Here is a 138,551-nt window from a genome sequence, read left to right as displayed (position 1 = left end):
CCAAAACAAGGTTGACGTCTCCTCCTATAATGATTGTGGAGTCAGAGTGAGCTGAGAGTGAGGTGAAGAATCTGTGAAAGAAGGAGGAGTCGTCAACATTCGGGCCATAGACACTCGCTATACAAAAGTCCTTATTCTGAATGGATATATTAATGATTACAAATCTGCCTTCTGGGTCAGTAACTGTATCTTTATGAGTAAATGTAACATTTTTATTAATCAAAACTGCAACCCCTCTTTGTTTGGAGTTGAAACTGGCAGAATACATAACTGGATACTGGGAACAGCACAGGAGTTGACCAGCTGATAAAGATAAATGGGTCTCCTGCAGCAGAGCTATATCTGCATTAAGATCATTCAGGTGATTTAACACTTTCAATCTCTTTGGCCCAGAACCAAGTCCACGCACATTCCAGCTAACGATGTTAAGACTGCTCATAGCTGTTCTAACCGGGAGAGTGCAAGGCTAAATAGTGCGCGTGCCCGCTGTGCGTTCCTGCTACACTGACAAGCGCTATGCGTTGTGGGTGAACGTGTCTTGGCTATGAGCTGCATGTTACGTGCGTCCTGTGTGAGCCTGAGTGAGGTTTTTGCAGTTTATCAACGAGTGTGTGCGGGATCGCGTGTGCATGCTCTTATGCGCGCTAGTATGCGCGCGCGCCCGTTCCGTGCATAAATAAATACTCACCATGGTTGCGTTGACTTTACCTGATTCACATATGAGGACATGGGTAGGGGGGGGGGACAAGAGAAAAGAGAGAGGAAAAAAGAAAGAACAAAAAACAAAAACAACGAAACAACAACAGAAACATGAATGTGAGAGAAAGAAAAAACACTTTTCCTGAGAGGTGTGGATTATTGATGATCCGATTATTTCCTAGTTAAATAAGTTTGCTGGTTTCTTCTGGGCAGCGCAGATGTCAGTGCGCCTCTGAAAGCCTTCAGCACAGCCAGGGTGTTACCTCTGGGTCCCGGAACAGCTTGCCGTTCACAAAACGTTTATCAACGGCAACCACCGCACGGGCTCCAGCAGACAGGTGCTTCCTCCTCAGCGGGAAGAGGATTTTCCGCCGGCGGAGGATCTCGCCTGGAAACTGATCATTCACGCTGTATTGTGTGTCTTTCAGCTCTCGTCCTCTGCTTTTTACCTGCACCTTTTGTTTATAATGTTCAAATTTAGCAACAATAGGACGGGGACGCTGATTGTCCGGCCTCTTTCCTCCGAGCCGGTGAACCCTGTGAAAGGAGATCTTCTGGACCTCTTCCTTGGGGAGCTTCAGGTGGACCTCTATGAAGGACTTAACAATGTTCTCCGGGACTTCTCCTGCCTCTTCTGGAATCCCTGCGAACACTAGATTGTCCCTCATGCTCCTCGCCTGAAGATCCAGGAGGGTTTCCTTGATGGATCGGTTTTCCTCAGAGAGACGGGCGGTGTCGTTGCTCAGGGTCTTCACGGTCTCTCTGAGGGCCTGGTTCTCCGCTGCGAGCTCCTGCACCTGCTGTTGGCTGAACTCCAGAGACTCTCGCAGACCTTGGAATTCCTTATGGAGGATCTCCAGCAGATTTAAACGGCAATCAAGGCTGGAGAGCTTTTTATCAATTTAATCCAGGACAAGCAGCATGTAGCATGTTTTTGGACAGTGGGAGGAAGCTGGAGATCCCGGAAAGAACCCAGGCATGTACAGGGAGAACATGTGAACTCCACACGAGGTCCCCCATTGATGTTGTGTTTTTCATGTCCCCCAGCTGGGACTTGAACCAGAGGCCTTCATGCTGTGAGCAAGATCGCTAACCACTGCGCCACTGTGCAGCCCGGCTTCACATTTAACAGTAATAAACTAATTCTATTTACACAGTAATAAACTAATTCTACTTATTGTTGGGTTTTTCTAAATATTTTAAGGTCTAAAACTTCTAAATGGTTAGAAATTATTTTTAAAAATTCTTTGTAATCATTTTTTTTGTAAGAAGTCCTGCAACAATACATTTTCATTAAAGTTTAAGCTTTTAAAGCTGACTTTTTCTCTTCTTTATCAACAACAAATGATGTATCTATAAATATATTATATATATAAAATATAAAATATTTATATATATGTATAAATATATATAAATGTAATAATATATATAGTGTATAAAAGCTACTTAGACACCTCTAAAAGCAATAGAAATCATTGTCATGTGGGCGTCGTCGACCTCACCAAGATGGCGTCGCACTCCGCCACCGTTGGCCAGGCTTCTAAAGCGGGCGTGTCTCCTCTAGTGATATAACTTATTGGCCGAAACGCTCTATTTCATGAAAGTGAAACGCGCACTGAAGCGTCGTGTCAAACGGGCCATCCCTAAATATTACACTCAATAGGGATGGGAATAGAAGCCCCATGAAGCTTACAAAGGGGTTCATGTAATTGTGCTGGAAAAATGAATGAACCATTTGGGGCTTTGAAACCATACAAAACAGCGGCATCTGGTGGCGGACTGGACATATATAAATGCTTCAACTAAGCTCATTGAAACACTTCAATGTGGAAATGATAATATAAAGAAACGTAAAACAACAAGTGTCACAAGTTGTGACGATTTCTGTGAGAAGTGCTTGTGTTCCATTGTGAATGCTAACTATAGAGTGAGTGCTTGTGAACCAGGGCCTAGCTAAAATGATTGGGTGGGATATATTTCATGGATTTTTATTTAAAAACAGAATATTTTCTTCTGTTCTGGATTTCAGCCTGTTTTGTCTTTGGCTGATGACTTGGCCAGCCTTGGAGAAAATCCTCTCAGCAACACAGAGGAAGCTGGTTTCATTGTCAGCTTGTAGACTATAAAACTTTGTGGGTAACCCAGAATCTCAGTGGGTCCTCAGTTCTTGGGATTTTGTGTTCTTTTAAGAACCTAGAAAGGAATTAATATCCTGTTGTCATGCAGCAGTTTAAAATGATCATAAATGATGATGAGGATGATAGTGTTTACTGCACCTCTGAACCTCAGTTGTGCTGGTCACCTGCTGTTGAGTCCCCACATGCCTGTCCAGCAGGAACCAGAGACCACCACCCTCCTGCTGATATGAAGGACCTTCTCTGGGTGGTGACTGTGACTGTGGCTCTGCTGGAAGTATCTGCTGCATTGTTGCAGACACTCTTTAGAGAGCCGCTCTATGGCAGTGTGGGCAGAGCCTTGGCTGCAGAACCACAGCTCTTTAAATCTAGGGTCCAACAAGGTTGCCATTGATATGGGGGGGGGATGACCATCTCAGAGCTGAAAACTCACAAAGATTGTTCTTCAAGTTAGTGGCCAGTTTCTCACCCAGTGGGTGTGTGATCTGACCACATCTGCTAGAGATGTAATGTTTCAGCATTTTAACAGTTTGAATGACTTTGGAATGACACCCTTTTTTCTGCAGAAAACTCAACTGTGGCCTGTTGAAAAAGTGAAAGAACGCTCAAGCAGTGGTATATGGCCTGGTATTCCTCTGAGGTGAATAACAGCAAGCACGTTTTCTGGAGAGAAAATAACACAGTAAAACAATAACTACAACAAAAGTAAAATCTTAGTAAAAAATCAGTAATCACCTCTTAAATTCATTTATGCTCTGGCCTGGCCAGCTGTCCCTGCATCTCTGACAGCTTCTCCTTCACTGTGGTGCTGGATTTAAAAAGACCAACTGTCAGAATTACAAACTACTGTCCACACAAAGAGTCAAGGTGCTCTCAATCTTTATGTAGTTGTAAGGCAGAATGTGGGGAAAAATGCACCCATTGAAAATAATGTGGCAAGTCTGCAGCCTACAGTGCAGCAGCATGGCAGCCAGACATCACCAGAGAGAGACTCCATCTTGAAAAGAGGTCCTCTTTTATAGGTGGTTGGCTCCACCCCTTGCCATACAAACACAATTAACAATCAAAATCAAACATTTCCTAAAAACAAAAGAACAATTACATGCATTTTCCTAATTACCAAAGCAATAATTAGACAAAGAAGTCCAAACTTTAACAACATTCTTTAAACAAAAATGCAAAATAAAAAGAAATCATTTTGAATTTAAAACAGGCCTGTCAAAGGAAACCAAAACAATAGGTGGGTCCACTGGACATTCAGGATACAGGAAGTACTCCTATGAAATCAGGAAGTAAACAGATAAGACATAGAAAACAACCAAAAACAGAAAATAAATAAAGTGAATTGCAAGAACTGTTGGAAGTTTACAGCTATACAGTGTGTGCACCCACTGATGCTGTCAGAAGCAAATACACTTTATTTAACTCAAATCGTGACAGACTTGTGCTCTGTCACACCAACGATCCTGTGGCCATACTTCAGATGTCCTCTAGTTCAGGGGTTTGGGAAAGGGACTTTTTCACCACCAAATGAAGAATATGTGCAAAACACAGTACGTGCTGAAGAGGTAGTGTATTATCACATGCAACCATGCTGGGAGCACAGTCTGTAACCAGGCCTGTCACCTGGAAGAAAGATTACTACATGTTCACAAATCATGTATATTAGATAGTGGGAGGCCATGTCGATGAATAATCTTGTCTTTTATTGATCTAGCACCTTCCCTTTAATTTCACATTCTTCCATGGAGAGATTTTGGCCTCAGCCAAGTGAGCTGCAGTGTGGGTTTGGGGAAACTTCAGAACCCCCAAGACCACAGAGGCCCGGTCCACCTAGAATGAACAAAATCAACCTGAGATACATAAACCAAAGCAATGCACAAAGCAGGAGATACCTACCTCCTCTGTGATAAAATGACATGTTACAGCCAAGTAGGCATCCATGTTAATGGATGTCCACATGTCTGCTGTCAGGCTCACTGCTAACCTCAGCTAAGGCCTTCTCCTTTGTGGCGTTGTTTGGGATTCATTTGTATTTATGGACAATAGCTCGCCCAACTGTTCAAACACATGTGACATCTGAACCCTGGTTCAACCAAACAATGCATTCGGCGCTTTATACGTCATCAACCATGTGATCTGCGCTAGTTGACACACGCCCAGAACCTCTGCTTCATGAAGGGGAAACAAGGTCTGTGTCAAACGGGCCATCCCTACAAACCACCCAAAATAATAAAGGAGTTGTTAGGAGTGATTAGAAACAGAATAGTTAGAAACTCCCTTTTAAATTTTATTACACTAACTTTTACTTTTTATCACATTAATGGTTTAAACTTGATTCACTATGTATTATCATCTCAAAGTTATATTACATTCGAAGACAGAGCACAACCAAGACTATTGTCTCGCAACATCCCTTTAACATCCTCCCCTTTCATCTTTGTGTGTTCTGGTGTATGCGTTCTGGCAAATGTCTGTGATAACCTCAGAGAGATCTGACACTTTAGGTTCTCTGACCTTCGAACATCTAGCCCGCAACAGTCTGTGGGTGTGTTTTTCACACCATGATCCATCGAATGAGGTTCTGAATATGCAAATGCAAGGTATATATACCAAGCCTATTTCTGAGTTCCTTTGTTCGGACTCTGATGCAAGAACCCTGGTCATCTGTCTGTAACCCTGCGTACAAATTTGTGCTCTTGCGCGGATTAAACCTACAAAAGCTAAGTTTTGTCTCTGAGTCATTATTAATTTATTTCTGTTTGCAAGAAACTGACGGGGTACGAACCTAATATAATACAGTCCTTTCTAGAGAATCCAGTTTCTTCACAGGAGTTGACAACAGAGTGAATGTCAGTGTGTGTCATCATTATCAGGGGAGTCCCTCTGATGATTCAATGGTTGAATGTTTGCACCCACCCAACCAGTATTAGCTGTAGATGAAGTGTATTTGTGTGTGTTTGAGTTCTTGTGTGGAGTTTCAGATAGATAAACCTGCCGCATATAGTAGAAGAAGAACACAAGAGAATGAACTGAGGGCCAATAAATAAATAAAGTTCAGGAGATGAGAAATAAAATGATCATAGAGAACATTAGAGTGAATCACAGCATCATGAAAATGGGGGAAAGTTCAGTAATAATAATATTAATTCACTTTATTTCAGACTCAGATGTGGTCTGTAAAATAAGACAGAACATACAACAAAAATAGAACTTATTTACAAACATTTAAATAGAATATAATCTCTGTGCCCATTGTATTCTCAAGGTGGAGGTGTAGCGGCATGAGCTTCAAAGCAGAATTTTACTAGTCATTTAGATGATATTTTTCAAACAAATGTAAGTTTTTATAGCTTTCAAATTCTTTTAATTTTCCAGAAGTTCACTGTATTTTTTTGTTTCACAAATGAAAAGACGTAAAGAAGGTTTCATGTGGGCATATTGTATTGTGAGCAGCACATTGCACTGTTTGCACTGTTTGCAATACTTACTCTATTTATTGTTCTGACCATTGTGTCATTTTTTAATTTTTGCCTACTGTTGTTCTTTTTTCTACAGTATTCTTAAGTGCTTTATGTTGCACATTAGCACAGAAGCAAATTCCAATTCTGTGAAACTGCTCTGTTCACTGAAAATGGCAATAAATGCTCCTTGAATCCTTAAATATTTACATTCATGCATTTGGAATTTGGCCAGAAGAAAAATCAAATGGAATAAATAGACCTCATTGTTTTTTTGTTAAAGAATTGATTCCAACATCCTGCAAAAATAATGCAATGTTATAAAATGACCCACAAAAAAGTGGGCAAGTTCAGATTCAATGAGTCAAATTTCATGTTGATCCAAAAAGCAAATCAATTCTTTTCAAAACAGTTCAGGAAGTTCACTTGTGCAAGGAGCTGTAACGTTTGCTTTTTAGGAAAACAACAGCACTTCTTCTGGAACCAGATCAGTGGCCTTGTGGTAGAGTGTCCTTCCTAAGACTGGGAGGCTGTGGGTTCAAATCCAGGGCTCAAAACCTTCAAATATGATTTTTAAAAATTGAGGATCAGATATGACAAAAAAAGGTATCCAACAAAAATGCCTGACGTTCCTCGATGCACCACTAGATGGCAGAAACGTCAAGAGTTTCTCACACTTGTGTTAAGAACATCCAAACTCCACCTTAACCTGGTTACCTGGTTATTTAGTATTAATTGAATGCAATATGATTCCATAAATATGAAATTTTTGAACCAGTGGGAGTAAAAGTGACGTCACATCCTTTCATGTTTTTGGAAGAATTTGTAAAATTATGATCCTTTTATATCTTTACTTTCTACATTTACTTCATGTAAAGGTGTCATTTCATTGATTATTTTTGACATTTGAACAATTTTAATGGCTGAAACTGAGTTTAAAAAAAGTCTTCAAACTGAAAAAATGAACAGGATGATGATTTTAAGTGATGGTTTGTGTCACAGTTTTAGTTGCTTTACTTTTGTGTTTATGTTCTGTTTTGTACTGCATAGGTTTGAGTTCATTTCCGGTTTTATTTTGTAAGTTTTCCTTTCCTTTTTATTATTTGGAGTTTTGCTTTTGGTCCCCATCTGTCCTGATTGTGTTCACTTGTGTCTCGTTTGTCTGTGTGTATTTAAGTCTTGTCTTTCCCTTCCTCCTGTACTGCTCTGTAGTATTAGGTCTCCCCTGTTCATGTGTATTTGGTTGTCGAGTTTGCCTGCCTGATGCAGTGGTATTTTAGTTTGGTTGATGTTTTTTAAATGTAGTGATGGGACGATGATACCTCAAGGAGTGTATTGACACACTAAACAAACTGTGTCGGCACTGTATTGATACTGTGTTGGTCACCCAATAGTGACCCCTGCAGTAGTTATGAAATCATTGCAGGTAAAGAAATTCCTTGTTTGTGTAAATGCTAAAACTGAGTTGGTATGTAAAATACAGCAAATTAGAGTAAAAATTCAGAGTTACAACTTTTTAACTTATGTGCACATTTGTCAACTTAACTGTTAAATCATATGAAATAAAAGACAAAAAAGTGATTAGTTCATGAATTTTTATTGAGGAACAAAAGTTTTTGGAGTCTCTTTGCTCCAAGGCGATTTCTCCTCTTATACACCAGCTCTCCAGCCTTGGAAAATACTCTTTTGCATGGAACAGACGATGATGGTGAGAGTTTTAAGTGCAAGTTGATGAAGATGTGGGTATATTTCCTGGTTCCTTTTCCAATATTGCAAAGGATCTTGGTTTCTGGGTGTGTTTGTTTCTGCCAGGTAGCGTTGGACTTGAATAATGGAGTCAGCTGTTGCGTTCCTCTTCTGGGTCTCTGCAACCTCCATATTTAACGTTTTCCAGAGATTGTGCCCTAAAAAATAGTTAATCATTACTTTTTATCACATGATATATCATATCACAAAGAGCCACAGAAATGTATTTTCATACCTGAACTTTACGATACAGTTCCTGTATCGGTCACGTGATTCTTTCTTAAAGCAATACACTCACCGATACGAGGTTTCCCTCTTGAGCTCTCAGCAAAGTGCTGATGCACCAGTGTCGCTCATCCCATCACTACTCTCTGCGCCTGGGTACGTCCTCAACCTTACCCCATAACAGTTTGGTTCTGATTTTCAGAATAAAGTTAGAACAACAATAGAAAAGAACAACTGATAGAAGTTTTCTGCTTTGTCATCTTTCATTAAATAAGACAAACATGCAAACAAAAATCAAAGTTGGCTATTAGTTATTAACTCTGATAATTCATTCATTCTTTATTTGACTTTCAAATTCATTTTTCAAAGTTAAGTCAATAAAACTAAGAAGTGATGGATTTGTGACAAAAAACCGTTTCCTCCACATGTTCTCAACATTTATTCTACTCCCTATAAAACTCTGGTTGTTGTCGGGAAGATTTCCTTTTCCTTAAGAAATCCAAACCAGCAAAATGGTTCAAATTGTGGAATCATCCAAAACTGTGACGGGTACATTTCTCCACCAGATGTCACTATTCTTTGTCTTGAAATTTGTATTCAGGAACTGAGTGGGTGAACCTTACAACCGTGGAAGGGCAGTTTTTCTGGTTGATCTGATTGGCCGGAATTTGCATGTCAAATCCGGTGAGGCTTTAATGGAAAAGAAACGGCGGCTGTAACGTGGATTAAAGTGATTTTCACATGAGAAAAATTCACAGCAAGAAAAACTTGCTGCACTTTCTTACCTTGGTCTTGGGTTGTTGGTTAACGTTTTAATCCACGTTACATCCAACGTTTTTTATGCTATTAAAGCCTCTAAAACAAACGGGTTTGGAGAACAAGTTTGACACAAAAAGCTGAAATTTCTAACTGTGATAGTCAAAGAGCCACATCACACACTGACCTGCCAGACACACACACACACACACACAATTAAAGCCACCTTATTTCCTGTAACACACTCCTCCACTTACAATACAACAGCACTGGATTAAACGGTGCAGTTTTAGTTATGGATGATTTTTTTCTGTATTTAACGTTTAAAAATACCGGTAAAACATGCATGCTAGTGTGTGTTTTAAAAAGGCAGTGGAAGCAAAACTGAGGTGGTTGTGATTTATCTTTTATTTTTTCAGTCATCAATCAGAATCCAAAAATCCATCAAAGTCCTCATCTTCTGTATCTGAAATAAACAGCTGATCTAAATTTCTATCAAACACGGCAGGTTCACTCTGGTCATTGTCAGAGTCTGTCTTGTTGCCGTGCGGCTCCTCGTGAATGATGCCGGCTTTTGGGAAAGCCTGAACATCAGTTCAAGCAGACGGGTTAGCCCAAACTTCTACAATCCATTCACAGATTGTGGCATAACTTACCAGACGCTGCATCCCAGTAAAAGGAGCAGAAGATGGACATATTTTCATTGTAATCCGGTGCAAGCTGCTGCGCTCAAGTCGATCGTTCAACACCGGCAACCTCGCCTTGTTTCCGCACAAACTTAGCTGTGTCTTCTTGACTGTCGGAGTTCTTTTTCCAGCTTCCTCCACTTATGATCCATGGATTCATTCAGCAGCTGCTGGACTCCCATGTTCTTCTACATAGCTGATAGCTGCAGTTTAAACTCTGCTTCATCATCTTGTCTCTTTGCAGACGGCACTTCCAGGGTTTTCAAAACGATGTCCTTCTGCATTATGCACATTCCTGCACCTCTGTACTGAAGGGGGGGGGGGGGGGGGGGGGTCTTCCCTCCTTACCTTCCTCATGTTTTCTCTCCTGCGTCCTCTTAATCAAAGTCACACAACAACACATTAGGGGTGGTGTTTACACTTTGGAGAAAACGCAAGACTTTTATTTTCGCCTCATGGCTGTGAAAGTACAGTATATAGAAACTATGATGAGAGGCAGAGAGTAGCATGTGGCTCAAGAGACGCGGGTTAGCCACTCCTGCTCTGAAAAATTAAAGTCCTGCCCTGCTGCCTCACTGGATGACATGCAAATTTTCGGCCAATGATATCAACAAGTAAGGGACCGTCCCCAAGTGAAAACCGCCCCCCTGAACACTGCGAACAAACAGGAGTGCTGCTCAGTTAAGATTGCAGGCGTGCAGTTATGAAATGCGTGGTCACTCGGTTAGAATTGCGCCTGCGTGTAAGGTTCCTCACTCAGTTGTCTTTACGCTCTTTCAGTTAATGACAGAGATGAAACTCCATAAACGTCCTTCAGGAATGTGGTTCTGCTGCTGAACATTCTTCCAGACTAAAGCAGAGAAAAAGTCCCACAGATCATCTGGAAGATCCACATTCTTTCAGTCAGAGCTGCTCTCAGGCTCAGACTCTTGATCCAAACAGTCTGAATGTTGATGCTTCTGTCAGCAGTAAAGAGGTCAGAGGTCAGAGCAGAGCTTTCAGTCACCAATGTGATCAGAAAAGATGGAAACATTCACAGAGAAACTAGGAATGTTCCCTAAAATCAGAACAATGTTGATGTTTGCAGATCAATTCCTAAAAGCTGATGATGTGTTTGAGCTCAAAGGAACATTTCTGCTTTGAACAGACGACCACCACGACCATGAAGGCATCACAGCTCCTGCTCCAAACTCCAACATGTCGGCTGTGATGCAACAACCTGACAGTTGATCTGACAGCAAAGGAATGGATGAGGAAGACAGACGAGAAGGAAAGTCTCTGCAGAGAGTTGAAAGACGACAGGAACGAGCTTTAGCTGGTATTTTTGTTAGAACTGAGCGACTTTATCAGCAGAATTAAGAACAAGGAAGTGAAGACTTTAAGCACTTCTGATTGGTCAGACCGATGACGCGTGATTAAGCCTTTTAGAATGATTGGTGGAGACAGTTAAAGGGGCGGGACTTTTCCTTGCACAGTTATCGCTGCAGCTGAATCGCGGTACCGTTATTCTTATCAAAATGTCTTTAATAGAATCATATAAACACAAAGAAAAAATAATTTTACAATCTTTCATATTCTTAACTACTCTGTCTTTTATCAGGGCCTGTTTGGATGAACACAGAGCTGATATCCTGGAGATGGGAAATGTTTTTAGATCAGTTAATGAGGGCAATTTCCCACGGCAAACTAGTGTGCCGCGGCACACTGGTTGAAAAACACTGACCTAGGGGAACACCTTTTTTTGGGGCCCTTGTCGGCACCCGCCCTCCATTCCCCTTTTACTTGCATATTAGACACCTTCATTAATCTAGGGTCTTGTGGGTGTGGTCTGGTGGAGGAGGGAAAGGTGAAACGTCTGGACTCAAAACATAAAATATAATAAATAAATAGAATACCATATTAAACAAAAACGAAACTGGGTTTATTCAAATATGCACCTTGGCTACCAGAAGAGGAATAACCTCTTATTGTAAAACTAAAACATGTCCAACACAAAAGGCCTGTCCTGTTGGACAGGTAAAGTTAAAAAAAAATTCCACTTCAACTGCTTAATGTTCTGCCCTGCCTCCATTCCAGGTGGACTATCTCTGGTTCTGAGTCAGTGATTTGTGCTTCAGCTCAAACATGTCCTATTACTGAGGAACAAAGACATCCTTCAGGAATGTGGTTCTGCTGCAAAACATTCTTCCAAACAAAAGCTGCTCCTCCTTCAACAGCAGAGAAAAAGCCTCAAACATCACCTGGAAGATCCACATTCTTTCAGTTTGATGTTTTCTTTGTGATCAAATCTCTGCCTCAAACAGCTTTTCTGACTTGTTCACATTCAGACTTCAATCTGATTAGTTCTGAGCTTTAGCAGAGGAGAGACATCATCTAAATCCTGAAAACATCTAAATCCTAAACAGAATCTGACAATATTCCTCTAAAAATCCAATAGAATCTGTTATCAAACTAATAATTCTACATCATCAAATCCATTTGTTCTTCAGTCATTTTCCTTCAGTTTTAGGATCTTGTGAATTTGAAACGTTGAGCTGGAAGTTTCTGCTTCAGTGTCAGTAGATGACAGATGAGGGGAGTTCATGCACGTCTGGAAGGAGGAGAACAGAAAGCAGAAGGTCACATGAACTTCACTGAGATCAACTATTTGTCAATCTGACAGCTTGAAGCTCCGCCCCTCCTCCCAGTGACTGTCAGGTTTCTGGTTGAACTTGTTCTCTGTCTTTAGTTTCTCTAAACGTCCTGCTGTGTTCATGGGATGTTTCTTCCTCCATCTTCATCTCTAATTCTCAGGTCACTTTACAACCATCCTGCAGCTCCTGACAGTGATTTCACCTACAAACAGAAGCACCGCCCCCTTTTTCATGTCAGCATAAAACCTGACCAGATCCTGATCCTCTGACTGTGCAGCAGTGGCTGTTCACTTGGTAGAAAGCAGGCAGGTTGAGGGTTTGATTTCAGGAAGGCTCACAGTCTGATTCTGATATTAATTTTCCACTTCAGCTGCTCCACCTGCTGCCCCGCCCACCTGTGCTACCCCGCCCACCTGTGCTGCCCCGCCCACCTGTGCTGCCCCGCCTCCATCCAGGTGGACTCTTCCTGGTTGTGAGTCAGTGATCTGTGCTGCAGCTGCGTTGACACGGTGAGTGGAGACTCTTCTTCCTCTTCATCTCTTTGCAGAAACTGAAGTGAGTTTGTTTCTGGAACTTTGTCTTCACTAACTTGACTGTTTGTTTCTGAATGTTTGGAGAAGATCTTCTTCTTTCTCTGCAAACTCTCATCACTCTGCTGTTTCCAAAGCTTCATCATTGTTTATTACTGATCAACAACATGGAGGACTCTTCTTCATCAAGTCAACAACAATCAGCTGATGCTTGTTGTGTTTTTTCATTTCTGACTCCAAACCTTCCTGTTCTCCTCCATCCAAGTCTGTGTGAGAATTCATTACTAAAGTAATAGATTACAGTTCCAGGTAACTGTGTAACAGTAGAGTAATATTTCCTCATTCCATGTTCAGGAACTCTAACAACCTAGAATAGAAATGTTTGTAGTAGAGACCATGAGGCGTTAGTGGATGAAAACAAAGATTTATCTGCTTTTCTTCTCCAACTATGAATTCTATTTTTCATATAATCTTAAATAATTGTGTTTAATCTGCTATTAGTCTTCAATGAGCCTAAACTCTGGTTGTTGTGTTTCTTGTTTTTAGCACAGAGTTGTTTGTCTAGTTTTTCTAGTTCTGTCATTTGAACTTTATGACAGAGTATTGGAGCCTCCATCAAAATAAAAAATAAATACATTTACTAGAATAAAGGAATAATTTTATGAGAATAAACTCTTAGGATTGTGGGTAAAAGAGCCCATAATTTACAATAATAAAGTTATAATTGTATAAGTTATTGAGAATGAAAGTCTTCCATTTATAAATCAATAGTCTGTTTACTAGAAAAGTCTGGGTAACAAAAAGGAACCAGTATGGTGAGAGACGTAGAGAACATCGTCTTTCATTCAGAATCTCTTTCACTAATAAAGAAATATTTAGTCTTTTAGTGAGTCGACATTGTTTTAGTATAAGTTTGAGGACATTGAAGAGAATTTCAGGACACTGGACGTCTTCAGAAGAAGATTGTTGACCCACAGGAAGTAGATTTCTGGCAGAACCGTTTACGCCGTCTGCAGTATAGCTGCTTATAACCCTGGCATAATAGGCTTTATGCCAGGGTTACACAATCAACTCTATTTTTAGAAAAGCATGCCTGTTTCCTTGGTAAATTATGACCTTTTTCATAATTATACGACTTTATCTTTTTAGTATTTCTATTTTTTCTCATAAATATATTCTTTCAAATGTATTGTTCTATTTTTAATCCGGTACCACTACTTCTTGGTAAAACCTGCTTTAATGAAACAGCTTTTTTCTGAGGTTTACAGTCCTGTAGTTCTGTTTGCACTTTTTTCTAAAGGTGGATTCAGTCTGGAAAAGTCTGTTGGAAGAAGACTTTTCAGCTGTGTTAAAATAAACGTAACACATAAAACTTAGACACGTTTTTCTGTCTGATAATCCAACAATCACTGCTTTATATTTGTCCGCAGCTCATCGGTTCCTTCAATACTAATCTGTTTAGGTCACATGACCATCGGCTACGGTGGCCATTTTGGTTCAGTTTTCCACTCTGAGGATGGATTGTATTCAGACTGGGGAATCTCAGAGCGAACCGAAGCTCAGTCTGATTGTAAATGAACAGAGACCACCTCCAAAGATGGATCAGAGAGCGGTTCCTGGTTCCAGTCCAGGATCCACTTGGGTTTATTCAGACTGAATATTTGTGGAAACAAACTCTGGTTCACTTTAAACAAATGTGTCCAGTCTGAAAACACCTAAGTTTTCTTTTTATGGACTAGACTCACTGAAGCTGAATTCTGATCCTCAGATTGTGTTTACATTGTTTTCTCTTTACCAGAAATAAACTTTATTATCAGAAATCTTCATGAAACCAAATCCTCCTTCATAGAAATGAGAACAACTTGGTGGTAAATTTGTCTCTTCGATAGTTTTTCTTCTGCAGCTGTTCTAAAGAAAAGAACTAAAAAGTAACTCAGTACTCATGTTACAGCTTTCAGAGAGTAACATTGTGAAGTAATGGATTACTTTAGAACAAGTAACCTGTAATGTTTTCCAGTTTAGAGGTTCAACAGTGGAATCAAAGTCTCTGTTGGAGCTTTGAGAGGAAGAATTCATGTCTTTCTTTCTTTTCTCCTCATTCTTTGATTTCTGTCTGTTTTTCTTGATGCTTCATGTTTCCTGAAGTGTAGAAACAGGAAGTTTGTTGTTTCTTTGTCAAAGTGACTGAATGGAAATGTTGCTGCTGCAGCTCCATGTCTCCACCTGGTGGAGGGAGAGCAGAAGTGCAGCAGCTGATGGCAGCTTCCTCTGATGATGATGAGGGTTTCCTCTGCAGGTGAAGGAGGAAGGTGTGTGTGAGCTGATGTGGATCCAGTGAATCCAGCAGCATGGATCAGTGGGAGGAACCACAGGAGGGAGCCCCTCCCTCTGAAAGCAGAGATGGTAACCATGACAACCAGAGGTGAGATGAACATCTCCAACTGTCCATGATCTTCTCCCTGTCAGAGCTCAGGACTCACACCAGCAACCTTCATTCTTTACGGGAACCAACCTGGACCTGAACCTGAATCTGGATCCAGCTGGAAGTCCAACAGAAGTCAAAAGTCAATGGATCTTCCTCTCAACTTCAAAGACATCCATTCAGCAGTGGAACAGTGAGTGTTTGTCAGAGTTTTTGGAGGCTGGATTCTAGTTCAGATGATCAACAGTTTTCAGATGAAGGACTTGAGGTCTGGTTCAGTTCTGGATCTCTCTGATCAGACTCACTTGGAGCATCATGTGTGTGATGAGATCTTTTCAGTTGAGTCTTCTGAGAGTCTCTGAGAGACATCAGAGATGTTGGAGAAGAAAACATGTTGACTGCTGACTCTGACTGACAGCAGCTCCAGTCTGATTCCAACCAAATCAGGAGAAAAGTTCCAGTTTTCTCTGGATTTGGGAGATTTTCAGGTTGAAAACGTCTGAGTTTGGTTTCATAGTGTGGCTGATTTCTCCAAGTCTGTCAAAGTCTGACAAAGTTGACCACACCCACAAAGGGAGCATCCAACAAGTCTCCCGCAGACTTTGCTGCTTTGTGCCCAATATTGTTGTCTGGATTGAGTTACGAATTAAATAAATGGTTCATACTGGTCAATATTTAATACTAATGTGCCGAGCGTCTGACTGAGTCATGGGAGGTGAAACTGAGCGGCTGAGCGTGCTACGTGAGGTATTTAATGGCGACGCACGCACTTAATTCAGGAAAAAAAAACACTGGCAAATAGTCAGGGCAAAAACGTTACTTTTATGCTATGCTCCTCTAGGTCCCCCTAGACATGAAAATGGGCATAATAGTTGTTAATGTGTACATGGAACTTGAATTTGTAAATATTTGTTGCTATTATTGTGTATGTTTGAGGTTTTTACCTATTGACTGCTGACTTATTAAATGGAAATTAAATAAATATAGGAAAATGATTTCAAGTGGCAGTCTGAGTAAATCAATCTTCAATGTTGGATGATCAGCCCTTTTGAAGGGTGGGAAAATGTTGGGTTAAAACAACCTGCAACATCAGAATAACTACATAAGGAAAGAAAGACAACAGACCAAAGGTACCTTTTACGAGGAGAGCAAACAGAGATCATACCCAGTAACAATCTCTCTCCGCTCTGGCGCATATTCTGTTGCCTCTTCTTTTATTAAGTTTGTTGGGTTTTCCCTAATTTACATATGCGCTGAGCTCTAAGGAGGGGAAACGGATAAAACACAGCTGTAGTGCCATCAGAAAACATCAATCGCAACATGTCTGTCTTTTCACAGTCTTCCCACATCATCTCTGGAACTGCAAAGCCTTTTCTCATGGATAACTGACACAGAGCGTCCTTTGGTTTCGGTCTTGTCACAGATAACACATAGTTCTCATGCTGATGCTGGGAAGACGTTAAGATAGTCAGTCTCCTCCCAAGAGTTTCACCTTCACTTTCCTGTGAAAAAAACTTGAACACAGACACTTCTGCATGCATGATTATATTACCTGTATAGCTAGGTAATGCATAAAAGCAAATATGAGATAATACATACATTATTCCCAAAGAAAAGCACATCAAAAAATTAGGAAATACTTGACAAATACTCCCCCAACGTTTAGCTCTAACCTTAATAAGACATTGCTGAACAACCACACTTTAACAGAATTATCTACAACAATCCAGTCCTGAATCTTGTAGTCAGTGGATGTATATGAAGGGAAACAGGTAGTCACTGTGCTGTTTGCTGACATGCTGTGTACCACACACAACATGGACCAGGAAGCAAAGGTAAGACTTGTTCCAGGAAGCAATGTCTAATCTGGAATTGTTCATCTGTGATTGACCTGCAATGAGAATTTCAACAAGCAGAAGAAGGAGCAAAGATGAACCATGAAAAAACTATTTTTCAAAAAGTACTAATGGAGACATTTGCTGTGAGAGGATTCTGTCAGTTTTCTAGGTTTCTGTTCATTTAATAAACTAAAATATAATTTAAACACATCTCTAAAAGTATCAATATTAGGGTTTATTGCCTCCATTTACTGCAGTGAATCAGACATTTTGACCAAAGTATAACCAAAACACATCTATGTCATCTATATAGAATTTTAGGTCAGAAATGTTAAAACAGGACAATGAGTTGATGATTAAAAGTCATTCATCCTCTAATCAGTTTTGTCCCTTTTGGGGTCACAGGACTGCAGGAGCCTATCCAGGCAACTTGCGGGCCAAGGCAGGGTTGACATCCTGGACAGGTAGTCAATCTGTCGCAGGGCCACAATCACACAACCATTCACTCTCACATTCTCACCTAGGGACAATTTAGAGTAACCAATTAACCCATTAAGCATGTTTTTGGACGATGGGAGGAAGCCGGAGACCGCAGAGAAAACCCACGCATGCACTGGGAAAACATGCAAACTTCATACAGAAAGGTCTCCGATTAGTGTTCTGTTTCAGGTCCCCCAACTGGAACTGGAAGCGGGGGCCTTCTTGCTGTGAGGCAAGAACGCTAAACACTCTGCCACCGTAGAGCCCTGATTAAAAGTCATTCATACAAATTATACTTGTAGAACGGATAGTGGACACATTTTTTTTAATTAATCGGTCACGATGGCAAGGATCGTTTACAGGTGACGAACTGTCTCACCTGCCCCCCTGACTGCACATTCCTGCTGAGACATGTTTAAATAAGGGACAACCGAACCGATCCCAAAGCAAATTTCACCCGGTAATTTATAATCAAAACTGCCCAATCTGGCAACACTGGTGATCGGCAAGGCAGCTGAGGTGCTGCATGACGGGATCTGTTGGAAATTTGTTACCAAAGCTACACATCTGGATCTGGATCCAGCATCAAAGCTATCCATTCAGCAGTGCAACTGTAAGTGTTTGTCAGAGTTTTTGGAGGCTGGATTCTATTCAGATGATCAAAAGTTTTCAGATGAAGGACTTGAGGTCTGGTTCAGTTCTGTGTGTGATGAGATCTTTTCAGTTGAGTCTTCTGAGAGTCTCTGAGAGCAGAGATGTTTGAGAAGAAGACATGTTGACTGCTGACTCTGACTGACAGCAACTCTGATGCTTTTGTGTTTGCAGAGGTCAACAGGTCACACAGAGAGTCCAGTCTGCAGACTCCAGCTGTGGATCCATGAAGAGTGACCAATCCAAACGTGACCCTATATTCTTCAGAACTGAACCAGGATCTTCAGACTCAAAGTATGAACCAGTTTCTTTTTTTTAATTACTTGAAACAGGGGCCTTTTTGTGTGAGGCAAGAGGGCTAACCCAATAACCCAATCTGGCAACACTGGTGTTTGGCAAGGTGGCTGAAGCGCTGCATGATGAAATCTGTAGTTAATTTGTTACCAGCACTACATATCGCCAAGCGACAAATACCAACACTAAAACATTATCTTGGGGGCTGGATATAATTACACGGTGGACTGGATGTGGCCCACTGGCCTTGACTTTGACAAGTGTGGAATGAAGGAGTCTTGATAAAGTGAATCAGAGAAGAAGGTACGAACAAACCTTCTGAAAGTTGAACCAAAGATACTTTTTGTCCATAAATTACATGACGGTCAAAAGATTATAGTTCAGTCAAATAAATATTTTCCTTAGAATGTCACTGTTCAACCAGTTTTTGATTTTATATATAGATATTATATTTTCTACCAATCAAATTGTTCTATTAATACAAAAAATTTTGTTGAAGAAGCTAATGAGGCTCATGGATCCTCCTTAATCTAGTTTTCTAGGTGATGTCAGCAGTTGGTCTGGTAGTGTTCCTGTTGTGTGTGTGTGTGTGTGTGTGTGGGTGTGTGTGTGTGTGTGCGCGTGTGTGCGTGCGCGCGCAGTTCCATGTGTTTTTTGTTGTGTGACATTAACAAATGTCCAAATGTTTTCAATTGTCCTGACTTCATTTACAGTGAGAATGATATATAAATTATATATATCCAGCGTTCGACATAAGCGGTTATCTGGTTGTCCGAGACAACCAGATGGAGGACAAACAAAATGAACCTGATGGTTGTCCGTGTGACAACCTGGTCTTTTATTCAACATTTTGGTATTTTTTGACTATTTTTCAAGTTTCAAGGGTTAGTTCTTGGCAACCTCTGAATTGAGACTTACGCACCAAATTCTTTCCACCGACAAAAAAGTGTGTGCATGCTAGCAAAGCCTTTCTGTTTGTACATGTGCACTTTCAATAAAGATTATTCAAATGTGTTGAACGGCACCTGACGCGACCGCTAGAGGTCTCTAAAAACATGCAAAAACATTTAAAACACATTCATTAACACTATAACTTTTAATCATTACAGAACAGACTGACATGAGCTGAAAAAATACTTTTTCCATGGGATTGATATGATATTTTACATTTTTACAACAGTCTTTGTATTTTATATTCTTTAAGAAACATTTGTCAAAAACAAAGAAAAAAAGAAAGAAAAGAAATATTTAAACCTGTGTAAAGATACTAGTTATACGGGAGCCGGTTTAGCTCGTGCTGGTTTGCGGCGCCTTCCGTCCGTGAAACCAGGGTTCGACTCCGGGCTGCTCCCTGTTCCCTTCTCTACCTCTGTGCCGGTTCCAAGCCCGGTTTGAGAAGGTTGCGTCAGGAAGGGCATCCGGCGTAAAACATTGCCAAATTTACCATGCGACTTGTTCACTGTGGCGACCCCGGATGGGAGAAGCCGAAAGTGGAAGAAGTAAAGATACTAGTTATAAAGATATTAGTTTAAAGTTTTTGGCAAAATTTTGTGTAACCAGATGCTTCAATATTTAGTAAAATGTTTGTTTTTAATATTTAAAGAGTTTTTTAAATGTCCACCATAAGAGGCAGTTGATATTAAATGTATAGAAGAAATGAAGATGTAAGTACTGACATGTGAGTGGGTTTCGTTGTTGTTGAATATTGGTATCGAAGGGCAACCAAAAATTTGGGCGGACAACAAAGTTTACTTGCCATTTTTCCCCTTTATTTAACGCGGATTTCAGATGTTCCACCAATCCTTAGCTACTTCAGAACATTTTTACACTAAATATTTAAACATAATATTTTTCCAGATCTTAACTTCAAGACATTTTTTCTAACGGGACCTCTTTAAATTTTAGTTGAAGACCCCCCAGGGGGAATCAGCCCCCACCAATGCAATGTCATGTGTAAATTTATGGAAATCTAATTTCCGCATTCAAAAGCAGCCCGCAGAGCTCATACACCATCCAGAAGCCCCTCCTCTGTTCTCCAAGGAGAGAGTTCTCCATTGTCAGAAAGCTTGCTATGAGTTAAGTAGCCATAAGTCCATAAGTTGGTTTGTTGGGGAGGATGGTCTTAAAAACTGTGCTACAGTCCACAAAGAACATCCCTGTTAGCTCTCCTCTTGCTCTAGTTGGGGCAGAGCATCAAGAAGGGCTGTGTGTTGTTGAATTGGACCATTTTACATTGGAGTGAATGGAAACTGTCTTGTTTGTAGAACATTCTAGCTGTGACATGACTGTAGTTATTTTGGGTTAAATCCACCAGTACAGACAGAATGGATCTGATTGTTGCTGATTCTCCACAGACTGGACCAGCAGAGCTCAGAGACTCCCAGTGGTCCGTCTGTCCAGCAGCATCAAACACAGCTGGACTCCATCTTTCTGGTCTGTACATGAACAACAACTACTTTCCCATCATTCTGTCCACAGTCGTCTCCATGCTGCACTTTGGACACCAGTGGACTGTCAGTGTGTCCAACATGGAGCTGATGTTTGGCTCCATGACTTCACTCTGATTGGCTCATTCATCTGGAATTCTGTTGCAGCTGCTGGAGGACAACATTGTCACTTTTGTCAAGAAGGAGCTGAAGAAGATCCAGAAGCTTCTGAGTCACAGGGATGATGAGGAGGAGATGGAGGATGAAGATGAAAGGCTGAGGAGCAGCAGAGAGTCACTGATGAAGATCACAGTGAACTTCCTGAGGAGAATGAAGCAGGAGGAGCTGGCTGATGGACTGCAGAGCAGTAAGAGGATTTCTCTGAAGGTTTCAGCTGCTGAGAAATGAAGATTTACTGATGTCTGAACACATGGAACCACAGGGATTCAAACCCTCATCATTCAGGGCTGCAGAGAGTTGATTTATTGTTTGTTGTCTTTACTCAGGATCTCCTGCTGTTTGTCGTGATAAAGTCCAATCTGGTCTGAAGAAGAAGTTCCAGTGTTTGTTTGAGGGAATCACTAAAGCAGGAGACCCAACCCTTCTGAATGAGATCTACACGGAGCTCTTCATCACAGAGGGAGGAAGAGGAGAGCTGAATGAAGAACATGAGGTCAGACAGATTGAAGCAGCATCCAGGAAAGCAGACAGAGCAGAAACAAGCATCAGACAAGAAGAGCTCTTCCAACTCCCAGCTGGAAGACCAGAACCAATCAGAACCGTGATGACTAAGGGAGTGGCTGGCATTGGGAAAACAGTCTTAACACAGAAGTTTACTCTGGACTGGGCTGAAGGCAAAGCCCACCAGAACCTCCAATTCACATTTCCATTCACTTTCAGAGAGCTGAATGTGCTGAAAGAGGAGAAGTTCAGCTTGGTGGAACTTGTTCATCACTTCTTCCCTGAAACCAAACAAGTAGGAATCTTCAGCTTTGAAGACTTCCAGGTCCTCTTCATCTTTGATGGTCTGGATGAAAGTCGACTTCTTCTGGACTTCCACAAGACTCGGATCCTGACTGACCCTAGAAAGTCCACCTCAGTGGCTGATCTGCTGACAAACCTCATCAGGGGGAACCTGCTTCCCTCTGCTCGCCTCTGGATAACCACACGACCTGCAGCAGCCAATCAGATCCCTGCTGAGTGTGTTGACATGGTGACAGAGGTCAGAGGGTTCAATCATCCACAGAAGGAGGAGTACTTCAGGAAGAGGTTCAGAGATGAAGAGCAGGCCAGCAGGATCATCTCCCACATCCAGAGATCCAGAAGCCTCCACATCATGTGCCACATCCCAGTCTTCTGCTGGATCACTGCTACAGTTCTGAAGGATCTGCTGAAGAGAAGACGAAGAGGAGAGCTGCCCAAGAGTCTGACTGAGATGTACATCCACTTCCTGGTGGTTCAGGCCAAAGTCAAGAAGGTCAAGTATGATGGAGGAGCTGAGACAGATCCTCACTGGAGTCCAGAGAGCAGGAAGATAATGGAGTCTCTGGGAAAACTTGCTTTTGAGCAGCTGCAGAAAGGAAACCTGATCTTCTATGAATCCGACCTGACAGAGTGTGGCATCGATATCAGAGCAGCCTCAGTGTACTCAGGAGTGTTCACACAGGTCTTTAGAGAGGAGAGAGGCCTGTACCAGGACAAGGTCTTCTGCTTCATCCATCTGAGTGTTCAGGAGTTTCTGGCTGCTCTCCATGTCCACCTGACCTTCATCACCTCTGGACTCAACCTCATGGAGGAAGAACAATCACAGATCTCTCAGCCTGAACAGAGCAGTCCAGTCCAGTTGTACCAGAGTGCTGTGAAGAAGGCCTTACAGAGTCCAAACGGACACCTGGACTTGTTCCTCCGCTTCCTCCTGGGTCTTTCACTGCAGACCAATCAGAGTCTCCTACGAGGTCTGCTGACTCAGACAGGAAGTAGCTCACAGACCAATCAGGAAACAGTCCAGTTCATCAAGAAGAAGATCAGTGAGGATCTGCCTGCAGAGAAAAGCATCAACCTGTTCCACTGTCTGAATGAACTGAATGATGGTTCTCTAGTGGAGCAGATCCAACAGTTCCTGAGGTCAGGACGTCTCTCCACAGAGAAACTGTCTCCTGCTCAGTGGTCTGCTCTGGTCTTCATCTTATTGTCATCAGAAGAAGATCTGGAAGAGTTTGACCTGCAGAAATACTCTCCTTCAGAGGAGGCTCTTCTGAGGCTGCTGCCAGTGATCAAAGCCTCCAACAAAGCTCTGTAAGAACTCTCAGGAAAATCACCTTCAGTCAACAAATGAATCTGATGGAAACATGAAAGATTCAATAACTGCTGTCTGTCTTTGTTTTCTTCAGACTAAAAGGCTGTAATCTGTCAGAGAGAAGCTGTGCAGATCTGTCCTCAGTTCTCAGCTCTCAGTCCTCCAGACTCAGACATCTGGACCTGAGTAACAACAACCTGCAGGATTCAGGAGTGAAGCTACTGTCAGCTGGACTGGAGAGTCCAGACTGTAAACTAGAGACTCTCAGGTCAGTTTCATTTAAATATTGATTCTCTACAAGAAGTTCTGTCTGGTTTCTTCTTTCTCTTGGGAGAAAGTGTCAGATAGATGTCCCTAAAAAAAGAAACAGCAGTAGGTAGAATAAAAACATCAGTTAAATTCAAAACCCCAACTGGGTGTAATCTGATTACCTTTTTTTCTTGCATGTTTTTCCAAACCAGACCAAACAGGAGAACATAAGTCCATCCAGGTGTTGATATCTGGGACAAATTCATGTTCTGTGTTCTTTGAAGAAAACATGAATCAATCTCAGAACGGAAGATTTCAATGGACAAACAGTTGCAGCAGATGTCTGATTCTCAGCCCTGGTTCTAAAACAGACACAAATCTTTGCTGGATTAGAGTGAAGAACCTCTGCAGGTAGTTTATGTATGATGCTGGGGGCAGGGCTACCTGGCCAAAGAAAGGTTTAAACCAGAGGTCACCAACATTTTTGGCATAAAGTGCCAGTTTGACATTTTCTCTGTAACAACTGTGCCATCACCAACAATAATGAGAACTGTACTACAAATAAATAGAAAAAATACAAAAACATTTCCAATAGATATAAAATTTTATGGAATTCACAAACAGCATGTCAAATAACTTTAACAGATTGTAACAACTTTTAAATGGAGGTGAGATAAAGCTTTCAAACTATAAATGCTTTATTTAAGACTGTCTTTTATGATTGAGTGTGAGGGTAAATGAAAGTTGTGTGTCATTGTTGTGCTGCTGCCTCTTGGCCAGGACGCTCTTGCAAAAGAGATTTTTAATCTCAATGAGTTTTTATCCTGGTTAAATAAAGGTGGGAAAAAAAGATTTTGGTATTAACTCAAAAAAGTGCTTTCATAACAATATTGCACAGGGAAATAAATCAAAGTTGAAATGGCAATGTACAGTGCTGGACAAAATTGTTGGTTAGCTAATTATAGTTATATACATTTCCCTCAATTGGACAGTGACATTATTTTCTTGGGTTTTTTTTTTTTTTGGAGTGGTGATCAGCTTTAATATTAAATTTTAAAACTTGTTCATTTTAACATTCAGCAGAGCAGAAGGAAAATGTGGGTTTAATCTGACCCCACCCGTCATCAACAATATAATATACTGTTTTTCCTGGGAGTTGTTTGGGTTTGAATCCTGAGCATGTGGGTGAGGTTTTGGGTTTTGACTCTGTTCATGACGGAGATCCCGGCCAGAGCACTACTTTAAGGCCTGGATGAGGTTGCTGTGGTGCAACGGTAGGCAGTCGGCCCCTAATCGAAAGACATTAAACTCCTCGTTGCCTCTGATGCAAGGTTGGTGCCAAAGTTTGGCAGCAGTGTGTGAATGGGGCTGTGACTGTAAAGCGCTTTTTTTCATGTTCTTGGGTCAAAATCCAAAAGAAATTGCTAAATAGCCCCACTCCCAATGAATGCATAATGTATTTTCATTTACAGGTTGTCACAAAATGTTAGCCCAAAATCTCAACAGAAAATGTCATCTGTCAGTGTCTCATCAGGGCGGGTCCCACCTGACTTAATTTACCAAGTTCCTGGACCTCCAGCTGCCATCACTGCTCCTGAACACACTTTTCTGTCTGATTGCAGGTTGGAGAACTGCAGTTTGACAGAAAACAACTGTGAAGCTCTGGTCTCAGCTCTGAAGAAAAACCCGTCCAATCTGACAGAACTGGACCTGAGCGAGAACAACCTGCAGGATTCAGGAGTTCTTCATCTGTGTGGTTTTCTGGAGAGTCCAGACTGCAGACTGCAGACTCTGAGGTCAGACTCCATGTTTTTCCTACTTGCTGCCGTGCGGTAATTGGGAGGATCTGGCTGCTGTGGCGGGGGTCTTGGTGTGGGCACTCTCCCTCCTTTTTACATTCCATCACCCATTTTAGAAGAACAAAAACACTCACTCGAGCACAGGTGTTAGCTCACCTTTGCACTAATATTTTGCGTGATTGAATGAAACATTTCACTCTAGTTGGTTTTAAGGCATAAGTATGCGTGTGTGAACAGTATTTGTATTGTGTACATGTTGACATGTGAACATTTTTGGAGCTAACAGGTGATTTTATAACATTTGAGTGTGTGTGTGGACAGGCCTCACCCTTAAAGTCCTGTATTACATCTGAACCTTACCGTAATGAGTATAATCATGCAGAAACTTGTTGTCTTAGGCTGCTTCATGGATTTACCCCCGCCCCCCTTTTACGATCACCCTTCTATCCCCCCCTCTCTAATATCCCTCTCTCTTCTTCCCTCCTTTCCTTTTCCGTCCGGTCCAACACAAAAGGTTTTCAAATATGATTAAAATTATTAAAGTTTGGCCTTAATTACAAAAGGGGTTTATTCAGACATACCTTTGGTTTGTATGAAGATTAATAACCCCTGTTGTTAAAATAAAAAATGTCCAACACAAGAGGCCTTCAGCTCTCATCGGTGTTGGACAGCTGTTGGACAGGACAAGTTAAAAAAGTAAAATAAAATAAAAAAAAAAGGTAATCACAATTTTTTTAAATCAACATTTTACCTGATTATGTCATCTGTCAGTGTCTCCCACCTGACTGAATGTACCAAGTTCCTGGACCTCCAGCTATATCCCTGCTCCTGAACACACTTTTCTGTCTGATTGCAGGTTGGAGAACTGCAGTTTGTCAGAGATCAGCTGTGAAGTTCTGGTCTCGGCTCTGAAGAAAAACCCGTCCAATCTGACAGAACTGGACCTGAGTGGGACCAACCTGCAGGATTCAGGAGTTCTTCCTCTGTGTGGTTTTCTGGAGAGTCCAGACTGCAGACTGCAGACTCTGAAGTCAGACTCCATGTTTTTGTTGCCGTCAGATTAATTTGATGAGTACAGATGACTGAGTGATGACATGACTTCATAGGCATGACTTGGAAAAAAAGTTCAGTGCTCTGTCTTGTGGGGTCCAGATGACCCCACTCCCAATGTTGAAGTGCCTAGGATAGCACAAGGGTTAACAGGGTGCTGTCTAGTTTAGCTTTGCTGTTGGAAAATTTTTCAATGTCACTTTTCCAAGTTTTCATGAATTAGCAACTTTCTTTTCTCGAATCTTCATCCCCTGTAAAATACCTGCTGGGGGTTTCAACTGTCTTTGTTCACTTGATTTTGTGTCTGATCCATTGAAGTGTGATTTTTAATGATTTTCCTATGTAGGTTTTTCTAACCCATTATTCAAAGTGATCTTCAATTCTAAATGAACAATTCACTTGACAGTGTGATCATGTCATTTGAAAGCGTTTTTTTTATAATTTAAGATACAAGATGAACAAGTACCCCCATACAATGCATAATGCATTCTCACAGGTCGTTACAATTTTTCATCCCAAAATCTCAACAGAAAATGTCATCTGTCAGTCTGTCATCAGGGCGGGTCCCACCTGACTGAATGGACCAAGTTCATGGACCTCCGGCTGTATCACTGCTCCTGAACACACTTTTCTGTCTGGTTTCAGGTTGGAGAACTGCAGTTTGTCAGAGATCAGCTGTGAAGTTCTGGTCTCAGCTCTGAAGAAAAACCCGTCCAATCTGACAGAACTGGACCTGAGCTGGAACAAGAACCTGCAGGATTCAGGAGTTCTTCATCTGTGTGGTTTTCTGGAGAGTCCAAACTGCAGACTGCAGACTCTGAGGTCAGACTCCATGTTTGTCCTACCTGCTGCCGTGCAGGTATTGGGGGGGGGGGGGGGGGGGGGGGGTCTGGCTGCCGCTGCAGCGGGGGTTTTGAAGTGGGGATAACTGGGCTCTCTCCCTCCTTTTCACATTCCTTCACCCATTTTAGAAGAACAAACACTCACTCGAGCACAGGTGTTGGTTCACGTTTGCACTAATATTTTGCGTGATTGAATGAAATATTTTACTCTAGGTGGTTTGAAGACATGACCATGCCTGTGTGAACAGTATTTGTATTGTGTACACGTTGACATGACTGTATGACTACAGAATTATGACACCCCCCCCCATTCCCACATTGCCGCATGCTGCTGCTGACTACACTCTCTGCGACTCTCTGGCTCCTTTTTTCTTATTTTCACATAGATGAATAACGGGTGTGCACAACTCAAGTTCCTGGACCTCCAGCTGCATCACTGCTCCTAAAAACACTTATCTGTCTGGTTTCAGGTTGAAGGAGTGCAGTTTGTCAAAAACCAGTGGTGAAGCTCTGGTCTCAGCTCTGAAGAAAAAAACGTCCAATCTGACAGAACTGGACCTGAGCTACAACAAGAACCTGCAGGATTCAGGAGTTCTTCATCTGTGTGGTTTTCTGGAGAGTCCAGACTGCAGACTGCAGACTCTGAGGTCAGACTCCATGTTTCAGTTGTGTTCAGATCAATATGATGACAAATTTGTGTTGACCCACAGTGAGCAGAAATGTCCAGATTCTGATCTGCAGCAGCATCTTCCTGCAGCTGCTTGTTCTCTTCAATGATCTGCAGAAGAAATTTTCTTTTTGCAACATAGGACATAAATTTTATGTGCAAATTGCGCTTGACATAAACAGACAAGTTATTTAAATGAAGTATGTGGAGGGAGGAAAGTAGGGGGATTAGGCAATCCACAGCACACGTCCACAGCACACGTCTGTCCAGAACCAGGGCTAGTAATCCGTACGGATCAAAGATAATGTACCCCTACTGGCTTCTTTCTTATTATGTCTGTAGTAAAAGACAAATTCAATTTCAGACATCATTTACTTTTGGAAATGTTTGAAGTTAAGTTTAAATAGAAGAAATTTAAAAAAAAATCAAATGAACAGCATTAAGGTGAAATGGCTAAGAGACATTTACAGTCATATTAAATAATTTAATCTCGCAAAAATAAATAAGACATGTTTGTTGAAGTTACATTTTTGATTTAGACAAAAGAAAAACAAATTCAATCTGTTCACTTTGTGTGAAGTTACAGTACAATTAAACTGCATAATGTTGGTCTTTTGTCTAAAATGTGTCAGGCATGCTGTGGTTATATAATTATTCAAAAATGGCTCTGGCACAAACAACATTTAAGAAAAATATTATGTAAAAATGTCATTTTATTTGGTTTTTGTGAGGTTTACATTGATTGAATTCAATCATTGTAGTCAAAGCAATAAATAATTTACAGATTTATCAAACTCATTACAGAAATGATGAAATAGATAGATTAAAAAAATAAAAAAAACACTTAAATCCAATTTGCTTGATTTAGTATAGTGATCATTAACTAAAGTCAAGTACAGTTTGATTTAGTGCTTTAACAAAATATAGAATTTTCATAAACTGTTAAGAAAAAACAACTACCAGGGTAAATTTCAACTAAATTAGTTGAAAAATAATTATAGAAAAGTTTCACCACTTTTAGGAAAAACAGCTGCAACTTCAAATTTTCTGTGCCTCAATTACTAAAAAAAAATGCATGTGTGATCGTGGAGAGACTGTAGTTCAATACAGGCTGCAGAGTTTCTCTTTTTTCATTTTTGGTTAACCCTTGTGCTATCCTAGGCACTTTAACATTGGGAGTTGGGTCATCTAGACCCACTAGACAGTGCTCTGAACCTTTTTTCTTCAATGATTTGTGATCTTCACTGGTGTCCATGGATTACATGAAATCTTTCCACCTTTATCCACCTTTGTCATGGTAGGGAGAACACATCAATGGAAGGGGGGGGGGGTCATCTGGACCCCATAGGATAGCGCAAGGGTTAATGGTGTGCCGCAAGATATTTGTCAAGGAAAAAAAAGTGTACCTTGGTTTAAAAAAAGGTTTAGAAACACTCGTTTCGATGCAGCCACAGGTTGATGTTTACTTTCACACATCTGGACTTCTTTCCTGAAGCAGCTGCATGTTGTCCTGAATGTTCCTGAATGTTCTTCTTCTCTGCTTCTGCTGGACTCTTCTGATCTGCTGCTGTTGCTTCACATCTTTGGACTTTTTCTAAACTTTCTGATCTTCTTCAGCTCTGAACTCTTTAGAGGAAGTGAAGGATGAAAAACATGAACTTTGTCTTTAAACTCAACTCTTTGTTCTGGATTCAGGTTTGGGTTCTGCAGTTTGTCAAAGACCAGCTGTGCTGCTCTGGTCTCAGCTCTGAAGTCCAACCCGTCCCATCTGACAGAACTGGACCTGAGCTACAACAACCTTTATCCTAAAGAAGTTCAGCAGCTCCAGGATCTGGTGGAGAGTCCAAACTCCAAACTGCAGACTCTGAGGTCAGTAGAGGGTTGGAGTCAGTCCAGCTGCTTCCAGATGTTTGGTCCTAAAGTTAGTCTGAGAGCAAAGATGCAGAGTTTCCTGTGAAGCTGCAGCTTCTCAGTGAAGCTCTGAGGAGAATGATGACAGGCTTCAGGACAACAGTCAGCCAATCAGAGCAGCAGAAGCTCCAACAGGTGAAGATGACAGGAAGCTGCTGCTCTGAACAGGACTGAAGCTCCTGCTGCTCTTTCTGCTGCTGTGCTGCATCACTAGCCGTGTTTACATGGGCAAAAGTAATCGGAAAGAACGCCTGATCGGAAAGAAAATGCGTCATGTAAACGCGCCGTTCGGAATACTCTGCCCCTATCAGACACATTCGGATCAGAATTTCTTTCCGATCGAGATAGGTGGGTTATACCGATCGTTTATCCGATCGTGGAGCATGTAAACGGTCATTCCGATCGTGTGTCACTGCTGCTCTGGGTTACGTCACGCATAGATGGTGTGTGGCTCTGCGTAGCCCCGTGAAAAGCGCCGCTCCGCTCTCGCCCCGCTGGCTCTCCCCTCTCTTTCCCCCCGCACGAGGGAGATACGGGGCAGGAGCGCTTCGTGCCCCCCGACGCTCACTCGGTCCACTGGCACCCGAGTGAACAGAGGAGCTGGATTAATAATTTTGTGTCCGAGGGGGGAGGATGCTTTGTTACGTGTGCGTTTTGTTGTTTTGTTATGTGTGGGAGAATCTAGACTGCGAGCCGCCCCGCCGCTCTGGGTTAGCGGCTGCAGGACTCAGGAGGAACCGTGTTCGAACAGAGCTTTGGCCGCTAGCTCACAGAGTGGCTTTGGGGCGGTCTGTGTGAACTTTTCAGAGCAGAAATAAATGTCGCGTGGTGTCACGTGGATTTGTGTTTCCAGTTGTGTCCCGACAAAATAAAGGCTGATGTTATTTCCATACATTTGTGTGCGCTAAGATGCAGATTGATGCGTTTCTCGCACAGTCTTGGATTTTGTGTCCATCAAGGCTAATGTTGTTAGCCCGTGTTAGCATGTCATAAGCCTTCTTCCAGCTCTGTTTCATTCACAAAACAGCACTGATCACACGGATTAAATATAACGATGAGCGAAGAGGCGCTTCATAATATTCATGAAATTAATAAAAGCACGTTTGGAAGATCGTCTCGTATTACGGAGCTGCAGCACATGCTGTGTCTGTGGCAGCACTTTGTTTACAACGGGACCTATTTCCTAATCCAGGTGATTTTACACTACTGCGCATGCCCAAATGATTCATTCCGACTGAAAGTGTGAGCCATGGGAACGTTTGTTCTAATCGGAAAAAGGTTTTCTGTGCCCATGTGCACGGGTGAATTTTAACCCGACCATTGATCCGATCAAGATATTCTGCCCATGTAACCGCGGCTACTGACTGACAGACCAGGATCAGGAGACACTCCTCCTGTGTTTTTTGTCTCTTTGCAGATGGAAGGGCTGGTCAGTCTGATGTTCCTCCTGGAGGAGCAGCAGCAGCAACAGCAGCTGCTCTGCAGAGATGTGACTGGATGGTGTTCCATCTGATGGGGAACTGCACTTCCTCTTCTCATTCTAACTTGGAGTGTTGATCTGAAACATGGGTTGGATTCAGATGTTCAGCAGCTTCAGGATCTGGATTAGTCATGAATTGATTTGGAAAATATAAATACATATGCATACATCCACATTAATATATTCAGTTGTAATAAATCACAATCAAGACATTTTAGCACTTATATATACAGTCCATTTAAGACACATTTAAACCATTAAATATTAGGTTAGTCAAAAGAAAAATAATAAATTGCTTCAAAAGGAGAGGGAGAAAGCAAACACGTAATCCCAATCCCATCATGCTCTGCTGATTTAAAAAAAATATATTTTTCCATAATTATCCGGTTTCTAACTTCTGATCAGTTATTTATATTTTACAATCACAAACACATCATAAAGGTTAAATTAGTATTAATATAATTTAAATGACAAATAAAGTACATATAATTATGTAAAAAGGCACAAAATTACTTCAGAAATCATAACATATTACAAATTAAGTGATAAAATTATTACATTATGTTAAAAATTATTGTATTATTTGTTAAATTATTACTTGTGTAAATTGTTGTAATCAGTAATCTCTCATTATGGAGTAATTAAATAAAATGGTTTCACTTACCAAAAAGTGAGCAGTGACTCTGTTTTTAAAGCTGGGAAAAAATAACTAACATTTTCTTTCAAAACCATCAATAACATTGCAGTCAACCACTTCCTGTAAACAAATCTACCAACAAGCATTTGCTCTAAATCAGTGTTCAATGACTCACCGTCACAGTTGAAGCAGAAAACCAGAACAGGACTAAACCAAAACCATTTCCATCCCGACTAAATCCCTTTTAAAGGAGCTTCAACCAGACTGGACCATCCCAGAAATCTGGATTTTACAAGCCATCACGTCAAAAAGGAAAAACCACAGCTGGAACAATGAGCACAAAGACCGAAATAAAATGCCTCTTACCTGTCGCAGCTTCACCTGGAAAAGAACCTGTACACAAACTGATCCAATCCCAATAGAGCAGTGTTTTTCAACCAGTGTGCCACGGCACACTAGTTGAAAAACTAGTGTGCTGTGGGAGATGGCCAGGTGTGCCGTGGAAAATTGCCCTCATTAACTGATCTAAAAACATTTCCCATCTCCAGGATTTCAGCTCTGTGTTCATCCAAACAGGCCCTGATAAAACACTCAGGAGTTAGGAATATAAAAGATTGTAAAATACTTTTTCTTTGCGTTTATTTTATTTTATTAAAGACACTTTGATAAGAATGACGGTACCGCGATTCAGCTGCAGCTCCGGCTATATTTTGGAAAAGTCCCGCCCTTTAACTGTCTCCACCAATCATTCTTGCGGAGCTTAATCACATGTCATCAGTCTGACCAATCAGAAGTGGTTAAAGTCTTCACTTCCTTGTCCCGATTTAGCTCGTAAAGTCGCTCAGTTCTAACAAAAATACCAGCTAAAGCTCGTCTTTAACGGTGTAGCTTCCCACAGAATCCGGTATCAGACCGTGGAACAAGTGAACAAAACAATGAAGCTCCGACAAGCTCCGCCGGCCGTTTAATGCACTACATCTCCCATGATGCATTGGGTTGTGAGAGTGACAGCGCACAAGGAGATCTGTTGTTAAACGTCTTGAAACCAACGAACACACATCAAACTGTTTTTAAATTGTCTAACTTAACTTTTATTGCATCTTTTAGAAAAACAGCAGCAGTTTCCAGCTTTTTCTGCAACAATTATCTCAAAAATGCATGTGAGATTGTGGAGGGGCTGTAGATCAATACAGACTGAGTTTCTCCTTTTTTTTTCATTTTTGGATGCTGGTGTGCCGCAGGATTTATTTTAAGGTTAAAGTGTGCCGTGGCTCAGAAAAGGTTGAAAAACACTGCAATAGAGAACCCCAACAATGGTGTTAAAATGACCAAGGAGATGCAGAAAAAGACAGATTCTCCCAGCATAACCCAGAATTTTCGCTGGTCCGTCTGCGGTGCATCTCCATTACGTTGTATGGGGAGTCTGTCTCACGCCAGTCAGTTTACATTGACCACATTGGTTCGTCCTGCCACCCTTGTGTCGAGTAGTTTGTCCCGTTCTCTTTGCTCATCCAAAACTGAAGCAATCAGGCCCTATCCCCTCAACTTCCACACAATCCTTGTGAAATACATGTTTTATGTCATAAATGGTTTTATTTTCTCTTCCTCCAAAAGTAAATTGTCGTAATTTGTGGGGACCGGATGTTATCTCCGGTGCCAACGTGAGCTATCGCATGGACAAGTCACTTTAAATTCAAAATACGTTATATTTTTAAAGTACAATTAAAGTGTTTTTCTTTTGAAACCCTGTCTCATTTCCGGTTCCCCGGGTTTTTGCAGCCAAATTGACAGGTGAACGGACTGGAAACAGAACTCCTGCGTAAAGCTTGCGTTGTGGAGGGACGGACTTGGAACACAGACATGACAGAGACGATATGAACATTCTTGATTTATGAACATTCTGTTTTATGTATCAAAGCAGCAGAGACGCACCGCGAATGAACCGGTGGAAATTAGTCTTTAGACTTCCAAACCACAGAGTCATCCTTTCACGAACCAAGAACTCCTTCACTGATTCAGCTCCAGACCAACAACAACCTTTGCTAGTCCTGTTAGCAGCTGCTGGTCAGAGAACAGCCTTCAAACTACAGACCTACAGTTCTTCATCAGGGTCATTCAGGAGAAGCAGCAACGCTTTCCTGAAGATCTGGGGCCTCATTTAGAAACGTTGCGTACGCACAAAAGAAGGCGTACGCCACTTTCTACGCAATAATTGAGATTTATAAAAAGCAAACTTGACGGGAAAATGTGCGGTCCTTGATCAAGCTCTGACCCAGGCGTACGTACAAAAACGGGTCAAATGAGAAACGGCTACACCGTCGGCAGATGGAAGAAACACGTGAAAGTGAAAATGACAATACTGCCTCTCATAAATAACATGAAGACTTCACAAAGCAAGTCTTACAATTAACAGCCTACACGAACACCCGTTTGATCGATCAGCAGTGAAACAAAAAAAACAATCAAACGAAAATTACAACAGAAATTCAAATGAACACTTATTTGCAAAAAGAAAAGTGAAAACAAAACTGATATTCTCGTCAATCTGTCCGTCTGGCAGGCAGAAATAGGTGCAATTGGATGGATGGATGGATGGATGGATGGATGGATGGATGGATGGATAGATGTTTTAATTGTCCACTGGGGAAAGTTGTTTTCATATTAAGACATTTCTTCATAATCTACGGAATTATGGTATTCATGCAAATGCCTTTAGTTTGTTTTATTTTTGATAAAACAATGTATGGCGTATGTCTCAACCATTCAGAAAGCCATAAGAAATTACATTTGCGCTGATCAATTTCCCATTTCCACGTGGATTATTACCGGCATCTGTAGCGTGTCAGATGTAATTAAATGGATGGAAATAAAATGCCCCATCACAATACGTAATGACGCACAATGGCTGATCTGGCGCTCTTAGAAGATGTGGCAAATGGAAGAATTCGGAGTGAACGCATCTTTAGACAGCAAGTAGACTTGCTGGCAAACGAGGACGAGTGGTTTATGAGCCGGTTCCGACTTCCTCGAGCCGTCCTGTTGGACCTCTGCGGGCTTTTGGGCCCGGCGTTACAGAGGAGCACTCGGAGGAACCATGCCATGCCTCGACTTTGATGTCCGACTATTTCTTTTTTATTTCGGCCACTGTCCGAGGTTGTGAGGCTACAGCATTTACGGCGTCTGCCACCGTCTGCCACTCAATGCCTTTTTGGCATTAGTAATGCCCACACTGTGCCCTCCAAACAACACTTTTCTCCTCTTTTCCATCTCGCCAACGATAACTTCTACTTCACATTGAGTGAAGTTACGTTTTTTTGATTTCTCTGTTTGCCATGATTTCGCAATCAATGAATATTAACTTGTGGGCGTTTCACGGACTATTTATGGGCAACTATGGGCGTGTCATGAAGCCGCAAAAGCTGCGCTACATTTAGAATTGATTGTGATTTATTAAGGGAAAGATCCGTAGGTGCTGGTGCGCACGGTTTTATAAATCCGAATATTTGTGTGTACGCACGTCCAATGTTTCATCCGTACGCCACTTCTGACACAAATCCTACGCAAAGTTTTATAAATGAGGCCCCTGGTCCTGATCAGACTGGATTTTCCCACATCAACATCAACGCTCCCAGTCCTCTGAGAGCAAACCCTAAAGCCTGATGCTGAGACTCAACTTTAGTCTGACAGAAATGGCATTGAAGGAGACTTTACCACAGAGGAGGAAGAACTTATTGGACCAGGATCAAAGAGAATCAGGTAGAAAGAAGGTCAATGGACAGATGAGACATTTCAGGAGAAAAGCTAAACTTGAAAAGTCATTAACGCAGCTCAATTTACGCAAGAACATTGCAAAAAAATTGATGTAAATGTACATTATAAAAAAGCACAAAACAGAGTAAAAACAAGCACAGCAGCCAGAAGTTTGTTCAGTTGTGGCACGGCGGCCTGGAAGTTAAGAAACAGTAAAACTTAATGGCACATACCTTTGGAAGACAATGATGACATGATCCACACAAATGAAATGTGGGTGTGAGCATCTTGACGATCAGGACATAAAGGAAATTTACCAAATGGTAGAAAAATGTAAAATGACGGAAGCGAGAGCGCTAATTGTTGACGGGGCTGGTCCACTCTGGAGGAAAATCCTGGACATTACAGACTATAAACGCATTTTTCAATAAAATCTTTTAATTACAGATCGCTCTATCACAGGGGCCTCAAAAGTTTTCAGAGTAAGAGGCTACTGAGAAGAAATCCGGAGGCCACTCGCTGGGTGTCTGTAGGGAGGGGGGGGGTCTCATATGGCGTGCGCTCTGCATTCCTCGCATGGTCAGTAGAGGAGCATGAAAACAATTCACTAAAAGGAGCAGAATATTTCTCAAAGTGAACATGAATGTATTATTACATCATATTATTCACTGTGGTTCAAAATTAAACGTATGTCGTCATCAAAAAGTAGGCGGGATTGAAACAAATCCTCTTGGTGGTGTGAAAGTAAATGTTGGAACAGTCTGTTCTATTGAGAAACTTCAAAACGATAGTTTTCTGTTGGATTTGGATCTTTTGCTGCAACTCAATGAATTGAAATGGAAATGTCTCAAAATGAGGCTTTTTACAGCAATTATTAGGATCCATTCAAAGGTGATTAGATTCAATAATTGCTGCTCATCATGAATAACTCATCGTATGACAGAACAAACATGTCGTCACTTTCCATGTCACGTTTGTGGTTGATTTAGTGTTGGGATTAGACATAAAGCTGCCCAGAAAAGTAACAAGGTGAAACAGGAAAACAACTCTGGTTTTTTAAATATTCATAAAGAAACTGAAGATCATCTTTTTTATGAATCATCTCAGTTTTTGGGAGGATTTTTACTGTTGTTGGGGAAAATTACCTGTTCATATAAAATTAAAACAAATAGGATATTTTTTGGAGAAATCTGTTGTGATAAAACATTAAGTTTATCTCTTATTATTAATATTAGGTAAATGTTTTATTTGTAGGTACAGGTTTTTAAAAATTAAATCACATTATTATAAATTTAATAAGAATGTTATCTTATATTTTATGTCACTAACATGAATGAAAAGTAAAACTGCAAGAACATTTTCCCCTTTTGATCATATCTCAGAACCCCTAGAGTTGGATTTTTTTCTGTTCTTGAGGTAAAAGAAGCACGTGAGCGTCCATTTTGTCTGTTAGTTTATGCTTTACTTTGACAGCAAAATGGCAGAAGTACATAATAAAAAAAGTCTCAAAGTAAAACGTTTGATCAAAACATGAAGTGATTACTATTATTATTATCACTGAAAATACAATAATAATACAATAATAATAATAATAATAATAAATATATTCACTTTATGGAAAATTAATTTGCAATTTATCCCAGGTGTGTGCACGTTTTGGTGACTTTTCGAGCATGCGGCGGGGGTCACATCCAACTGCGAAAACAATATGGTCCTTGCAGTCAGTGACTGCTGCTGCGGGCCATAATAATGGTGGTGATGATGATGATGATGATGATAATGATAATAATAATAGGTTATTAATTTTGTCTCATCACTGCTGAACTTTTTGGGTGTTTTTTTTCCCCCTTTCTTTTGTGGTATTTTGGTTACTTTTAGGCTGGAAACCGTGTCTCTATCTGGCAACACAGCCCATTAGACATCCAGTCAGCTGGAATAAACATCCCATTTTACACTAAAGTTCTGGTTCTAAAGCAAAATTTGACAAATTAAACGAGCAGAATGAAGAATCACTGACCTGAACTCATCCCGCAGAACTGAACTGCTCAGCCTCACCGGGAGACTATTAGCTTAACGAGCTTTTGCCGCCTCTAGGAGGAGTGGACACGTGACCAGCCGCTCTTCCGGGTTAACGACCAATCACTTTGCAGCTCAGATAGTGGCGCCAAAATGCATCTTTTATTTTTTCTTTATTGTCAAATGTCTGAGCGGACGGACTGTTTGTATGGATCGGTGACATTTAACTTTAAGAAAAAGAAAAATCACACATGAATAAATAACATTATATAAAAAAAACAAGAATATTTATTTACTCACATTATCAGCCTGATGGGGAAAAAGAAAGCAAAAAAGGTCTGGTGTTGCGCTGAAAAAAGTTCCCCTGCACACTTTCACCCCCTTGTAAAAATGCTGTGTCATAGCGCCCCCTGTAGTCTGGACCAGCTTTTGTTTTTTGAGAATCAAATCGCCTAAAAGTCCAAAAACAGACATAAAAACAGGGAACGTTCTGGACTTTCAGCTTTTTTCTCATCCACTGGTGGCTGTCTGACACAGCTCTGTCAAGAGGGGGCGCTCTTTCAGCATTGATTTTTATATTTTTCTTTAGAAAACATTATCAACAAAACTTAATATCCATACATAGTATCAGAAGAACACAAGAGAAGGAACTGGGGGGGCAATAAATAGATAAATTTCAATAGATGAGAAATAAAATGATGATCATGGAGAAAATTTGTGTGAATCACAACATCATTAAACTGGGGAAAAGTTCAGTTGATCACCAGTTATTTAGATTATATTTTTAAAATAAATTTTAAGATTTTATAGCTTTCAAATTCTTTGAATTTTTCAGAGGTTTACTGATTTTTCTTTTTTGTTTCACAATTGAAAAGACGAAAAGAATATTTCATGTGGGCATATTTAGATTTATGCATATGGAACTTTTTATTTTTACTTTTTTTTTATCCCACAAAGGGGAAATTGTTCTCTGCACTTTAACCCATCCCCTATGGGGAGTGGTGAGCGGCAGACTAGCCACACTCAGGGGTGACAGTTGACTGGGGAGAGCGGGGATTGATCCGCCAAGCCTTCGGTTGTTGGACGACCCGCTCTACCGCCTGAGCTAAACCGCTGCCCACGCCACTGAATTTGGCCACAAGAAAAAAAAATCAAATGGAAGAAATAGACCTTGTTGTTCTTTGTTAGAGAATTGTTTCCAACATCCTCCAAATATAATGCAATGTTACAAAAAGACCCACAAAAAAAGTGGGCAAATTCAGATTTAATGAGTGAAATTTCCTGTTGCTCCAAAAAGCAAAGAAATTCATTTGAAAATAGTTCAGGATGTTTACTCGAACAAGTAGTTGTTGTGTTTACTGTTTAGCAAAACAACAGTTCTTCTGGTGTGGAACCAGCTCAGTGGCCTTGTGGTATAGCGTCCTTCCTAAAACTGGAAGTTTATGGGTTCAAATCCAGGGCTCATAGCCTTCAAACATAATTTAAAAAAATGGAGGGTCATAATGAACACGTAACAAAAAGAAGGTACCTGAGCAATAATGACTGAGAAACAGCTGTTCATTTTTCTAGAGAAGTCTGTGGGAGTTTTCTGCGTCTAGGTAGTGATGTTTTCATGATTTTTTTTTTTAAATCTCTGGATTCTTCATGGGGTCCAGCTCCTTTCTAGATCAGAATCAACATGTTCCTCGATACACCACTAGATGGCAGAAACGTCAAGAGTTTCTCACAGCTGTGTCAAGAACATCCAAACTCCTCCTTAACCTGGTTACCATGCCAACCCCTGTCACACTGGGAGACATTTATGCATCCCAAAATATTCAACCATGTTGAAAACCCAACAGTATACAGACTTAGGTGAAGGTTGTGGTGTCATGCTTCCTCTCCCTCCTCTTCTTCAGCAGCACAACAGTAATTCTGTGGTTTTCTGCCCAAATCTACTACATTTTACCCCAAACAAAAAGTACTTATGTAGTATAAACCCAAGTTTGATCAACTGATCTATTTTTTAACATATCTTTTACCTTTTATTCCCAATATAATAAAATATCTGCAACTATTCCCCATGAAGACGTTTGACCCCTCAGAGCTTTAAGTTCATTCATCTCAGTTATATAAACACGGAAACAGTCCATGTGTGCTCCATTGCCAAGACTTAGATGGATTATGTCACACGTGTTAAGTGGAAACGAGGTTATAGATTCTCTTTGAACGTGAACTCACATCAGGGGAACTGATGTGAGTCACAACATGCCAGCACTTTGTTGGACTGGAGGTGTCACCACGGAGTCTGGAGGAGCTGTAAGTACAGCAGAACTCTGCAGCAGCAGCAGGCTTCCTATGCAGGTCTTCAACATCTGCAGGATTTACAATCATGGTAAGTGTCTCCAGAATTGAACCAAAGAGGTTCAAGAACATTCTGACTTCACCAACACCTTTCCAGAGGGAGTGCATCTCCATTCACATTGGCCAAGCTGGTGTCCGGATGGGCAATGCATGCTGGGAGCTCTACTGCTTGGAACGGTGGTCAGATGCTCAGCGAGAAGATCATTTCGGGCAGAGACGACTCCTTTAATACATTTTTTCGATGAGACCGGAGCTGGGAAGCAGGTTCCCAGAGCACTGTTTGTGGATCTGGAACCATCTGTTTTCGGTAAATCCACACCATGAAACCAAATTTCGTTGGTCAGTTTGATTTTGTGGAGACAGTGCCTCGTATTCTTAGATGAAGTCTGTACAGGAACCTACTGCCAGCTGTTCCATCCAGAGCAAAACGAAACATTCAAAGGAGAAAAATAACGTAATCTGCAGCTGTCAGAAAGAAAAACATTGTAGGAAGACTTGTGCTTTCAACAGAAACCACTAGAGGGCGCCATGAAACCACTAAACCTACAAAGGAGGCTAAACCAGAGTAACTGACAAGTTAGGATGGAAGAGTTTGATTAATTCATTAATTCATGTTTTGCCTCAGAAGCTGAAGATGCTAAATGATTTGCAGATCCTGAACACATCAATGAGAAAAGGCTCCTCTGCTATATGGCCTGCAGGAAGTCATGGTTTCAGTCTTAATGGCTACACGATGAAACCAAACAATTCATGAAAAATGCTCAATATAATCAATGAATAAAAGCTTGGAAGTATTTTTTTGCAATTAATTAGTTATTTTTTTTATTAATTTAACTTAAGATTTTTAGATTTTTAACTTAATATTTGGCACCTCCCTATGATTATAGATTTTTTTTATTTAACTAATTTAATGTTTATTTTTTTCTGTGACAGACTGGCGACCTGTCCAGGATGTTCCCTGCCTTCGCCCGCAAGTGGATGGGATAGCTCCGGCAGCCCCGTGACCCCAAAAAAGGAGTAAACGGATTAGAAAATGAATGGGAAAAAATATATTTTTACTTTTACTTTTGCTGAATGATATTATTTTAACTTTTCCAGTGTTTCAGGGTTTTTTTTAATAATTGTTTTAAAGTGTATGCAATTTCATATAATTAAGTCTTTGACGACCGAAGGTCCAATTCAGAAAGTGTAAATAAAATATTAGTTTTTAATCAAATAAAATAAGTAATTTACTTTAATTTTGACATCTAAGAAAAAAATCACTATTTAGTGGAATAAAATTTTTTTGTTTTCAAAATAATAAATATTAATAGTACTACAAATCATATATTTTTAAAAATGGCATGCTCAGAGTTCAAAAAGACAACTCTAAAGAGAAAAAAGTATGAACACAAAATCTATCTAAGGTACCTTTTTTAAAATGTGTTTGTTTATTTTAATTCAGAACCAATAAAAAAAAAGAAATATAAACAAAGAACATAAAAAGCATATTTTATAATCTTCATATCTTACTTGAAACATTTTAAAAGTTAACATTTTTTGCTATACGGACGTCGCCACGTTGGAGCCAAACTTTGGAGGAGTCACTCAGTTCATTTCTCATAGACAGTCAATAGTAGGAACACCAAAAATCTATTTAATTATGATTTTCTTTTGTTTGCTAACTTTGCATTTTGCAAATTGTTTAACCCTGATAGTGTGTTCGGGTTTTCAAGTGTTAAAATTAGTCAGTTTAGACCCAAACAAAACATAAGGGTTAAATTGAGCAAAAATCATTGCATTTTTCTCAAAACTAAATCTTCCTCACATGAACCCAGCAAAGATTTGTAAAGCCAGCATCTGTTTCTAGAACACTCATGTTAATCCAGTGCTGGATGTCCTCATGAAGGAATCAGGGAGAACAGAACCTTTTTTTCGGCTCTCACAGAGGATAGATGGGCGATTAACTCAACGCCCACACGCACTGGCTAAAAGCCCTCTGTTAGCGGGCGTTTTAACTTGTCAGAGAGAACTATGATTAATGTCTAATGATGGATCAGTTTCCTATAGTGTCTGAGTGCGATCAGGAAGGGGAATGTGCCCGTTATTACAGCAGCCATGTATTTCCTGCTGTGTCGACTCTGAAGAAGTGGAAGCCTCCCACAAACTCCAGTACAGTAAAATAAAAAAACAATTCTGCTGTTTTTTAAGCTAGTGCTAATATGTAGCAGCAGGCTTTGTTCTCCAGTTGAGCAGATGACAGCTTCACTGTGCTGGCAAACATTCATGAGCTGAGCTGGTGGGAAAATAGCAGAGTGAGCTGTTGGTGTGAGTTTAGAGATGCTAAAAAATGAAATAAATGGGAAGAATCTTGGATCATGGCTACAGTGCTGACCACTTGTTCAAGCCGCCCACATTCAGGCAAACTTGGAGGAGTTTAAAAACATGTATTCATTTCTGCCACGGCTTAAGAGGAGTCTATATCTGTGAAAGAAAAATCAAATAGAAAAAGTCAAATCCTCAGAGGTTCAGACACAACTGATTCCTCTGTAACATCAGAACTTTTCACCTGACTTTCTTGTTTAAATGGATCCCTAAAGTCCTCCGGTTGCATTTGTTCAGAGATTATGTCACTCACTTCCGTTTTTGAAACAGAATCTGTGTCTTGTGGACGTGAAACCTTCAGGGTCATTCTCATTGATAAAAGTCCATGCCAGTCCTAAGGCAGTTTTGTCTGTTGTCTTTCCTTCATTTGGCCGGACGAGGCCTTACAAGGACTGGTTTACAGATCCTGTTTTTCAATGGGAGCAGATTCTGTTGTGTTCATCTCCATGGGTCTCTTGTGTTTCTGGTTCTGCTGTTTCTGGTTCTTGGTTTCTGGTTCTATGTGGTTCTGCAGTCACTTGTTGTTCAGAAGCAAACACTGGGTCTGAAACTTGAACATGGATTATGGATATTTGATCCAGACTGATGTTTTCTGGAGTTTCTTGGTCAGCCAGATGTGCGCTGACTTTTGCTTATTTTTCTTATTTTTACGCTTTGGAAGCTTCTGGAACTACTTGTAGGTCTGAAACTGTAACATCCAATGATGCGTCTTTTGTCAGGACCGGAAAGATGTGGGACGCTCTCTTCAAGCAAAGCCTCAGTTTGGCTATCAGACTCCACAGGTTGGACAGATGCTTGCAGTGTTGTCATTTGCTCAGAAAGCTCCGCCTCTTGGGACTCAAGTTGGTTCACCAGCGTCATCTCCAATTGTAGTTTTGTACACAGTAGATGCTTGAAGCTGGTCTGTTCCTCCAGATCCTGCTTGACTTTTGGGCTTTTGCCTTCACCATCCGTTTGCATCCTTGGAGTTCATTTCCATGTCTCTGTCTGAGTCGATGTTCTTCTTCTATGGCTCGTTCCATGTCTTGCAGCAACTCCTATAGCAGGATACAGCTCTCCTCAGTGGAAATTCTTCTCTGCTTCAGTTGAGATAACTGCTCATTCCTGTCGCAGTTTGTCCAGTAAAAGGTCCCGTTCTTGGATCAGGGCAGACAAATCCTTTTTGACAGAAGGGCCTTTTGGTTTTTCTTTGTCAGACATTTTCTGAACTTGTTGAACCTCTGGAGATTTGGTGTCAGAGGCCAGAAGTTTAGTCGATTTGCCGGTTCTTCTCATGTTTCTTAGGTGTAAGTCAGTAAAAATGCAAATGTGAGAACTGATTTGAAACCAGTGTTTGGAAAACAGATGTGTTTAAAAGTCTCTTTGAGTCTCTGAAGAGTTCTCATACTCAAAAACTTTTGTTTTTTGGAGCGATGTCACTGCCCAGTGATGACATTTGATGCTGTAATTATGTTTATATTAACATGTAAAAAATAATATAATAAAGATAATTGCACAGCCTAGGCTCGTACCATTATGTGAAAAGCGAAAGGGGGGGGGGGCGACTAATGTGGTACAGTCCAGGTAAACACGCGAATAGTCTTATAAAAAAGCACGCGCGTGGGGAAACAGCAGCTTCTGGAAGCATTTCGGCGATTTTGGAGACAGAAACGCTGAGCGGCGACTTTGTGAAATGAAACCCAAACTTTTGGAAAGATTTTGGAACCGCACATCCATCCATACGACTGCAGGAGAGAAGACAGGCCACGCGGATTTCCTGAAAACTGCAGGTAGACCACGTCCTTCCGCGACACAAACTAGTCCCTTCCAGACTGTAAACCCCCTTTTTTAGAAGCCAAAACCAACGAGTCTTTCTGTTTTTAAAGGTTTTTTCTATCAATTTGTCAATTCTAAAGTCAAGTCAGAACAAAGACTTTAACGGAAAACTCCAAAAAATCTCAGTCAGAAACTTTTGCTTGTTAATCAGAAGATGAATTTAATAAAACAAATGAGTATTTTAACCAGAAGAGAGAAACATTTAGCTTCATGCAGCTGTCCTAAAGTTCTTTATTATTATTTTATACTAAATAACTTAAGTAAAGCTTTTAGGAGCCTCTTTTTGAGTCTTCGTCTTTCAAATCATTGTGAATGAGGAGCAGATGATAAAACGCAGTTTGAAAAAGCTTTGAGTTGTGACGTAGGACCTACAACGGCGGGCCACAAGCTCCTGGTCTGAGCTGGAATCTGGCTCCACACTGTACGGCTGGATAGCTCCGACATTGCTGCCATTTTTGTTACATTGCTAATGTTAGCTTGGGATTGTGAGGGGCTGTAAGCTAGCAGGAGAGCGTGTAAACAGATGGATGATGGGTAAGGGCCAGGCCTCCTTCCTCCGCATCAACACTCCCGCACACAACTCAGAGGTGAATTTCTAATGGTCTGCTGTGGCTTTTCAGAAACTATGCCCTAGAAAACAACACAGGTTTTTTAATTTTGACTAAAAACAGCATCATCATAATTAAAATACATCAAAGGATGATTGGAGTGGGACTTGTCCTGTCCAGCCGCTGAGTAAACAGATCAGAGCTGAAGGCATCTTGTGTTTGGCCGATTTTACTGTTACAATAAAGGGTTATGAATCTTTGGACACACAAGGAGTATATTTATATAAACCCCTTTTGTATTTGTGGCTAATCTTTAGAAGAAATTGACTTGACATATCTGAGCATTCTCATAAGTAAAAGATTCTGATGTTTTAAGGAACAACCCAGACACAATTATGAGTTTCCCCAGGTAAATAATTAAAATTCCAACCTAGCTGTACTGCCCCCATGTGGCCTGGTCAATTTATGACAGTGACAAATTTCCTGACAGTTTCTAAATATCAGAAGAAACCTGCTAGATTAAAAAAAACATAATTTCCACTAAATAAGAGAACAGCATATCAGCAAATATATTTTTATCCAAATTACTGGAAATAACAATATAATTTGCATCACAAGAAAACTGCATCATTTTTCACAATATAATTAAATTAAACTACAGCTCAATTCCCCAAGAAAATAAGTAATTAGGTCCATAGTTTTGATGAAATGTTTTTGTTTTCTCACAATTAAGGAATATTTTTCCTTTTAATTCAGAGATAAGTAGAAAAATGCAAAAGTTTGACACTCAGAAACAACTCTACTCTTGTTTGTGAAAAAGATTAGAAACATTAAGTAATCTCCAATAAATTAATAAAAAATTAATTTTTTGGTTTCATTTTATTGAGACAAGGAGCTGTAGTTTTTTTTTTTTGCGTTAGCTCTAGAAAACTGCTGTTTTTTCATCAGGATGACAACATAACTCATGTATTTCAGATGGCTAGAAATGCGAAAACTGTTGCATTCATTTCCAGAAACACAGCAAAACCACATACTGTCAATACAATAACATTATGGAGAGAAAAAACCCAAAAAGTGACAAATGTCCTTCAATAACATTTGCACAACTTTTCCATCTGATGCTTTGTTTTTTTGCTTTTGGATTTCACCACTTAACCTTTACATCTGAAACCCGCTGGTGGACCCAAAGGTCCAATTAAAGTCTGGAGAGAGGAGCTGGAAAGTCTTAATGTTCTGTTTTATTAGTCCACTCAACTCATTAATGACCTTCTCAAGCCCGTGTAATCCATAAAATGTTACCGTCATAATACTCACCAACCACTCGGCCACCAGCACATCCACATCAGTCTGTTGACTTTGGTAAAAATGGAAGCAGCGCTTTTCGGTTTGGTAAACAACTGCTTTAACTGTTTGAGGCTTTTGTGATGACTAAACCAGAGTGCAGAAGTGGATCCATGACTGTCATAGGAGAGAGAGGAGGCCGTGTGACAAAAAACCAGGAGCTGCAGACGGGCGCCGTCTCTAAGCTTCATGCTTTTTGCCAACGGTGTCAATTTTTAAGATAACCTTTTTTTTCTCCTGACTGCCCCGTCAAAAAAAAGTGTCAACTGATCTCTGTTAGGTAATATAAAAAATAAAACATGCAATGTAAAGGCCAATACTACTTTAAAATCCCACTTCAATCATCCTTTGATGTAATTTAAAGTGTCCCCAGTGGTTTTTTAGTTACAATTAAGCTGTTTTTAGCCAAAATCAAAAAATCGCATGTCATTTTCTAGGACATAGTTTCTGCAGAGCGGCAGGAGTTCATTAGAAATTCACCTTTGAGTTGTGGTTGGGATTGTTGACGGGGAGTAAGCCTTCTCTTACTTCCCCTCCTCCCTTAGTTTACACTCTCTCCCGCTAGCTTACAGCTCCATACAACCCCAAGCTAACATTAGCGGTGCAACAAAAATGGCGAGCAATAGTGGCGCTATCCAGACGTACAATTGTAAACCAGATGCCAGCTTAGAAGAGGAAAATGAAGACGTACAAGGATCTAGTTGTCTATAATTGGATGCTGCGTCACAAATCTTTTTCCACCTGCATTTCTTTTGTCTGCTCCGACTCACAACGAATTGAATAAAAAAATATCTAGAAATGGGGCTGCACGGAGGCGCAGTGGTTAGCGCTCTTGCCTCACAGCAAGAACAGTAGCTTTAATGGTATTAGTCTGTTTTTTTACGTTTTGTAAACAAGTTTGGAAGTTACGGCTATCGTAAATTCAGTCATATGACTAACGTGTAGAGGTGTCATACTGTGTTTTTAAAGGGTTAGTAACAACATTAGGAGATAGCGTAGTCACAGTAACAATTGTTTTAGCAGTTTTAGCTTGTCTGTTAGGTGTTGTGAACAAGATTGGGGGTTTTAGGTATTGTAAATACGCTGACATTTCTAGCGCTTTACAGGTAGCTATTAGTATTCTAGAGTTACTGTGAACGCAATTGATAAAGTCTGACTGACTGACAGACTTCTCTCTGACTCTCTTGTCTCGCTTAATGCGCTTTTTAAGCAACATACACTTAAAATAGGCAGTTCGTTGACGTGTGCCCTATGGTGAGGAAAATATGATCATTTTCTCTATATATGTCCTTAGGGCTGCACGATATGAGGAAAACTTGCGATATGAGGGATTAATATTGCGATAACGATATAATTTGCGGTATATAAACAAATAGCGAAACAACCAAAAACATCATTCCCATTTTATTGCAACAGTTTAAGAATTGTACTCCAAATGACCCTCGTTGACATAGGAGGGAACATCTAACATAAAAGGGCTCCATTTGATTGGTCAACAACGTTAAAGGGTCTATCCGATTGGTCAAATGCATAAAGGGATTTATTTGATTCGTTAAATAATTTAAGCTGCCATAAGATTGTTTTAGTACATTTAAGGTTACCATTTATTGCAATTTTTGCTGTGTTTTGCGATATGCATATTGCACAGCTTGATCTTGCGATAACGATAGATTTGCGGTATATTGTGCAGGCCTATATGTCCTTAATGATCAGAAAAAATGCCACAAACATCCTTTTAATTGGGGTTTGTCTTTTAAGATAAATTGTCCATTTTAGAAGAAATTGCATTAAAAATGGGAAAAATATAAACACAAAAGTGTCACAAAATAACTGACAGTTACTGAAGTTGTCCACAAACCTCCCTGAAAGTTAAGGAAATCAAAGAAAATTATCCTTAAACGAGAGGCGCGCTTGACAAGACTGCTGAAATGATCCAGCACGTCTTGGGAATATGTAGACATTACTGTAGAGAATGTCGTGACAAACTGTAAATGCGGCTCATTAGCAGCCACTCAGCTCAGAAAGTGTTTTCCTTGATTACTCTGGTCCTGCACAGCTGCTCTGATTAGAGATGTTCACCGAGGATTCCATTTGTTGCCAAAACCCATCGCAGTATGAAATTAACGGCGTTTCCTCACCAGAAAATAAAGGAAGGAACTCGGAATAAACAATCAAAATAGGATTGTTGTGGTGAAGAGAAAAATGAAGAAAAAAAACATGTCTTGAGATGTGTCAGATTTGTAAACCGACATCTAGAGGAAACTTCAGCGAGTTTAATGATGCTTCCAACTTGTGAGCCTTTAATTACGTTCTGTCAAGTAATTAAAGCAGCAGATCAGGATTCTCTCACAATGCGGCACTTTAATGGGATTTGCGGATGCGGGCATTAAATGATGATCCGGGATGCTGGTTCAAAGAGAAATGGCTGTGCAGGATGCAAAGACTTTCAAAACAAGAGGAAAAATTCTTTCAGTCCTTTAGAAAGAAATATGACCTCATAAAAGAGACTCAGTTTTTATGTGACCTTAATTATCGTTAGGGTTACAATCTTAGATTTACACGCTGAAATGGAGTCGTAAGTGAGGGAGTGATGGAGGAAATGCCGTTGGATATAATTTAAAGCATAAAAGTGAAATAGAATGACTTTTCTGGATTGTATTAAAACAAGGTCACCGTGGCCCCGCCTTCACCCAACTGTAGCTGGGATAGGCTCCAGCAACAACATGACCCTGAAAGGGATCAAATGAGTTGTAAAATGGATGGATGGATATATGAATTGAACACACGGAAAAGAGGATGAATGGGTGGATGGAAAATGAATAGATGGATAGATGGACAGATTGCAGATGAAGAGATAGATGCAAAACAGATGGATGGATAAAAAATAGATGGACGAATAGTGGATAGATGGATCGATAAATGAATGGATAGAAATATGTGCATGAATGGATGGGAAATAGATGAATGTATAAAATAGATGAATGGATGGGTGAAAAATGATTAGATGGATAGATGGAAAGATTGCAATCGAATTGTTAGATGCAAAATGGATGGATGGTAGGGATGGATGAATGGATAGAAAATAGATGGATGAATAATAGATCAAAGGATCGATAAATGAATGGATGGATGAAAAATGGATAAATAGAAAATGGGTGAATGGATGGGTAGATGAAAAATTAATAGAGATTTGCCTGTTGGATGGAAATTCACCATGTTTTGAAAAGCAAAGTCTAGAAATAAAGCATTTCTACCTGTGCGATGCTACCAAATTGAGGACAATAGGAAAAATTGACCTTTATTGGTCAATTAGAACAAGTTCAGCAGTTCATCTCAGACAGTCCCAGCTTTAAAAACCCATTCATTTGATGTCAAAGAACATAATCCTTCTCAAACAGAGAGGCAACAGTAAAATCCAATCTTTTCTTTGGCACAAATCCCATCCCGACAGGTTAAACTTTTAATTTTTGCTGTAAGGAAGTACTTAAAGCAATAAGTAACAGAAACTAAACAAAACTTCACAAATTCTAAATAATTAACTACAAGTTTTTCCCACAAAGAAAACACCACAATCCACTTGAACCGTCACCTCTCTAGATGTCCTTCCATCTGTTCTCTGCTCTCACGATAGATCACAATGTCATCTGCAAACATCTGAGATTTCTGTCTGTCCATCAGCACTGAAACAACAAGGTCCAACAGAGCTCCTCTGTACACTATATCATATCATAGACTTTCTCTAGATCTTCGTACTAGTGGTGCTGTTAATCAGGCACAAAGTTCACAAACCAGTGGATCACAAGTCATTTTTTCAGGTCAACTTTGAGAGAAAACCAGATCCAATACTAAAATAGCCCTTTAATCCCTTCAGGCAGTGTGGTATTTATTATAAGGTGAATAATCACATCACACGATAACAAAAAATGACGCGTCAACAAAAATGACGCTAAGAGTCCTAAAAAAAAGCCACCAGCTCCTCTGATAGGAACCGGAATTCCTTGCTTTTAACGCCGACATCAGTTTATGCGAACAAACAGCAACAAACCCGGAACATGCACAGAGACGTGTGGATCACACGTGAGCGGATTCATGAATGTTTTACACGCTGACAGGAACTGATTTATGATCTCTGCGTGAGCTCCACCGCTCTAACAGATGCGCTGCATTACCCATAAATGAATTACAGGATGACTGATGACAGCGGGATGAAAGCAAGAGGAGTTCCTCACTTCAAAGTTCTCACCTCCGTTTGGAGTTTAAAGGCATTTTTTGGTTAAACAAACTCAAAGGGGTGGATTTACTCCTTCAGAGGTGAAACTCTGATGTCGTTATAATGTTGAGTGAAGGCTTTTATTTGGCTGAAAAAGACAATGATCATATTGTAAAAAGTCTTTTTCTTTTGAAAAAAAAGGAAAAATAACAATAAAAAAACAGTAAGTGATCCACTGCTGATATTATATCTTGCCTATAGATGTCGTAAAATTCTGTCAAGGCACAAACCGTAATTATTAAATTCTCCTTTATGATCAATTTTCAAACTGTTGGTACTTCCATGTTTTGAAAATGATGTTGATATGTGACTACACAATTTGAGTCCCGGATTGGTCAAACTTTAACTGGTTTAACTTGCATTCAATGGCCGTGCATTTTGCATGTAGAGCTTTAAAACTTGAGTTTGGAGTTTTGAACGCGGAGGCCCGAAACACATCTACGGGCGTTTAGATAGACCTTTCATTGGAAGTAGTTGCTTGAACACGTGTTGGTGTGGCTGATGTGAACGTACCATTAGTCGCACCCCTGGCTAAACTATGCAAAAGAACACAACTTAAACCTCAAATAATATAACTCAAGTCGTTAGGGGTTCTAATCCCATCTTCAACAGCATAGATTGTCATGGTTTGGGTTTTTTTTTTTATTGGTTTTTCCGTTCTATCTTGTTCAGTCATGCCTGAGTTTTGTTTCCTGTTTTATTTTGATAGGTTTCCTGTTGTGTCATGTTTTTGAGTTTTATTTCCTTGGTCCCCATCTGCCCTGATCATGATCACCTGTGTCTTGTCAGTCCTGTCTGTATATAAGTCTCGTCTCTGCCTTCCTCTTGTGCTGGTCCATTAACGTCTCTTCCCTGACTGTCTAGTCCATGTCTGTCTCCTGCCACGATTTGCCCACAGTGAGTTTTGTTTTGTTTTACCCTGCTCTGCAGCGCCTTTTGTTAATTAAACCCCTTGCCTTGGAACCGTTTGCCTCCGTCTCTGCATTTTGGGTCCTTGACGCTACCCCCCCCCCCCCCCCCCACACACACACACACACACACACACCTGACAGGGGTTTGCAAACGTTTTTGGAAAGAGACAGATTCAGTTAGGTGAATATGTCTGATCCGCCTCCATCTGTGTTTCGTTGCTATATCGTTGTTCACCTTTCATCTTCAACCACAGACTGTTCAGTTTTTTATTTTTCCACAGTGCACTGTTTTCTGCATCCTGATCGGCTGTAGACCTCAATCTGTGCTGTATCTCCTATACAATGTATAATTGTATAATTGTATAATACAATGTATAATTGTATAATACAATGTATCTCCTATACTCACTCAAGTTTCCTTTGAGTAATAAATAGTAGCGGCAAAATTAAGTAGTATTACATTAAAAAATGAAACATTTATTTAAAAAAAAAACTTCAGCATGAACAAACTGTGCAATAAACAAAATACAGTAAAAAAATCAGATGACCACAGAAACAGACATGTAAATAAACTGAGGATCATTCAGTTAAATGAAGGCGTTTTTCCACACATTGGTTCATATAATATAAAACTACAAAGATAATCTCAGAAATCCTCGGCTAGAATTCCAAAATGTGAAAATGAAATCTGAATCTTGGGGAAAAGTTCTGCTTTTAGTCTCATTTCTGGTTTCTGGAGCCTATCCCAGCTAGAGTTAAACAAAGGCAGGTCACCCTAAAGGCCCGTACACACCGGGACGAATATTCGCCAGGCGTTATTCGCCAGCGTTTTTCGCCACGTTTGTGTTCACACCCAGGCGATTTTCGCTGACGATGAGCCGAGCGAACATGCAATTTCATTCCCTGACATTAGATGGCGCTTAATGTAAAACAGAAATGCTCCTGTACACAAGGTGGCGCTGCGCAACTTTACGCTTTTTAAAGTCGCTTTTCCCTCAGAAGAAGAGAGCGCTTGTCAGAATCAAACAAAGAAAACATGAATATTTCAAGCACCAGTAGCTCTAACTGGTGCTTGGTTCGGGGATATTTTAGAATGTCCGTCATTATTTCTTTGCGGCAGTGCAGACGCTACTCGGCGTCTATCTTCTTCGCTGGTATGTGTGCTCAGCAAGGCAGTTTTGTGTTTGAGCGCCCCCAAGTTGTGTTTTACTGTAACTTCAGAAGCTCCAGACACGTGTGCAAAAGCGCCATTCTCATTGTTCGAAGAGATTTCGACGTGACGCGTCAAAAAAAAAAAACGAACCCGAGGCGTTTTGTTTTTTTTGACGCTTTGACGCGTGGCGTCTTTCGCGTCGGTGTGCATACTCTCATTGGTGCCCTTTGTTTAGTCACGAGGCGTTAAACGTCGGCGAATATCTCGCGCGAAATTCGTCCCGGTGTGTACAGGCCTTAAGGCTACACAAAGGCATTTTTTCGTAGAGACACCAATTAATGTAGAGAACATGTTTTCAGACTGTGGCAGGAAGCCGGAGAGTCGAGGAAAACCTATGCAAACAAGGGGAGAAGATCCAATCTCTTCACAGAACTGATCCAGCTGGGATTTACAGACGTCGCCATGTTAGAGTCGAATGATGATGATCTGCGTGTGACAGATTCACTAAAATAATACTTTTAACAAAATGGCATCTTTTCTTAAGTTTTGTCTCCAAAGCAACCATTTAATTTTTGGTCACCTTGGTGTGAGAAACCTGTCATAATTTTTAGTACTGGCTAAAGTAAATCTTTGGATTACCGTCGCAACTGATGTATTTGGAAGTTTTTCCAATTCAGACGCTATTTTTTCGCGGTATGGACACCGCCATATTGGCGCCAGTCGTCATTAAGCCTCGATCCGATCTATCTCCACCCCTACCACTTGAAAGCGGACTATATAAAATCTGTCAGTCAGAACTTTTGAACGTTGGCATCTGGTGGTCAGTTTATAACTCAAATAACTTGGACTACAGAAATAGTCAAACTTTTTTTTCATGAAATATCATGAAAAAAAGAACATGTTAAAAAAAAAGGTAGCAGAGCAAGAATAGTTATGGGATTTTGGCTTCTTGAAACCAGCAGGTACTTCCTGTTTGAAACGGGATGGGGAAGGCGTCACTCAGTCCAGTTCTCATATACAGTCGATGACCGTGGCATGTATGTATTCGGTCATTTTGTACCAACCTACCAATGTGAAAGACCTTGACCGGCCTGCACAGAACCGTGACCTCAACCAATGAACCGCCTTTGGGAGGAAACGGGGTGAAATCAGGTCTTCTCATCCAACATTAGCATCCAAGCTCACAAACGTGGAAGAATTATCAAACATTTCCATAAACCTGTTGAAGCAGCGAAGGCGGACATCATACTAAACCCCACGGATTACAGTGGGACACCATCCGAGTTCATGCGCGCAAAGACAGATAACAGAATCCTTTCGGGCGATACGGTTTTCAAGTGCAGAGCCACCGCTTCAACTTTTTTTTTGTAGTAATCCAGCTTTCAAATGGAACAAAGGCATCAGCAGCAGGAGGTTGTGGGAAGTCAAAGACTTCACCTCAGCTCGCACCCATCGTATCAAAACTTCCCTCAACGTGTGGAGGAGGGCTTTGAATACAACAGCTCCCACCATACGCCCGCAAAATCTTCGCCTGGAGCGCATTTGCATTGTGATGAAGAGCTGTCTTCGCACGTGGGAGGCTCTGGCAAGCATCCTGGTTTCTGAACTGTCTATCAGCTGCATGGGGAACAGCGGATAGTTGCTATAGAGGCAAAGAGGAGTGGAGAGCGCCGAGGAGAAGCGTGCAGACGCACTGACGGCTCTCAGAGACAAAAGGAAAACGCATCATCTGCTGAAACGAGTGTGGAGACGCCTCAGTAAGGCAGAGGAAGAGGAGCTTCTGATTCCTATATATTTCTATTTTTTTTAGAAGCACTTTGCGAGTAGATCATCTATGGAAGAAGAGCTGGAGTAAGTCAGAGAAGAAACTTCATCCCTTCAGGGTTTTTTTTACTCTTTTTTTTTTTTTTTTTTCTGCTGTTCACTTGAGGGGCCAAGATGAACCAAACTGCCTCCGTCTCGCATCAGATTGAGTGTCAGCCTGTCAAAGATATCAAGGTAAGACAAAAAAGAACCAGGATGTAGTTGCTTCCCAGCAGCACAACACAAAAAAAACCCAAAACATCCTGAACTTTCCCTTTCTAAAGGTGCCTTTTTTGAGGTTTTATCCACATCTAAAATGCTGAAAACGCCTCAATTTTCACTTATTTTTCATACTTCCCTTCATCTGGAGCATGACAGGAATTTCAATGACTCCCTTTGCACTTCTTTCAGATGCATTTCTCACTTTGTGTTTACCGCTTTCATTATTTGCCCTTAAGTCAGTTCTCTTCATCACACCTTTTTGTCGCTGCCATCAGGTGTTGAAAAGCCTCTTATTTGTTTTCTCACTAAACATTTTTTTGATCCGAAACGAATGGATTCCACCGTTTAGATTAGCAGAAGGGAAAGATGTGGTCTTGCATTTTTATTGGGATTAAAAATATTTTCTTGATATTAAAAAAAACCCCACATCAGATGCCTGTCTATGCCTCAAAGAAAGGAAATGTATCTTTTTTAAATTGTATTTATTTTTCAAACTAGCTAATCTGGCTTTTGATTCACGGTTATTTCTTAAGGCCATGTCAGGCAGCTGTTACACGTATCTTCCATGTATGAAAGACGTGCGTGATATACATTCACAAGTGTTTCTTGCGTTCGTCGATGGGCACAGATGTTCATCGAGGGGTTTTGGCTGACGGGTCTTTATGTGATTCTGTTCTTTTACATAGTTTATGCACCATTATTATGTAAATCTTAGCAATTGTGCATGATTCTTGTGAGATTCTTGCGAGATTCTTGCAAGATGGATACACAAATTTGTGGCTTTTCACGGCCGTTCCACGTATGTCTAACTGACTTTTCGCGCATGTACCACTGATGGGGAACTTTTATATTGCGTAGACGGCGCAAATATCACGTAATAATTCCGTAGTTGACACACGAATCACTAATGAATTGTATATAAACAGCCCAATAGTCACACACGATTCATGGTCTATGTCGGTATACGGTTTTTTGAAGAGCGTGTGTTATTTAGGTGTCGTCGGTGACGTCTCAGGTGTTAAAGGGTTGTTCAACAAGTAAATAGCAGACGGCTTGTTACAAAATAGATTTTGTAACCCTTGTGCTATCCTAGGCACTTTAACATTAGGAGTTGGGTCATCCAGACCCACTAGACAGTGCTCTGAACCTTTTTTCTTCAATGATTTGTGATCTTCACTGGTGTCCATGGATTACATGAAATCTTTCCACCTTTATCCACCTTTGTCATGGTAGGAAGAACACGTCAATGTAAGGGGGGGTCATCTAAGATAGCACAAGGGTTAAGGTCGTGAGAAAACACAACAATGGATACATCTGGTTTGATTTACTATTTACTAGAGATACTTTTTTTTCAAATGTAAATGTCGATTTCGTGTTTGTGATGAAAAATGACGCTCCAACAGAATTGTGGTGTTTTGATTGACGTAACGGTTTGGTCATAACAGATGTGCTTCTACCGACTGCCTGGTTTGTCCCTTCTTTTTGTGAAGTATTGGAAAGTGAAGCTACTTTTTTTTATTAATTATGTTTGTATACATTTCTTGTTTGACTGAACAGAAAAGTGCACCTTCTTTCAAGCTAACATCTTTTTCAATCTAACATTTTTTCAAGCCAACCATATAAAGATAGCATTTCTTTCAAGCTAGCTTGTTTTTAAGATACGATTTCTTTTAAGATTCCATTTCTACCAATCTCACATTTGTTTCAGGCTCACATTTCTGTTAAGGTAGCAGTTAGCAACATTTTCCATGGTGTAGCCCGGCTAGCTTTGTGTGTTTTGGCTTGAGTAATAGTTAGTTGCTAGAAGTTTTATTGTGGTGTTGGTCCTTTCTAGTATAGTGCATTCCTGATGACTTATCATGCATGTTCACCATTAAAAAAATTAATTGATATCATTTTTTTAAACGTGATATACATTTTTTTAACTTTTTTTTAAATTTGCTAATTTCTTTGCCAAATTTACCTATTGTATTTATTACATATATCGCAGTTGGATGTGTTTGTGTGACTCATTAGTTGTATAATAAAACTTTTTGAGTTTTGGATTGTCCACATTTTAGCTTATTATGACATCATCAAAAGTTATCTAAGTATTGACAAATAAGTGGAATGAACAAACCTGATAGGATGGTCAATGAAACCATCATAAGTTAAGTTCAAGATTATTGTCGTAAATGTTAGAATTAAGTACAAAGGAAAATTAGACAGCAAGTTTCTTTTGTTAAACTGCAGCATTCTGATGGGGACCATATTTCTTATGTGACACGCCCCTAGTGGTTACTTGATGAACTGACCTGGCTCCAGTTACTTTTATTTTCAAATCAGTCTCTTTTGAGAGATTATAACTTCTGTAAACATCTAAAAGCATAAAGCAATTATAAATTTTAAAGATATTTAGGACTGAACCACAAAGGAAAGCTGTGAAAAGCTGACGATGCTGTATCCAAACAAAAATCCATAAGAAAGATGTTAACAACCCATAAACTTTAGGAGATTAATCGGTCATGAAACTAGAAGGAGTTACAACACTTTATCCAACTTAAAACATAAAATAAATGCCTCCTGGAAGCTAATATAAGTTTTCCATGATGGATTTCCAGCGGCGTTCCATCTCCTGTGACCACCGTCGATGATATTCTCGGGCGGAACAGCAAACCTCAGAAAATGAAAACGATTCATTATCGCTCCCAGTTTATGCAAAGCACTTCTTAGCTGCAGATCTCTGAGACAGAGCGCCTGACAGCTACCCATGAGCAAAGTATAATCCGCCACAATCTTGAGCTGCTGCAGCCCCTCAGCGGTAATCTAGCAGGGAGGGGGGGAGCTTTGATGAGAACGGAAATAGGACCTTTTTTGACAAAAAAACCCCACTAAATTCAAGTGTTGATGTTGTTTTGGGGGGAAATTAAATCCAGCAGCAACACTTTAAAAGATCTCTGATTATCATGCAGGAGCCTCTTGACAAACGTTGGCTTGAACTTCATGAAGCACAAATGCACACGGATGCAGCAATCCTGGTTGGAATCATAAAAACCCCGTCTGTCCACTTTCCACACCAACACCGTGGGCGTCCCCCGCCTACACGCCGTCGGTGCTCACCTCCACACGCAATCAGGAAGTGATCAAGCACAACTCAAGAGTCAAGAAGCTAAGTGGAAGATTTTCATGAACACCTGTGAAAAAGTGACTTTATATATATAATGAAATGCCACTCGAAACATAAAAAGCAAGATTTGTTTGTGGCTTTCCAAACAAAATGGAAAACGCGACAGCAAATGTTTTTCTTCAAAAAGATGAAAAGCTTTTCAAAGCCTCTGACAGTTTCTTTCTTTGCTTGTTGTAGCTGCAGAATATTGATTGAAATCCCTCAAATTCGCAAAACAGAGACTTTTTTTATGTTTTAGAGACTTAAAATCCCACTTTTGAGCTATTTTAAGCCTAGAGATCCGTTCACCCGGCCTCGGCATCGTACATTCAAGCGACCACTGTCAATGAAAAGTCTGTGTTAATGCACGTTTCGGGCTTACACCTTCAAAACGCTCATGTTCATGCACAGCAATGCAAGTTTTTGGGACACTACGAGCAAAATGTACAGCTGTTAAACGCGCATTGCTAGACAAACCAGGTCAAACTTTGACCAGCCGGGGACTAGGATTTGGTACCGACGTATAGATTTGGTTTTTCTGGTAATAAATACCCAAACAGAACAACAAGCTTGGCGACGTCTGCATTTGTTGTTCAGAGAACGATCAATGAAGGCCATTTCAAGACTCCTAGCACTAAAACAAACTGTGTCCGTTTGGCCACCAAATCTTGAGATTGGCACCATTTTGACGGTTTGTACCAAACCACTTCCAATAAGTGGTCTATGTAAACATGCATTTCAGGCTTCCACGTTCAAAACTCTCATGTTGACGCATAGCTATGGATGTTTTATGACTGTTTTTGGGTTTTACGTATAAAACGTGCGGCCATTGAACATGTATTGCCAGCTAAAACAGGTCAAACGTTGACCAATAAGGGACCCAGATTTGGTAGTGACGTATAGAATTGGTTTAACTCAGACACATCGATGAGCCTGACGACGTCTGCATTTGTTTTTCTTTAAATAAAGACAAATCAAAGCCGCTCTAATGACAGGATGGTAATCCATATCCGCCATTTCAGGGGCGCTGGCAGTAAATCGAACCGTCCGTTTCGCGCCCAAATAGTGAGGTTTGCACCATTTCGCACTTAGCCTCTTCCAACCGTAGGTGGCAGACATGGGCTAGAAAAAGGAGAAAAAGAAGACAAAAGCCCTCCCTGTTGGTGCAGTTTGAAGACCATATAGGCTTAATGTTTTGCATTCAAGAGCGCGCGTCAAATGCCGATGTGTACGATTTTAGCCAAAATTGTAAAACCTGTAGTTTTCTAGGATCTAGTTGCTTCAGAGGTGCAGTACTTGTTCAGAAATCACCTCTGAGTAGTGGGAGGGACTATTTGTGCGGAGCAAACCCCCCCCCCCCCCCCTTGCTGAGAGCTCTCTGTTTACATGCGTCTGCTAGCCCCTAACAGGTCAAAGGAGGAAAACAAAGATGTCCATGGATATTTTTTGCCTTCAACTGGGCGGAGCATGTATCTTGTGGCCCCGCCCAGCATATTTTCTATGTAACTACGCATCTTTTCAAACAACAGTCAATTTTTAGCTTCTGTTCTTGGAAAAACCATCAGTTTTTTGTTGTTTTCGTAAAGAAAATTTGAAGATTGTTTCTTTGGATTAAAATATTTACAGACAACGTTTATTGAGCAACATTTTATATCTCAGTTTTAAAGGCAGAACATTTCAAACGAAAGAGTTATCCGAGATGTAAAACCTTAAATTCCTTGTCAGCTCCCCTCAATGACAATCTTTTATCATTTTCTGATTCATTATCTTTCCCCACTTTGTGCTGCCGCTGCTCTAAAGCCGGTTTGTTGCTAAGTAACGTGTTATTCAGAGACATTTTCATCATCATATACATCTCCGTTAAGTCCCATTCGCACAGGGTCAGCAGAGTGGGAGTGTTGATGCGCTGGAATTCACAGTGAGTCAGCCGCCGGAGCGCCGCGCGTCCCTTCGCCTGAAAGGACGGCCAAAGACTTTTTCTGCTTTTGTTCTGCCGTTTTTGAAACGATCACGCTTTGAAAGATATGACCTCACCTGGAACTCAAAGCCTGAAACATCAACCACAAATGACATCGAACAATCCTTTTTTCTCACCTTAAATATTAATTTCCAATATAAAAACCATATAGTTTAATTAAATTACATGATTAAATTATAGATTGATCCTTTGAATGGACATTCCAGTTCCCTATCTGGGATTTTATGAACTCTATTAGGCGGTTTAATTTGCTGCTGAATGATTTCACCATTTATTTTTCACATAAATGAAGCTTTGAAACAGTAATCAGGAGTAGCAGAGCCAGAAATGAGGAAGCTCCAGCATCTATGAATCAAAGCAAATAGAACCCGACTCTTTGCAGAAACTGGATTTTCCCAAATTAACTTTTAATAAAGGATTGATCCACCGGCTATGTGGCTACTGCTGTGTTTTTATGGGTTTAAAATACATGTTTGCAAATTATTAACATGATTTTTTAGCATTTAAAAGAAAATTTTGGGCTTCCGTGTGAAAAGTGGGCGGATGTGGGAACTCTGTGATAACAGTTAAGGAGAACAATTAGGCTTTCTTATCCGTTTTTAGAACTTCAAATGAAAATAAAGACAAAAGCAATTTCTAGGTCCTTGAAAAGTTTGTGAAAAACGAAATTTTCTGGAAAGTTTTGAAAAAGTCATGAAATTTTTATATTTTGGATGCAAAAAACAAAAAATAAACTAGTTTAAGACGAGATTTGAATTTAAATTGTGGCATAAAATCAACCTGATGCTATCGGTGATGAGAGTTTACGTTGTTTACATTCTCTTGTCCTCGGCATTCTGTCCCCAGCATTGAAAAACATGAAGTCTTTATAATTATGAAAAAATTATATCAAATTAACAATGAGGGTTAAAATGTATATAACAAGAAATATCATGAAAATCAAAACATTGTTTTGAACAGTAAATAGAGCAGATTCCGTTATTCTGAAGGTATTTTGTCTCAAGAATCAGTGAGTTCTTAAAAATATTAGAACAAAAATATGCTTCCATGTGTTACTGCAGTTTCCTCCACACCAACCCAAAGGTTTGTTGATATGGCGACTGCAATTTTAACGGCGAGGCAGAAAAACTTGGTTGAATCTGTTTGTGTATTGGTTTGATTTAGCGACAACAAAAGTCTGACTGAAATGTGTTTATTTTTGTTTTTAGGAAATTTGGTGAAAGGTTATGGAAAAATTTTGGGAAACTATTGCTAAAAAAGTGTACAAACCCTGGACATAATTTCAATAATATCTATCAAAGAAATGTGAAAAATAATAGTTTGAGGGGTTTTTTTTGGGGTCAAATTAGGAACATTTTAAGGACTTTCAGGGTCCAATGTTACCAATACTGTATTTTTTTTAGTATAAGTTGTGTTTCTTTGCATAGTTTGGTAACCTATACTTATCTGTGTGCGATTTTCCCACTAGAGGGCGCCGTAGGTTTGTGTATCAGTATTTGGCACTGACAGCAACACAGAAGAAGAAGCAGCGACCTCAGCAAAAACGATGAAGAATTCCACAGATTTAGTGACTTAAAGGGAAAGCTGACTTGTTAGCATGTTTTTTTTTTCTGCTATGAGGCCGGAATAATTGTTAACATGTTGCAATAATAGACTAGATTTCTCTGATGTTTCATGAAGATAAATACGGTTACGGTCATGAAGCGTATTTATTCAGTCTATTAATGTCATCTTTTCTATGAATTTGTCTTATCTTGTTCCTGTATTTTGTTAATTACATTTTTCCCCAAAAGTGCGACTAATGAGGGTTGTTTTTGTTTGTTTTTTTGTTGCGCATTTTTTGGCATCCACCACTTATACTCTTGTAGTCCAAAAAATACAGATGACCACGTTACTGATAATAAAACCCAAACTATGCTTGATATGAAGGAATATTCAAATAAAAAACTGTCCATGAAATATTATTAGAAAAATAAAATGAAATCTCATCTGAAACCAGTAAATGAGGCCAACGTGAAGAACTCATACTCGGTTGTTGTGTTTTGGTCATTTCCGTGCGGCTTTCTCCACCTCCATCCCTCCTCCACCCGACAGCAGAATCCCCTGCTGTTACCACTTTCTCTGCATTTCCACATTGACACACGGATTTTTCGGGCCTAAACAAATCTTTTTGTCTGAGGTTTTGGTGTTTTCAGGGTTTCCATCAGACCGTTTATCCTGACAGTGGGGATTCTGAGTGGTGTGAAGGCAGTGGGGGTCGTGGGGGTCGTGGGAGGGTGGGGTGGACGTTAGATAAACCTTGGACTGCTTACTGTCACTGGAGGTGTCAGGGTTTCTCTCCGTTAAGCTGCTGGCGTCTGGAGCTGCTGCACAGGTTGTTGAAACGGTAGGATTTCTAACACTGCCCTCTGCTGGGGTGTCATGATCTTTTACAAAAAATATTTTAATCCCCACCTTCATTTAGAAACAAGACCCCAGCTGTGTTCTCATTAGCTGGTGTTGAGTTCTTATCTTGTTTTTTTCTTTGTCAGTCAGACTTCCGTCTTTCAAAATCTCACTCCTGACCCAGAATGTTGGCAAGGGTTCCCTTAACCCTTGCATTATCCTGGGCACTTTGACATTGGGAGTTGGGTCATCTAGACCCACTAGACAGTGCGCTGAACCTTTTTTCTTCAATGATTTGTGATCTTCACTGGTGTCCATGGATTACATGAAATCTTTCCACCTTTGTCGTGGTAGGGAGAACACGTCAATGGTCATCTTGACCCCATAGGATAGCACAAGGGTTAAAAGAAGCCGTTTTTAAAGCCGTAGTCTCAACTGTCCTTACGGGTGGCAAATGGTCGAACCTGTACAAGGGAGGCAGACGCCCCGCACCAAATATCAAGGTCGTAGACCGCTGGGTGAATCCGTAAAAAAGAAAATGTCCATGCACATTTTTTCTATGCTGGGGGCAATAAGGGTAAGTAAGGGGGAAGTAGTTGTGGCACGGGTGAGTCAAGAAAGTTTCAATGATTTCTTCTGTTGCACTCTTCAAATGTTGGTTATTGCAGAAAAAAAAAAGAAAACTTCCCATCGATCCATCTGACCAATCACCTGTCTCTAGGGTCCTCTAGGCATTCTGGGTAGTGTAGTCTTACAAATGCCTTAATCTAGGAGATCTTTAGATCTAACAAAAAAAAAATTTCAAAGTTTTTCATCAAACACCAAATCTGTAGTAATGGACGAGTAAAAGTAGACTTTTTTGAGCCGATCAAGCAGACCGGGCTTTTTCCTACCAGCGCCGAACCCCGCAAAGGTGGACAGATTGCCGTCCTGCCAGGGTTCCGCTGGCCGTGCCGTGCCTAAACGTGCTCACAATCACTGAATATTAACATTAGCTCTGTGTCATCGTCGCCATCTGCCACCGTAGAGATGCTGTCAAGAGGAAAAGACTCCAGCGAGCAGCTCAAAACCACGTGAAGGTAGACGATTGAAGCAGTTTTGCCCTCGTCTTCATCATCACATGGGGGCTAAAAATGATCACAGACCAAATTAGCACGGCGGCTTTTCGTTTCCCTACAGATTTGGTGCTTAGATATCTTGAAAGTGAAGCTTTTGTCTGCCTTAGCACGAGAACGGCAGACAACGGCGTGCGACACAAAGTCCCCCCCCCCAAAGCTCCTGACTGCACAGCGGGAGATTAACACACAGGAGCGACGCAGAGAGCAAATCTGCCAGGCATTGTCCAGATTTTACACCAGCTCGTCCAAAACACACAGTCGATGCTACTACAGGAATAGTAGATTTTTCTATTTACTTGATGTTTTTTTCATGTAAATGTTGGATTTTTCACAGTTAATTCCAACTGTTTTATTTACTATTTTAGTGGAATACAGTTCTAGAATTTTACACCTTCACTGTGGCCTTCTGGGAAAATGGAATAGAGTTCAAATTTAAAGTTTTTTATATAAAACACGTTCTGTGAAAAGTGCTGGAAGTGCTTGAGGAAAGAACCAGAATGAAACCATGGAAACGCAGAAAGTTCATCTAAAATCTACACAGGCATCAATACAAAAGAGTTTGTCTGCAGAAAATCCCTAAAAAACATATTTAACCAAAAAAAGTTTATGGATACATCAACTCATTTAAGGTGTTTTTTAAATGTGAAATACAGAAAAACAAACATTTTAAAAATATTTAAGCTGTGGAAAATAAAGAAATTATCAATAATTGAGGTAAATGCTAAACTGAATGGTTTTTTTAGTTTGCAAAGATTTGTTTTTAAGTTCCTTACAATGTATGACATCACAAAACAAACAGAATAAGTCATTTAGAAGGGAAAAAAAAATTACGAAAAATCATAAATACATATTTAGATTAACCCCATATAATGTCTCATGATCCAAATGGCCCTAAAAACCAAATGTAGTTTTCTGCCCTGTAGTTCATCATTGAACCAGTGGGTAAATTGCTAAACACTCATGTCAATATTTAAAGAAATGTATATTTACTTTGGGATTTTGCCAAATGATTTAAAAAAAACTTTGTATATTCCAAAAAACCTAAACTATCTGTCAGATCTTTGAGTTATTGGTCCTAATAGGGTTAAAATATCAGCTGTATTTAAGTTGGTTCCCTAAAAAATCCCTTTTAAAATTATTTTTAATTTGAATCCAAATCAATGTTGGAAACGATCAAATTGGATGTACATTAAAATATTTGGACCTTTGAATTAAACTTCTTTTACAAATACAAATGTTTATATACATTTTAATAGAATAAAAACATGTTTTTTCATCTTTGCAATTTTCTCTTGCAATTTTGTCTTTCTATCATTTATTTTTATAATTAATGAAAATTATTGGGCAGCCAAACAGGAATATGAATTATTTATTGTATTTCACTTATTTATTCGTTATTATCATGTTATGATTGTTTATTATTTTTATTTGATTAATTATTTCCATTATTATTGTTGTTTATATTTTACCATTATTATTAATAATATTATTATTATTACGTTGTATTCTGGCTAGTGGAAAAATAGGTGAATATGAATTAAGCTTTTTTTTCTTTAAAAAAGAAATCTAAGCTGTTATGACTTTTTTTATTCACCCATTTCCACAGCAGATGGCAGTATTGCAGTTCTTTTTCTGGATTCCTGTTGAAGTCTTAGTTGAACCTCCTCTGAAAATTCAGGTGACGAAGACCAAATCTGTCATAAAGCAAACGTAAAAACATTGAATTTCCTCTATTTGAGGCGTCAGCCTTCAGTCAATTTCCCAGCTTCTTCTCCCCGGCGCTCCTCCTTGTTGCCCCGGCTGTTGTTTACTCAGATGAATTTTTATTTTTGGGTCAGTGAGTCACCGCAGCTCTTGCGGGGCCGCCAAGTACCACTTCAGGAATCATCTCAAGTTAGGCCACTCGGAAATATAATTGCCCAGGCGAAGGTCACGGCGATGAAGGCTGCGGCCCGGAGGCTACATTCTGCTGCACAGTGATGGATTCCTCCAGCGTGGAGGAGAAGAGGAAACAACATCTGGAGAGCAGGCAGCGCATACACAAATAATTCAAGGACAGAGCCTTTGGTCTGCACTCGGGACAGTAAATCTAGTGCGCTGATATCTAAGGAAATGAATGGCTTCATGAGCGGCATTAATCATGGACGCCAGGCGCCCTCTAATGAAGAAAGAAGAGATAATCGGAGATGTGCCCGACTGAAAACACAGATCTGAAGCCATATGGTTTCCAGGGTTTGGTTGAGGTAAACGAGTTCCCGCAGTGATCACTGAAGGTTTCCGGATCATTTGAGGAAGTCGGATACACTCTGACAGCCGAGGCGTAAAAAATAGACTGTTACCGCTTTAACAAACGGTAACGGCTAACTCCCAACTTTGTTTGTAATATGTCAAACAAAAAAACACAGTGAGAGTATTGTATTCCTACACGTTAGACGCTTTAGCGTTTACCTTTACACCCAATCCGCTTTCAACTCGTAAAAAAACCAGACTGATTCCGCTAAACAAATGTTACTATGACTACGCTAAATCAGATAGTCGTAATAGTTGCTGCTTGTTTTGTGAAGATTGGTGGGGAACAAGCGCCATAGCTTCATGTGTTTGCCGTGAGTACCGCACAGAGTTTTTAATGTCGTCCTCGTCCAATTAAAAGCCCTGTCACATAGCCACTACATCTGTTTTGCGATGTATACGTTTTGAAAATTGGTCATACGTGAATATATGTGGAAAAAGTGAGGAAAATTGTGGTTGTTGCGTGACAGATGTATCACGCATGTACCACGTCAAAACCATTGAGGAAGTATGAATAAACCAGGCAAAGAACACATAAATCAACGTAGAAACATGAACCGTGGGTGATTATTGCGTTGTTGCCTGTTACCTGTGTTCACGGTTATTCTTGAGCTTCTTTGTTACACGCTACACGTTAGCCACATTAGGAAGCGTTAGTCGCATTAGCATATTCACAACAACTTTATTGCAACTTGTAAAAAACAGACTGATACCGCTAAAACAAACGTTACTGTGACTACGCTAACTCTCAACCTTGTTGGTAACACACAAAAAAAACAGTCCGATATCATTATATGTTAGCTATGTTAGCATATTTACAATAACACTCAACCTTGTTTGCAGCTCATTAAAAAACAGACTGATACCATTAAAACAAACTTTACTATGACCACGCTAACTGCTAACCATGCTACACGTTAGCCGCGTTAGAGTATTAATCATAATAATAATATAAGATTAGACTTATCTGTGCTTTTCCAGACGCTCAAAGCACTTACAATGGGTCCATTATTCAATCATACTCGGTGATGGTCTCTACTGATGTAGCCACAGCTGCCCCGGGGCAAACTGACAGAGGCAGTTCGCGCCAACAGCCCCTCTGACCATCATCAGGACATTCATACGCATTCACACACCAGTGGAGCCGCACAGGGTGAAGTGTCTTGCCCAAGCAGACGTCAACAGTCGATTAGGGAGAGCGGGGATCGAACCGCCGACCCTTCAACCGCCTGAGCCACTGCTGCCCGTCTTCACAATAACACACAGCCAAACATTTTGACAGATCGCCATGTACCTCTCAAAGTCGCAACGACATCATTAAACACAACTAGAATGAATCCTTCTACAAAGGCCTCAGGATTAGAAGGTGCACTGATATACTTTGAAAAACATTAAGGCTTTTAATTTTGCTTTATAGTTTGGAAACCTCATTATGCCCGCCTACATAAATGATGCAAGTATAATTACTCGTCATCGTATGTAAATATATTTTCACCCACACATACAGTCCATTGACCCCATTAAATATTACTTATGCCAAATATATTCTTATTAATTGCTTGAGAAGGAGGAAGCATATTTATAAAATCCCGCCCCATTAAAGTTTATGTTTTCCATAAACATAATGGTTACACAATGCACCGTACAAAAGAGAGATGTCATCCACCACCAAAAGATATGAAATAAACAAACAAGCTCTTTAATGGACAACACCCCAGCATGATGTTAATTACATGTTGCAATGTGGATTGAATGTTTTCATCCTCGCCCCCCATAAAGAGAAGATCATGCAAATAATACCCGCAGTTTAGATTCATCAACGGGAAACAGCAGGTACCAATCAGCTGTTAACAACATCTCACCCAACAGGAGACGCCTTCATTACCCCGCCGTGCCGCTGGAACCCGCCACACACTGTTCGGTAGCGTTCACGTCCTCCTCATTACCGCCTGTCAAAGCGAAAACAGACTTTTCCTTTTCCCGCCCCACAGCATCCTCGTTGCTAGTTTATTTTCTAAATGTCTGTCATGCTTTTACCGTCAGCTTCAAGATGAAAACTTTCCGATAAAATAAATACGCAATTAGTGCTACATTTAGTTGGTTGACTGCGCCTCTGAATCAAAGCAAGTTTCAAACTAAAAGAAACTTTTTCCTGAACTGGTACTGACCTCCGGGCTTCTTTCTATGTGGTGATATGGGAGGTCAAAAGGGTCAAAAAGAGAAAAAAAAATAACAAGTTAGAGTTTAAACCTTTTTTTAGACTTTCTTCCAGCGTGAATTTTGAAAACTTTTTGTGGTTTTTTTTAGTTTCTTTTTTTTATTTGCTCAGGCTTTTGGCAAGAAACAATTTTTAGGTCATTTTTGTTAATTTTCCAATTAGTTAAGATATGAAAAAAATTGCTAAATTTGTTTGATGTTTCTAGTAAATAAATACATTTTTCTTGGTGTGATTCCATAAGAGAAACTATTATGGAGTGACTTTTGTGCTATTATTCCAAGCGCTACACTCACTTTGAGCATAAAAACACAAAGATATATTTTTGCACTTGAAATTTAAAAATATGTGCAAATAAAACAAATTTCACTCAAGAGAAATTCTCTCTCTTCTCGAAACAGAGCAGGGCGTCATGTTACAAATGTGCCAGAAAAGCCAGCCAATCACAGACGTGGACTTGAAGGTCGATGCTATTTGGTCAGAAATTCTTCCAATCGTGCACAAACCTGATCCAGTCTAAGAGCGGATTAGAAGAATTTCTCTTGAGTGAAAATTGTTTCGTATGTTTGAGTTTTAAGTGATTTTTTTCTGTTTCAAGTGCCACAATATGTTTTGAGTTTAACGCTCAAAACAGTGAGTGTTGCGCCTGGAATAATGGCACTAAAATGACTCCGTAGGCTATGAGACACAAAAACTATTTTTAAAGTTATTTATTTAAAACTATAATTGCTTTTTTAAAATCAGATCAAGAGAAATTTGTCGTTTTATTTGAAAAACATTTGTCTTTGCTTCCATGATTTAACAACTTTTCAGTAAAAAAATGCGAACCGGCTAAGTACTCTTTCTACAGCAGAAAATAAAGAGGTTTTTAAACTTGTCATTTAAAGCTATAATTACTTTTTTTCAAATCAGATCAACCAGAGAAATTGGTCCTTTAAAAAAAAAAAGCATAGTTGTCAAGACAAATTAATTAAAACGGATTATCTTGGCTGGGAAAGTCTGCGATTAATGGGTCTTTATAAGTGACTTCAGAACATCCATTGAGGCTTAATTTTAATGATGCCTCACTCATTAACAGGAATTCAGTGTCATTCAAAGACGAGTTCCGTCCGTCCTCCAGAGCTGCAGCTCCTCTTTTCCTTTTTGATAATCTGCATGAGAGGTTGGGTTGACTTTGAACTCCTGGCGCGCAGCTTTTCCTTTGGACTGAACCCGCCCCTCGGGCATTTCTCGCTGTCTGTCATCTTCTCTCGGTGCTTTTTATACCTCCGTTCACTTGTTGGATGTTTGTGGCTTTTCATCCTTAAACAGTGGGATTTGAATGCATCATGGATTGGGGGGAAAACGCCAACTCTACGGTACATTTAAGTTAGAAAAAAGAGAAAATAAAAGCACGTTGGGAAACAGGGGATTCTATCTTTGCTACTTCAAATAGTCATTATGGGGAAATTAGTGCCATTTTTTGAATCCTATTAAGAATGGATAAAGTCATGAAGAAAAGACAACCCGATGAGTAAACAGATGCTTTGAAACCCTCTTGATGGATCAGCCTTTTAACACAAATCCATCTCCACATGAATTTCCCCAGAATAGGCCATCACACTAATGAAGCCAAGTGAATCTGGGTTGACGTATTTTACTGGTGAATGACACCATTTCCTTAGTGGTACAATCAGAACAGGGCATTTGTGTGCGTGTGCTAGACGTCTGTTTACTCTGAAGAGAACCGACAGGCTCTTCCCACCAGCAGTCAGCCTTGTATTTTATTAATCTGCTTTGGGGATTGTGCACTTTTTTTCAAAAGTATATTTGGACATTGATGATCCTGTTTTTCCCAAGCTTTCCTAGCACTGAGATGATTTTATAAGGATGGAGCAGGAACTCAGATTTCTGGAGGTGAGACTTACTCCTTTTTGATATTGCATACTTAAGTTGAAAATGTGGAGAATTTTATTTTGGCATCCATAAAAGTATTTTATGATACCAATAATTCCAAAAGGCCTGGTTTATTCCAATCGCTTGTTGTTGTTTTTTTTAAAACAACAGATTTTTGTCCTGTGCATTTTTACCTGAAATAACTTCTAATAATTTATTTGCAGAAAGAGCCTAATAGATAGCTATGTAAAGCTGAGTGTCGTCTGCGTAAACTTTGATATGGAGCAGCAATGGCCCAAGAATGGAGCCCTGAAGCACTCCTCATGAAATAGTGACTATCATGTTGATGATGTCCAAAAGAAACAAATTCTGTTTGTTTGTACAATGAACCCCGTAATGTCCTCAATTTGTCTTTAGCATGGTCCACAGATGCTGGACTCTAAAGATGGGGCGATATTCAGGCCAACACAGATAACCGATATTTCCCCTGCAACTGTGGCCGAAAACCGATATTTGCCGATACTGATATTAAAGTGTCCAGAATAACACAAAGTTGAGATTTTCGTTTATTAGAAATACAGTAAACCCTTGTTTTTCGCGGGTGGTTACGTTCCAAAAAGAACCCGTGATAGGCAAAATCCGTGAAGTAGAAACCTTTATTTTTTTTACAATTATTATACAATTAAATACTCTATTATACATTGACAAGAAAGAACAAACCATTTCACAGGCTCAAGCATTTGTTTCACAAATAAAATTACTTTAGAAACATTTTTTTCAACAAATAACTCTGTACTGTACTGTCAGATAAGTATTTGAATCATCGATGTGAACAGAAGGCTTCAAATTGCGGAGATTAGCCCCGCCCACCGCGACCAGAGTAATTGGATTAAACGGGAGAAAATTTAAAATGATTATAAAAAATACAAAGTGGGACAAATAGTGACTCAGGTGTATTTCACTGCTCTACAGACTGAGTCGCTGCATCCTGACTCCGCTCTGCAGTGTTTTCTCCTTTTGAAGCCCGCGATGCAGCTGTGTTTGTTCGGGAGAAGAACATAGTGATTGGCAGTTGTTGCTCTTTTTTCTATGGGTTTGAGAGAAACTCGAAATTGCAAGATGATTTTCACTTACGTGTTGTAAATTTGGCACGCTGTTTTACAAACGTGTACATATTAAACTGCAAGGTTATTGACGCACAGGTAGAGAAGAAGCGGAGTGACTTTTTAGCCAATCAGAATGCAGAACACAATACACGATGCAAATCCGTGAAGTAGTGAAACCGTGAAAAGTAAACCGCGTTACAGAAAGGGATCACTGTACACAACTTTTCTTTTGCTGTACAATCACATCATAGTTGACCTTTTTAACATACAGCAAAGGATCTCAAAGGAACAAGTATCACTCAAAACACTGAAAATATATGTGAAGATAGTCAGACCATTTATTAACTATTGGACATAACAGTAAACCACAAATTTCCCATTTCCAGGAATCTATTAGGAACAAAATGTATCCCTATAAAAAAGAAAACATACCTGACTGAAAACAGTGTGTTGCTGGCTACGACTGTAAACATAAGCTTCCCATCACCAGGGAACTGTTAGGAACAAACATACGTTTCAAAAATCAAGTGTTTCTAAAAACAGAAGAATATCAGTAGGTTGTTTAACATTGGGTAGATAAACTCAAATTATGCAAACATCGGCTGATATTAATATTGGCACCAATATATCGCCCATCCACACTGTACTCAGGTTTTGGAGAGACGGACATCTGATGAGGACATAACAAAGGCGATGGAAACATTTCGATTGATTAATGAATGTTCTATTTGTTTGTGCCACTGCAACACAACCGAGATGGACTAGAAGAAATCGGGCTTTAACTTTTAAAAGCCATTAAAGGAACATGATTTTTAGCTTGTCCATGTTTAACTTAAATAACTTCTAATAGTTAAAATACGGAAAGAGCCTAATGGACCAAAGTGGGTTGGTGACAAAGCTAAGTAAAGCTTAGTGTCATCTGATTAAACTTTAAATTGGAACAGAAGTGGTTCAAGAATGGAGCCCTGAGTCACTCCTCATAGTGACTATCATGTTGATGATGTCTAATAGAAATGGTACAAATCTGATTTCCATTAATGGGTTTGTACGCTGAACCCAATATTGCCCCACCCATTTGTCGTTAGCATGGTTACCAGTTGCTGTACTCAGGTGACGCCAAAGTTTTACTAGATGTGACAATAATGTTACTGTAAGTGTGTTCTTAGTGCTACGATGCAGTTTAACATTTTACATTTTGCAATAAATGCAATAAAAAAACAGATTTTGTCCCCACAAAATTGCTAATTTATTTAAAAAAATTTAGAAGAAGTTTGACAACTAGGTTTTTGACTGATTCTGAAATAAAATGTATTCTTTTTAAAAATGCTTGTTTTGATATTGTTACGATGTTGCAACATCGTTTTTGTTTTCAGCTGATATTTATCCAGTCGAGTGTTAAGATCATACTTTCTGTGTTTCAGACAGGGAAAGGGCATTCCAAATAATTCAACATTTAATTCAAATTTCAAAAATCCAACGCACTGGACCATTTAGAGATGTCAGCAGCGACAACAACACACAAAATACTGCAACTCTTTGACCATTTTTGCAATCAGCATGAATCCACTGATTTGGACGTAGAGAAGATCTGCTTCTCGTTGGCTTTGCGCTGACATGCAACGCATTGCTAAAGTGTTGCGAAGCAACTCTATACCACGTTTCTTCACAACAGAATCAGTTGATTTACGAAAATTACGTAACACTTCAGTACTGTTAAAGTGTTGCATATCAGCGCAACGCTACTTTTTCTCCACTTCAGAATCCGCTGAAATTACGATAATTGCGTTTACAGTTGGAGAGTTTTGACCAAGAATGTGGAGCTTAAGCTGCGGGGATAAAGAGTTAGGATGCCACTGTCTTTTTTGAAGGGGGAAACAACAGATCATTCAGATTTTACCACAAAGAAATCCAACGTTTGACACACTAGCTTAAGTTCGTAGTGTTGTAACCCTTGTGCTACCTTAGATGACCCCACCCTCACATTGACGTGTTCTTCCTACCATGACAAAGGTGGATAAAGGTGGAAAGATTCCATGAAATCCATGGACACCAGTGAAGATCACGAATCATTGAAGAAAAAAGGTTCAGAGCACTGTCTAGTGGGTCTAGATGACCCAACTCCCAATGTTAAAGTACCTCGGATAGCACAAGGGTTAAAGATGGCTCCTACTTTACTAAATTTCTTGCTGAACCCCCCCAGTTTAAGGACTATTTTCAGCTCTTTTCTTTCATTTTCTCCCCCAAACTACTCTGCTTCTGCATTTTCGTGGCTAAACCAACACAAATCTTATTTTCTTTTGTCGAGCTTCTTCAAGGACCAGACTTTTCTGCATCAACTGAGCACAGTAGAATAGGTGCATTCATCTGAGACACACTCATTTTTTGGCGCAGATGATTGTTGCGTGTCAAGGTCGGAGACCTCCGCTGAATGAAATGACATCGCCTTTATGGCGAGGTCCCAGAAGGCGCCACTGCCGCCTCAGAGGAGAGCGGCGGTTCAGAGAAACAGAAACGCGTCTTCAGAGACTCAATGTGTGTCACATGATGGTGGATGGTGTTGCATAGAGACTGGGGTCTGTGAAGCAGGAAGTTTGGGTTATAGCGGTCAAAGCTAGATGGAAAAACAAGTCAAACTGCAAACTATCAGCTCAATTCAGCCTCCAGCTGGAAGATGGCTTAAAAATTACAGCTTCAATCAATTCATAATCAGAAATTTGGCATGAAAAATAAGATCCGAGCAGCTTTTTAGAGTATCGACTCTGTTTCTTCCATTACAAAAATGATTTAATATGTCGTGTATTTGGAGGAAGATCTAACAAAAGGGCTTTGCTGATTTTCTTTGAAATAGAGATAACCTCAAAAGGATTTCTGTCGGCGGCATTGTCAAACCTGCTTATTATTGCAAACACGGCCAAAAATTGTGTACTGCTTTTGTGCAATCACTGTAGAAAGCAGAGGCTGATTACAGGTTCAGTTATGACATCAAAACCTCAAAAAACCCTTTTAAAGAAAAACGCCTATTGATCAAATTAGGATTCAGTTTGCAAAAAGTTTTCTTTTCCTTTTTATTTGCTTGAAAAAAAGATTTTTTTCAATTAAAAAGGAAGAATTGAGAATTGGGATATACTGTACACACATGCATATATATATATATACATACATATGTTATATATATATATATATATATATATATGTATGTATGTGTGTGTAAAACTGTGTAACCAAATAAATATAAATGTTTTTAATTGACTTTAAGCTGATCCTGATTTAACCCCTTAGTTTTCTTTTCTTATCGTGAGCTGCGAAAACGTCTGCTACCATAGCAACCAATCCCAACATAAAGAAAAACAAAATTCAACCGGATCAGAACTTGACGTTGAATCCTTTTTAGGAAAAACATCTAAAGCTGCGCTCACACCGAACATGCGCTCCTACTTTGCTGAATGGCGAATTCTCTGCTCGCCGCCTGGCCAAGAATGTGTTCACGCCCTGGCCACGTGTGGGAGGAGCTACCAGTGAATGTTTTTAGCCTGATTGCTACAAGGAGTGGTGCCTGTGTTTATGCCGTTTACAATGCATAGAAAACACAGATCATATTGAGAGATCAGAGTTCTACAAAAACATAGAGAATCACGTCTCCATGTTTGAGTTCATGACATCATTTAGGGAATCTCCCGCTACAGAGAGCTTCTCTCTCGCTGATGTGTTTGAAAGACGGACGCTTATTCGCTTATGCGAGTTTGAAAGCTTGCTGTCACATAAACCAGAGAGGGTAAAAATAGAAACAGGAATAAAATCAGGGGAACCTTTTTTATCATTCCCCTCAATTAAGTAAAATATCCTAAAGTTCAGGAGGCCCGAGCAGGCTGGCTCTTCGGCTTTCTTCCTGAAGGCAGGTACACCCTGGACGGTCTGTCTCAGGGCCCAAGGAGCAGGAGTGATCCCGTCCAGAGTTTCTGGACGTGCTCAAGAAACCCCGCCGTCCCAAAAGGGATACAGTGGGTTAAGAAAATGGATGGAAGTTCAGGAGATCCACCATATTGGATATGTTTTCTACCCGCAGAAACCATCATGTACCCAAAGTTGAGTCCCTGATTGGTTAACGCGTTATGGTGACCTCTCCAACCCGTAAATAACTGAACTCTGGCCACGTCGCTCAAATCGCACGACCTAAGACCAAATCTTTACCATTGACTTAACATTGAAACTGGCCGCCTCTGCCGCGCTAATCGTGTTCAATTCCCACTCTGATCATCTTTTGATCTTGGCTAATCTTTTTTGCCATTGCTTTGACAATCATTTATGCTAACACCTTTAAAGTTTGGAGTTAAAATCCGAGTTGACCTTGATTTGCTTTCTGCTAAGAAGCTTTATTATCATATTTTTTACATGAAATACAATTTTTCTAGTTATATTTTCAATGTAACAGACGAGTTTGACATGATTTAACTCTTTGGTTCTCTATTGGGACACAACATCGCAGCAGCTGAGGCAGAAAGACTTATTTGTCACAGGTCTATAAGGAAGCATCCTTTATGAATGGAGGCGTGCCTCTTCTCCTGGAGTCAGATAAAGGTGCTGGTGATTTATTTCTGAGATTTAGAGTCCCATTAATTCACCAGCGTGAGTCCAGAGTAAACCTACCGGCAGCTGGAGTCTGCTTCTCCACGATTGTAGCTGAGTCCTTGGAAGCTCCGTTGGGTGTCCGGCCGACAAAACGGGTCAGACGGTAAACCTTGTCCCACTTCTTTTCTAGGTTGAGGTGTTCTCCCCCAAAAAGCCCCCGCCGTCATTTGCATGCAGCCCCAGCAGTGACTGTGTTTTCCAACATTCCCGAATCAAATATTTGTGGGAGAAAAACTGGCGGCGAGGCAGATGAATAATGCAAGTAATAAAAGACTTGCAGTTTTATGTTAATTAAAGGCTGTAATGTGCTTCAAGGCAGTCTGTCATAAAAGGAAATGCTAAATTATGGAAATGCCTTTTCTCGGCTGGTTATTTTGGTTTTTAGCGCGCTTCAGTGTCATATGAAGCCAGGTTTGAATGGATAGCCTTTAAATCTTCTTTTATGAACTTATTTTTTGATACATACTTAAACATTTGGGTACATCATGACTGTGGAATTTTACAGATTGCTGCACAAAACTTTCAGGATTTAGTTGTCAATAGCAGGTCTTAGGTTTTTGTTTTTTTTGGAAAAAATGAAAATTCTATGCATAAAATAAGCTTAAACCTAAAGGTGGTGGTGCAGTTGTTAGCGCTCTTGCTTCAATGCATGAAGGCCCCCAATTGGGGGACCTGAACCAGAAAACAAATGGGGACCTTTCTGTGTGGAGTTTGCATGTTCTCCCCGTGCATGCGTGGTTTTTCTACGGCTTCCTCCCACAGTCCATAAACGTGCTTGGTTACTCTTAATTGTCCATAGGTGTGAGTATGAATGGGTGTGTGATTGTGGCCCTGCAACAGACTGGCGACCTGTCCATGACGACCCCTACCTTTGCCGGGATAGGCTCCAGCAGCCATGTGACCCCGAAACAGTATTTTATCATTGGTGGTGGGAGCTCTGTTCGTTGTCACAAACAAGTCTCCAGGATCAAAAACGTGCTTGAAAAAACATATCCAGTAAAAAAAAAAAAAAAAAAAAAAAAACACAAAGAAATGTTTAAAAGGGCAAAGAATTCGGTTGATTTGACTTTCAGATAAAGAATGATCCTTTTTACGGCTGAACCCACACAACCCACACACAGACGCAAACCCTCTTTCAGAACAAGTAGATGGTTGTAACTGAATTTGTTGAGCTAAAATCTAGTCTCTTTTTTTTTGTTCGTTACAACACAAATGAGTTTGGGGACCAGTGGGATCTTCTTTCCTTCGTTTCAAACAAAAACCACATTTCCATCCCAGAGAGAAACGTTTCCGTTTGAAGCCTTGCATGTTCTCACACTATCAGGATCCTTCTGGGTCAATTAACCCGCCTCCTTATCAAACACGGAAAAAAAAAGCAGAGCAGCCTCCCCCGTGAAGGCTGCGCTCGATCCGTGCACGCCTCCATCCAGACTGCAGGTTAATTACTTTCACCTGGAATCTCGGTAGGAGACGAGTGTGGAGGCTTGTTTAAGTCCAGCAAACTTTCAGCGGCCCTATTTTAGCTTTTTTTTTTTGTTGCCATATATTAAAGCTCAGAACTTGCCCCACAGTATTATGGGAAAGAGAGTCGGGGTTCAGCTTTTTCTCTGAGATGTACGATAGATCAGCTCCATGTGCCCCCCCTCATTGGTTTTCTTATTGGTCCAAACGGCAAAATAAAACTTATCAGGCTCTTACGCTGAAAGGGTTGGTTGAGACAAAGCTCAAAAAAGTAGTCGCTAGCAGCAAGTGACATACATTGCAAGCATTCAAACACGTTACCACAGCTCCAGCTACAACAAATAACCATTGACTGTATATTACTGCTGGGCTGAGTGACCCCCCCCCCCCCCCCCCCCCCCCCCGGCATTTCAAACAGGAAGTACCTGCAAAATCCTATAGTCTTTTATGCAAGACTTCTACTGCTCTGATACCTTTTTTTAAACATTCTTGCTATTTTGATATTTTTCTGTAGTTCACGTTATTAAAGCTATAAACTGACCTATCGGATGTCTCAATAACAGTAGGTGGAGCCTGCTGGCCCCTACGTCCAACAGTCAGAACGTTTGACAGATTTTGTTTAGCTTCAAGTGGTAAGGGTGTGGACTTCCAGCAAGATCAATTGACTCAAACAACTTGGACCAATCACTCGCTGCTTACTAACGACGCCTGACTCCAATGTGGTTCCATCTGTATTGCGAAAATATTTCGACTGAACTCACCTAATTATGTCCAAAAAATAGCAGCTTTCATATAGTAATTGAAATAAAGTACAATCACGCAAACACGCTACCACAGCTACAGCTACAACAAAGAGCCCAAACTGCCACCTATAGGAAGAGTGCGGTAATGACAGCGCATTGCAAGCAAAACACTAAAGTACAAATCAAAAGTCATATTTTACATGTAAAAGTAGAAGCGGACACAGAGCAAGCTAGCATAAAAGCTAACTAAAGGACACAACCTTATTTTTTTTTGCTAAATCAATTGTTCTAAACTTTTCATGTGAAAAGCAGACAAATGACATTTGAAAAGTTTAATAAACCTCACAGATCTGAGAATAATTGTGCACCTGGGATAACTCATTATGCGCTCAATCGAACAGTTACCCAAAGATTTGACCAACAGTCCCCATCATAAACCAAGTAGTTGAAGGTCGTTCAGACGTGACACGCGGGGAGCAAACGCCTTCAGGCTGGGCTGCTCTTTTGCAGTTGACCCCTCCATCTTCATTTGTATGGATTAATCCATTTCCCTCCCTCTTGTCATCGTTAATATTTTTCAGTGGGATGGTGGTGTGTCTTGGTGGGGGCTTGTCCGTGACACCTTTGCATTCAGCCTCTTGGCAGCGGGGAAGGGCCCAGCCGGTTTCTGATCAGTCCCATCATTGCATCTCATTCCTGTCCGCGGGGATTTCAGATGACGCCGCGGTCCAGTTCATTCCCCGCCGACATGCCGTGCCATAATCCCATAATTCACAGCGTGGGATGCTCGCACTCCAAATACATCACAGAAGGGCTCTTATTCCCTGAAGGGATGTTGTGGAGAAAGCAGCACGAGATAAAAAAAAAAACACCAAAAAAAGAGCCGCGCACTCTCAGCGGGAATTCAACACTGACATCCAAAACAGCTAAGCTCTTGGATTGCTGTCATAGAAAGCTGAGCGGTAGACACAAGCTGCCACAAAGGGCGTTGGGAAAGCGTGTTTACAAGCAAACGGAGAATTTGTATTTAGATAATGAAAGAAATGATGATAAATAGTGAGATTCTGATCCCTAATGGGATTATGTGTTAAAAAGATGAGCAGGGGTGTGTCAGAGGGATTTTAGGCCACGGGCAACATGGGGGCCCAAGTTAGTTTCTATAGATTTTGTTTAGTATTCATGCAATTTTTATTTCTTGTTGTAATTTTAAGCAAAAAATGTACCTGCAGCTTGGCAACCATTTAGTGGCAAAGTGCGAAACTTGGTAATTTCACATTTTTCCACACAAACTTTTGTTCGAGGGATCTTTATGAAATTCTACGCACACACCGTTAGCTTAAGTCTACAACAACAATCAAAGTTTTGTTGGCCTTGGACCTCAGGAAGAGGCCGCTATCTTCCATTAAAAAATAAAATCACCTTTAGTACCAGCTACAGAATTCGTCTTATTGACTACTACTTCCTAAAGAAGCATTGGTTAGCTAATTGTGTAAAAAATGTTGGATTTTTTTTTTTCTGGTGTAAGCATAGTGAGCTCGCAAAAGTGGCGTTCATCTGTTCTTCTCAAATTTTTTACCATAATATTGTAAGTGTTTTACACATGAGTTCCTGGCTCAAGCGCGATTAACAATAGAAAATACAAAATAAACATATTAGGAATGTGGGAGTGGTCAACAAAAAACCTCTGTTGCCAAGGAAATTCAAAAGTTTACTTTTGCAGATTCTTCTGAAAATTAGATTTATCTGTTTGTCACCCCCAGGCGACCAAAAAACAAAATGGTTGCTATGGAGATAAAATGAACAGAAAAGCCGCCGTTTTGAAAAAAGCGTTTAAATATGGATTTGTCACATGCAGCTCTGACCAGGGTGGCAGGGCCAGAAGGGGAGAGTGAGGGGCTGCTCAGCCAGTTGGGGCGGGTTAAAAAGGTAGGTAGGATCCTACAATGCCACTCTTTCTTTCTGTGCACCATTCACTAAATTTACTTTTAAATGTCCCTTTTAATGATTATGGTTGTTTTTTTTTTATTTTTTAGTAAAAATTAAATAAAAAAATCAGCAGTTTGATTGATTACAGTTTAGTTTCCCAGAATTCTTTGATAAGAAACTGTCCCATAATTCCACATCAATACACAACTTTCAAAACTTTATTAGTAGAGTAAAGATGAATCATCCCTGACCTTCACTCACCGTTTGACAGCAGCTTCAGCCCTTAAAGAAAACAAAAATTGTTGTTTCTGTTTATTTTTTTCAAAATAAGGGTCAGTCCTGTAAAGCTAGCAGCTTATACTTGCAAAGATCCGACAGATTCTCCTTTTCCTTAGAGTTCAATCTACATTATATGACAGTTTTTTTCCTCCTATTTTAATATCTATCAGCCTGTCAGCTCTGCAGCTGTAAGATTTGTAAGTTTAATAACCTTCATTGTTCGAGGACACTTAAAAAAAGGCAGCAACCTTAACTCAATTTAATTTAGACAACCCATAAGCCCAAGGTTAGAAATAACATTAAATGTCTTCACTAAAGCAGTCAAGAAAAAAAAATCATTAAAAGCTGTTTGTGGAAAGTTTACAAATGTCTTACTCAAGGATTATCTTTGATAACTCTTCAAATGTGTCACAGAATTTAAAAGAATTATAATAAACAGGATTTTGAGTAATTTACGGCAAAAATAAACATGTTTGAATGTGAAAAATTAGAATAATTCAGAACAAAGGACAAAATCAAAGCTTTAAATTCACTAAATTGATTTTAAAAATTTATATTATTTTAATAATGTGCTGTTTGGGGATATACAGCAAAATGAGTAAATCTATTTATGACTCATGAACACTTTTTAACTCCTCCCCCCTTGAAATCTTTTCACCTATATGTCCAGTTACCAGTCCACTACCTGCACCTTGATCATCCTCAGTTTGCACAATTTATTTTTATTTATTATTCTAACCATTGTCATTTTTTTAAATGTGCTTACTGTTGTTCATTTTTTTCTATTCTTAAGTGTTTAATGTCGCACATTAGCACCGCAGCAAATTCCTATTCTGTGAAACTGCTCTGTTCACTGAAGATGGCAATAAATACTCCTTGAATCCTTGTTATTACAAGTTGTTTACTAAAAATACATCTAAAAAAGGCAGTTTGCCATCTTTAGGTGGGTGAAGCGTCCCTACACCAGGGGGAGGAGTTTTAAAAATCTGGGGGTCTTGTTCACGAGTGAGGGAAGACTGGAGCGTGAGATTGACAGGCGGATCGGAGCGGCGTCCGTAGTTATGCGGTTGCTGTACCGGTCCGTTGTGATGAAGAGAGAGCTGAGCCAAAAATCAAAGCTCTCAATTTACCGGTTGATCATTGTTCCAATACTCACTGATGATCAGGAGCTATGGGTCATGACCCAAAGAACGAGGTCCTGAATACAAGCAGCTGAAATGAGCTTCCTCCGTGGTCTGGCTGGGTGCTCTCTTAGAGATAGGGGGAGAAGAGTAGAGCCACTGCTCCTCCACATTGAGAGGAGCCAGTTGAGGTGGCTCAGGCATCTAGTCCGGATGCCTCCTGGACGCCTCCCTGGAGAGGTGTTCCGGCCATGTCCCACTGGGCGGAGGCCCAGGAGAAGATCCAGGTCACATTGGAGAGACTATGTCTCTTGGCTGGTCTGGGAACACCTCTGGGTCCCCCCAAAGGAGCTGGAGGAAGTGGCCGGGGAGAGGGAAGTCTGGGCATCTCTGCTCAGTCTGCTGCCCCCGCGACCCGGTCCAGGATAAGGAGAGGAAGATGGATGGATGGACATCTAAAAAATTATAATGTGGGTTTACGTAGTCTAAATGTACGTCCTCCAGGTGCCAGTGGTTAAAAAAAAATCTGATAAACCGTGCGCACGGATTAATCAATTGTGCTTGTACTGTTTCACAATCAAGCGTGCACACATTGCATGCGCATGTCTCTGAGCAGAGCAGCCGGACTCATAGCTTCGTGTTTGCAGAAAGGGGAGGGGATTTGTTACGGTGTGCAACCAAGGAGGTTTTGGACCGCAGTCCGTCACGCTACCGGACTCAGGAGAACCGTGTCTCTCAGGAGATTTGTCCAGACAGAGGAGCGGCTTTGGGACGGGTGGAGGCGGCTTTCGAATGAACAGTCCTGAGAAACCGTGCAAACAATCATGTGAATTTATGTTACCAATTGGGTCCAGACAAAATAAAGCCTGATGGTTAGTCCAGTTATAGTTCATCCACAGCTAAATGTTGTTAGCACGTATTAACCTAATGCTAACCCTTTTCCACCTCAGTTCGGCCAAGAATAAAGCATTGGCTGCACGGATTAAAAAAAAAAATATTTATGAAACATTCACTCAGTAATAATCATAACAATAATAAAAGGATCTCCAGTAAGTGGAGCGTCTTAAAATTATGAAAAACATGAATAAATAAATAAAAAATCTATTGTTTTAATAAAAGTATTTCTTAGTATTAGTTATTTACTAATTTCTTTTTTTCTATTAAAAAAGGTTTTGTGTTATTTTCTTTCATACCTTATCTTTAAGACAAAGAAATAAATTAATACATTTGTTTAGAGGAGCTTTAGTCACCTTTGCTTAACCGGAAGTACCACTAAATATCTTTACGTCAAAGTAAAGCTTTTTTTATTTTCTCTCGACATTCGCGCGGGTAAAGACCTTAAAACTTGGATTATTAATGAAAAAACTTATTGCTATTGTTCACTTCATTGAATCTTAATCGTATCCAGTGTGCACAGAATACCTTTGTTATTTTTTTCTGTCGGTCACGCATTTATTTTGAAACTCGCACCGGAAGCCGCCGCGTCCTCGCGGCAGCTTGCTGCCGCTCCGCCGCTAAATTGTGCGCAGGCAGGCTGGCGGATGTCATTACCAGGAGAGACGCTGGGTTCGGGCTGAGGAACGAGACCGAAGCTCCGGCGCCATGACCGCATCCAAAGACCCAACCAAGAAGAAGCCCAAAGACCCGCAGCAGGACGAGGTACCATCACAACCCGTTTGCGTACTTTTTTCTCCTTCCGCGGGCACAAAGAGGGGACTAGATGATGTGTTGGCTGTGAAGCAGTTCACTGGGAATTTCTGCAATTTATTTATATAATAAGAAATCGACTTTTTTTGTTGTTGCAGAAAATTTAGCGGCCGAGTCTTTAATTGTCAAAAAATGTCATTTTTGGGATGTTTTGTGGGGCGGTTTGACTGCGCTTTATATTTGCATAAAGTCCTGATCTCCAAGAGGACCTGTTGGCTCTTCATCCAAAAGAACAAACACCAGCGATTTAAAAAATTAATCTTTTTTGCCTTTTTAGATATTACAATTTTCATAATTAACCCGTAGTTCACGCATTCAAACAATTTAATGTTGGAACTTGGTTTTGGCTTAAAGATTTTCCTGTTGTTTTTATTTATTTTTTATTTTCTGGCATATTCGCATCAGAAACGTTATTAATAATTACACTTATAAAAAATAAAAATCGTGATTTCGAAAAAGATTTTCACTGTTGTGTCCGTTTGCAGCCTTTTTCACTCCTGGTTTTGTCATTTTTTTCGGAACTAATAAAGTTTTGGTTTATTCCATTGAGAGTTAATTCTAAAAATGCTTTAAAATTATCTTTTTGAAATATTTTTTTTAGGTGTAGTCGTCTAAAAATGTTTATTATGAAATTCTTGTTTTATTTTTCATTTTCTAATTTTTTCTAATTTCTTATGCCTTTGATTAGGAAACTTTCTCATGAAATACTTTTGACGTTTTCTCTCCAGTTATTGTCCGTTTATTATGAACTAATAAAGTTTAAGCTTAATCCATAGAGTTTTAGTTCTAAAATATTTTTGCATGCAGTCACATTTATTTAAAGATTAAACATAAAAATGGGGCACTTTGTCCAAAAAAAAATTACAAAGGAAGAAATCAATAAAAATGTATTTTTGGCTAACACTAGTCTAGAAGGACATTTATTTTGAAATTTCTTTAATGTTCTAGTTTTTTCTTCTTACAGATTTGTATCAGAAATGTTCTTAATATATAAATATATTTAGATTTTTATAATACTTTCACTGTTTTGTTTCCATTTGCGTGCCTTCTCACTCTTGGTTTTGTCCGTTTGTTGAGGACTAATAAAGTTTTATTTTTATCTGTAAAGAGTTTCGGTCATCATAATGCACTAAAATGACTTTTTGTCATATTTTTTTTTGCTGCAGTCGCGTTTGTTTAAAGATTAGAGATGCAGATTGGGCAGTTAGTAAAAAAAAACAAAAAAACAACAACATCGACTTATCTGGTGTTTCCAGAAATGCATTTATTTTGAAATTCCAGTGTATTCTGTCTAACGTTAACTGTTTCGTCTCGTCATATTTGGAGTTTTTAGCATCAGTGGGGCTGCAAAATTGTGAAGAATAAAAAAATGCAGCTAGTAGATTAATGCTGAAAACAAGCTAATTAGCCCAAAAACTGATTTACAACTAAAATTAGCTTAGCAGCAGTTTTTGGTGGATTAATGTTAAATTTTTATTTTTACGTAGTTGTGTTTGTCTGTGTCCGATAAAATATCTAGTTCTGAACATTGATGTTGCACATTTGAAACGATTTATATAAGACCGTTTCCATCGAAGACCAATGGTTTTATTTTGGCGGGATGTGTTTTAACACACCAAAAACTGATTCTTTTTTTCTCATTTAAAAAAAACATTATATTTTATTTTGATTCTCCACGTCGACAGAAAAAGCTTAATGGAGGCGGGGCTAAATCCAAAAATATGTTTGTGCTGACATAATCAAACTTTTTGTTTGAATGTTGAAAAAAAAAAAAAAGGTGGGGTCAGATTCAATTGGTCCCGCCTCCCACCAGACAGAAATGAACGACAGCAAAAAAAATAAATAACAATTTTCTCCCCAAAAAGGTGTTACAAAATTTCAAAATAAGAGTCCAAATGCTATTTATAGCTGGAAAAGCTAGCAGGCTAAAAGTGGAACACGTCATTTATGATGCAATTAATTCTAAAACAACTTCCTGTAAATTCTGGGTCGTTTAGGGCTCATTTTTATGCACTTTAGGGTCAATTGTCATCTATTGTGTTTAGTTGACTTATTTTACTGGATGTTATGAGCTTTCCTACAACATTGTCATATTTTGTCAGCATATTTATTAAAAATAAAAAGCATAAACTCTGTCTAGAATTAAATGTAAGACATTTGTGTTATGGATTACAATTAATGTTTTCCCTCCAAAAATGATGTATTTTAGATTTTTTTTTCATCCATATCTACTACAACAACAATTAATTCATTGATTTGATGACTTTTTATTGATATTTTGACCCAAAAAGGCTACAGTGTCAGTTTTGAATGGAAGAGTTCCTGGTTTTATTAATGAGTATTGCTTTGCTGTTCAGGTGAAATCTCCATATGAAGTCTGTCATCCGAAGGAAATTGCTTTTGGATTGAAAACGTCAAAAAGGAAACGATGATTTTTGTTTGTTCTGTTTGCATAAACCCCATATTTTCACGGCCAGCGTTCATATTAGTCAGAGTCCAGCTTCTCCCTGTGCAGCATTTATGCATCCCAGTGACTGAGAGAACACTCAAGACCCCCACCCCCACCCCTCTGCATTACTCACGCTTTCATATTGAAGGGCAGACGTCCCTTCAGTCCGTTTCTGTTGAAGCTTTAGCCTGAAGCGTTCTGCAGCCCAAACTCCTCCCATCTGTACTCCAGCAGCAGCTGCTCTGTCTACAGCTGCTTGTTCCTGAGACATCTATGGATTTCTGCCACATCTGTGCGTCCCTGCATCGTCTGCGCGTTCCTGCAACGTTCCTGCAACGTTTGCGCGTTCCTGCATCGTCTGCAGGTTCCTGCGTCGTCTGCGCGTTCCTGCAACGTTTCTGCAACGTTTGCGCGTTCCTGCATCGTCTGCGGGTTCCTGCTTCGTATGCGCGTTCCTGCAACGTTTCTGCAATGTCTGCGCGTTCCTGCATCGGCTGCGCGTTCCTGCATTGGCTGCGTGTTCCTGCATTGGCTGCGTGTTCCTGCATTGGCTGCGTGTTCCTGCATTGGCTGCGTGTCCCTGTGACGTCTGCGCGTCCCTACGACATCTGCGCATCCCTGCAACGTCTGCGCATCCCTGCGACAAATTTTTCTCTTTCAACTAAAAAAAAACAAAAAAAACAACAACCCCTAAATAAAGTACTCTTGAAATGTAACAGGTTTGATATGTTTATTTTGTTTTTGTTTGCATGTTTTTTAGCTAATTATTTCTTTTGTTTTCTTTTACATTATGTTCTAATTTGATATTTTTAATCATTTTTTCTTCCTTTTTTTAAAACATTCCTTTTACTTTTGATCTATTCTTAATTTTATACATTTATGTATGTATTTATCTGCTCTACTTTCTCCAGGTTCCTATTTTTATAATCATTTCCTTTAACTGATGTTCTCTTTTTCATGCGATATTAATAATAATCATATTAATATGAATCAGTTCATTAGATCGTCTTTGATCTTTTGATTCCTTCGTGCATTGAAGCTCCGTAAATCCAGCAGCAGAGATTCTCTCACCTGATCGCCCGCGGCTCATTTCTCCCACTTTTCCCGACGGGAATGCTGTCAGACTCAGGCCTTCGCTCGCCACGTTTCCAAAGCGCTAGCTCGTGTTATGGCGTCTAGGAGGCGCCTGCATGTTTCATGTGGATTTCTTTCTTAATCCTCCTCATGAAATCTGAAGTGGCATCGATGTGTGTGCAGCCCACTACACGGTTCAGGGATCTACGCCTGAAGGGTGGAGCAGAAGGAGAAACCTGCAGAAACCTAGAAAATCAAGTTTTACCTTTGACCGCGCGGGCTTTCCCGCCACCTGAGGGTCGCACAATCATTCTCAGCGGGGTTCAAGCTGCAAATTTGAAGAAGGTGCAGGCGTGCAGCGGCCACGCAGGTTGTAGTTCAATCCCCCGGTGCTCCACCGAGGTCACAAAGACAAACAGACCGTCTTACCTCTGACGCGGTGACGCATGTCACTGCCCTCTGCGGCGTTGGCGCCGCTGGAAACGTCAGAACTCACGTCTTCCAATTCTGAGACTAAACGGAGCGCTTTCAATTTTTTTTTTTTTTGCAAATGAAACTTTTATTAGCAGAGACTGCAGTACCTCCTGATAAACACCTGATGAAAGCTGCTCAGATGGACTTTTCTCTGTTCCTGGATAAGCTCCGCCTGTTTTAGTTTAGAGTCCAAGAACTCAAATCAGGGCAGATCTAAGACCAAACCTTAATGAGTCTAAAGGTTCCTGACGACTTAAACCTTGTCTGCAGGAGTATGTGGACGTCAGCCCTCCCCAAAGGAACTGGAAGGGAATCGCCATCTCCCTCCTGGTGATCGTCGTGGTCTGCTCCCTCATCAGCCTGTCCGTGGTCATCCTCACACCCAGTACGTAGCTGCGGGGTTCAGACTTTTCCCCAGACCTCTTTGTTCTGGACTGAATGTTTTGGTTCGCCCACAGCCGACCTCCCAGATACCAGCAGGTCCAGGTTAACCGTGGCCGACCTGTACCAGCCGGAGTTCAGCGTTCACGACCCCGAGGCCACGTGGGTCAGCGGTGAGTAAAGAGCGTTTCTTTAGCTTCAATCATTTTAAAAAACGGGACAATTTTATTGACAGAAACAACCAGAATTCTGTAAGTCTGTCATGAAAATATTTTCGTAAATCTAATGCTTCAACGGTTTTCGCCTTGAAACCGGCCCTTGTGACCTGCATGTGGACACAGACGGCCTCTTTGTGTTCCAGCGACTCCAGATTAAAATCCAAGCACACTGCAGGGGGAGCGGGTATGTCCGACTCTGACCGTCAATTGGTGAGGACGTATGTCCTACGTCCAAGTTATTTAGTCATTTGTAGCGAACTTTTAGAGAAAAATCAATCGGAAACGGTGACTTTAAAACTTAAAGGAAGGAAAACCTCTGATATGATCAGAAATGTTTGAATCAGCAGATGTTTGATCTCTTTTAGGCAAATTTTTTTTGATTTTTTTTTTTTTTTACTTTTCCTGTAACATCAAACCTTTGATGTCTTCGAAGAGGGAAAGTTGTTTGGGGTGTTAACCCTTTGACACCCGAGCTTTAGCTCCAGTGTTGACATTCTTATAACTACCGGAACTCTTCAACTGTTTACGCAATAAAAGTAAACCAGCTGATTCTGACGAAATGCGGCTACGTGCCAGTATGCAACATTTTACTGAAGTAAAATTAAACGTAAAAGCATATCAGCGTAAAGTTGGCTAGTCAAGTTTTCCAAATAGCCGTAAAGCTAACATAAAATTTTACTAAAAAAAAGATATACTAACCTAAAGCCTTGTCAATATTAAGTTAGTAAAACTTCCTTAACAACATTCTATGTTAGTAAAGTTTACAGCAACACCTTACATTTTATGTTTGTAAAACTTTACTAGCATAAAGTATTGCTAACATAAAATGTAACTACCAAAAAACCATATCAGCGTAAAATCGGCATAAAGCAACACTTTAGGTTAGTAACATTTCATGTTAGTTAAACTTTACTAAAACATGTTACTAATGTCTAGTTGTCTAGCTAGATAGCTAGCTAGCTTGCATAAAGCAACACTGTACGTCAGTAACATTTCATGTTAGAAATCCTTTACTAGCATAAATACAGCAGCACTTTACGCTAGTAAAAGTTTTCCCATATATGCATAGAGCAACAATTTGCGTTGATAAAGTTTCACTAGTAAAATATTACCAAATTGTTGCTAACATATCCTAAAGTATTGCTAACGCGAAGAGATTTATATGAAAGTAAATTGGCGTAAAATCATTAACACTTTTTGTTAGCCACACGCTACGTTGTTCAAGTGTTTGGTATCAGCATAAGACCTTATTAATGTAAAATGTTACCAATGTAACTGGTTACAAATTTGTTTGTTTGAATCACGTTATTGATGTAAAGTGTTTAAAAATTACGCTAGTTCAAAGAAATGCGGCCAAAATACCACACTCTGCATTAACTCTGTGAATGTTTGCGGAATTAACATAATTCCAACACAATTGCTTTAGTCGCGTCAATGTTTGGAGAGTACCACATCCTGTGGTACAGAGTTGAACCCCTTAAAATCAGGATTGATTATGCGGCGCGCTCAACAGTTGTATTTGCTCAGAGCATCATCCAGGGAAGCCACTTTCCCCTATTACTCGATGGAGGAAGCATTTTGAGTTTCATATGTCGATAACGCCATTGGTTACCTCATAAAAAGTTATTGTTTCGAACCGTTTGCAGAGCAATCGGTTGTTTTATGCCACAGTTTGACATCAAAACAGCCGCGCTTTCATCATCCTTCAAAAATGAGAACGTCGGAAATGTACATTTTCTGTGGAAATGAAAGTGAAAGGTTCAAAGCAGCCATATCAATTTGTTTTTAAGTTCTTTCATGAAGTGCTTTTATTGTTTTCCTGAAAAAACGTTTTCCTAAATTTCCCCAATAACCAGCGTTTGCTCGCATTTACCTTCATTACAAAATGACTGAAGTTGACTTTTATTTTTTTGTGTTTAGAGATGAATGAAGAAATATTCCTAACAACCTCTGGTAGCTGCAGTCTAAGCAGGAACAATACAATCATTCATTCAATCATCTTCTAATCCGTTTTATTCCTTTCTGGATCACGGGGCTGCGCGTTCCTGTGACTTCTGCGCATTTCTGCAACAACCCAGCTCTCCTGCGACATCTGTGCATGCTTTCACATCTCTGTCTTGCCAGGTTATCTGCACGTTTGCACGATTTTGCGACATCTGCGCGGTTCTGCAACATCTGTGCATTGCAGCGACATCTGCGTGTTGCAGTGACATCTGCGCATAGCAAGAGATGCACCCTCCTGGAGGTTTTCAAGTCATGTAAGCAGAGACGGGACAGAGGAATAATTCGATTCGGTCAAGAGACGAGTTGGAGTAGAGCGGAGTCGTCATCCGGCTTTACATTAAAGAGACACATTAGCTGTTCAAGGCTCAAGTAGTGTGTTAAATTCAACATTAGTGTTGAAGTGTCCTTGAAACAAACCTCACCGCTCTGTCCTCCCCCCGCCAACTGTACTTTTGACGACAAGTACAAGAAGTAGAATAAAACCTCCGGGTGTACAAACTTTTTTTCCAGTTTTTCTTGTGTTACTTCAGAACCTCAACCTGAATCCCGAGGCTTCCATCGGACCTTTAATCCATCCCTCCCTGCTCGTAATAGTGAGGGATCGCAGACTGTTGTGTCGTCTAACTGTCTCAGCGGCGTGACAGATTGTGTTTGCATCCCAGCCTGAAGAATGACGGGGGGGGGGAGAAAAAGAATGGAACTGAAAGTAAATAGCGGCTGTTGATGGAAGAGCGGAGAAGAATACATTAAAGAATGACGGCAGATTTGTTTTTTGACAACATGACAGAAAAATGATTGCTTTCATGGCAATTTTGGTCCCGTTGACGACTAAATATATCCACAACACCTCTGCGGGGTGCCAGAAGGTGAGAGCAGGGCGTAGAAACACAAGGACAGAGGTGGACGGAGACGATGAAGGATGGCTTTAAGGCTGCGGATGGAGAAACGCATCGGTCGCCTGCTGCGTCTCTACCTTCCACGGAGAGATAATACTAATGACTTGTCTCGCGGCCTGTGGCTTCTCATCATGCCGCTGGAGGTAGCGTCGTTTACACTGACTGACATGTCTATGGGCTTGTAAAAACGTGGGCTTTCTTCCAGTTTTTATTCAAATAAGACGTGAATGTCACAACTGAGCTGACTGAACCCGTTGGGGTCTTTGCTGTCAGATGTCTAAGAGTGTTTAATCCAAACCTTTTGCTTTATGCAGCCCATGAAAAAATCTAATAAATGGGAGTGATCAGAAATCCGTAACTTGGTTGTGGACATAGCAGTCTGTTATCGGATTTTCAGGCTCAGAGTCAAGAATGCTGGCATTTACATGTCGCTTGGAAAATGGTCGTTCATTGATTGCGCACAGGAAGTTTAACCGGTTGAACCTCTTGGCTGCTAAATCGGTGTCCTTTGATTTGGTAGTGACGTGTAGATAGCATTCTTTTAAAAACATGGAACTACCAAGCATAGTAAACACAATCACAAAGGAGAAATTAACAATTGCGCCTTTTCTGCCCAGCTGCGTATAGCGCGTTCTTGAACGGTTGGTGTGTGGTTACTTTTACTTTCAGAACCTCAAACGGGTCTTCTCTTCTAAAAATGCTTGTTGACCAGCATAGTATAATGCTGCATCCACACTGGGCTGTGAAACTCAGGTTCAGGCGACCATTTCTAATGAAAAGATAACGTGAACGCGCATTTTGGACTTCCGCTTTCAAAACTCGGGGGTACATGTGTACACGGACAAGCCTAGGCTAACGTAAGCGTATTAAAAAAAAAACCATCAGAGCTATCCGGCTGCACAGTTTAGGGCCAGATGGCAGCTCAGTCGGGGAAAGTAAAGACATTCATGGTTCTATTTGTCTGCAAGTAAAGGATATAGAATTGGATTGGACAAAGCGAGACTTTGTCCCGCCTTCGGCAGTAGCCGCATCATGAGTCCGAGCTTTTTTCAAACATCTGTTTCTTTTTCTCTGTTCCTGATTCAACTCAATTTGAATAAAGTAATACTCAGCAACGCAGTTTTAATCTTAAATTATTTTATACTTGTCCTCCATTGTGAGAAAAATACAACAAGAAAATGTCATTGGAGTGAGTCGTTAAACTTAACCCTTTAACCAAAGGGACCCATGCAGTAAAACTCCACATGTGGACACATCACTTTTTCTCTTGGTGTCATATTTGACTTTGCCGGCGATTTTGGAGTTTTTCCTTTTCACCCGTCAAACATTTTACAGCTCAAACCTGAATTGCGCTCATGTCACTCTGAAGAAGAAAAACTTCCATTTGACTGGTTGAAACCTGCAGAGAGCCCGTCTCGTGGCGTATCGCGACGGTGAGGAATTTTTCAGTCCAGCAGGGTCAGACGTCCCATTAGGCACTTCATTGAGATGGATGATGAAATGGGAAATTGCCGTGTGACACTGTGTGGTGTAAAACTAATCTCGATCAGGTGGGATGAAAGCGGAGAGCCAGTGGATGGAGGACGGGGGGGGGGGGGGTCTGCGTCTGGATTTACTGCAGTTGTTGGGGATGTAATTCAAACATGTCTGCCATGGAAATTGCTTCCCTTGACAACCTTGGACTCATTTCCTCGTCTCTCCTCCAGCATCTGAGCCGGACCTCGGCGGCCGATCGCCCCCCCATTTAGCAGCACAGGGGAGGCCTAAATCAGATTTCCTACAACAGGAAGCAGATGATAAACAGAGGAAACCAGGCGTAATAAACCTCAAATAGCCATACCAAAAGCTAATAATAGGAAAAAATTAAGCTGTTGGATTGAGGCTGCTTCTGTTGGGCTGCTGCTGAATACTATTAGAGGTCGTATTTCAAACAGACTTTGGCAGAGAACCAGAGCAAAGCAATCAGTCGCTTCCCCTGAATTGTCTAGGACGACACAGGTGAGGAATCGATTCTGCTGAAGATTACATCCCAGCGAGTTTAAGACACAAGCCACGCACCGATTCTGACTACATCCCAACCGATTAGACTATCGCTTTGGTCCTAAAATACAAACCTCCAGAGCTCTAAAAATCTTCAATGCTCGATTGATTTAAAATCTAGCATTGGACATCAATTGATGGCTGTGAACAAACTGTTATTTTGAAAGGGAAGCTTCTGCTTTTCACAGTAAAGTCTGATGAAAAACAAAAAGTGGTTTTAATTTAAAAATCCTGTTTACCAGGATAGGCTCCTGCAAGCTGGTGACCTGTAAAAGGGGTTGAGCGGGTTTAGAAAATGTCTGTAGATGTAAAGCCACGTTCATACCGGCTTCTGCGACTTTTAATCAAAAGTCTACGTTAACGCGCGTATATGTGCGTTTCGGGCTTGCCCTCTTTAAAACTCTTCCGTAAACACGTCGCACCCAAGAGTTTTAAGCCTGCTCTTGAACTCTACGTACAAACTGTTGAACGTTACACTAGTTGAACTTTGACCAATCAGGGACTCAGATTTCATAGGGGCGTTAGTAGCGTCAGTCCAGTGTGAACACTGTATGCGAAACTCGTATCACATGCTCTGTGTGAACAGAGTGTAGGGTAACCACTCTGCGCTAAAAGCTTAACAAGCTAGCATCAAATGGTCTTTTCCTTTAGGATATTTACAATTGGTTTTACTTATGATCTTTTATTTTTATCATGTATTGTCCTCCAATCATCAAAATGTCACTCAATTGACTATAGTTTATCCAGTGAACACCAAAAGTACTTTTCTAGCTATTTAACTCTAAAACACTAGAGCGTTAGCATTATGGACATTCTTTTAACTACCATAAATCCTCATCTGTTTACGCAATCAGGCTAGCTGCTTTTCTCTGCGTCAGAATCAGAAGATTTGCGTTAATTACCGAAATGGTTGTAGAGTGATAATAATGTAAAAAGCGTGTGCTATTTAGGCGATACCACCTAAATAGCAAACGTAGTTCAGTAGTACAGGTTTAAACGGTAAAGATACTTGATGCTACTTATTTTCCTTGAATGTTGCAAAACATGTTTGTTCTTGCATTAATTTTTCTTTTCTCTTTTGGACAAATATTTTGTTTTTTTTTATAAACTGACCCAGAAACAGACTCAGAACCCTGTTCTTCTGGGTTTTTCGGAGTAAGGTCATCTTGACAAGACAAGTTTGTTCCCCAAAAAAGAAAGAGTTTCTATATATTGTGGCCTTTTGGTAGCGTGTCCACACTGAGACTGGTACTTCATGGGTTCAAATCCATGATTGGACCATAACCAATGGTTGGTTTCATTCTTGAGTGCTCCTCCGGAAACGGAAGTACAACGTCTTTGGCGCTCTACAATTGGACTTCCATATTTCGGAGTGCGTTATTTATTTGCAGCGACAGAAAGCAGAATGTATAGTTTTGTAAAAAGGAGGGGACGCTCCCTCTGAGGGAGGCTGCACCGTCATCACTATCCCATCCCAAGCTTATCCCGCGTTCCCCTTTGTTATCGTCAGCATTACGGCTCCTGCATTGATTTCTGATGTTGCCGCGGGAACCGTCTAATCTCTGATCAGTGCCCGCGTGTGTTTTGCATTAAAATATGCCGCTGCTGTGAATCATTCATGAGGTCTGTTTACATCGCGCTTCCAAATGTTTGTGTGTGGCTTTTTTTTTTCTTTCTTTTTCCTTTTAGCTGAGTGCGAGGAAAACATCCAGCTGCTGATGTGAGGGAAAACCGCGCGGATGAGTACGTTTTTGTTGAGCGGCTCGTTGGACACGATTGCTAATGAGGCTTAAACAAGCAGTGGGCTGCATCTTTAGCAAAGGCCAATATGAATAAATCAGCATGAATAGTGTATTGTGTTTGTGCACAAAAACTACGGAAACTCTAAATCCACTGCGGGTCCTGTGCAAACGTTGAGTTTTTTTTTCAGTATAGAAAAGTTGTGGCAAAAATGCAAAAATACAAGCTTTGGATGCAGGGTCCATGCATTGCCCAAGGACACTTCATTTTGTGGACGGGGATCAAAGCTTAAGAAATACAGCTAGGTTGGCTCTCCTTCCTGAGCTAGAGCGGCCTCCCTACTGTGTTATCTGCCTCCCCCGAACTGCCACAGAGTCAGAAGTGTACTCTAAAATCCAGAGAGCAAAACATGAAGGCCACTGGAAAGGATATCTTCAAGAGGGCGTAGATGTTTGTGGGGAAAAACTACCCAATGAAGTATCGGTGGAGCAGGTATACTACAACAGTCTGGAAGAGGATAAAAACACACAAAGAATTGGCAAATGTACACAGTTTGTCTATTTAGAAACAAAAGAAGTGAATCTGATAAAATACAGGGAAAAAAAGTTAAATGGATGATAAATTATAGATCGTAATCATCATTAGTCAAAATCAAAAATACAAAATATCTCCAATATCCCTCCCTTCTTCCCTCTTCTTTTCTGTTTGGTCCAACAAAAAAAGGGATACAAATGTAATCAGTATAAATAAAGTTGAGCCTAAATTACAAAAGGGGTTTTTACAAATATACACCTTGTGTGCCAGAAGATCCTGGACTCCCTATTGTAACAGTAAAATATGTCCACCACAAGAGGCCCTTAGCTCCTTTCTGTGCGCACAAAAGTGAACAAAACAAAAGAAAAACTGCACGAAATGTAAAACTTCTAGGCTATGTCCTAATTCCCTCCCACTTCTAAAGAAAACGATATAGTGCGGGACTATCTAGTGCCCTGAACTTTAGAAACAATTTGAACATTATGATAACTACTTTTTTTTTTTCTTTGTCAATGGCAAATACGACGTCACTGATATTACCAAAGTAAAAACCGAGTAAATACGAACATTTTACGAAGACTATTTACAAATCTACTGTGTTCTGATGATGAAAACTTTTGTTTATAAAAAATTTATTACAATTAAAAAAAAACTTGCCCACAAAAGTTATCAAAACACAATGCATTGTGGTCTATATTCACCAATCTAATGACAATCGATGCTCACTAGTTTTTCACAGAGACTTCAGGGAAATTTCTAGAGCTTGTAGATTTGGACAGCTCTATAAAATGGCATATGCATTATGTAGTGCACCAAGTAGTGAGAAGTGAAGAAATTAGGTCATAACCTGAGTTTAAACTCTACCAAGATGCAACCATCCTTGTAATCAATGAATAATTATTCACCCATAGTGAATGACTTACATCCAGGTCCAGGAAATGAAGCCAATTTAGTCGTCATTTTTCTGCATTACGGAGGCCGTCATTTGGAGTCAGATGACAGTGATTTGTCCGAGTTGATCTGAGTCATGTTTCTATGGCAACAATTGTCGCCAATCGTGAGTAAGCTTGTTGGAAGTCTAAACCCCTTCGGCTGGAAGCAGCTCGAGAGAATCTGTCAAGAATACATTCGAGGTGAGTGCCAGAGGTCACCACATACTTTTACTGATGCATCTGATTGGTCACTTGAAAGCTTCAATAACTGGCGATTAAAAACATCTCTGGTGTTAAAGGGTTAGTGTATATTTGGGATTCAAATTATAAACTTTAAATTTAGCAGCCATCTATCTCTTGGTGGGTGGAGTGTCCCTGCCCCAGGTGGAGGAGTTTAAATACCTTGGGGTATTGTTCAAGAGTGAGGGAAGACCGGAGTTCTGGGCATGTCCTACTGGGCGGAGGCCCCGGGAAAGACTCAGGACACGTTGGAGAGACTATGTCTGTCGGCTGGCCTGGGAACCCCTCGGGGTCCCCCCAGAGGAGCTGGAGGACGTGGCTGGGGCGAGGGAAGTCTGGGCATCTCTGCTTAGACTGCTGCCCCCGCGACCCGGTCCCGGATAAGTGGAGGAAGGTGGATGGATGGATGGATGGATGGAAATGTAGTAGGCCGAGCCCAAATTCACCCTACGGCTTCTCCCTACTTCTACATTTATCCCTCCAAGCAGAGAGTTATGGGGAAAATGGTGCCTTCACACTTGTACGTTACTACAGCTTGATGATGTCATCAATAGTCGTCAGTCAACTACGTCAGTAAATACACGACACTGTAAAAAGTCATTACTTGCATTTAAATATAAACCCGTTTCGGAGTAGAAAAGCGTTTCTCCTCCGCGATGCGCTTGTGAAGTGGATCACCCTACCGGCGGAGGGACACCCAGTCTGGACGCTCTACCTACATCTGCCCCTTTAGAAAACCCTTTTGGACACAGCTACAGCTCCAAATGCCCCAATGGCTTCTTCTTATTGCTCCAACGGGCATTTGCAGCAATTGGGTGTGTCCAAATAACCCTAAAATTGGAGCAATAGGAAGGGCCACATGCTTGCTTTTATGGTTAAGCACATCTTCTTGCCAGTGCAAAAACTGTTTTTAAATGTGGTAGATAAATTTCCAGAAGCAGAAGTTGACATCAGAGCCATATGTTTAATGTCTTTCAGAGATAATGTTTAATTAGATTGGAAGAGACTAGAATTGAAGCTGTTTCCCACTTGTTTAGTGTTTTTTTATTATCTATCGTCCATGTGAAGCCTGCCATAAATCTACTCCCAACAAAGTGAATCCACATTAGCTTTTTAGCATTTGCATTTTGCAGCACACTCACGCCAGAGAGGGAATGATTGCCTTCCCTGTAATCAGCAACAAATTCGCTCTGAATGAAAGAGAAGGGGGAAAAAAGAGACACAGCTGCTGCTGGTTCACTTTGATGAGGAAGGCTTAAACATGAATCACCGCATCAGGAGAAAGAAATTGTAGCCTGTCTGTACACCGCGCTCAAAGGGAAACTTGTCTGGATGAGTGACCGGCTTCTCTGGAGGCCGTGTCATACAACCGTTGCATACATTTTGTGCATTTTTCATGTATGACCTTTCAGTGTTTTGTGATACATGCGTGATAATTCATGTTTCTTGTGTTTGTCATTCGTCTATGTGCGCAGATGTCTGTCGAGGGTTTTGGTCGACGGGTCTTTACGTAAATTCGGTTTTGAGCTGGCTCGGTGGAGAATTATGCAGTTTGAGTATTTTACGTAGTTTCTATGCAAATATTACGTAAATCTTGTGCAATTGTGCATGATTTTTTTTTTTGCGAGATATATTGGCAAATTTGTGTCTTTCCACAACCGTTCCATGTATGGCGTAAATGGCGTATACTTGTATAGCACTTTTATTCCTACAAGGCCCAACACATTCACACACATTCACACACTGGTGGCGGTTCCGCTGCCGAACACAGGTGCCCACCTACCACCAGAGGCAAGGTGGGGTTCAGTGTCTTGCACAAGAACACATCGACTCATGGGCGTGCAAGGTGGGAATCAAACCCGTCTTGGGTCGACCCTCCTACCGCGGCACCACAGCCGCGGCCGAGTGTTTAACGGACTTTTCCTGCATGTACCAACGATGCATGTCTTTATATCACGTATACGGCGCACATATCAAATTAAAATGACTTACAAATCACAAATGAATTGCATAGAAACGGTGCAAAATCAAATCATGCATGTTCTACGTTTGTTTACGTGTTCCCTAATCGTTGGATGAAGATGAAACGTTCTTACAGCAAGCTAAAGCCTAACCTGAACAGCAAAAATGGTCACAATTCTTTCAGGTGGATTAGAACACGTATGAAAGATAATGCTCTATATTGGAAGGGATGTTTTTAGATGTTTGGAAGACTTCCCACCCATATAAAATGGAATAGCACCAATTTGAGACCCCGGAGGTTCATAAAATTTCTTATTTGGCAAACCGTTTAAATTGTGACACCATCCCACATATGGAGTGGGTAGAGAAAGCCTTATTTTAAGATAATTACCACGACCACATAAAGATTTTGTCTCTCTTTACAGAAAAGGAAAAAACTGGTCCAGAATGATTGGGGCTTTAATTCTTCAATAAACCAGATTCCCTACCAGGGATAGTTAACTTCAAGTCTTGAGGGTCGCATTCCGGCATGTATTTTCAGCATATCCTGCTCTGGCGTGTTCTAATTTGCTGGACACACCTGAACCAGGTAATCAGTCCTGAGTAGGGCTTGGATATCTGGAAATCATGCAGACACAGCGGCCCTCGAGGCCTGAAGTTGCCCATCTTTGCGACTAAACAGTTGTTTTATTTGTGGTCAGCTCTGACATCTATAAGCCTATCCACATTTAATACCATAACACTAAACAATACTTTGGCTAATGGTGGCAAAATACATGAATAAGTGCGCCAACAGTTTCAGGCTTGAGTCGGTAGTTTTAAAAATCTACATTTCTTTTTTTTTTAAACACACGGACTGTAATTTTTGTTTAACAGCTAACAAAAATGCGTAAATAACTTGACCTAAAACAACGTGTTTATCCAAACCAGGTTTCATTTACAGTTTGGTGATTATACCTGTAAAAACACCAAACACTCAAAACAATGGTTTCACCACAGCCTTCTGTGGTCATTAGAGATTCAAGGGACCAGTGGACATAACAAAGTGCAATTAACGGTAAATCTGGCACAGTTTTAAGATTTATATGATTGTGAATTTAATTGCACCCACATGAAGACGGGATGATTCTACTGTCCATCTACATTTAATTAACATCAGTGCCAAGGAGAACAAGGATAATCTTTTGAGTGTCATAAGGGGCGAATCCGAGGTGCAGTTCACATGCTGATAAAGTTGAGCCTCGTTTCCAGTCCAGTTCGGTCTGGTGTTTTCATAGACTGACCAATTTAGCTGAACCCGTTGGTTGTGTGCCCATAGAAAAATGGCACAGACCGGACACGATGATTGGCGGAAGGTAATTACGACAAAATAAAGCACCAAACCAGAAAAAGCGCATTCCGCTTTGTTGCCCTCAATCTTCTCTCAAACAGGATTAAATGTCTGGTATATACGAAGTACCAGATGTCAAGCGGGAAAAAAATGACCTGCTAGATGACCTCCGTTGTTAATATTTTAGCTTTTGCTGTATTTTCACTATTATGATGCAAAGCTACACAATCGGTCTACATCCTGTATGCACCATGACGGTCCAACCATTCTAAATCGGACAGAACTTTACCACTTAGTGCAAACGAGGCTTTGGCACCAATAATGGCTTTGTTTCAGGTCGACTACTTTGTGCTTTAACTGGATCTGTTGGAACATCTAACAGGTTTAGCATAATAGTTCAAATTCAGTTTCAGTTTAAAGGGTAAAGGTAATACTGGCAATTGTATTTTTGAAACCTGTAGAAAATATCTTTTTGACTTTGTCTTGAGGTGGACCTCTTTATGGACTACTGGTTATGGTTCATAAGTATCCAGGGGACGCATCTGGATTCAAAGTCAAGTTTCTTGAAATGTTTCAAGAAGGAGGACATTAACCTTTGAATATTTTAGCCCTAGTGTTGATGTTCATTAACGTTCTAACCCTGTTTTTGCAATCAACGCAATTCCAATGGATTCTGATACAAACAATGTAGCTTCAGTATCTTTTACAATTATGTTAACTGCATAAACAATAGAAGAGTTACGGTGGTTTGAAGAATGTGTTGTTTTTCCGTCACCGCCAACGGTTCCGGTAATAAAGGGTTAAGTATTTATGAACTGCTGCAGTAACTTTATTCACTTGTTTCTTCTGTTTTCAGAGTCCGAGGTGGTGTACAGGAACAGAGATGGTCATGTGGTCAAGTTTAATTTCAAACTGAATGAGACGGAGCTCATTCTGAGCAACAAAACATTTGTAAGTGCTCCCATTTCTCTTCTTAGCTCTGTTAGCCTACCTCAGATGGTTCTGTGTTTTAATATAGGTTATTTTACTTTTTCAAAGTATGAACATTATGGATCAACTTTTGGAGTTTACATGTAGATTAGTGCTTCACAAACCATTCTTTCCAAAACTTAAATTTTCTACTGCATGGGTGCTAAAATTGCAACAAACTTGCAAATAAAAAAGGAAACATGTTGGCTGCCAGCAAACCAGAAATGCTAACACCTCTTAAAGATCACTTTTTTTTATCTGCAGACTTTTAGTTCTAACTTAAAATGCAAGCAGAACAGTGTTGACAAAGTCATTTGGAGCGCTCTTAAATAATGATCATATCCTATATATGGGAATTCATATAAAGTGTATGGTTGGATGTTATTGTGAATATGTTAACACTGCTAACATGTAGTGGTTTCAGATTGTTGTTGTTTTTTTCTGTCGCAAACAAGGTTGGGAGCTATAGGTAAATATGCTAATGTGTAGCAGTGTCAGATTTTTATTTTTAATGTTGGCTAACAAGTCTGCAATTTAGTATAATTACAGTTGTTGCAGCGGCATCAGTCTGTTATTTTTACGTAGTACTAACTGGGTTGGAGGTTAGCATAGTCTCAGTAACGTTTGTTTAAGCTGTATCACTCTTCTTTTTTTTATGTGTTGCAAACTAGAGTGACAGTTATAGTTTATGTAAATACGCTAACACAGCTAAAATTTAGCAATGGCGTAACAGTTATTTTGGTGTGGCTAACAAGGTTGGGAGTTTGTGTGGTGTCAATTATGTTTACTGAAGCAGTGTTGGTCTGTTTTTTTTACGTGTTGCAAACTAGATTTAGAGTCAGTTATTGTGAGTTTGCTAATTCGGCTAATATGTGTCAATGTCAGATTTTTTTTATTTTTTTTTGGTAATGCTAACCAGGTTGGGAGTTAGCATAGTTGCACTAATATCTGTTTTAGCTGTATTTGTCTGTTTTTTGTTTTTTTTGAGCAACGTTAAGAGTTACAGGCTAATGTGGCTAACATAGCTAACATGTAACGTGTTACAAACAAGTTCTAGCGTTACTGTGAACCCCGGTAATAAAGTCGGACTGACTGATGGATAAAAGTGCAAAAGCACAAAGATTTGTAAGAAAATGTACCCTCGATATGCTAATAATGCTGCGCGTCATTAGCTTTAACTCATTTAGCTAGCACGTACGTGATGGATTATGGTTAACAGAGCACAGAAGGGAAGTTCCTTACTATAACGAGGTTTGCCAATTATGTTACAAAAAATAAGAGTGAGTGAAATTAAATTCACTCAAAGTTGGTGTAGTTTTGTGGTTTAGTAGTGAAAATTCAAATTAAAGGTTTATAAAAGTGAAACTAAATCTCCCAGCTTTAAATATTCTACCTTTTTTAATCCATTGAATATGATATTCTGCATCCGTATCGGCTCTGTCATTAAATCTACCCCCAAAAAAAGAGATTTTTACAGCGTAGGGATGTTAAATTTACCCCTTTCCAGAATTGCATCAGTATAATCCTGTTGCCGCTCCATAATCCATTTGTTCCTAGACAAATCGGCACACCCGTGTGGTCGTCATCGCTCCCACACTACCGACCGTTTTGTCGGGACACATGTTTCCTTGAATCTGGTGAAATGCTTTGCATAAGGGGATTTGATGAGGATTAGGTAAGCTTGTTAAACCAAGCAAGCAAGAAAAGAAAAAGTAAAAGTGGCTTGTAGTTAGTCACCCATTTGGAGGGCCTCTTTGAACACAGCTACAAACAAAACGTTTGTTTTCTTTTTCTAACTAGCAGATCCTGGAGAGCATCATCAAGCTCAAACATTAATAGAACATTTTAAAAAATGTAATTACATCTGCTTTTTTCCACTGACCTCAATGTCAGGTCTAAACCAGAAAGTTACAAAATTTGGTAACAGATGAAAACCAGTGATGACAAACAAGCAAACTCAATATATTTTCCAACCACTGATTGTGCTTCATGCTTTTTATCGACATTCTTTATATAATATATGTCTGGAATAATCTGCATAATAAACCCTTAACTCAATGTTTCTTTTTGTGTCGCTTTAACAATAAACTCAACCCAATATTGTTAGCTAAAGGCCATCGCTAAGCTAATTTTACATCAAACCAGTCAGATGATGCTAACTGAAATCACTGTATTGAATTGAATCAATCGTTTAGAAGCCTATTTGTCCTGTTTTGTCTCTGTTTTTATAATTTTAGAAATAATCTCTCCTTGCTTTTTGCAGGTGGACTTTAAAGTGGCAAAGTACTCGCTGTCTGCAGACCTGAAGTACGCCCTCTTTGCCTACAATGTGAAACCGGTGAGTTCAAATCATCAAATGAAGGTCCATTTTTGGAAAAAAATTTAATTACTTTATATTTTAAAACCAATTCATCTTCAATTAAAAATCCTATCAGTCTTTTTGGGTCGGGTTGTGTCTCAAACTTGGAGTTGGGAACGTTTTACATTCATTCCATACTGCGCTCCAACACGTAATTTCAGCTTCTTTTTTTTTCGTCTCCACCAAGTAACAAAACTGGAATTGGCTTGAAAAAGATTAACGTTGATGCATCGGATAATTTCCAGTCGGAGGCGGAAGCGAGCTTGCCCAAAGCTGATAAAAAAACCATGAATACTTGGATTAATGGACTGAACACCAACACATTTCTCACCTTCACCCAACGAGCGCAGAGTTACTATTTTTCCTGTCGTGTGTGTTTGTGATCGGATCGTTTCTTTCGGCATTTTGTGTACGCTAACTATAGCCGTCAGTGGAGGTTTTTCATTGATTTTAACAGTTGTTTACAAATTCGGATCCATGCAGAGGAGTGGAGGAAATTGTGTGTGGACAGCAGAACACTCCAAAGATTTTTAAATTAAAAGCATCTCTAGTTTCAAGGATCTGCTTGGAATTAAATAAAAAATTGAAAAGCACAAAAATCATACCCGAGTTATGGTGGTCCATTCATCAAACCGGCGTCCTTAGAACTTCCAAGACCTTCCGGTGGGACAAGTCAGAAACATCTGTCAATGTACTTTAAAAGAAGCCAGAGGAGGTGCCTAAATCACTTTAACAGTCTCCTTTCAAGTCAATACTGCTTCAATAAAAATCACCTGATTTAAGCCAAGAGTTCACAACCAAAGATTGAACCTTAAAGACCCACTATGATGAAAATACAGTGTTTTTGTGGCACTTTTAACATGTTCTTGTGGCATTTTTCAGTTAATGGAGGACATATATAAAGAAAATTAAGCGTAAATCTGCATTTCTGAAGATTTCTTTTTTCAAATTGTTGTGAATCAGAAGCAGACACAAAAATGCCGTTAGAAGAACATGGTATTTGTGACGTTAAAATATGCTGGGCGGGCCACAAGCTCCCTGCTCTGCTCCATTCTGATGGATCCACTTGTAGATGACTGGATCCATGTACGTCATGGATCTGGATATTTTTTTTCCGTACAGCAGATGTCATGTTTGGTGTATGAGGAGATGTAAGCTAGTCGGACAGCAAAGAAAGCTTTTACAGCAGGTCAGAAGATGGTCTGAGTGGCTCTTTAAGTATGGCCGGTTTCTTTGCATAGGATACACCTTTTTTTTTTTTTTTTTGCTAAGTACCACCAATATAACCCAATCTCCACATCAGTTCTTGTTAAAGTTAAGCCGATGAACACCCCGCTTGAAAAAGAGATTGTTTTCCTGTAGGACGACCTCATCTAATGTTAAGGGATCAAGTCAAAAGGTACAGATACAGCGATTCTGGCGGGGCCAACTATGGACTGGTGCAATAATGCTGGCCCTAGAAATTTTCTTGAAGTCCCTGCGAAAAACCAGTGTATTGGTGAATATAGACCACAATGCATTGCGTTTAAACAATTTTTGGCAAGAAAATGTTATTTAAATGTATTTTTTAATGACCCATCAACGTTTTTCTCTTCAGAACACAGTGGATTCATAAATAGTCGTCACTAAACGCTTATATCAGTGAGATTTACACTTTGTGAAATCGAAGTCATCATATTCGCCATTAGAAAAAAGTGTTGTGAGCTTAGTGTCCGAATTACTTTTAAAATCCAGGGCACTACATAGTCCCACACTATATTGTTTTTTAGTAGTTAGCGGTTAAGGTGGCAATTTGGACACAGATAATATTTTTTTGTGGTTACACTGCATATTGGTGCATGCTACAACACCTGAATGAAGCATTACTGCCACCAAGTGGTTGGAGGCTGCATTCAGGTCCCGCAGCCCACTGATTCAGAATAGATTTTGTTTTTTTACGGCCGACCAGTTGGCGCTCACGGCCCGTGATTGGGCCATGGCCCCATGGTCAAGAATAACTGCCTTATGGTAGAATCCCAGAATAGCTGTGTGGCACAGGTTCTTGAGCGCGCTTTTAGCATACGGTGTCCGCAAGGGTCTGTTATCCGATACTAGCGTATGTACCTACAGTTGGAAGAGGGGTGGTGCGAAATGTCAATCAAAGCTTTTTATATTGAGATATACCAAAAACTTGGTGTCGTAGAATTTTGTCCGGCTACAAACCACAGTTAATCATTTCTCCTCTGTGATCAATTTTCAAACAGTTAGCACTTTTTTGTTATGAAAAGATTGCTACCTATACGTCACTACCAAATCCTGAATCCCTGTTTGGTCAGAGTTCAGATGGTTGGACTTTCAATGATCGCTGAATTGTGTCGCATTTTGTACGTAGAGCACGATTAATTACTTAAAACCTTTTGTAGCAACGTGAGTGTTTTGAACACAGAAGCACGAAATGAGCTTACATACGCATTTACTTTGACATTTTTTCATTAGAAGCAGTCGCTTGAACGTTGAATCCGCTGTATCCCTCCATCTTAAACGTTTAGGTCTGAGTCTTAATACAGCGGTCCCTCCCTTTGTCACAGATCAGCTGTCCCGATTTAACTGTTTGCCAATGTTTTAAGTGCAATTTTCCATGCTTTTTCTCGTTCTTTTTACAGGACCTGTGTCCTGATTTGCTGTCTCCCCCATTCAGAATGCGTTTTGCTTTTTCAAATCTACATAAACCCTCGATCGCGATCAGATCTTTGTTTTTTCGTTCATATCGGTACTCATTTAAATGTGTACTTTAGGTTATTTTTGGAACCTAACGCTCATGATGAACAAGCAAACACTGCATTGAGATCTGGATGAGTGTTTGAAGTCTTGAGCTCTCGTTGCAGGTGTACAGACACTCGTACACAGCGTCGTACAGCGTGTACAACATCTACACAAGGTAAGCCCGTTTGATATGCTGCCCACTCCCATTGGCGTTGGTGGCGTCTCAAAAAATAAAAACAGATGGCTTTCGGTTGTTTGTTTGTTTGTTTACCAGGGAAGTATGGGAGCTCAACCCTCCAGAGGTAAAGAACGCGATGCTTCAACATGCATCCTGGGGCAAACAAGGACACCAGCTGGTAAGGCTGATCCAGGCTCATTTTCTTTGTCTCACTTTGATTGTTTCCATGAGTCCATGTCGCTCCGTAGGGATCTGCTGCCAGGATGTGGCTGCTTCTAATATACTCGCTTTGAGTCTGTGCTGTTTTCTCAGTTTACTTTTTCAGAATGTCATTCAAGTGAGAATTACTCTAAGAATGTTCAAGAAAATCCTCTGAATGCAAAATGTAAGCTTTTATTCTCTCAGAAAAACGCAAAAAAAAAAAAACTCCCAAGAACCTCAATAGTCAAATACTGACACTAATAAAATCGAAACCAATCAAACTTTATTTATATAACACTTTTCCTATAAAAACATCACACAAAGTGCTTTTCATTATGATAAAACAAAATAAATAATATAGAAAGCTTGTAAATGCTTAAAAAGGAGGGGGCCTAGCATGGACCTTGTAGAACTCCAAATGTAATGTTTCAAACGTTTATCTATAGTTACCTCACACCTAATACAACCTATCTTTAGATCTAAGATGGTCAGATTGTAAAGGAATAAATAGCTTGACCTTTTTTTATAAATATTAAAACAATAAAGATTTTTTTTCAATGCAGTATTGAATGTTTTTAGACCATATAAAGAGAATTTTGGATGAATAGTGATGCACATCATAATAAAAAAAACAAAGCGTTTAATGGTTTTGACCAAGAAGTTTTAGCAGCTCAATAAAAGCATGAAACAGTCGGTAGTTTCATAGGTCCGTCATGGTGATTTTAGGAAAGCAGCCGTTAAGCGCTTTAATGGGTTATGTAAATTATAGACAATGTTCAGCCAATCATTAAATAGGGTAAAACCTTATTGGGTCATAGAAAATGTCCAGTTCTGCTCCAGTGAAGATGCGGGTTGAGCCTTGTTTGGATGTTCTGCCACAGCCGAGTCACATAATCCTGCACTGAGCAGATTGAGTTGGCAGAAAGTCAGAGACGAGGATGGCTTTCAAAGTTTAGCATTACCTCCTGAAATGTGGAGGGAATCCACAGGTAAAAGTCTCCAGCATAGGCTGACACTTCTATTTTTTGAAGTTGAAAGGGTCTCAGGGTGGACGAAAGCTACAGGTTTGGGGATAAGCAACCACAGTGTAAACCAACTGTAAAGCACAGTGGTGGAGGTATGTTTATTTGATAGGAGGGAACTAGAATCAGCAAGAAACCCCTCTGTTAACTGCTATCCACTTCATCTCTTCCTTTTCATGACAAAGTTTGTGGGTGTCCATTCAGACCTTCTGTTTTCCTGTCAGATCTACATCTTTGAGAACAACATATATTACCAGTCGGATGTGCGGAGCAATTCCCTTAGAATCACCTCTTCTGGGATGGAAGAAGTCATTTTCAATGGTCTGGCTGACTGGTTGTATGAAGGTGGGTTTGAACACTGATGTCAATTCTTCTCTTTGAGAGTTCTAAAAATACATAACCCCGTTTGTAGACAAAGTTCTATTAAATTTCCTTTTACAATCATCGTCATGTGTGATATTGTTAAAATCCAAGTAGCCAGAAGGAATTAGTTTTTATTTTATTGTATTTACTTAACCTTTATTTTACCTGGAGGTCTCATTGAGACAAGATCTTTTTCAGGGGAGACCTGGGCCGAAAAGCATCGGTTAGTTAGCAAGTATCAATATAAGAATGACTGTAATGGTTTACACTTGTGAACAAAGTAATCCACATTTCTAATTGATGTCTATAACAATGCCAGGTTGAGTCAATACTGGTTAGCTAGACAAGATAAGGTATACCTCATATACCACAATAGTTGCCCCAGTATAAATAAAAAAAAAATGCTTCAGATTCTCTGACGTTGAGAAGAGACCAGCTATTATTCTCTTCGCAGATAAAAGGGTGATGGTAAAGGGGGCTCCTTTGGCAGTAAAGTAAGGTATATGCGGCGGCAGGGCACAAGGACGTTTTCATTATCATAAACTGTCTGACGTGCAACAATTCAACCCCTTCTGTCCTCGTCAAAAATTCAACAGGTCATTAAAGGCCATGACGGCCGTGGAAGGGTTAAAGGTCATGTCAGACAGCTGCTACGTACTTCTGCGCATTTTCCACGTATGAATTGTTGATCTTTCGTGATACATGCGTGATATACGTCATTCCTAAGTGTTTCGCCATTCGTCAATGTGCACAGATGTCCGTAGAGGGTTTTGGCCGACGGGTTTTTATGTGAATTCGGTTTTGAGCTGTTCAAAATATGTGGTCGGTTGAGAATTACGTAGTATGCGGGCATTTTACGCACTTTATACGCAATTATTACGCAAGTCTTGCGCAATTGTACGTAATTTTTGCTAGATGCATTTGCCAATGTGTGTCTTTCTACGACTGTTCCACGTTTGTCTAACTGACTTTTCATCCACAAACCACCGATGCATAACTTTTATGTCGCATCTACGCCGCACATCTCACGTTCAAATTCCAAAATTGACGCACGAATCGCTAATGAACATTTCACGTAACTTGTGTAACTAAAATTTCACAATTTCTCTCACTTTTTCCACCTAAATATTGACGGATGACCAATTTTCAAACGTACGTAGCAGCTGTGGGACACGGCCTTTAATGATGGCTACTTTTCGGATAGTTTTCGTAAAGAGTATCAGACTCCATCAACAAGAAATTCGTTGAATTGATTTTTGATTTTGACCGGGAACCTGGACAAATTTGTCAAGTAGGGAAAATGTTTTTGAAAAAAATTACAACAGAGATGAAAAGCAAGTTGCATCAAACTGTCACTAATGCCTTACAGCACGGATGAGTCCCAGAAAAAAATACAAATTAAACGGGGATGGACTGAAAATAACCTACAGGTCTTTCCTGTCCCGTCAGAGGAGATCCTGAACTCCCACCTGGCTCACTGGTGGTCACCGGATAGCGAACGTCTGGCCTTCCTCACCATCAATGACTCTTTGGTGCCTAAAATGGGCATCCCGCAGTTCACCGGCAGCACCTACCCTCGAGGCCTGCAGTACCCGTACCCCATGGTGAGGATATCTTTATTGACATTTATGTTTCTGAAACCTTTCGTGTTGTTGGACAATGACTTTCATGCTTATGTACTATAGCTGATTTAATAAATGTACAGAACATAAGTGAACCAAAAAATTAATTTAAGACAAGAAGTAGCTGCATTTCCAGAAGAAAATGCAGGGTTGAATGCTACATTGCCGAATAAAAATTTAACTGAAAGTGTAATAATGAGCAACAAAAAATTAATAAATGATCAAAGTTGACCATAAATAAAGTGAAAACAGCACAATAACAAAAAAGATTTTCTATGTGAAAAATGCCAGCGCCAGGTATCAAACCAGCGAGCTTCTGTACCACAGAAAGAATCAAAGGTTTTCAAAGATTCCCCATATATTTCAATGGAGGCAAAAATCCTGGAATATCTTGCAAAGTTTGAGGATTTGAAGGACCAAAATTCATAGCTGGAAAAATCTGAAAGAGCTGAACATTTTAGTAGTTAAATGGTTTAAATAGCTGAAAAATTGTAGAAGTTAAATTAAGACATCTGTTTTTTTGGGGGTTTTTTTAGCCTCCAGTTACCCCTAACTTTTAAGGGTAAATTTTATCTTCAACCCAACTGTCAAAGTGGAAGCTAAAAAAAATCCTAAGCAAACTTTAGCCTAAAATTGGTATTTTTAAAAGTGAATCCACCATTTGAACAACTTTATTAGCAGCATCCTGGGAACATTATACAGCTGGTTGCTGAATATTCTACATTATTATTATGTTCTGTGTAATCGTCTGTTTATTTTTTCTTTTAAAGTGCAGATTTATTTCATTGTATGGTCGAACGCTCTTCTTTTGTTTCATCTCTGACACTTTTCCGCGAAAAACTTTCAAATTACGTTTGGCTAGCTCGGGAGTTTCAATTTAGCGGTCGGGCTTGACGCTTTAAGAAAGCGGATGGATTTTCGACACGTGAACGAGCAACTTTACGCAATGGGAATGAGTCGGAGGTAATCCAGAGAATCCAACAGTCTTTCAAAATAAAACTTCAGAATCAGATTATAAATAGAATTGAAAAATGTAGGTAGGTTTTTTTTTTTTTTTACCGGTACCGGTCTGCAGCTCAGAAGTTGAGGACCACTGCCCTAACAAATCACCAGTTGAATTTTGAATGGTAAAAAACCAAAAGTGACATCTAGAAACCACTATCTATTTCACCACTATCGACCCAACAACGATCTAAAAATGGCTCTAAGCACCTGTCGGTCCAGCCACCTGCCAAATCAAAAGAAAAACTACACACAACTGTTGTGAGATTTAGTACAAACTAAACAGGTTAATTGATAAAATAAAACTCACTCCACCCTTTTCACCATAGTTAAATGAAGTAAAATGTAGTAAACAAAAATTTATTTCTGCTGGCAAGTCCAACTTAATTAATGAATATTACAGTGAACATTTTAGGTTTCTAGCAAGGTCGTCTAATTGTAAACAAAAGCTCAGTGTGGAAATGGTGGAGTATCTCAATTTATGAAATATATAGACGCTACACTACCTTATTGCCATTGTCCAGTATATGTAAAGAGTGACAACGTATTGAAAAGGGCAGTAAGCAATGAGACATGGCTTAGCAGATGCAGTAAAATAACAATAAAATACTTAATTTTGGTCTGATTTAATTTTTTTTAAATTAAAAATAATTTAAAAAGCCCCAGGTTGTGGTATTGTTTTAGAACAAGGAGCTTTACTGTAAATAAATACATCATTATATAGGAAACACAATGTAGTTGATCCCACCCAGCCTCTATACGTCCTAAAATGTCACGGTGCGGGGGTGGCTTGAGAGCCGGTTGGACCCAGTAGCAGAGGCGGAGGCACGAGGATCAGGGACTAGGGGTTTTAATAAACAAAAACCAAACACAAAGCACTGCAGAGCAGGATTTCTGAACAAACAAAACTTACTTGACGAGGCGAGGAACATGAAACATGGAACGTGGCAAGAGCCAGCATGACATGAAACACCATGACAAGACTAATGGACCAGCACAGGAGGAAGGCAGAGACAAGACTTAAATACAGACAGGGCAGACAAGACACAGGTGAAAACGATCAGGGCAGATGGGGACCAAAGGAAGTAAAACTCAAGAAACCAGACAAAACAGAAAACCCTTTCAAAATAAAACAGGAAACAGAAACAAGACAGAACAAGGACGTTGTTGGATGTTTTCTAGATCTATTAGCAATATGACGTCCAACTTTGCTTGTGCAACTCGCAGCACAACGACTCTAATCTACATAACTCATTGGGCTCAATTTTCAAGGATGAAATATGAATCAAATGTATTGATTAGGTAATTGTACTGGTTGATGGTTCCCCCAAACTAATGGTGTTTACCATAAATCTGTGATCTTGACCCTTTAGGCCGGTCAGACGAATCCGGCGGTCAAACTGTCCGTGGTCAACCTGTTTGGTGCGACTCACACTCTGGAGCTGCAGCCTCCAGATCATCTCAGACATCGGTAACGGACCACGCTGCGGCTTATTGCAGCGCCAACCGAACCAAGAGACTTAAATCCCCTGATGCCTTTTTTGCAGGGACTTCTACATCACCATGGTGAAATGGATCAGTGACACTCACCTGGCCGTACGGTGGCTCAACCGGGCCCAGAACTCCTCACTGCTGACAGTGTGCGACACCACTGTAGGAGCCTGTCTGCAGGTGCCGATTGAAACTTCAAATAACCCCATTTTTGTTAGATAGAAGCTGCCTCAAGGACGGTTTGAAGTATCTTTTTTTATCAAGATGTTCTATTTGTAATTTGGTTTCATTTTAGTCTTCACAAAGGTCTAGCAGAAGTTGAACTTTCACATCATGTTCTCTTCCTTAGAGACACGAAGAGTCTTCAGAGACGTGGTTATCCAGACAGGTGAGTGTGTTGGTTATGCATGGCATGTTATTTTTGAGCCCACAAGAGTCTGTGAGCCAAAAATGTAAAGTACTTAAAGCATCAAATCGTATATTTAAAAAAGGAACGTTGGAAAACATTGAAAGGATGAACATTTATAGGTTCCTCTTAGGTCATTTTTGCTCAAAGTTGTGGAAAATGTTTCCTTCAAATCAATTCAGATCGTCATTTCATCATATTTTATAGAATACTAATAATATTTTGTTAGTGTGGGTACATTAGTTTGTTTGTGACATTGGTATTTGTTCAAAAGGTAATGTGTAGGTGTTGTTCCCTCAAGGGGTCGACACAGCGAATCAGCTATCGCATACTCCCACATGTGGTTTGCCAGAGTTTTACGCTGGATGCCCTTCCTGGCTGGGGACCGGTACAGAGAGACCCAGACTTTGGCACCCATGTTGCTTCATAGTTAGGCAGTAGCTCAAAGGGTCTTGCCCAAGGACCACCATCGGATGAGGCTCATTGCACCCCCTGGGAATTGAACCCTAGTGTATTAATGCAAAGTATTTTTTTATTTATAGTAGAATTTGTTGGACGATGTAGCAGAATGTCTGTGAGCATTGTTTCTTGTGTGAAGAGTCATTCTGTATGAGTATAGCATGGTTTCTGTGAAAGTGCTGTTGTACTTGTGGAATATAAATTCACAGGAAGATTAGTGTTTTGACAAATGTTTATTGGGGGGTGCAGTAAGGTCAAAGTACTGCAAGAGTATACAAATATTGTGCTAGAGCAAGGGTGTCGAACTCAACACAAGTACTGGGTGGATATAGGATGTCTGTGGGTTAAAAACCTGTAAGGGACACGGAGGTGACCTGTACGAAATATCAAGGTCTTAGACGACTCTGTGAACTCATAGAGCGAAAATGTTTTTATATATGGGCATGCTGCAAAAGCACTTATACAGCAAGTACAAGTACAACTGAAGTATGTGGGATGCAGAGGCGTCGCACATTTTTTGGGCCATAAGGCTTTACAAATGACAAGAATGTTGCTTAAGGACATAGTACGAAAGCATCTCTTGTATGTCATAAATACATACAACTTACACTAGCCTTATGAATACTTAGCAATACATGTACGACAATCGTACGTTCCACTTTAATTGAGCCTCAAGCGATCTGCCAGACACAACGCTGCAACCCTGCACAGGCCTGTACAACCCAAGAACCTGCAGTACCACAAAAGGTCGACCTCGCGTACGGGTACATGCGACTACACCTCGTCTTTTTGTCCGTGCCGATGTTGGAGTGAAAGTATGACAAAAGCAGTGTTTGTAAGGGAGAAACATTTGTTCCAGAGTACGTTGGAGTATTTCTGTTTGTTTGACGCTGGAATGTCATCACACAAGTTTATTGGACGTCTGGGCAAATGTGTACTAGTGTTTTAGTCTGACAGAACCAGTGTTGATGAAACAGAAGAGATTATGTTTGAATGTCTGCATGAGTATATTGAGGTCTGTATCAGAGTACAGCTATGTTGGTTTTTGTAAACATGTAGAAGTGATGGTACAAATGTTTTGAGTGGGACAAAAGCAGTGTCTATGAAAGGGTGACCATAGCAACATGTGTGCCGAAGAACAGTCCTATCAGTACCGTAGTACATTCCTAGTATTTGTTAGAGTACTTTAGTTGATAGTGTTGCCGATTTGCATCACGATCATCATCATAAAAGCTAACTATGTGATCCTTGAAAATATCGTACGCTGAGTATTTTTCCTGGAGGAAGCTGAAGCTACTGCGAGTCTTGTGGTAGCCGTGGTAGTGCTCCTCTTCCTCTGCAGCAGAAAAGCGTTCATGCATGCACCGTTTTCTCCCATGAGCCCTTTCTTTCCGCCCGCAGACACAGGAGCCCCTGTTCTCCACCGACAGGAGCAGGTTCTTCCTCGCGCTGCCCGTCAGACAGGGAGGTCAAGGAGATTTCCACCACATCACCATGTTCACCAAGCAGGTGAGTGGAAACAGACTCTTCGGCTCCTCTCCTCATCCTCAGCACGCCTCCGCCTCCGGCTGCTGTATTATCGCAGCAGAAAATATCCATGTAATAAGTCTTCCAGCCAGGGAAGGATTTATTTCTCAGAGGGTAGCGAGGTGATTTTATGATTGCGGGCGGAGATCTTTATCCCTTCTAGGACATTCTTATTACCTGCTGCTTTTCTAAGGAAAAACCCATCAGTCTGCCTGGAATTCAAACAAAATCTTCCTGTTTTTCTTGTCTTTTTAGCCAGTTTACTTGACACTGTGCTAGCATATTTTCTACTTTTTTGTTTAGTTAAAATTCCACACACACGCTATCCGTAGAAGGCGTAGAAAGCTCGGAATTTGCCGTTCTCTGAAGCTCTCTTTCTTTTAGTTCAACAGCAAACAGGATGAAGTTCGACACCTGACGTCGGGACACTGGGAGGTGACCAGAATCCTAGCGTATGACGAGAACAACAACGTCGTGTAAGCGGGAAAAAAAAACATTATTTTTTAGTGCTAACTATATTTACAGTGCAAAGATTGACTCTCTCTAAGAATTGGAGTGAGCGAGAGAGTGAGACGTTGCTCCAACCAAATGAAGTCAATTCAGTCGCCATTTTCTGGCGATACGGACACCGCGATATTAGAGCCAGATGTCGTCGGTAAACCGGGATCGGTCCAAGTCGGTCTTAAGTCAATGTTTCTATGGCAACCAGTCTGGCCAATCAAGAGTGAGCTTGTTGTAGTATACAGCCCTGCACAAAATCTGTCAATCAAACGTGTTGGCACCACCTACTTTTGTGAAGGCATCTGATTGGCCAGTTAATATCTTGAAAGACGTGCACTAATAGGATAAGCAAGAACATGTAAAAAAAAAATTATAGTCGCGGCTTGCGTTGTATAGCCTATAGCCGCTACCTGCCCCATCTTGACACGCCTACATGCCCCTCCCCTCTGCCCTGGCCACCCAGGTCAGAAATGCATTGGACAAATTTTATTAAAATAATAAAACTGTTTGATATATTTTTTATCAAACAACCAAACTTGGATTTTCCCGACAAGTCCTTTGATTTTGTTGAATGGGTTTTGATTTTTTTTTTCCCTTAACCGCCATAAGAGATTTAGCCTCCCATTAATATCTTTAAATTTCTTTTATAGTTATCCCGCTTTGATGTTACAATTATTTTTGGTCCCTAACGCTATTTTTCTTTGTCTTATTCCACATTTTGATGCCCAAACGGATCTATGATTGAATGGAGGAACTTTATTCCCATAGCACTGAGCGACAGCATCTGGGTACCGACGTGCTAAACGACAGTATTACAGTCAAAAAGGGCCATAAAATGCATGAAAGGCTTTTAAAAAAACAAACGAGTAAATAAAAGATAAAACCCTCCAACTACTGAGTTATTACAGCCATTTAAAAAAGGCCGTTTGACAGTAAAAACTGTTCGGTGATGTCATGCGGAGCTCTGTGGAGGATATTGTTCAACAACTGGGGGAAAATGCACCCCAGTGTTTCCATGGCGACCTGGGCGCATCAAGCAGATGCTGGTTAGCAGACCTTAACTGTAGAACGGCTGCAAATGGTCTAAAGCTCTGTTAGGTAAACTGGATTACAGATATTTTTAAGAAAATTGTTATTAAATGTGGTTGTTGTTGTTTTTTTTTATAAAAATATAGTTGTTCACGTTTTAGGACATTTTAAATTAATAAATATCCAATTTTTTGTTTTTTTCTTTGGGTTTATCTCAGTTTTAAAGTTATAAATTTTGGGGAAAAAACTTTTATTTTCTTGCTAATTAAAAAATAAAATCAGTGTTAATGCCACAACAGAGAAAAATCCCATAATCCTTCTTGGTAAATTGTTATTTTTTAGAGGCTCTATAGGTAAAATGAAAATGAAAATCTTCCAAAGTGAAAATAGTTTATTTCCTAAAGATAGCAGAGCTAAATCTTGGTAGTTTATCGTCTCCCATAGCGACGAGAGAATCTGTCAGAATGTTGGTTTGCAGCCTCGGAAACGATGAGACCGAGAGGATTCATAATAGCTGCCTGACCTTGTCCTACTTAAGACGCTCTGCTTCTTTTCTTCCCTCAGATACTTTCTGAGTACGGAGAACGCCACACAACAAAGGCACCTGTACAGGTGACAGACTTTCACCCCATTGCTCCCATCATGCATCACTTCTTTAACCTCAGGCTCATGTTGTCCTGTTTTCTGTTTCTTCTCCAGGGTGTCCACATTTGGCTTGTTCCAGCGGCAATGCCTCACGTGTCACCTGCAGGAGGAGTGCGCCTTTTTGGACGCCGACGTCAGCCCCGACGCTTGGCACGCCATCCTTCGCTGTCAAGGTGTGGGAACAAAGAGAAAAAAGCTGAGGTGTTTTCCTGTAATTGGAGTAAAAAGGAGTAATCTGAGTAAACGGAGCAAAAGTGGAACTTCTTTTTTTGGTGAAAAAAGACCAACATGCTTTTTTGTTTCAACATAAAACAGGAAGTCAAAGGAAATCCTTTTGAATCATTTTATTATTTTATCACAAAGAAAAGCGCCACCTACTAAAATGCAGTGATAATAACATGGTTTTCACTTTTTTTTTAGTAACATTTATCACCTTTTTTTCTGAGCAAATTCTGAATGCCTTAAAAAAAAAGAGACCAAATCCATTGATCGGCTTCTTTTCTTAAACCACAAGTTATCCAGAAGAAATGCACAGAGTGTCAGGTTATGAGGGGAGTCAGTCCTCTCCAGGCTGACTCTTTGGCTGAAGAAAAACAAAATCATAAAAAAAAAAAACACTACTTAGTTAGCAACGATTTAAATTTAGCTTCAATTCTACATTTCTGACATAGGAGCTCCTATGAACCTAAGCTAAATGGTTAGGTTTCTCCACTGCTGCTGACATTACAGTGAACTCAGGAGTTTTTTGTCCTCCAACATTCCCTCAGAATATTTTTTTTGTTTATGCGTTATTGTTTTGGCACATTTAAAAACACAACAAGAAAACCATTAACGTACAATTAGGTGCAGGGAGAAGCAAAAAAAAAACAAAACCTAAAAGGCTTATTTAAAGCCTCTACCTAATGCAGAGCTTCTCAATTATATTTCGCAAGGCCCCCCTAGGAAAAAGAAAATGTTTCGTGCCCCCCCACACACACACTCGCCGCGGTGACAATATATAAGTTAGTATCTATAAAAATTGTGTAAGTTTACATGAAATTGTATCTTTTAACATTAACTAAAGAAAACAAGCAATAACAATCCACTTTAAAAAAAATATTTACTTTATTTAGCCACAGAAACCCTGTTAGAGTGTCAAACAGAAAAGAAGCTTAAAGTGCCTGAAATAAAAAATATGTCATTCTTTATTTAAACTAGAAACATTTTGACCAACTGAACCATGTGATGCTGAGAAAAATAATTCAATTAAGAAATAACATACATAAATAATGTAAATTGATTTACATTAAATTTAACGTTTTTAGTCTGAGGAAATAGGTAAAAGACATTGTGCTGTTTTTTTTTTTCTAAATGATTGATTGTTTATTTATGATCTCATGAAGTGAAGCTGTTTTCCTGCATTACCTGCTGTCTTTATGTCAAATACTGACACCAACTAAACCACAGGCAGATAAAGAATACATTTATAGAAAATAAAGACTCGTCATCAAAATGTCTACAATGGTTCATAAAATATGACATTATTAGCATGAGCTGAGTCATCTAAAGGCACACCATGATCCTGGTGCTGCGCAATAGAGGCTGCTCTCCACGTGCGCTGTTCCACCTCGCAGCCTGAGCCCACTGTCCCGCCCCTCTGCTTCTCACACACGCGTGTGACAGGAGACGGGAGCGTGCAACAGATAATAGGAAACCAATAGTGGCGCACTCAGCCACTGTCACCACCTCCCCCCGTTAAATTTGCACCCCGGGCAGTTGCCTGTATTACCTGTGCCTAAAACCGCTACTATTGGCATCGCCCCTGGCATTGCATTCACTATGTGAGAAGCACTAACCTAATGTAACTCAAAAATATAGAACATGCTTCAGAGCAAAATATTGGTTCAAAATCTGTATTTTTGTTAATTGTGTGCATTAAAACAAGTTGTATCTTTTACTGCACAACAATCTTTATTTTCTGTTGGGATGTTAAGGGCTAAAAATACGCAGTCCGACACTGCGACATGTTAGCCACGTTAGCAATGTTAGCATATTTTCAACAACACCCAAGCAAACATTTTGCCAGCAGAGCATTGTGTATCTCCTAAAATTGCTTTGAGATCAGTAAACACAAGCAGAATTAGTCATATAAAGCACCATTCCGGATTAAATGGCGCATTCTTGTTGTTTTTTTTCCAAAAAATGTAGGCTTTTTAGTGTGCTTTATAGTGCGGAAAGTACGTTGATCTATATACTTTTGCGATTGAATCCCAATGCGATAAAGTGACTATCGGAGAAAAAGCAATTTCATCCAGGTAAATTATTTTTGAATCTATCAAAAACTACAATTCCCAGAGCCCCACCACATTTGGTATCATTGAAATACCCCGCGCTTTCTGGCTCCTCTCCCTCTGTGTGGGGTGGGTAGTGCTGGGCCTGGGGTGTCGGCGCCTCCGGGGGTGGGGCCCCTGGGCTGGGTGGGCCTGGCCCCCTTGCTGGGGGGGGGGGGGACAGCTGTTTGACCACCGGGGGACAGTCTACCAGCTGTCCCCAACTTACCCCCTTCCTCATATAACCTCATAATAGTGTGAGGGGGTGGGGGGCTTAGCCTGCGATGAGCCTTGGGGGGGGGGGGTTTACTAGGCAGTGGCCCCCCCTCCTATGGTTGCCGTATGGAGTGGGCCCCCCCTCTTTCGGTTTTATTTGCACCTTAGACATGTAGGGCCCTTGGTAGGGGGGGTGCTTGGACATCACTGCCAGCAAGCAGCGGATGTCCTCCTAGCACCCTACCCGCCAATTTTAACCGCACCTTAGACATTTAGGGCCCCTTGGTGGGGAGGGTGAGGGGACATCACTGTGAGTAATCAGGAGATGTCCCCTTAGTGCCCTACCCGCCAATTTTAACTGCACCCCCCTTAGTACACACACCCCTCCCCCCTCAATATATACATCCCAACATAAACACACACACATGCACACACACACCCTCTTAAACACACATATACGCACACACATTTTGCAAGGAAGGTGGGACCTAGGACCATCTGTCCCCTGCCTCTTCCCTGGTGGGGGGTACGGGCCCCTTTGCAACGGCGGCCGTGTCCCCGGGGTGCCGGCTTCCTGGGCCCGGCGGTGCTCTCTCCGCGCGGTGGGGGGGTTCACATTACATCTGAGCCGGGGGCGTTGGTGTCCCTGGGGGGTGGGTTCTGGTCCTTGCTCCTGAGCGCTGGGCCCCGCCAAACTTCCAACTGTGGCCGAGCCTGGTCGGGCCATATTTACAACACCCCTTGTGGGCCCTCTTTTTTCCCCGGGGTTCCCCCCTCCTGGGCGGGGGCGGCGGGCCCCTACCTTGCTCCTCCCTGGACCAACCGTGGGCCGGGCGGATGGCTGCCTGGAGTGCGGAGCGGGTCTCCCTTGGGGGGTCCTGGCTCATACCTGGGGTTGGGGCGGGGGGATGCCCAGAACTCCTGGGTGGTGGTGGGGTGCTCGTCTGGGGCTGTGGGCGTCCCTCTCCGGTGGGGCCCTGCGTTGGGCTCTCCCAGCGCGGCGGGGGGGCTGTTCTCCTGGTTGGGCTGGGGCGGCCCTCTCTTTCCCTCCGTGCCTCCCTGCTCTCTGGCTCTGGGGGCCTTGCGGCGGTCCTGCTGGCCCTGGCCTGGGTGGCGGGCTTGGTCGCCCGGGCGGCGGTTGTTCCCTGCCGGTTTCCGTGTGGCGTGGGGGGGATTCCGGCTGCCGCTGCTGCTGCGGTGGGGGTTTTGGGGTGGGGATGGCTGGGCGCTCTCCCTCCTTCTTTACACATTCCACCACCCATTTTAGAAGAACATGAGCACTCACCTGAGCACGGGTGTTGGCTCACCTTTGCACTGGCGGTTTGCGTGACTGAATGACTGAAATGTTTCACACTAGTTGGTTTTAAGGCATAAGTATGCGTGTGAGCACTATCTGTTTTGTGTACATGTCGACAGGTGGACATTTTTGCAGCTAGCAGGTGTGTTTGACACTTGGGTGTGTGTGTGGACAGGCTCCGCCCTTTTTGTACTGCATTTGAGCCTTACCATGGTGATTAACAACCAGTAAACTTGTTGCTTTATGCTGCTTCATGGTCTTACCCCCCTTCCCCTCCTACTATCACCCTCCTTCCCCCCCTCTCTCTAACGTCCCTCTCTCTTCTTCCCCTCTTTCCTTTTCCGTCCGGTCCAACACCAAAGATCTTCAAACATGTTTGAAATTAATAAAGTTTGGCCTCAATTACAAAAGGGGTTTATTCAGACATACCTTTGGTTTGTCTGAAGATTAATAACCCCTCTTGTTAAAGTAAAATATGTCCAACACAAGAGGCCCTCAGCTCTCATCTGTCTGCCCAGCTGTTGGACAGGACAAGGTAAAAAAAAAAAAAAAAAAAGAAATACCCCGAAAAGCCCCTGAAGATTCCAGAATGGGTTCATTCAGTCGTATGCAGTACTCTGGAGATATTTGGGTTTAGAAATGTCCTCTACAGAGGACACTTCTGCACTGCTGGAAGTCAGAAGGACATTTATCTTCAGGTTAACAGCAGTAGTTTGTTTTTGACTTGTGTTGTCTTAAAACATTGGGGTGCAGTGGGACGAAATCATTAGTGGTACAGGGGTGTCTTATTTTGAAAGGAACTCAAAAAAACAGCCCTGTCAAGAGTAAAAACAGTATTATAGTAGAGCTATATGCTATTTTGACTGATATTTTAGCGACAACAGTAGGAAAAGCATGTTTTTTGATCAATAAAAACGGACCATTTAGTGTTGAAAGTTGCAGACTTTAGAGCGTAGATCAGGTGTGTTCAGTCCCCCACAGGTCACCTATTATGAAAAAAGCTAGACTTTTAATGAACTTTAGTTACACAACTCACCACTATTCAAAATAAAGCCTACCTGCAGCATACATGTCAATTTAAAACTGTTTTTTTTTTCTATGATTTTACTTAAAATGGCAATCTGGATAGTGGTCGATAATTATCAAGAGTATAGGATCTAAGCTACAGTTAAGAAAAGGTCTCTCCACTGTCGTTTTAAAGGCAGAATCCGTCTGAAGAGAGTCATTTACTGTAATTTAAGGCTCAAACTCAAAGAAAGTAATTGAATGTTTTAACAGTGATGTGAGAATTGTGTCTAAAAGGCGGGCTTTGGCTTCAACTGGGAGAAAACTGGACCGAATAGTCAACCAGTACAGAACTAGATTCGTTGAGAATAAAGAATAGATCTAATAGTGTTTGTTTTACTCTTGAAATCGTCTTTGGAGCTCTCTCGTGTAGCATCTGTAGCTGCCATGAAGAATTTGTGAAAAACTGTGACGGTTGAAGGGTTTTGAAACTAAGTTTGGGATCATTTTAGTTTGGTTTTATTAGCTTAGACAATTGAAGGGTTCTTGCTTTTATTGTTCAAACTTTCTTGAAGATAGCTAATGTAGCTTTCTTCCACTACCTCTCTGCTCTCCTGCGTTCTCTTTTCGTGGCTTGGATCTTATCTTCCTTTTCCTTTTTACAGTTCTTTATCAACCAGAGATTTAAACCCGTCACATCCCAGTGTTAGATCGGACACTCTACCAACAAGCTATAATCAAAGCTCCAGTTTACAAAGCTACCAGCTAACCGCCTTTCAATATCTACGTATTAGCATACATATTGTTTTGCTAGTTTAGCATTCGAAAAATGTTAAACACCGTTTAAAATGGTCAAACTCGGAACGACTTCATCACAAAGACTTAGCCTAAACGGTGGCAGGACTGTGTGGATTCATTTGGACTGTAAACGTTTCATTACTGCTCCAAGATTGCTTTCGTTGTAGCTGTAGCTGCGTGAGCATCGGCGGGGATGCGATCAAAAGATTCTCTGCCCGATTACAAATCAGGCAGCGCAAAGCCTTTTTCTTTGTCTAATTAAATTCATACAACTCTATTAGATATCAAAGGGGCCCGAAAGCTTTTCATGAATGATAATCAGTCGATGAAAATCACAGCTGAATGGGGGGAAATTCATAAGCAGCTTTTATTGAAATCACGTTTCCTTTTTCAGGTCCTGGCGTTCCATCTGTGCTGCTTCTAAGCTTTGACGATGAGGAGTGTGAGTGCCTTTTATTTACATATATATAACGATATTATTAAAAAAAGCTTTAAGAAATGAGTGTTTATGGGATTTTTGTGCCCTTTTATATCATTTCTCTGAGTGAGATCATCTTGAGCGACTCTTTTCATCTTCAGATGATTTCTACATATAAAATCTTTGATTGAATTGATTTCTTTTTTTGTACCGTAGGTTGTTGAATCAGCAGTTGCGAGTTGAAATGGCACTGATTTGTATGCCCACCGCGTAATTTATGGGCTACGAGGCACGGCGAAAAAAAACACACAGATGTGCGTTAATTTTAATGGTGCGTCTGCAGTGCAGGATGTCTGCCCACCAAGAGGATTAGCAGTAATAAAGAGGGGAGTGGAGTCACGTCTTCACCTTGCAGTCCTCTGGATGGAGAACTGAATAATTGATGTGAAATGTTGTCTAAAGCGCCTTTAGAAACCTCCATCCAAAAAAAAAAAAAAAAAAAAAATTCCAAAAAAGGCTGCATAACTTGGGTTTCTGTGTGATCTAGAAATATGCCGTCTGCCTTTTCCACTCTTGTTTTTAGCCCAACCAGAATGAGCTTGTCTGCACCAGGAAGTCAGAATTGCAAAAATAAGATTTAAAAACATTTGTTATTGCAGATTTAAATATTAGAACCAAACCTTTTTTAGGTTCACGGGCCTGTTTAATGTCAGACAATATTGTCATAGGCCTATACAACAGTGAAATTAGCGTTTTATATTAGCTTCTTGTTTCCCTTAACTTTTAAGGGGAAATTTAAGGGACTTGCAATGTTTCACATTTAAATGGTCTTACATGAAATTAAATGTAAAAAGACTGTTTTAAAATGTCTGTAGATATTTTACAGAGGATAAAAATCCAATAAAAATTTTTTTTTATGATTTTAAAAAATGTATTAAAATTTATTAAAGTGGAAATTACAATTTACAAATATGTTTATTTTTAATAGAAAACCATTTTAGAAGTGAGAAATCTCAGTACAAGTTCATGTTATCCTTCAGGGCAAATAAAATTAATCATAGTCTTTAAGTAAATCCTGTTTCTCCCTTAGAGTATTTTCTGGTTAAAGTTCCTTAATTTAGCTTTTCTGTAGGAAATATTTAAATGTCTTTTTCACAGGTTTTCATTAATCAGAAACTTTGTATTTATTCTTTTATTTATTATTTTTTATTATATATCTGCAAGGAGGTTCAACTGCTTTCGTACAGTAGATTTTGCGTAGGATCCATTCAAATGTGATCCTCATTTTCCCTTTGGCGCTAAATCAGATGCCAACTTCAGCCTTCCTCTGACTTTTAAGGTGCGGAGGATAAATATAACCAAATAAAATGCTGCAAACCATCATAAAACCAGGTATTTTTTTAAATATAAGAATCCACGAGAATCTATCATGAATAAAACTTCATTAGCAGCGTCATAATGACATTAGAGAGTCGGACGCTGCATTTTATGTAGAGAAGATTTGGTGACAACTGACACAAATGCAGTTTTCTTTTTTTTCTTTTTTAAGGTAAAAAACTCTTCTTCTGTTTCCTTTCTGAAACAAAGAAACTTTAAAAAAAGGTTTTTATTTGTTTACTTTGTTGGCTTTAGCTAATTTTAACTATCTTAAGCTAGCTTTGAGTGCTAGGAGCAGCTGCTTTAAGAAATGTAGCGAGTGTATTTAGGACTCATGACGAGGAAATCACAGACGTATGTGGTGGACAGAATCAGGTAGTTTTTCAAAATAAACTTTCTTTAGAATCAAATAAATAGAACTGCATTTATGCTAGCTTTAGCTAACCTTATCTATGTTATGCTAGCTTCAGCTTATTTAGGCGCTGGGAGCAGCCGCTTTAAGCAAATAGCAAATGTATTTAGGACACACGACTGAGGAGAACGACAGGAAATGAGTCCCGCGGAAATCACAGACGTACGTGGTGCACAAAATCGGGTAGTTTTTCAAAATAAAACTTCCTTTAGAATCTAAGGAATAGAACGGCATTTATCTCTACGTCGTATTATTTTCTCTGCTGCCCGGTACCAAGTGACCGGTAGCGGTTCATGGCTTGGGGTTTGTAGAGCACTGGTTTATCAAACCATTTCATATAATTTATTCACAATTACAATATAAACTTTACATAAAATTTGAAGGATCGTGTATTTTTCTTACTCTTGTTTCTTTTCATCTCCGTCATTTAAGATGCCTACATGAGTCGGTTTAGCTCGTGCTGGTTTGCGGCACCTTCCGTCCGTGAAACCAGGGTTCAAATCCGGGCTGCTCCCTATTCCCTTCTCTGCTTCTATGCCGGACCCAAGCCCGGATAAATTGAGAGGGTTGCGTCAGGAAGGGCATCCAGTGTAAAACCTTGCCAAAGTTAAACATGCGACTCATCCTCGAAGGAGAGGTTGTTTCGCTGTGGCGACCCCTGATGGGAAAAGCTGAAAGAGAAACTACTATAGATACTTACATAAGGAAAAAAATGTTTGCTTTTTTTGTTGTTTTAAAAAAAAAGAAAATTGTAGTAAATTTGAAATACAATACATGTTTTACAACTTCAGCAAAGCTGCTCATTAAAACCAGAAGATTTTTTTAATGAAAACAACCTCTCTAGACTGTTTCTACAATCATCCATGTTGTCCCTTAATGACTCTCAGCCTACTTCATCCTGGAGAACAACTCACCACTGCGAGCTGCCCTGCAGAGCCGAAGGTTGACCTCCACGGAGATCCAGAAGATCACCATCGAAAACTATGGTATAAATGATCCGCACTCAGCAGATGGGTTTGCATAAGAGCCATGTTGGATAATTGAGTCCCTCAAAGGGAAACGGCGTGAGTGTGTGTGTGTTTGTGTGTGTGTGTGTGTGTGTGTGTGTGTGCATCCGGCTGCTTGGCTGTTGTCCCAGTCCCCCCGTCTCCTCTTGTCCTCTGTCGGTCACCTCTCATCCAGCTAATGTTTCCGTGTCTCTCTCCGCAGCGCTCCCTCTGAAGCTCATTTATCCCCCCGACTTCTCCGAGTCCTACTTCTACGCTCTGCTCCTGATTGTGTGAGCCTTCTCCGCTTTTATCACATTTGCATTTTTCCCATTTACATCGATCGAAGCGCAGCCGGACGGCTTCAAAGGCCAGGACTCGGGAAGGACAGCTGACTGCGAGGAGCTTCAACCCTCGCTGTAGCTGCAGGCTGTTGAATTTATTTTCACACAACGGCCAGAAAATGGAAATGCATTCATATCCGCGTCAAGCAAACACATCAGCGCTCCAGGTCTCCATTTATGCTTTGCGGTGTAAACCTTGATTAAACATTTAAAAAGTGTATTTTTAACTCACCTTTACTTCTGCAGCTGCAGGAGCTGCCACTCTTTTGAAGATTAAAGGGAATTTTGTAACAGAGTAGTGGTAAATATACCCAGGAAACTAAAGCTAGTTAGGAAGCAGCATTTCAAAATAAAGTTTGGCATGGTCTTGCCTCAACAGTGCATCAATAATTTCACCAAAAACAGTTAAAAAGTCACATTATAATTCACTGTGCCATCCGAAATAAAAATAATAATCCATAGCAACCATTCACATAGTTTCATATTGTCAGATAATCGAAATGTGCAGCAATTCTTATGTTTCAATCCCAAACTAAAATTTGGATGTTTCCATAGCAACCAGTTTTTACTAGCCCTGCCTAAAGTTTTAGTGCTAAAACATCCGTTGACACAATAATCCATAGCAACCATTCACATAATTTTTAATTGTCAGCTACTTAACATGTGCAGCAATTTCCATGTTTCTATCCTAAATTAAAATTTTGATGTTTCCATAGCAACCAGTTTTTTAATGGCCTGTCTAGAGTTTTAGTGCTAAGGCATCAATTGACACATTGATGCTTTTATCAAAATAAAGGCTGTAAGCCATTATGGTGTGTGCTAACCCGTTAAGTTATGCGCGATATAAACAAGGACATCTTTAAAATCAAAGCAATTGTGTTGATTGAAGCATAACCGTCTGTAGGTATTTAAGTGGTTTCTTTTGTTGTTGTTTTTTAGTTTTCATGTTGAACATTTTGATTTTAATATTTTTTTTAAGATATGGAACTTGTATGACTTATTTCTTCAATTAAATCAAACAAATTAAAACTAAGTGTTTATGGTTGCTGCGGCAACATTTTAGATTTTTTTAAATTGGGGGGAATTGGTTTATTTCAAGCAAGTTAAACGAAGCAAAAGAAAAGATCAAAAGAAATATTTATCTCTACATAGATATATCAAACTTGAGACAATTACCCATCAATTGATTTAAATATAAAGAAGTTACAGAAGATAAATAAAGTTACAAGTTTTTTTCCCTTGACATTTAAATGAATAAATAAAAAATGTTAAAATCTCAATAACATTTACTGTCAGAAATGTTTTCTTCAATCTTTTACTTTTTTTCGTTTTTAGATTTTTCAGAAAGGAGCTACAATATCGTACTCTAAGAAGAAGAAACATTTTTAGAGAATTGTTTTTTTTTTTGTCCATTTGGTCACCTGATGCTGAATTGCGTATGATTTCAACATAAAACATCTAAAACTTTAAAGACGAGGTTAAAAAAAGATATAATACAAAAATAATAATAATGACTGAAATCCTCCATTGACAAACAGCAGCTTTTTGTTTTTTTAGCAAAGGCAAACAGCACGTTTAGTTATTGGTTTTTCAAAATAAAATAGGAAGTATCCTGTCATGACTCAATTTCCTACACTCAAACTCAATTAGATTTAAAGGAAGAAGTCCATCGTTTACAAAGAAAAACAAAACAGTATTTTTTGAACTAAATTTTGGTTGCAGTACTGATTTTAAAAAATGAACAATTTTCAAATATACGTTGTTTGTGTCTCTAAAACTCCGTATCTGACAGTGGGAGCGCGCCCGGCCAACAAGCGGTGACGGACCAGTTCCACCTGGGCTGGGACTCGGTTCTGTCGGGATCAGAGCACGTCATCGTGGCGCGGCTGGACGGCAGAGGCACTGGGTTCGGAGGTCAAAGGTGAACAGCATCTCCTAGACTTTTATTTTTAGCTATTGTGCGGACGCCGGCATGGACTTTCTGTCTTTACGTTCTGTCTCCCGGCAGGCTCCTGCATCAGGTCTACCACCGGCTCGGTACGGTGGACACAGAAGACCAGCTCGCAGCTCTGGAGTACGTACAAATGCACAAACGCGCCGTTCCTATCGAAGATTTCCAAATTCCTGAATCTTATTGCTGAAGGAACAGCTTCCTTTATCAGCTTTATTGTTCCTATTTTTCAAATCCTCTGGATTAAAAAAACCTCAATTAATTGAATGGGCTGCCTTTAATCCACTCGTGTGTTTGTTTTATGGACTTTCAAGAGCCTCATGAATTACCAGGCTGTACATAAAAGCTATGAATCGTGTTTTAATAATGAATGAGCTCATTTTTTCAACTCAAAAGTTAATTAGCTTCGCACTAATTGCATTTTTCAAAGGGAATTCCCTTGTTCATTAGTTTCAATTGATCTGCATTCACTCGGAAAATTAACAATAATCTAACCCAACGCGGAACTCATATACGATCGTCTGATTAAACGAGTTTTAGAGTTTTTGGTCGGGTTGAACTTACTACTCCCTCTAAATCCTGCAGTTTTCTGCCGAAGTTTTAAAAAATGGGAGCATTTTTGAAGAAATTTTTTTTTGATCATTATTTCTTGCTGTCTTTTTTGTATGTGTCAATTACTATTATTATTATTTGCATTTCTTACAATGAAAATCATCTATTCTGTTATTTTTCAAGGGAAAATGTTAAAAACATTAGGAAGCCTTATGTCTGTCTGTCAAATGTAAAATGGGAGGAGTTTGGAAAATAAGCTTGAATCCAGTGTAAAAATATGGGAATTTTCCCTCAAAAAGAGGCCTCCTTCTCTAAAAAAAAAAAAGACGCTAGCAAGCATCAAGAACATTCAGTGGGATGAATCTGGTCCAAAGTTCTCTCCTACTCTGTGTTTCCTGTAGGTATCTGACGCAGCTGCCGTTCATTGATCGCAATCGCGTCGGAGTCTTCGGGGAGGTCAGTACGATCGCTTTTATGAACCCCTATGCTAGGTTCACACCGGCCCCCGCCGTGCACGGTCAAGCTAACCACTTTCAAGAAGTCTAGGCAAACCCGCGCATTTAGGGCTTCCACATTCAAAATTTGGAGCTACGCTAGTTTTTAAGTCCGTTTACAGGCGCTACGTACAAAATTGATCGCACGAACGTTAAACTCGTTAAACTTTGATCAATCCGCGTTTCAGATTTGTTAATGACGTGTGATTAGAATGAAAAATTCATCATTTAATAATTTAAGAACCTGCGTTCTTGAGCGTGACACATGCCCGGTGTGAACCTAGCATTAGCGTTCTCAGTTTTTTCTTCGTTCATAGCTTCACTTTGCTGTAACTTCTCAAAGTCAATCTGCTCGCATCCGCAGGGATATGGAGGTTTCCTGACTCTGATGATGCTCAAGTCGACGGACCAGTTGATCAAGTGCGCGGCGGTTCAGGCTCCCATCATTGACTGGAGTCTGTACGGTGAGTTTCAAGCCGTCCTCGCTGCGTTCTGCGGGGACACATTTATTACCTCTGCGCCGCCGCCGGTTGACCCCACACAATCTTTTTCATACGTCCTCTCAGTGAACGTCACTTCTTCTTTAGCTCCTCCTGTGGGAGTTGAGCCTTATTGAATTGAGATAAGAATCTCCTCTCAGGTCTGGAAGTTAAAAAATCATTTTAAAAAGTCTCCTATATAACTAAAGAGATGCTTTTTATAGTTTGACTGAAGCAGACTGAGACCTCAAACGGACCTTCAGAGGCAACATAAATGCCAAACCTTCATCCAGACATTATAAAAGTGCATTAACTTGTCGTTTATTTGCTTCTTTCCTTGTTTTTTTAGCCTCTGCTTTCTCGGAGAGATATCTGGGCTCGCCTTTAACCGAGGAGAACAGATACCAAGTGAGCTCTTTCTCATCTAATTTTTTGAAATTACAAAATGTTTGGAGGCCTGTTTGGAGTAAAACAACAAAATCAAATAGAATGAAAGTCCTTGCCGTCACCTTTTGACCCGCCCTCACAGGCTTAGCAGCTGCTGCACTCGCCCCACTGGCACGCCTAGTCAGAGCTACAAAAAAGATTTTTTCAAAAATGGCAACCATTATGTTGGTTCTTCTCCATAGCAACCATTTAGAAGCTTGGTCGTCTTGGCAGACGAACAGATCTATGTAATTTCTATCGTTATTGGCTAAAGTAAATTTTTGGATTTCCTTGGCAACGGACATTTTTGGGTCAACTACTCCTACATTCATAATATGTTCATATCATATGTCATATAGTATCATTCAGCTGGAGCTAATGACTGGTATACAATATTTTCACAAGATTCCGGTAAAAAATGAGCGAACAATGGGAGAATCCCATCTTTGTGTGAGGTTGCCACGGTAACGCCATTTATTTAAATCTTCTGAATCTCCCCCCGAAGAAGCTTCCCAATAATGCTCAATTAATTAGGAGGCCATGCCTGGAAAACCTTAGGAAGAGTTTAAATTTGTAGCGGTCGCTAACAAGGATTTTTTAAGTTAAGATGGGGGTTTCTTCTTGAGGTCAAAGGTCAACGATTTTTGGTTGTGGTTGTAGACTTGTGAAGATCCCTTGAACAATCTGCGGCAATAGATTTTGGTTTTAGCATAGTAATAAGCCAGACGTTTGTAACCTTAATTAAAGATTGCTCAATAAGACACTTTGATGGAAATCACACTGACAAGTCAGTTTTGCAAGTCCAAGCCATAACAAGTCTCAAGTCAAGATTCCAGTTTGAGTTAGAACTCTTGAGTCTTGACCCCAAAACATATATTTATAGTAAAAGTTTCAAAAATTCTTGGAAACTTTTAAGTTGCTTAAGTACGAGTCTCAAGTCGTTGGTCCTCGGGTGAAGTATCAACTCAGATCTGAGGTCTGTACGAAAAGTCTCCTTAAGAGAAATGTAATGACACACGTATTATGGAAATCTGCATTCCTGTCTCAAGTAAAACCCTAGGTTTGTGAGATTGTTGAGTCCTAAGACTCCCAATAAACAGAGTCTTGTAAGTAATATTTTTATGTCAAGTCTTAAACGACTTGTCAAGAAGTCTTAAGTCAAGTCTCAACATGTGTTCTAAAGCAAAGGTTTGTCAAGTCCCTGGTCTTTTAAGCACAAGTCTGAGGTTTTTGAACAATCAGCGCCAAGCATCAAGTCTCAATCTAGTCTTCCTAGGTTACAATACTTAATCTTTAACTATTATTTAAACAAATAAGCCAGTAAATTATCAGTTTGGTCGTCAAAAAGGCACAACCCTTAAACAAAAATGTGACCATTCGAGATGGAAGGAGTTTAAAGAGACCAGTGTTTTTTTTATCAAAAATGAAAGAGGTTCAATTTTTTTTCGCAAAGTCGTTCAATGAAAATAACATCTAGAAAAAAATGAATGTCTAGATCACATGTCAAACTCAAGGCCCGCGGGCCAAATGTGGCCCGCCATGTGATTTTCTGTGGCCCCCAAGAGCATAAAAGTTTTTAACTTCTTGATATAAAAAAAAAAATAGTGTATTTATTTATATCTAGGGGGAATCCGACTTATATAATATTGGATTGGGCAACTATAGATTAGGATTTAAACACGGTCCATATAACCCAACCCGAAATTTAAAAGGATTTATGCTAAAGTAACAAGCAAACATGAATTTTCTATGTAGCTGTAATTGTCACTTTAAAACGTTATAGTACATAAATAATGAGTTATTTAACATTAGCTAGTTACACTTATTTTTTCATTACATTTAGTTACATGTATAAGTTATATTTGGCCCTTTGAGGACAACCACCATGCTGATGTGGCCCTCAGTGAAAATGAGTTTGACAGCCCTGCTCTAGTGCTTGGGTTTGGCCACAGTGATGAGCACATTCACAGAAACTGGACCACCTGAAGAGGCAAAACGTCGCTCCAGGTGATCAAGCAAAAAGTGGCGAGGCGTCGCTCCTGGCAGAGCGAGAAAAAAAGCCATATTAAACGTTTGTCTTGGATGACTGACGGAGGTCGGGCGACTCTTTCCTGCGCCGGCCCCCGCTGGGAACGCGTGAATGATGGGAGTCAAAGATTGAGACGTCCTTTAATATTACAGCTCGCCATCTCCACTCCCCCGAGCAATAAATCATAAAGCAATCCGGCTTCTTGTTTCAGCCGGAATCGGAGAATCTGCCTGGCGAGGGAGGGAAGGTCCGCCTCTGGGCTCCAGGCCATTATCAGCTACATTTTCATTTGAAGTCAAACCTGGTCTCTGAAACTTCCTCGAGTCGATTTGACATTCACAGCTACCTTTAGCGTTTAAATATTTGCAGATTTGATTTGATTTTTCTCCGAGAACCTCAACTGGCCTCACGTGAACTCCTAGTTTCAAACGCTCTTGGAAATGCTTGATACATAAAACTGAACTAACTTTTTTCTGGCTGACTTTTTGCTAAATTAGCTTTCCTGATTAAAAAAAAGGAAAAAAGTTTGACTTTGCTCCCTTTTATGTCCAGGCTTCTAAAGTCCTGCCCAATCAGAGAGGCCTTCCAGGAGGAACTCTTTTTCTGGCTCACGGCACCGCTGATGGTACCGCCTTACCCCCCCCTTATGTGACACAACAGAACTCAGTAAACATTAAAACCGAAATTCAACATTTACTCTGAAAGCTTTATTTGTTTTTTTATGGCTCCTTTTCTGCAGCAAACGTTCACTTCCAGCACTCGGCGGAGCTCATCAAACACTTCATCAAGATCGGCGCCAACTACACCATGCAGGTAAAATGGATCCATTCAAGAACAGGTGTTGAAATATTTTATCAATTTGTTTCTGTTTTGTTTTTTTATATTAAGCTACGTACACACTATCGGCAACGCACGTTCAAGCGGCCACTTCCATAAAAATTCCATATAAACTTGTGTTCCGGGCTTAAAAAACTTTAGCGTCCATACGCAGCTACGTAAGACGTTACGACCGTGTTCGGACTCTACGTACAAACGAACTTTGACCAATCTGGGACTCTGATTTGGTGTGACGCAGTGACAATTCGCCAAACTCAGAGCGTAGCTGATTTATCTAGTGAACTCAGACGAGCCTGACGACGATAAAATTAAACCACGGACACTCTCCTGACATGACGGTAATCCGTTCGTTGCAAGGATGCTAGCAACGAACAGTTCACGATTTGCGCCAAAATTGCAAAATTTCCACATTTTGAACCAACCCTGACCCAACTGTAGGGGTGAGACATGCGCTAGTACACAGTAGAAAAAAAAAGTGGGAGTCTCTCCTTGCTTGTCCATTGTGAACATCATGGGCTCTTGAACACGCCTGGTGTGTACATAGCATAAAGGAAGGCGTTTGATCCTAACGACAGACTGAAGTAAAACTAAAGAGTACAATGATCCACACAGTTGTTCAGAAGAAATCGCACATATTTGAGGATATATTTTAAATACTAAGCTACCAGTGTTTCCAAACTATTTAGGGTATAAAAATGAGATGAGGTGTTGTTCCTGTAAACTTCAAGTCTCTGACTAGACCCAAAACGATCATCTGGAATGTACGATAGATTCCATAAGGTTTCCTTTGTATAGCATAAGAAGCCAAACAACCTCACAATCTCACCTCCAAACGTTTGGTTTATAGCAAATTAAAGGGACCCCAGTATGGAGCCTAGGGGTACACCTGTAATGAGTGGATGATGAAAAAACGCTTTTGACAACTGAAAAAAACAGGATTTAATAAAGAACTCTTTCTAAATCTTATTAAAATAAAGTTAATTTTAATTTTTTATTTTAACTGTCTCAAAAGAAGACTGACAGTTTGTTTTTTGGGCTTTGCTGGACTTGTATAAATATATGATTATCCTAGTGAAGAACTAGACGAAATACTGACGTTTTTGAAAATGTTCCACAAAAAGTATCGTAAAGCTTTTGATCAGCAGTTTCTAATTAACACTTTAACACTAGAGTTGTCGCCGGCGACAACTAAAAGCACAGGCTCTTTGACCTACCGTAACTCTCCGACTGTTTGAGAAATTAACACAATTCCGAAGGTGCTAACAGATCTAGTGTTTGCCTCCGAAACTGTTGCATATCGGCTTTAGCGCCGATGTGCAGCAAACTAATGTAAAGTGTTGCATAACACCACAAAGTTGCTTGATCCACTTCAAAATTGGTCGTCATCTGTTGATTGCATAAACACTACTGTAGCGTTGCACATCAGCGCAAAGCTGCTACTCTGCGTTTCAGAAATCTTTGGAATTATGTTAATTGCATAAATGGTTGGAGAGTTACGGTAGGCGAAAGAAGACGCTGTGGTGCTAAAGGGTTTACAATGAAGATGGTAATGTGGTTGTGGATTTAATTTGACTTAAATCTACTGGGCATGCTCAGTAGGTAAACCTATATACTTCGGTTGACATTTTACTAATAGAATCCAATAAATAAACGCGAAACTAAATCAGTTCAATCAAAATAAACCAATTTATTTCAATGGAAAAAACTATGCGTTTTTATCAAAACTATCCTGTTTGTTCTGTCTGAATAATTACGTTTTTAGAGTAAATTGAACAAAACTGAATATTTAATTGATGTCGGATTTATGTTAATTCAAGTTTTCCTCTCTACAGTTGCTTATTTTAGCTCTTATGTAGAATTTTTCATCAGCTACAGTAACGACATGCATTAAATGCTGGTGAAATGATCTAGTTAAATAAAAATAATCTGGATTGAAGTGGATTATACCAATACAGACAGATTGAAATGAATCGGACGATGAAACTGGGTGTATTTTATTTATTGGATTGAATCCAAATGCGAGGATGAATAAAACAAACCCAACTAGAACTGGTCTGAATTCAAACCATTGAAATAGACAGAAACGATAGAATTCTTCTTGGGTTTCTGCGATATTTTGTGCATTAAATATTTGGGATGACCTTGTTTGCGCTCGTCTCTCCCCTCTTTGCGTTTCTGCCGCACTTCTCGGGGAAGATCTTCCCGGACGAGGGCCACTTCCTGTCGACGCGCAGCCGGATCCAGCTGACTCACTCCCTTATCGGATATTTCCGAGGCTGTTTGCTCGACACGCCGCCGCCCCTCGACCAGCGGGACGACGACTGAGGAGGGCGGCGGGGGTTGTTGATGTTTCCGAGAAGGGGCGCGTGTTTATGTTTTCCACCTGTAGCACTCTGTTTAATGAAAAAACAAGAGTCTTTGTGACATTTCCAACCGGTTTCCATCACTTCAGCTGAAGGAAGCCCCCGCCGCTCCGAGCACATCTAATGTCCAGAGTCGGGAGGGAGGTTTCAGCTGCCATCAGCCCCCGACCGAGACGTTTGGCAGAAACATGAGATGCTTTGTTTTTGGGGAATGTGGGGCGTCTGATCTTCAAACATCAAGCATTTCCCATTCTGATCAGAGAAGGAAAACATCTCTTTGAACTCGACGTTTCTCCCTTCAAACACGTTTCTGTGAAAAAGTCTTGAGCTCCTTCTTCTTCTTTTCACACCTTTTATTTTGAAAGTCAATTTAGGACGAAGCGCATAAATAAGTGGACAAAACGGTTTTATGTAAAAAATAGAAGATCAAACTTATTTTGCTGGACTTATTTATTATTTTATACCACCTTTGCTATATAGTCATTTACAATTTAGAAAGGGGTTCAATTACTTATAACATATATTCAATTTTTAGGGGGGTTTATTTTATTAATAATTTCTAAATCCAAATTGCAAAGTTAGTATTATTTTTTGTTTCAAAATTCTTTTTTTATTATAAAATTGCACAGAAACTGTGAGAAGTAATGTTCATTTAATGTTGTGATTATTCTATTTTTAAGTCTTTGCACTCATTAGTTTAAAAAAGTACATTTAGCTCAATTGCTTTTTGTTGACACTGCTCCCTATTTTAAGTAGTAACACATTTAAAAAAAAAATGAATAAACAATCCATGGCTCATCAAAAATAAATATGGAAGTCTGTCAGCTTATTTTTAAATTTAATCTTTTGTATTTTTGCTAAGAAGTCATTTCAAATTTAGCAGAATTACTTTTCTACCAAAACACACTTTTTTAAAATTACAAATACTTTCTTGTGAAAAAATTGTTTATTTTACTCATAATTAAATTTTTTTTTGAAAAAACTGGTTTAAATTCACATGTAAACATAAAAAATAAATATTTTCTTTATTCCTATTTTACCCCTTTGAATATTTTTTAATTATTGAAAAAAAATGTCATTAAAAAATAGAAAACATTCATCTGATTCTACAGTTACCATTACAAAATATCTAATTGTTTTGGTTTTATTTTAATTTTGTACCAAAAGTTTGATCAAATATGTGTAAAATTGAAATTCTTTTTCAAAGTGTTGTAATCGTAATATTTTGACGTTTTTGTACAGGTCAGTTTAAGGAAAAAACTTTTTTTGATTAAAACTGTACATTTAGCGCAATGACTTTCTTTAAACTAATCGCAGACATCGCTCTTTTAAATTATTACAATTTTAAAGTTAATATTTTTGAGTTAAAAGTTGCAAAAGAAAAATTTCCCTTAAGCAAGAACGGCCTAAATTATAATATAAATAAATCTATATTTAAGGCGTTTTCGCTGTATTTTCATCTATTTAAAAAAGTTTTTCCTCATCTCTACTATTTGGTCTTTTCAAACTAAGTGAGGGTTCATTTATTTTATTGTATTTATAATTTAAAGGGGAAATCAAAGTAATTCCTCTGATTCTACATGTTTGCATTATAATTTTGCTTTGTTATATGCCTTATATATTTATTGTGTTGTTTTTTTAAAACATTTTTGACCAAATTTTAAAAAAAATTCATCTGATTCTAAAGTCGACATAAAATGTTTATTACAACTACGCCACGAAAAAAACGGCTTTGCGCCGAAATACAACACTTTATATTATTGTAATGCTTGTGCAATTAAGACATGTACACAAAACGTATGTATTTTTATTTGTTTTCAAATTATTTTATTTATTTAAATTATTTTATCATTTGTAACTTTTTTTAAATGGCCCTGATTCTACTGAAGAAATTAAAATATTAATTAATTTTAAAACTTTGGATAAAGCACAGAAACATGGAGAGGAGATAAAAACTTTTTCACAGTGTTGTAATCATTTGATATTAAGGCACAAGCTTGTGTTCCGTCAAGCCATTACTCATTAAAAATTTACTTTTTTCTCATCGTTTTCTTTTAGCGTAAATCCGACTCGGCTCTATATTTCAAATCGTCCAAGATTTATGAATTTCCTATTTTCAGCTGTGAAAAAACTGTTGCTAACGTGTTCTGTATTTCTTTCATGAAGCTCTGAACAGAACCGTGGAAAACACGTTTTCCTGCCTTTGGTGTGTAAATATTATGACGAGAAATGAAACTTTGTCTGTTTGTTGGTGTGAAGCTCCAGGTAAACAACAGTTTTCCTTTGGAGTCAATATCACAATCCTGAGGCAAACTCCTCCCGTCTGGACGCCACTGTTTGAATTTGAAGAACAGAAAAAAAAGGAGGGGTTCGACTTGAGTCACCAACATGTACGCCTTGATGTGTATGGAGACTTTTTGGGGTGAAATGTCCTCTTTTCTGTGTTTTTTCGTTGGTCAAACGGTGTATTTCCCGTGTTTAGATGACAATCGGACATTAGCTCAGTTTCAGTCGCACTGAAAATGAGCCGATTAGCAGCAGAGGTTGTGCATTTCCACATATTCACAACAACAAAAACAAGCTCCCAGGATGCATTGTAAAAGGCATCAAAAGTCGTTCATCAAGCTGTCAAAGTGGAGGTGCGTCAGCTACAGGTACGTGGTGATAATCCCCTCAACGGAGAGGCAGGCTGTTGTCATGGTGACTGCTTCAGCCTCTCTCATTACTCTCTTGAAAATGAAACATGGAGCAGCCGCTGATGCAACAGCCTAAAAACCATGGGAACCACCCCCTCCCTGCTCTGCTTTGTACAGTCCCATCGAGGGCATGTGTACGTGCTGTGGAGAAACGTGACGGATGACCTCCATGTGTTTTCTTGCTGTTTTCATATTAAAGATGGATGAAGGAGACCAATGAAGGCTGAGAGGTACTTTATTTGAATGGTAGCTGCCTCTGTCATTCCCCTCCTGTCCACCAGGTGTCACTGATTCCGTCAAAATGCTGATTCCACACACAAATGGGTGTGATGGTTGTATGCTTAGAATAAAAAGCACCTTCTATCTGCTTTGATTGAAATAAAAAAAAACTGATCACGTTTAGCCCCTTAACACCCGTTCTTTCAATTATCATAAATGTTCCACCATTTAGGCAATTAGCGAAATTCCAGTCAAGTCGGATGCGGTGAAAATCTGCCTTTTGCGGATATGCAACACTTCACGATGGTAAACAGTTTATGCAGTTAACACATTTTTAACGTATTCTGAAGCAGAGATAAGCGATGTACAAGTAAAAAATTTTCAGCAGAGAAAAGCTGCTTTGAGCAGATATGCAACTTTTGACGGTAGTGATGTCTTTAGAAAATTAACATAATTCTAACTGATTACGACTATGACACGGAAAACCGGCTTTACGCCGATATACATTACTTTACATAATTGTAATGTCCGTACAATTAATGAAATTCTAACGTAGCACAAGCGCCGAATTAGGCAAGGGTGTACCTTAAGAACCCGTCCTTCAAATAAACATGCTAGCTACGAGAAAATCTTTTAAATATATATAATATACATATCAGAGTATTGCTTACGCAGCCCTCAAGTTTAAGGACTGCATTCTGTGCATAAACAGTCCATATTGTTGAGACTGGGGCAAATACATTGGATATATTCGTAACAGTTGAGTGTATCCGCTAACTTTACAAATGGCAGACATTTTGGTACATCAATTCCAAATGTGGTGCTTGGACCACAAAATACACAATTTGCCTGAAATATGTTGCTAAGCTGCTACAAGCTAAGTCACAATTTGTTGGAATTTCACGAACTGCGTAAACGGCCGAACAGTTGCCATAATTCAAAGAGCAATTTACGTTGATTGCGTGAACAAGTAGGCTTGCTAATTAGCGCAAGGCAACTGTTCTTTGCTCCGGAATCTCTTGGAATTGCGTAAAGGCTCAAAGAGTTGCAGTAATTCTAAGATCGATAACACTTTAGTTCAAGATATGGTTTCAAAGGGTTTATCCGTAAAAGTCTGAGACAACAGTTACAGATGTAATGAGACTGATCAGTTCAATCTGGTGGCCGAAATTAAACCGTTTCGATAACGAATAAAAATATAAAATAAAGAAACCATTGCATTAGCATTGTTCACATCTATGTGGTGTAGGCCTGATTTTTATATAAAATATCAAACCAGAAAGTGGTCGTTTACAAACCTTGACATAAAATCTTATTCCATCATTTCCTGTTGCTGCTTTGTATGAAAAAGTGACAGCCGAGTGAGAAATCCTCCAGCTCGCTGGTAATTATTTCGGCTCAGAACCCCTGAAAATGAAGATTTCAGCGTAAACCCGTAATGGAGCCAGTTTGACTCCTTCTTTCCCTCCAACGGTGCATCCATCTGTTGCACAAAGAGGCTGAAATTGTAAAAACTGCTGGAGCTCCCTCAACCGCGACCTTTCTAAATCCCCCGTTCACACTGAACTGAGCCTTAATTACATGACTGCAATTACCGAGGCAGTATCAAGAACTCAGGAGCCGAATAGAAATATGGGCTTGGATTGTGAAGCAGAAACTGCTAAAGGTCAACATTCAAATTTACAGATTCATCAAAAGAAATTAATCTGTGATTTTACCCAAAAGTGGAAATGTTTTCTTCATTTGTTTATCCTGGTTTTAGTTAGAAATCCTTTTTTTCCCCAGATTCCTTTCATGTTTTGTGCATCATATAATGACATTCTTGATGATCTATCAGACACAATGTGTAGCATCTTGTAGTTTTTGAGTGCCACTTGTTTTTGTTGCTTACACCACAGTGCCACCTAGTGGTGAGCTCCCCACATCTCATCCAGAAAGCAGCAGGATTGTGAGGTTAACCGTGAGGACCTTAACCCTTGTGCTATCCTATGGGGTCCAGATGACCCCCCCCCCCCCCCCCCCCCCTTCCATTGACGTGTTCTCCCTACCATGACAAAGGTGGATAAAGGTGGAAAGATTTCATGTAATCCATGGACACCAGTGAAGATCACAAACCATTGAAGAAAAAAG

At 40.0% G+C, this 138,551-nt stretch overlaps 2 protein-coding genes across 4 annotated transcripts; both read left to right on the top strand.

Moving 5' to 3' along the window:
* The first annotated feature begins 12,746 nt into the window (after positions 1-12,746).
* LOC110016784 (protein NLRC3) lies at positions 12,747-31,946 on the top strand. The gene is made up of 14 exons (XM_078939474.1): positions 12,747-12,850; positions 15,168-15,293; positions 15,412-15,486; positions 18,437-18,556; positions 20,911-20,989; positions 21,151-21,349; positions 21,489-23,277; positions 23,373-23,546; positions 25,150-25,323; positions 26,183-26,356; positions 27,022-27,198; positions 27,689-27,865; positions 29,581-29,754; positions 31,214-31,946. Exons 2-14 carry the CDS (start codon positions 15,220-15,222, stop codon positions 31,233-31,235), a joined length of 3,408 nt encoding a protein of 1,135 aa, XP_078795600.1. The 5' UTR covers positions 12,747-12,850; positions 15,168-15,219; the 3' UTR covers positions 31,236-31,946.
* A 22,010-nt stretch (positions 31,947-53,956) lies between these two features.
* Positions 53,957-136,419, top strand: LOC101170570 (inactive dipeptidyl peptidase 10). 3 transcript variants are annotated; one of them, XM_023963965.2, is made up of 27 exons: positions 53,957-54,422; positions 86,691-86,805; positions 86,879-86,974; positions 99,554-99,648; positions 101,930-102,004; positions 104,890-104,942; positions 105,042-105,123; positions 106,393-106,513; positions 107,981-108,135; positions 110,529-110,626; positions 110,703-110,826; positions 110,996-111,034; positions 112,913-113,020; positions 113,423-113,514; positions 115,133-115,180; positions 115,268-115,386; positions 121,233-121,280; positions 123,933-124,031; positions 124,255-124,324; positions 126,168-126,296; positions 126,384-126,449; positions 127,280-127,334; positions 127,737-127,836; positions 128,201-128,259; positions 130,859-130,931; positions 131,046-131,119; positions 133,340-136,419. In XM_023963965.2, the coding sequence occupies exons 1-27, from the start codon at positions 54,363-54,365 to the stop codon at positions 133,466-133,468; spliced, it is 2,382 nt and encodes a 793-aa protein (XP_023819733.1). In that variant the 5' UTR covers positions 53,957-54,362; the 3' UTR covers positions 133,469-136,419. The 3 variants fall into 3 exon arrangements, with proteins under 3 accessions (XP_023819733.1, XP_078795587.1, XP_023819735.1); XM_078939461.1 differs by lacking the exon at positions 53,957-54,422 and adding an exon at positions 79,212-79,316; XM_023963967.2 differs by lacking the exon at positions 53,957-54,422 and adding an exon at positions 82,192-82,375.
* The last annotated feature ends 2,132 nt before the right edge of the window (positions 136,420-138,551 follow it).

Source organism: Oryzias latipes, chromosome 2 (genome assembly GCF_053564925.1).
Source record: "Oryzias latipes strain Hd-rR chromosome 2, Olatipes_Hd-rR_3.1".
NCBI lineage: Eukaryota > Metazoa > Chordata > Actinopteri > Beloniformes > Adrianichthyidae > Oryzias > Oryzias latipes.
Note: the sequence above shows the minus strand (reverse complement) of the source record. Positions and strands in the feature narration are given on the sequence as shown.

Bases quoted from the DNA above. Each gene is read 5' to 3' on its own strand.
- LOC101170570 (XM_078939461.1), top strand. From the start codon at position 79,227: ATGGATTTGTCACATGCAGCTCTGACCAGGGTGGCAGGGCCAGAAGGG. The intron at 111,035-112,912 runs GTGAGTGTGTTG...TTCCGCCCGCAG, and splicing joins AGACGTGGTTATCCAGACAG to ACACAGGAGCCCCTGTTCTC. The intron at 131,120-133,339 runs GTAAAATGGATC...TTCTCGGGGAAG, and splicing joins GCGCCAACTACACCATGCAG to ATCTTCCCGGACGAGGGCCA.
- LOC110016784 (XM_078939474.1), top strand. From the start codon at position 15,220: ATGGATCAGTGGGAGGAACCACAGGAGGGAGCCCCTCCCTCTGAAAGC. The intron at 23,278-23,372 runs GTAAGAACTCTC...TGTTTTCTTCAG, and splicing joins AAAGCCTCCAACAAAGCTCT to ACTAAAAGGCTGTAATCTGT. The intron at 25,324-26,182 runs GTCAGACTCCAT...GTCTGATTGCAG, and splicing joins TGCAGACTGCAGACTCTGAG to GTTGGAGAACTGCAGTTTGT.